This window comes from Lactuca saligna, chromosome 8 (assembly GCF_052625555.1).
Source record: "Lactuca saligna cultivar CGN05327 chromosome 8, ASM5262555v1, whole genome shotgun sequence".
Taxonomy (NCBI): domain Eukaryota; kingdom Viridiplantae; phylum Streptophyta; class Magnoliopsida; order Asterales; family Asteraceae; genus Lactuca; species Lactuca saligna.
This window is the reverse complement of record NC_136424.1, coordinates 243388574-243532752: the sequence shown is the minus strand read 5'-3', so window position 1 is coordinate 243532752 and position 144179 is coordinate 243388574. Positions and strand designations below refer to the sequence as shown.

At 38.8% G+C, this 144179-nt stretch overlaps 1 protein-coding gene across 1 annotated transcript; it reads right to left on the bottom strand.

Moving 5' to 3' along the window:
• Positions 1-43540: 43540 nt before the first annotated feature.
• On the bottom strand, positions 43541-133462 carry LOC145010564 (uncharacterized). The gene is made up of 3 exons (XM_078969090.1): positions 132676-133462; positions 131989-132586; positions 43541-43619 (listed from the first exon to the last, which is right to left on the bottom strand). Exons 1-3 carry the CDS (start codon positions 133460-133462, stop codon positions 43541-43543), a joined length of 1464 nt encoding a protein of 487 aa, XP_078825216.1.
• Between the last annotated feature and the right edge of the window lie 10717 nt (positions 133463-144179).

The following is a 144179-nucleotide window of genomic DNA, read 5'->3' as shown; positions in this document are numbered from 1 at the left end:
TAATGGCAAGGGAGCTATAAAGGCATATGGATCTATAAAGTGCAATTCTGTTGTTTTTAAGAATGTGATTTATGTGAAAGGTCTATAGCATAATCTCATATCTATCAGTCAACTGTGTGATGCGGGTTATGAAGTTTACTTTAATAAGAGAGAAGGAAAGTTGTTGATCAAAAGAACATCACTGTTCTTACTGAAAATCAACAAAACAACATCTATGCTTTGTATATCAACAAAATCCTGTCAGTTTGGTGTTCACATCCATGAAGCCGATCATGGCCGTTAATATATATATATATATATATATATATATATATATATATATATATATATATAATGCTCATACCCTCATTTCTAAAAGGCTAGCCGAAAACACTACTTTCTCTCTCTAAAACCACCAACCGAAAACTCAAGATTTCTATCATCTACCATCCGGAAATCACCTTGAAACTTGTTTTGGAGCATCAAGTATTCATCATTTCATCAAAATCAAACACCCTTCATTTTGGGTTTACGGTTGTGAACCCTTCAAATCTTCATATTTTCGACAAGAATATCAAGAAAAGACAGTAAACCACTCAAGGCCCGTAAACGATTCAAGGGTCAAATCCATTCACGGATGAGAACAGTTCACGGCCGAGAACCGTTCACGACAACAATCCTCCCTAAGTCGTGAACTTAGCTGAAAACCCACTTTTTCCGATTCAATCGAGTCCCGGTAACATTCGTAAACCAAAATCCAGTTTTTTCCAACACTATAATTAATGGTTTTGCTAATAAAATGAATTTATATGTGTTTAATTAATATTACGATCTCATTAATTCCGCGAACAAAAACTCGAGGGTCCTTATTCCAGTATCACAGTCTAATAGCTTCATGCAACTAACAGTGAGTTCATACCCTACGTTTAATTTTACTTTTAACGTTTTCCTGGGGGAGGGACACAAGTCAAATACAAATGATTTTTGTGAACTTATGCAAAATCATTTCAAAGGATTAAAACTTATGCAATTGATACAACTAAAAGATCGCCTCTTTTTATAAAATATTATTGATATTTTATCCCTTTTGGAAACATCCTGAGCATAAGGGACGTTTTTAACTTGCAGCTATAACTGCATAGTTTTAAGATCAATACATGAACCAAGTAAATAACATGCAAACTATAATAGTATAGTTTGGAATTTCAATACATAGTTATACTGATGTAGAGCTTATACATTAACAAACATATATACTATGGCAGACTTAGTGTATAATATACATTACTACTTTCAGATTTCAGGATTACAACATTAAGTAATTATTTAATTATAGCTATTATTACTTTAAAAGGTATACAAACAGATTCAAATACAAGACAACAATACCGAACCAGACGTAAACTAGTTAATATAGGATTGTGAGACATCTCCTCAGTTGTACCCGTTGGCGTACAGAATAAATCCTATCATTTAGTGTAACTAGAGTCTCATGGAGGCAGAGCGTGGAATTTGTGAATAGATCTATTTGGAACTGACAATCCCATACTTGAACTACTAACTACATTTAGGCAGGCTTGCCTGGGGTGAAAAATATCGTACCGTCTGATGCCTGAAGAACGTCGCAGTGGTCATCAGTCATATCAAGCATGGTTATACGACACACAACAATATAAACTAACCTTTGTTTACGTGATTTCATTCTTCATTAGTTTTATTTTAATTAATATAGCTAATATATATTACACTGGACCAGGGAATACAATTTAAGGTTTTATTTTAAGTAATGAAACTACTATACATACTGGTGGTAACCAGGGTTTTCAAACATAAAATTCTACACTTCACTGTTGGTAACCAGGGTTTTCAAATAGAACATTCTACACTTTACTAGTGGTAGTCAACTTTTTCATACAAAGCTTCTTCATTCAAAAGAACATTATACAAAACAACTGGTAGTACCCACGCATACGAACTAATACTTTATGGAACACTGTAACAAACTTATACATTAGAAAATATTGAATTTTCTTGACAAGCATAAAATCATTCTTTACAGATTCAGTGATAGGTTTACATTACAAAAACATTTTTATGAGCTCGCCAGCTTAATGCTGATACTCTTTAAAAATCCCTTGTTTTCTCAGGAAATCCGTAGTCAGGTACTCCCGCATGATTTTGAGAAGATTTAGCGTATAGAGTCACGTCTTTTATATTTTACTATACTTTTAATGTATACAAACTATGTATCAAATCGATGTAAATATCTATATTTTCAATGTAATGGTGGTGTTTACTTTGATTTCTATGATGAAATTGTTGTGATACTGTGCATGACGTCCTCCACCCCCGAACATTTCCGCCGTTTCGGTTTGGTGGTGTGATAGATTGGTATCAGAGCTATTGGTTATAGTGAACTAAGTATACTAAACCTTACATGGTATGTAACTATAAACGATATGGTGCCGGAGTTCTCTGAACTAAAAGTATACTTTTAAAAATATAGGTATTTTATAAGAAGTACACAAGTAGAACAAAACAAAAGTATTTGTATGTTGGACACTGCAGTTAAACCTAGATAGTTATGTAATCATGTATGGAATAAATATAGCGTGATCAAATATATTTATTTGAGACACAACCAACATGTGTTTGGGAGTGACTGTGGTGTTGCAACAAGCCTAAAAGTTACCAAACTGTATACAATAAGGGAGCGATAGAACCAAACATACAGCTTAAAATACTATAGGAGTATTTTTATCTAGAGCTGAACTCAGTATAGAGATTCATTCCAAGTGTTGCTATTTACTTGTGTTAGTAGCTTTTCTTTGTATACCGCTTAGTAGAACACTTTTTCTATCAGGTTGAGATATGTCTTGTTCCATATCACTTGATTCTAAATTTTAGGGGACTTACCATCCTCTTCTTCTTAATTATTTTAGACTAAAATGCCCCCGAAGAAGAGACCCAATAGAAAGAATAACAATCCCATGACAGATCCATCACCACCACCTCCTCACAACAACCCAACTTTCTTACAAGCAGTTGTGACAGCCGTCGTAGCTACTGCATTGTTCCAAATCAACGCCATCAGTACAAGTGGGGCGGCTAGTGGTGCCCCAACATCCAATCTCGGTGATAGCCATGGTCACACAAGGGAGTGTACATACAAAGATTTTTCGAATGCTAAGTCATGGTCATTCGATGGCACTGGAGGTGTCATTGCCCTAACCAGGTGGTTTGAGAAGACAGAGTTTATCTTTCAGGAAATGTGCTTCCATAGAGTACAACAAGGAGAAGTTTGCAGCATACACCTTCACCAACAGAGCACTAACTTGGTTGAATGTCCAAGTAAAATCCCTAACTTTTCCGGTGGCTAATGTCATGAGTTAGGAGGATCTGAAAGAACAGATGCTCGTTGAGTACTGCCCACAAGGAGATATGTAGAAGCTAGAGGAGGAGCCATGGAACTTAAAGATGAAACGCTCCGACATTACTACTTACAATGAGAGATTCAGTGATCTTGCTCTTCTCTCACCAGGAATGGTCACCCCAGAGAGTAAGAAAGTTGTCACACCCCGAAACCGGAAGGCCAGAAAACGTTCTGGGGTAGAGGACATCATGTACAGTATCAAAACACAGAATAATAGCAAATAAGCAAACAACAGCGTCCATTGTATTAAATAATATATTTTACTACAAGTGTGTGTTATATGACACCAAAAATGTAAATCAAAATATATGATGAGACTTGAACGCGCTCCAGCTTCTCAAAAGCTGGCATCCGTACCTATATACTGATGACCTGAGAATACAAGTTATTTTGAAAGAATTTGTTAGCTTTAGAGTTGGTGAGTTCATAAGTATTTTAGTGTCATTGTTTGCATCAAAAGGTTTATAATAGTGTTTGAAGTATGAGTTTCTAAATGGTTGCAGTAAAAGTATGTGGATGCTTGTAAATGTTTGTAAATGTTTGTATCTCCTAGAAAATCCTATATTTTCTACTAAATGTAGCCTTCTACCATGGCACAACTATTTTGTATGTTTGTTTTTTTTAAAAGTGTATAATTTTCCCAAGTGTAACTATCATTATCAAAATATAGTTTATACATTATTGTTTATGTGAAATGATCACAAAATGAATGCAAAGGGGAAATTAATGTAGTATTGTAGTGTTGTATTATAGTAACTACTGCTGTACTAACTACCTTAAACCGGATTTATATTAGGGTATTATGTGATTAATTGCACCATGCTATTGACTATAAACATGACGATGTAAGACATCGAAAGTAATGACATTTGGAACCCGTACACCTACAGGTCCCACTGTAGCTAGCAGCAAGGTGTTGGATAGTTAATCCAATATAGATCTATACGCAAACTCACGCTCTCCCTCCAGGAGATTATGGTTACAAATCTGGCCATGTCATGGAATACATGTCACGAAACAGTGTTTCATATTTATGTTATAGTATACTTGTATATGTAATGTATGTACTAGTGTAGTGAAGGTATTGTTTCTCATCACAGTATCGTTGTATAGTTTCTCATCATAGTATATTTGTATAGTTTCTCAAAATAGTATCGTTGCATAGTTTCTCATAATAGTATCGTTGTATAGTTTCTCATAATAGTATCGTTGTATAGTTTCTCATAATAGTAAGTATTGACTCATGAATGAACTGACTCTTTGTATGCTTCATTGAACTAGAAATATTTAGTAGTATATCCCTAACTATACCTATCATAGTTACTAGTAGAATCGTTGGTATGACTGAATGTATTGAACTGACATAAAAGTCTTTATATCTATACATATATGCATAATATATAACTAAGGATCCAATGAAACTTGGACAAACAACAGGGTACTCTAAGTCCACAACAAAACAAGGAATAAGAAATAAAGTAAGTTGGTAGTCCTAAGTCCTTCAATCCTTACTTATATAACTATATATGTAATAGACATGGTTTTAAAGATATATAAGTTTGAAAGCTATAATGGAAAAGGTTTGATACATAAAAGTGAGTTTAGTAAAGATTTTAATATGTAAAGTAGTTTGATAAGTAGTTTAAAGTCATTTGTTTAGTAAAACAGTTTGAAAGTATAGTAAATCCATATGTTTGATAGTTATTAATCACATGTGATTGATATAATAACTATGATATTCAACTTGTATTTCACCCTATAAAATCATTTAAAATAATTTAAAAGGTTGATTAAGGGGTATGAACTCACCTCTAGTGAGTAATGCGACTGTAAGATCGGTTTAGGAAGTTGAGTGTCAATGGCGGACTTGAGCACAAATGAATCCTATTAACCGTATAATGACATATATATATGTACATAATTAGTGGTTGCAACAACTAATTATTGAATTGGGACCACCTTAGGGACTAGTATACACTTATATTGAAGTGTCACAACCATATATGATTGTATATGAGGGGTATATGGCTATACAAAGGAGTGTATGGTCAAAATGCACCATATTAGTGTGTGTGCGGCCAGGGTGGGTGTGCGACTGCACACTCTCCATGAAGTGTGTCAAAGCATATCCTGAGGCCTTAGGACTTATCTAGGAAGGTTTCTTACTTCATGCTCTAGCCATATATGATGTTCGTTGCCATTTTAGCACCCTAAAAGGGTATGTATGGTTGAACATGGTGTGTGCGGCCGTACATAGGGTTTGTGTGGTCGTACACACTTCAAGATCATGATATTTGGCGTTTTTCATGCATATCTTCAAGTGTTTTGGCATATAACAAGTTATTGATGAATCAAGAAAGCAATACTCACTTGTTTTGAAGATTTGAAGATGAATGTGGATGCTACTTGAGAGAAAACGAGTTCCAGATTTGAAGGAGTGGTAAAAGTGTTCAAAAATGACTAAGGGTTATATTTAGAGGAGGGAGTGTGTGGTTTGGATGGGTGTGCAGCCGCACACGCCTCTGTGTGGCCGTACACTCCATGTGATGGAGTGTTTGGCCCGATTTTACATGATATGCATCTTGTTATCCCATTTCTAGGCCCCTAACTTGATTGTACTCGGTTTAGAACACTTAAATAGACCCTAAACAATGTTAAAAGATAGAAAAACGAGTCTAACATTGATTGAATTGATCTATTGAATAGATAGAAATTTTGTGTTGTCACAAAAGTAGAAAGGTACATATAGGGATTAACACCCCCAACTCAAGGGAATGTCCTGGCTGCCAATCTACTGTCATTTGATAGTGCCAAACGGTTGGTGCAAACTTTGATTGACCATGGGGATCGCCAATATCCCGTGCCAGCTGCCCACGAACCACCCAATGAGAGCGGTGGGAAGAAGAAGTTCTGGAACAACCGCAAGGGCAAGTCTTCGTAGGAACCCTCCAAGAAAAAAAAATAGTGGCATTTCATTCTGCTAATTCTCCTACTGTTGCCCCTACAACTCAAGAACCTACCAGTAAATATGTTGGAACCCTCCCAAGGTGCGACAAGTGTAACTTCCATCATCACGGACAATGCTGTGAGATGCTGTGCAACAACCGTGGAAAAAGGGGCATACAACCCATTTTTAGAAGACTCAAGTCCAACCCACTAATCAGGATCTTGGAGCTGGAGTAAGCCAATCCTGTTATGGATGTGGTGAGACTGAGCACTTCAAGAGAAATTACTCAAAAGAAACAGCTGACAAAACTGGGAGAGTGCTAGTTATGGGCTATGAGGAGGCTACCATTGATCCCACCGTAGTTTCCTGTACGTTCCTCCTCGACAAATCTTATGCATGCATCCTTTTTGATTCTGGTGTGGAGAGTAATTTTGTTGGCCATGCATTTAAGCATCTACTCAAGCATAAATCCCAACCTCTAACCGACACATTTACCATTGAGTTGGATAACGGTATGAAAGAGAGCATTAGGGACATATTCATAGGCTGTACCCTTACCCTAAACGATTATTCCTTTCCCATCGATCTAATGTCGGTGTCCATTAAGAGCTTCAATGTCATTATCAACATGGATTGCTTAAGTCTTTATCGTGCTGATATCCTTTGTTTTGAGAAAGCCATTCGCCTCAATCTGCGTAATGGCGAAGCCCTCATCATGTATGGTAATAAACTCAGCAAAAACCTTCATATCATATCATCCATCAAGGCCCAAAAATATCTGTGAAAGGAGTGTCATGCATTCCTAGCCTATGTTGTTAAAGAAAAACAGGAAGTTAGGGATCTCAAGAGCATCCCCGAAGCCTGCAGCTTTCCTAATATCTTTCTTGAAGTTCTTCTTGGAATCCCTCCCGAACGCCAAGTTGAGTTTTGAATCGACTTAATCCCTGAAGCTACCCATATAGCCAAATCCCCTTACCATCTAGCGCCGACAGAAATGCAAGAGTTGTCCAGCCAGATCAACGAACTACTAAACAAAGGATTCATTAGTCCGAGGTTCTCACCTAGGGAGCATCGATCTTATTTATGAAAAATAATGATGGATCCTTTCGGATGTGTATAGATTATCGCGAACTAAATAAGCTCACCATCAAGAATCGCTACCCTCTTCCTCGAACCGACGACCTCTTCGATCAACTTCAAGGAGGCAGTTACTTCTCAAAGATAGATCTGAGATCAGGGTACCACAAATTGCGAGTCCATGAGGGTGATATTCCTAAGATAGCATTTCAGTCTCGATATGGTCAATACGAATTTGTAGTAATGCCCTTTGGTCTAACAAACACACCAGTGGTATTCATGATCTAATGAATCGGGTGTACCGCCCCTTCCTAGACAAGTTTGTGAATATTATTCACTTATGATATACTTGACTATTCTTGAAGTCAGGAAGCTTATAGAAAGCACTTGAGGCTAGTGCTTGAAACTTCAAAGGTGGATAAACTATATGCAAAATTCTCGAAGTGCAAATTCTGGATTAGAAAGGTAACTTTCCTCGGTCACGTGGTTAGTGAGGAAGGCGTACACTTGGACCCTTCCAAAATCAAGGCGATTGAGAATTTTTTAGCATCGAAGACGCCCACAAAAATCCGTTAATTCTGAGGTCTAACTGGCCATATCGCAGATTTGTCAAGAACTTCTCCAGGATTGATAAGCCCTTGATCACCCTAACTCAGAAAGGTGTATCCTTGATTTGAGGAGAAAATCAAGGCATTGCATTTCAAACATTGAAACGGGCCTTATGCAACACACATATCTTGTCTCTACCAAAAGGGACTAAGGACTTTGTTATCTAATGCGATGTATCCAATCAGGGCCTAGGCTGTGTGCTCATGCAACGAGGAAAGGTTATTGCTTATAACTCGAGACAACTTAAGGCACACGAAGTTAATTATACAACTTATGACCTGCAGTTGGGAGCATTGGTCTTCGCATTAATGATATGGATACATTATCTCTACGAAACCGAGTACACTCTCTTCATTGACCATAAGATCCTTCAACACATTTTCAATCAGAAGGAGTTGAATATGAGGCAATGAAGATGTGTGGAGCTACTCACTGATTATAAGTGTGAGATACACTATCATCCAGGCAAGGCCAATATGGTAGTAGATGTCCTCAGCCGGAAGGAGTACTCAGGTCACAGAGTGAAGGCACTGACTATGACCATCCATTCCAACCTATCCGCTCAAATCAGAGAGGCTCAGCTGGAAGCCTTGAAACCAGAGAACATTCCGAATGAAGCTTTGAGGGGAATGGAAAAGAACATAGAGATAAAGGGAAACAGAGTCTAGTATTTCATGAACCAGATCTGGACCCCAAAGTGTGGTGGTTATAGACTTTTGCATGATATAGGACACCTATTTTCCCTTGGTCAAGTTCTCCTACAACAACAACTATCATACCAGTATCAAGGATGTGCTGTTTGAAGCCCTCTATGTTCGTAAGTGTAGATCCCCTCTATTCTGGGTTGAGGTGGGTGACATGTAGCTAGCTAAGGGTCAAGTCCCCGACATCACTCTTACAGGCCTGAAAATCATTCGAGAAACCAACAAAAAGATCGTGCAAATCCGAGAATGACTGAAAGCCTCCAAAGATAGAAAAATGAGGTATGCCGATAGAAGACGAAAACCCTTGGAGTTCCAGGTTGGTGACCGCGGTATGTTGAAGGTCTCACCCTGCAAGGGCGTGATACGCTTTGGAAAGCTTGGAGAGTTGAATCCGAGATACATTCGACCATTCGTGATCCTCGCTAGGATAGGTCCTGTAGTATACAAACTATGTTTACCCTAAGAACATAGAAACATTCATCCCATATTCAACATGTCGAACCATAAAAAGTGTTTCTCTGATAAAACCCTTGTGATCCCTCTTGATGAGACCGATATCAACGAGAACCTTAATTTCGTGGAAGAATTAATCGAAATCATGGATCAGTAAGTCAAACGAACAAAGCAAAGTCGCATACTGATAGTGAAGGTCCGTTGGAATGCCAAGTGGGGATCTGAATTGACTTGTGTAAGCCACAATCCTTAGATCCAAATCATTATTCAATGAATTTCAAACAATCAAACAGAGTGTAGAAGGAGTTGAAGGAGAATAAAGTCAAGCATGTACACATCTATAATGTATAAATGTCAGGTACACCATGAAAAGTACACATACACACGTCACTTTTTCTTACACACTAACACAACCTATTCATACCACAATTAGTAGCACACAAGTGTGCAGCCGCACACACGTGTATGGACGCACACACCCAATAACATGTAGTAATCACCATAACACACTGTAAACATCCTACCAAGACCTATATATTATGATGCCTAGCCTAAACCAAAAAAATATAGCCTATCAATCTCCCCCTTGGTATGTGGCTAGCATAAAGTTGGTCTTCATTATCCAGGTTTTTCGAATAGCTTCAGGTCGGATTCTCCCATGGATCCCATCCATAATATTGATGGGTTTTGAGCATTCTAACACTTCCTAAGTGTACATGCAACCCTAATAACCTTGGATCTATGTTTGTCTAATTATCATGCAAAGTTGAATTCCAAGGTTATATTCCTATCTAGCATACATGGGGAACAATTTTATCATAAAGTATAGATAGAATAACTTACCTTGTTGTTGTTTGTGTTCCTTGAAACCTTGTGAGCCTAGCACCCCAAGTGTGATGCCTCAAATGCTTCACACAACACCAAATGCTCTTGGAAGAACTTATGAGAGTATACACACTTCTTCAAAATCGGCCAAGCCCTCTTGTTTCTTAGTGTAGCCGATTTTAGGTGGAGAACATGTTACTTATATAGTGTTGACACATCTAGGGTTAAACCCTAATGTGTCATGACTCTTCATTTCCATGACCCATGGGTTTGTAACTCCCATGGAGCATCCATGGAGCATCCTATGGGTGGAACCCAACTTGATAGTCCATGGAGCCTTTTAGCCCACTATACAAGATATGGATGATTTACATAATCAACCCATATATTTAATTAGTTATCTTTTGATCACATAATTAATTCTAAATTAATTCTTGATCAAACTAATCAAATAATATTATTAATATATTAGAAATTATAATATATTAATAATCTCCAAGTGTTATTTCTCTCATTTAGTCTATCCAATTGCATGGTGCCATGCAACCCAAATGGACCATGCCAGGTCGGGTCAAGTACATACCAGAAATAGTTATGGACTTAGACACCTTATCCAACAGTCTCCCACTTGGATAAGTCTAATAACTATTACTGCAAGTATGACTTCAGGAACCGATCGGCAATCGTAGCTCTTTACAAGGTTTCTCGAAACTGAGAAGATGATGGTACGCCATTTAAGATAAGTGATCATATAATCCTCTGTTCTAGATATCAGTCGGACAAATACATGGAACAATATCTTACTTATTGTCCAACAATTTGTTTCCCGATTTCCGATTTGTTTGACAATGAACTTCATTGAACACATCAATTTTAGTTCTGACCGGGCCCGGTACATAGGTCAAAACAAAATCATCGAGAGGCCCAGATATCAGCTTCTAATCCAAGAAGGAACAGATAAACTTCGACTCATATTTTTGTTCTACTACTCATTGAATTACACACAAGAGCGCGATTTATAACATCGAGTTACCAAGGCATTTTTCGTACAATCAATGCATAACCAACTTGCAAGTAACAAATCATATCTCTAGGTTTAAAGACTTATATGATATTACCGTCTCACGATCACTCGAGATAGAATTCCATGAAGTGATTCCAGTAAGCGTTGGTTGAGTCCAATGCTCAGAACTTCTGAGCACTCATGATTGTTGTAGCCTTGTCTAAGACCTCTACAACCAAACATGACAGTCTTGATTCATACCTACTTCCGACATATGACCGACTGTGGAGGTTTGAATAATATGTTATACCAAACAAAATTATTCTGGAAGTCAAAACATGCAAAAGAAATATAGTAAACGATCGACAAGAGATAGCAACACTTTACTCATAAATAAAACACTTTTATTCATCATCAAATGTCAATTACACTTTACAAATTTCGAGGTTATCTAACTACTAAATCTAATATCATCCTTCAGCCCTATGCTCTGAGGATGCTGGAGATGCTTAACCCGAGTCAGTCCCTTCATGAGGGGATCTGCCAGATTCTCATCTGATGATACCCTCTTTGCCACGAGGAGTCCTTCTTCGATCCGATGTCTGATGAAATGGTATTTTCTGTCAATGTGTCTGGATCTCCCGTGATCCCTTGGTTCCTTGGCTAAGACAACAGCACTTTCACTATCACAGAAAATTTCCATTGGCTCTTTAATAGCTGGTACAACTCCAAGGTCTCCAATGAAGTTCCTCAGCCATAACGCCTCCTTTGCCGCTTCGCTAGCTGCAATATACTCTGATTCACAAGTAGAATCTGCCACTGTCTCTTGCTTGGAACTCTTCCAAGAAATTGCTCCTCCATTTAGGGTAAAGACCCAGCCCGACTGAGAGCGGAAGTTATCCCTATCAGTCTGGAAGCTAGCATCACTATACCCTACAACTCTCAAGTCATCACTCCCACCGAGGGTAAGGACCCAGTCCTTAGTCCTTCGTAGGTACTTGAGAATATTCTTTACCGCAGTCCAGTGTGCCTTGCCAGGGTTCCCCTGAAACCTGCTAACCATGCTCAGGGCAAAAGCTACATCAGGTCGAGTGCACGTCATAGCATACATGATCGATCCTACAGCCGAAGCATAAGGTACTTGACTCATTTGTGCTATCTCAGCCTCAGTGCTAGGGCTTTGTGTCTTACTCAGTTTGGCATTACTCTGGATGGGCAACTCTCCTTTCTTGGAGTCTTGCATTCTGAATCTCTTCAGAACCTTCTCCAAGTAGGTACTTTGACTAAGTCCAATTAGTCTTTTACTCCGATCTCTCAAGATCCTTATCCCTAAAATATAGGCAGCTTCACCAAGGTCCTTCATAGCGAAACACTTTCCAAGCCAGGACTTTACTTCCTGCAGGGTTGGAATGTCGTTTCCTATGAGTAGTATGTCATCCACATACAATACCAAAAAGCTAACTATACTCCCACTAGCCTTGACATATACACAAGATTCATCTTCACTCCTAGAAAAGCCAAATTCCTTGACCTTTTCATCAAACCAAAGATTCCATCTGCGAGGTGCTTGCTTTAATCCATAATTGGATTTCTCAAGCTTACACACTCTATTAGGGTACTCGTTGCTGACAAAACCCTCTGGCTTACTCATGTAAACATCTTCAGCCAACTTTCCATTAAGGAAAGCGGTTTTGACATCCATTTGCCAAATTTCATAGTCATGAAAAGCGGCTATGGCTAACAGAACCCGAATAGACTTAATCTTGGCTACCGGAGAAAAGGTCTCATCATAATCCACTCCAGGAATTTGAGAGAAGCCCTTTGCAACCAGTCTAGCCTTATAAGTGTGTACTTTACCATCCATGTCGGTCTTCTTCTTGAAGACCCATTTGCACCCTACAGTCTTTCGACCTGGTACATTTTCAACCAAGTTCCAAACTTGATTGTCATACATGGATTGTATCTCGCTATCCATAGCCTCTTTCCATTTAGTAGACTCGGGGCCTGCCATGGCTTCCTCGTAGCTGTTAGGGTCATCTTGACTTACTAGTGTCCCATCACTAATAAGTGTCTCACCTTCTGTAGTAATATGGAATCCATAGTAATGCTCAGGTGCACTCCTAACTCTCGTGGAACGCCTCAGAGGTACAGATTCGTCAATTGGCTCAACAGGAGTTTCCTCCTCAAGTTGAGGGCTAGAGTTTGAAGTTCCTTCACCACTTGACTCTTGAATTTCTTCAAGATCATCTTGCCTCCCACTGTCTCCTTGGCTTATAAACTCTCTTTCTCGAAAGACTCCTCTTCTTGCTACAAAGACCACATTGTCACTAGGTCTGTAGAAGAGGTAACCGAAGGATTGCTGTGGGTAGCCGATGAAAATACACCTCTCGCTTCGGGGTTCGAGCTTATCATGAGTCTCGCGTCTCACGAAAGCCTCGCAACCCCAAATCTTGATGTGGTCTAGTTTAGGTACTTTACCAGTCCACATCTCGTGAGGAGTTTTGGCAACTTTCTTTGTAGGGACTAGATTAAGGATATGGGTGGCAGTGTCTAAGGCATACCCCCAGAATGAGATTGGTAGTGAAGCTCGACTCATCATGGAACGAACCATGTCCAACAAGGTTCGATTACGCCTCTCAGCCACACCATTCAACTGCGGTGTCCTGGGAGGTGTCAATTGTGAGACAATCCCACATTCACTTAGATAGTCGAGGAACTCTGAACTAAGATACTCACCACCCCGATCGGATCGAAGCATCTTAATGTTCCTGCCCAATTGATTCTCGACTTCCTTTTTAAATTCCTTAAACTTCTCGAAAGTCTCTGACTTCTGCTTGATTAAGTAGACATATCCATATCTACTGTAATCATCAGTAAAAGTCAAATAATAACGATTAGCATCCCTTGTGGCATGTTTGAATGGTCCACACACATCCGTGTGTATAAGGTCCAACAAACCTTCACCCCTTTCACACAAGCCTGTGAAGGGTGGCTTTGTCATTTTTCCAAGTAAGCATGATTCGCAACTATCATTTGACTTTAGGTCAAATGACTCCAAGACTCCATCCTTTTGGAGTTGGCCTATGAGTTTCTTGCTTATATGTCCAAGACGACAATGCCATAATGATGCTTTATCCAAGTTATTATTATTAGTAGAATCAATACACAAAATATTATTTCCTAAGTTATCTACAACAGATACAGCTTCATACACACCATCACAAGGTAATGCTTTAAAATAAAGAACATTATTAAAGAAAGCATTAATCGAACCAACTTCATTATCAAACGAAAAGGTGAAACCTTGTTTGTACAATGCATGAAAGGAAATAATATTTCTTGCCATTTCTGGCGAATAACAACATTTATTCAAATCTAAATTTAACCCACTACTTAGCGATAAAGTATAAACTCCAATCTTGGTGACACGTGTAACTTTCCTATTCCCCATGATTAAGTTTATTCTTCCTTGCTCCACATTCTCACTTCTTCCTAGTCCTTGCAAGTCACAACAAATATGAATACCGCAACCATTATCAAGGACCCAAGATTTCGAATGGGGTGAGTTATTAGAAATGATAGTGTAAATACCTGCATGGTTGGGTTTGACTTTCCCATCCTTCACATCCTGCTGGTACTTTGGGCAGTTCCGCTTCCAATGAGCTTTTTCATGGCAATAGAAGCATTCAGCCTCTTTTGGGTCAGAAGAAGGAGTAATGAAACCTTTCTTGGTTCCACTTGAGGAAGAGCCATCAAGGGTCCGAGCCTTGGTACCCTTCGAGGATCTATTTCTCTTCCTCCCTCGACTTTGCCCGATTGCCAAGACCGGAGTTGAGTCTGGAGTAGGAGTGATAGCAACCGAATTCCCCTTAAGACCTGTTTCTGCGGTCTTGAGAAGTCCCTGAAGTTTGCTGAGGGTGACCTCTTCCTTGTTCATGTGATATGTCATGCGGAATTGATCATAGCACGATGGTAAGGAGTGCAAAATGATATCTATTGCAAGCTCCTCAGGGAAGTTCACATTGAGCTTCAACAAACGATCCACATACCTTTGCATTTTCTGCATGTGGCTCGTGACGGACTCTCCGTCCTTCATCATGGTTGTTATCATGGAGCAGATGACTTCGTACCTCTCTTGTCGTGCACTTTGATGGTATCTTTCCATCAAATCTTGGTGCATTTCATAAGGGTAGAAATCCTCATAAGACTTTTGGAGTTCAGCTGTCATTGTGACCAACATGATGCATGCCACCTTGGTTGCATCTCTTTCATGAGTATGAAAGTCAGCGATCTCCTGGGGAGTTGCAGTGGACTCATCAATTTCCTTAAGCTCCTTGTCAAGGACATATTCTTTGTCCTCGTAGCGGGTAATCATCCTGATGTTTCTGATCCATTTATTGAAGTTGGATCCATCAAAGGTGACTTTCCCACACAAACTCATAAGAGTAAAGGAGCCATTAGGATTCGAGCCAGAAGCATTATTTGAAGACATCTGAAAGAGAAGAACAAGTTTAGTTTAGATTTAAGAGAGTCCTTAATAAAACACCCAAATGTAATATTAAGGCTAGGATCCAATCACAATATAATATAACTTAGAAGAGGTATGCCGTAATCTAAGCTATACCATATTTGAAAGGTAAGTGAATGACGATTCACCAATTTCCACCACGAAAACCGAAATATTAGATATTTAGTTTTTATTTGTTTTAGAAATTCCTAGATTCTTTGAGATCCAATGAATTTTTCAAAGGCATGTTTCAATCTCGAGAGTGCCCTCCAAGTTTTGTGACTGGGATGCCGAGGATCACAAAACGAGGTGTGAAGTAACCATGCAAATCACTTGGTACCCTTAAAGTTTATCACTCAATCGATGTGCCGGTAAACCACACACGCTCCACCGATACTATAATAAACCTTAAGTCACCCTTTACCTACCTTGTTAAGTCCAAGTTAGTGTGCCGGTTAACCACACACGCTCCACCAACGACTTAGACAAACTGTAAAGTGTAATTTCATGGATTAGCACCTTATTCACATTTTCCTAAAGTAACTAAGATTGGGAATTTAATAAACATTTAGTTACTTTATTATATTCATCATACTTTGAATGAGAATTTATAAGTCCTTGTCTTACCCGTTCGGCTAACGACCCTCTACCAGTCAAGCAAGCGGTGGGTGAGAATATACACCCATTAAGTCACCATTTTATAGGCAACAACCTTATACCCACCTTATAGACCGGCTTCGTGAATGAGGCGTACTAGCGGTAAGACGACTTTATTCTTATACATATATATATATATATATATATATATATATATATAATTATTAAATCATCATAATATAAGTATAAGGGTTGAATTTTAACTTTTAAAATTCTAGGGGTTGGAACTTAAAGTTTTAACTTAACTTTACTTGTTCCAAACTTTGAGGGCAAGTTTTGTAACTTTCAAAACTTTTCATTTCTTGTAACTTATGAGTTTAATAGAGTAATAAAATGCAGACTCTTCATTTTTCTAACTCTTGTGTTTGTTTTAATGGTTTAACTCAAGTGTGACTCTTGGTTTTCCATAACTTAAGGATAAGTTATGAACTCCATTAAAACACATTATGATCAAGAATTAATCTACCACATAGGTTACAAATAATTCCTATGATCATCTAAAACATCATAAGAACAAGAACATGAATATGAACACAATCAAAAATTACATTTAAAACTTTGTAATTTTGATAACTAGTTGTTGTAAATGATTTAGCAAAGACATTACACCACTAAAAACAAGTTTTCAATTACCAAAACAGTTTAGGGTAATGTTTCTAATTCATTTCCAGCAACTGAATCGAAATTCTGCAATCAGTCGACCCTACTCGCCGAGTGCATGAACTGACTCGCCGAGTTGGTTGAAGATACTCATGAACTCGACGAGTCCCCCCTATAGACTCGACGAGTCCATTCGCAGACAGCAAGATTTCCGATTCTGTTTTCAACTTTTAAGCACAAATAAGAGCAAACAAGCCTAGGCTCTGATACCACTGATGGGTTTTGAGCATTCTAACACTTCCTAAGTGTACATGCAACCCTAATAACCTTGGATCTATGTTTGTCTAATTATCATGCAAAGTTGAATTCCAAGTTTATATTCCTATCTAGCATACATGGGGAACAATTTTATCATAAAGTATAGATAGAATAACTTACCTTGTTGTTGTTTGTGTTCCTTAAAACCTTGTGAGCCTAGCACCCCAAGTGTGATGCCTCAAATGCTTCACACAACACCAAATGCTCTTGGAAGAACTTATGAGAGTATACACACTTCTTCAAAATCGGCCAAGCCCTCTTGTTTCTTAGTGTAGCCGATTTTAGGTGGAGAACATGTTACTTATATAGTGTTGACACATCAAGGGTTAAACCCTAATGTGTCATGACTCTTCATTTCCATGACCCATGGGTTTGTAACTCCCATGGAGCATCCATGGAGCATCCTATGGGTGGAACCCAACTTGATAGTCCATGGAGCCTTTTAGCCCACTATTCAAGATATGGATGATTTACATAATCAAACCATATATTTAATTAGTTATCTTTTGATCACATAATTAATTCTAAATTAATTCTTGATCAAACTAATCAAATAATATTATTAATATATTAGAACTTATAATATATTAATAATCTCCAAGTGTTATTTCTCTCATTTAGTCTATCCAATTGCATGGTGCCATGCAACCCAAATGGACCATGCCGGGTCGGGTCAAGTACATACCAGAAATAGTTATGGACTTAGACACCTTATCCAACAAATATTCCATTGATGATAGGGGCGAGCATCCCAGTGAATTCCTTGGCAACAGCCTCCATGACTTCTTTTTTGCAAATGATTTGGTGAAGAACCAAGTTACGAATGTCATTTTCTCTGAATTTGAGAAGATCTTTTTCACAAATAAGCCTCATTAATGTTTCTTTATTCTTGAACTTAATGGAAGCAGTGGCAGTTTCATCATCATATGCCCAAAATTCCATGTTGTCAAGATATCCTTCATGAAAGTGTTGAGGGATAGGAATGTCTTTCAGTTGTTTTGTTGCTGGCCACAGTATGATCTTCATTGGCTCACCATATTCAGGATCGACAACATCCGCATCTTTTCTGGATATGGCTTTTGCAGTTTTCATATTTGAGAAGTTCTCCTTGAGCTACCTGTCTAGAAGAGATTGGAATCATATGAAATCAGGCCCTTGAAAGTTTGGCAAGATCAACTCTTGTGTCACACCCCCGAACCAGACGGCGGAAGCATCCGAGGGCTATTGTGACTTAATTGAATACCATCACAATGATTATACATGAATCATAACATCATTCATCACCATGCATTGAAATATTACAACTGATATTGTTTACATTCGGTACATTGTTTTAAACATTACAAATCCATAACACAAACCGTTCGATAATAAATTTAAGCAAAACACCTTGACATCACTTGGTACTTATTCTTCGGTTTACGTGTTGCTTGAGAATACAAGTATTTTGGAAAAACGTCAACATATGAAATGTTGGTGAGTTCATAACTAATGTTGTGAAAAATGATTTCTGTGAAGTTTGAAAAAAAAACCCCAGAAAATCCGATATTTTCTGAAAAGAGTATTGTCTATAAAAAAAAAAGTGTGAAGATCCGTAAGTATGCTCGTCATTTTTTGTAAACATGTATAATTGTTGAACTTTATATACATCACATAAGTAAAACTGTTGAACTCCCCGGGAAAACCCGATGTTTTCCCAATAAATAAAATTACTTGTCTTATTTATTGTTATACCGATACGACGATTGTTTTTTATTACCCAGGTGACATTGGATTAATTATGGGTTGTGAGTTGTTATAATTACACATTAATGAAAGTGACTAGTTTATAACTACTAATTACAAACGATCCTTTAGGCATCGTCCGTACTACTCACTTAATCCAACCACCTTGACTTCTCATAGCCCCACATCCGTGGGGAAAGGAGGGTATGAAGCCCCCTTTATTTCGATAAGTTCTTCAAGGCTATCGGAAATGCGCAAGGCGCTTGGCCCGAATCGCATTAGACTTCTCGACTTCATTAGCAGTACCAATGGACCCTTTGGGCCCAACAGCACATTAGAGCTATTGAAAGTCCTTTTACACGAAATTAGGTCATAGAAGGCCCAATAACATGTAAGTGGGTTCCGTTCGGGCCTAAAGATCATGTTGTTGGGCTAGCAAGGCCCAACAAGCATGATTTGAAACATTCGAGCCCGAAGATTGAATATTGACTCCTCGTAGATTTTGCGTGTTTACTGAAGTACTATTGTTTATTGATTTTTGATTTGTTATTGATTCGAGACCGAATCAATTCGTTTGGTAATGATATCGGTGTTGAAAGTGTATTTGTTATTATGTTTCGCCGGTAGTTGTGGATCTCGTATTTTGTCTTAAGGGGTTTATTTGTTTAAAAGTAAGATTTTACCTTTTCACGACCCTTCTTTGATAAAATTTGCACTTTTAATTCTTTATATAAAAGAATTTCCATTTTAGTCCTCAAACCATTTTTTTTTCTTGACACTTTAGTACCATAACTTATTGAAAAGACATTTTCAGCCCAAAATTACTTTGTAAACAGCTTAAGTCCTTCAAAAATGATTTTTTCTTGGTTGGAACCCCCATTTTCGTAACTTTTACAGTTTTGGCCCAAAATGGAAAAGTTTTGCATTTTTGATCCCTTTTGAATTTGAAAACATTTTTGACATTTGAAATGGTTTTAATACGCTTGAAATTCTCTGTTTTACAGAAAGTTACAGTTCCAGCCCCTCAAATTTAAAAAGTTCACAAATTGGAGCTTATTGGCCCGAAAAGCGCATTTTAGCCCATTAGGTTGAAAATTTACATTTTAAGCTCCTCAAAAATGTTGATATTCAGAAAAATTGTATTAGACACAAACATGCATCAAATGTTGGACCCTTTTTGGCTAACATATTCATCACAACACATGATATTACACACAAACATGCATCAAATCACACAAAGCATACATTTACTCATAGATCTACACATTTGCTTGTATTCTACCCCATAAAAACTCATAAAAACCAAAAGAAAGGGGATATGAAGCTTACCTTGAGTTGTAGTTTCGGTTTTCAAGAAGATTGGTGTCACACCCCCAAACCAGAACGGCGGAAACGTTCGGGGGCGGAGTACGTCATATTCAATATCATAACAGTTCATAGAAAGGAAAGTACACACCACCATATATATATTAAAGTTTCCAAGATGTTTACATAATTGTATTCATTACATGTTCAAAAGTTAAATACATAAACATCATTCAAAAGAAGTAATTAACGCCAGTGCGTTAATCCCAAAAGTTGATTCTCAAACCTGCTTAGCGGTTCCCTGAGAATACAAGTTAATTCAAAGAAAAAGTGTCAACAATTAAGTTGGTGAGTTCATAAGTAGTTTAGAAAAATTGGATGCCATTCCAAAATGGGCGTATGTTTTCCAGAAAACTCAGTGTTTCAAGTGTGAAGAGTTATGACTTGTTGTGTTGAAAATGAACGTATTAGATCTAGAAAATCCCATATTTTCCCTAATGGTTGAGATATGATTTGTTGTGTCTTCCAAGAAAACCCTTATTTTTTTTTAAAAGTATGGAATGCATATGAATGTTCGTGTCTTAAGTTGTAAATAATTGTACCAGGAAAATCCCTTATCTTCCTATTAGTTGTTTGGTTTGTATACAGGAAAAACCCTTATTTTGCTAACATGACTGGCGGTTTCTAAGACCAAAAATCGCAAGAAAATGACGTTCTTAAAAGTTGTGTCATAGTTTTATATAATAAAGCTATACGAAGATCGCATTTGTTAGATGAAGAACAGTTTTAATAGCCACTCGTTTATAAAAGCATAATACCATAATAATTGTATAACCGATGAGTTTTATAACCATACCAAACATAATATGCCTGTAACGACGTTCTTCAGGCGTCGCAGCGTTATGACAACTGTCACCCCAAAAGACGGACTGTAGCTAACAGTCAGGGCGCGGGATCATGACTTCCCGTATAGATGTATACACATTTGACACGTTCTCCGAACGGGAGACTCTGGTTATAGACAAGACTTGCAGCATTACTTTCTAATAAAGAAAAGTAACGTTTGAAGATATACACGTCTCATGGATTCTCAACTAAGACTGCATTAAAGCGATAGTTTGTATGCAAAGTTTATCGTTTTTCACAATTTTTGACAAATCAAAATCATAAGTTTTTAGAATGTATAAGACAACTTAACAATGAAAGGTACTTTGAAATCATTATATACTTTGTATAAGTCTAATGCACGCAAAGTATGACAAGAGTTTTCCATAGTGGTAATGAATTCCAAGTGATTTATTCGATAAAACAAGTGAAGTGAAACTTTATAAAATACACGATAATAACTGTATGTTTACTTGTATTCCCCCCCTAAAAGAGTATAAAAGCATTTAAAATGTATTTAAAGTGTGATTGAAAGGGGTATGAACTCACTTGAAAATTTGAAGATAGCAAGATGGAAAACCGGGCAAAGTTTCGTCTCGGGAAATGGATTTTCCTCGGGATTCTCGGGATTCCTCGGGAGTAAATCGACCTTCGGGACTTGCACAAAATGACCAGGGCTTCGGGGTAGTGCGAGCACGGAAAAAGAGGTAAAATGCAAGAAAAAGGAGAGAGAAAGAGCCCTTTTCCCAGGAACCCTTGCATCCCTTTTATAAGGGGCTGAGAAGCATGCGTACGCGGGGCGTACTCCCGTACGCGGCGCGTACGGGACGTCACTGCTGACCGCATCCTCGGCTGCAGCGCTTCGGACGGGACGGGGAGGGGGTAGCTCGCATAGGGTGACGTGGACGATCCGAGGCCGTGGCCTCGAGTACGCGGGGCGTACGAGGGTACGCGGCGCGTACGCGGCGCGTAATACCGAATTTTTAATAAAAAATTATATATAAATTATTTATCAAACTTCAAAAATTCATATCTCCTGCATACGAACTCCGTTTTTGACGTTCTTTATATCCCCGCGAAGGTGAGACTACGATCTACAACTCTCATTTAGATTCCGTTAGCAAATTCCGAAATTATTTTTATTATTTTTTTATTAAAATGACGTGATTAAGGAATTTCTTTAAAAATTCATAACTTATTCATACGATGTCCGATTTGAGCGTTCTTTTTATGCATGTTTGTAGTTTAACGATACCTATGACTTTCATTTAGACACCTTAAGTCAGAAAGTGTTTTATTGAAACTTTGCGTTTTTACGCAACTTCGTATTGCCGGTTTTTGTCGGAAAACTTAGAATGGTCATAACTTCTTCGTTATAACTCGGATTTTTGTGTTATTTATATGTTTGGAAACCTTAAGACAATACCTACCACATAGTATACTCCAATTAGAGTTTTTGAATACTTCATTTTTCGATGATATTCTAATTCCTTTCTCAAAGAGGTTACAAGACTCGATTTTTACCAACTTGAAATGACGGGCTACTACAATTGGAAGGAGCTTGATGTTGTTTGCGGCCCTAACAAGCCTTCCTTTGATGATTCCGAACTTAGAGGGTTTCTAAGAGAGTGATCATGATTTTTCATGGATTAGAAAGAGATTTTTGATAAAACAAAGAACCTAGATCATATATCCAAGCATGATCTTACCTTAGATGAAGAATTTGTGGAAATATCTTCTTTAAAAACCTTCTAAATTTCGAGAACTTGATGAAGAGTAGAGGGAGTTTCCTTGAGAGACTTGTGAGACATATGTGTGTGTGTTTGGTATCGTTCGAGTGCAAGAGAGAGAGGGGATAGAAGAGTGATTTTTGAAGTGAGTTGCATGAAAGCATGAGATGGCATGGATGTTTGAAGTGTAATAACGTAGATATCTTCCATGCAAAAATGAGGTGTCATGCAAAAGTCAATTTCTTCTTCTGCTTTTGGGCTTGGGCTGAGAATTAGAGAGGAAGAGAAAAGAATTTGGGCCTTGTATGCTTATGCCTTTTTCATGCTTATGTTAAGTGATGTTTGGTCCAAATAATCATAAATGTGAGTCTTATGACCTACTAGGGCTAAATTAGGTTAATTATGGCCCAAAATGGTTCATATAATTAATTTATTTCATTCTAGGCCCAATATGGCCCAAAATATTGAAATAAATGGAAGTGGGTCCAATTAGAACCCATTTAAGAGTTCTAAGCCAATGGTGGTCAAATTGGAAGCTTATTGGTCCATTGGGCCCAATAAGGAACTCCTAGTTCAAAATGGACTTAAACAAGAACTTATAGGGTTTCCAATTGCTTATTGACTACTTGAAATGCTTGCATGGTGTGTTTGATTGAAATTTTGTTATCATAGAGTATGCATCATACATGCTCTTATGTATTTGATTCATAATTTGACTTAAGTGTTGTAGTTACAAGGCACAAAAATTTCTAGTTGTGACATTTTGTCCATGAGTTGAAGTCATGAATGCTCTGGTAGTAACTAGGAACTCCATAGTTTCTCTTTATGACCTACATGTTCGCTTCATGGTGAAAGGCCCACATCTTGATCCCAGAGCGATCACCAAACTCGTCACCAAACTTTTTTTTTAAGTTCCGTCACTGTGAATGCAGGATCTTTCACTTTGCGATTTTTGTTTGAATTCTTCAGAAAAAATAATCCTTCACTTTTATTGGCAGTGAGGGTCCTTTTTCCATGCTTGATCATGATTCGAGATCTAGCATTGTCAGGTTCTTTATCAAGATGATCAACAATGATAGCTGTCCTTGCAGGAGGTTAATTAACTGGATGTTCGCCTTCTGAAGACTGGGTGGGAGCCATGGGAGGATCTTCAATTCCACGAGGTTGTTGAAAAAGAGACTAAACCTTATCGCGAAAGGCTTCAAACAGTTTGTTCTTTAACCCAAAATAGAATGCAGTTAAAGAGCCAAGATCAGTTTGTAAATCAGAATTTTTCTTTGACTTTAGTTCATCTCTTTCTTGAAGCTCAGTGATGTAGGAATCATGTTGCTCAAGCAAAATGTTCTTTTCAATGACTTCTTGTCTCAGAATTCCAATCTCTTATCGAAGTTTAGCCACTAGGGTCTTATCATCCCATGAATGTTCTTCCTCAAAAGATATGCCTTTTTCTCGGGATGCTTAGTTAGCTTGACAGAAGCTTCATCTAGCGATGGCCTTGAGGGAGAATATTCCGCAATAGAAGATGATCTGCCTGCTTCATATACTATGCTTGGACCTTCTTCAGTTTGAAATAGTGGTGTAGAGACAGTTGTGGTGGTGACAATTGATGAGACCGGTTGTGCTTGCTTTGAATGAACACTCCCTGCCTCGGAGAAGGCAGAGAGGTTTGCGGATGTGTTGATTGACTCATAAATGGAACAAAAGTAGAGACATTAGTATCAAGGGGAGGAATCCCTGAAACCGCAGTCTAGTGTTCCTTGCCAGGGTTCCCCTGATACCCGCTAACCATGCTCAAAGCAAAGGCTACATCAGGTCGGTCGAGTACACGTCATAGCATACATGATCGATCCTACAGCTGAAGCATAAGGTAGTCGACTCATTTTTGCTATCTCGGCCTCAGTACTAGGGCTTTGTGTCTTACTCAATCTGGCATTACTCTGAATGGGTAACTCACCTTTCTTGGAGTTATGCATGTTGAATCTTTTCAACACTTTGTCCACATATGTGCTTTGACTAAGTCCAATTAGTCTTTTACTCCTGTTTCTCAAAATCCTTATCCCTAGGATATAGGCAGCTTCACCGAGGTCCTTCATAGCGAAACACTTCCAAAGCCAGGACTTTACCAAAAAACTGACTATGCTCCCACTAGCCTTGATATAGACGCAAGATTCATCTTCACTCCTTGAAAAACCAAATTCCTTGACTTTCTCATCAAAGCAAAGATTCCACCTGCGAGGTGCTTGTTTCAATCCATAAATGGATTTCTCGAGTTTACACAATCTATTGGGGTACTCTGTACTGACAAAACCCTCTGGCTGAACCATGTAAACATCCTCAGCGAACTTTCCATTCAGGAAAGCGGTTTGGACATCCATTTTCCATATTTCATAATCATGAAATGCAGCAATGGCTAACAGAACCCTAATAGACTTTATCTTGGCCACTGGTGAAAAGGTTTCATCATAATCAACTCCCGAAGTTTGACAATAACCTTTTGCAACCAGTTGTGCCTTATAGGTGTGTACATTACCGTCCATGTCGGACTTCTTCTTGAAGATCCATTTGCACCCTACAGTCTTACGATCGGGTACATTCTCAACCAAGTTCCAAACTTGATTGTCATACATGGATTGTATCTCGCTATCCATAGCCTCTTTCCATTTAGCAGCCTCAGGGCGTGCCATGGCTTCCGTGTAGCTGTTAGGTTCATCCAGACCTACTAGTGTCTCATCACTAATAAGTGTCTCACCTTCCGCAGTAATATGGAAACCATAACAATGCTCAGGTGCATTCCTAACTCTCATGGAAGGCCTCAGAGGTACAGGCACATCAACTGGCTCAACAGGAGTTTCCTCCTCAAGTTGAGGGCTAGGGTTCGAAGTTCCTTTACCAGTTGACTCTTGAGTTTCTTCAAGATCAATTTGCCTCCCACTGTTTCCTTGGCTTATAAATTCTCTCTCTCGAAAGACTCCTCTTCTTGCTACAAAGACCACATTATCACTAGGTCTGTAGAAGAGGTAACCAAAGGATTGTTGTGGGTAGCCGATGAAAATACACCTCTCGCTTCGAGGTTCGAGCTTATCATGAGTCTCGCATCTCACGAAAGCCTCGCAACCCAAAATTTTGATGTGGTCTAGTTTAGGTACTTTACCAGTCCACATCTCGTGAGGAGTTTTGGCAACTTTCTTTGTAGGGACTAGATTAAGAATATGGGCGGCAGTCTCTAAGGCATACCCCTAGAATGAGATTGGTAGCGTAGCTCGACTCATCATGGAACGAACCATATCTAACAAGGTTTGATTACGCCTCTCAACTACACCATTCAACTGTGGTGTCCTGGGAGGTGTCAATTGTGAGACAATCCCATATTCCCTAAGATAGTCGAGGAACTCTAAACTAAGATACTCACCACCTTGATCGGATCGAAGCATCTTAATGTTCCTGCCCAATTGATTATCGACTTCCTGTTTAAATTCCTTAAACCTCTCGAAAGTCTCTGGCTTATGCTTGATTAAGTAGACATATCCATATCTACTGTAATCATCAATAAAAGTCAAATAATAACGATTAGCATCCCTTGTGGCATGTTTGAATGGTCCACACACATCCGTGTGTACAAGGTCCAAAAAACCTTCACCTCTCTCACAAGAACCTGTGAAGGGTGACTTTGTTATTTTTCCAAGTAAGCATGATTCGCAACTATCATCTAACTTTAGGTCGAACGACTCCAACACTCCACCCTTTTGGAGTTGGCCTATGTGTTTCTTGCTTATATGTCCAAGACGACAATGCCATAATGATGCTTTCTCCAAGTTATTATTATTAGTAGAATCAATACACAAAACATTATTTCCTAAGTTATCTACAACAGATACAGCTTCACACACACCATCACAGGGTAATGCTTTAAAATAAAAAACATTATTAAAGAAAGCATCAATAGAACCAACTTCATTATTAAATGAAAAGGTAAACCCTTGTTTGTACAATGCATGAAAGGAAATAATATTTCTTGCCATTCCTGGCGAATAACAACATTTATTCAAATCTAAACTAAACCCACTACTTAGCGATAAAGTATAAACTCCAATCTTGGTGACAGGTGAAGCTTTCCTATTCCCAATGATCATGTTTATTCTTCCTTGCTCCACATTCTCACTTCTTCTTAGTCCCTGCAACTCACAACAAATATGAATACCACAACCGGTATCAAGGAACCAAGATTTAGAATGTGGTGAGTTATTAGATAAGATAGTGTAAATACCTGCATGGTTGGGTTTCACTTTCCCATCCTTTACATCTTGCTGGTACTTTGGGCAGTTCCGCTTCCAATGTGCCTTTTCATGGCAATAGAAGCATTCAGCCTATTTTGGGTCAGAAGAAGGAGTGATGAAACCTTTGTTGGTTCCACTTGAAGAAGAGCCATCAAGGGTCCGAGCCTTGTTACCCTTCGAAGAGCTCTACCTTTTCTTCCCTCGACTTTTCCCGATTGCCAAAACCAGAGTAGAGTTTGGTGTAGGAGTGTTAACAACCGACTTCCCCTTAAGACCTGTTTCTGCGGTCTTGAGAAGTCCCTGAAGTTTGCTGAGTGTGACCTCTTCCTTATTCATGTGATATGTCATGTGGAATTGATCATAACACGATGGTAAGGAGTGCAAAATGATATCTATTGCAAGCTCCTCAGGGAAGATCACATTAAGCTTCAGCAATCGATCCACATACCTTTGCATTTTCTGCATGTGGCTCGCGACGGATTCCCCGTCCTTCATCATGGCTGTTATCATGGAGCAGATGATTTCATACCTCTCTTGTCGTGCACTTTGATGGTATCTTTCCATCAAATCTTGGTGCATTTCATAAGGGTAGAAATCCTCATAAGATTTTTGGAGTTCTGCTGTCATCGTGGCCATCATGATGCAAGCCACTTTCGTAGCATCCCTTTCATGTGCCTGAAAGTTAGTGATATCCTGGGGAGTTGCAGTGGTCTCATCAATGTCCTTAAGCTCCTTGTCAAGGACATATTCTTTGTCCTCATAGCGGGTAATCATCCTGATGTTTCTGATCCACTCATTGAAGTTGGATCCATCAAAAGTGACTTTCCCACACAAGTTCATAAGGGTAAAGGAGCCATTAGGATTAGAGCCAGAAGCATTGTTTGAAGACATCTGAAAGAAGAGAACAAGATTAGTTTAGATATTAAGAGAGTCCTTAATAAAACACCCAAATGTAATACTAAGGCTAGGATCCAATCACAATATATTATAACTTAGAAGAGGTATGCCGTAATCCAAGCTATAACATATTCGAAAGGTAGGTCAATGACGATTCACCAATTCCCACCACGAAAACCGAAATATTTAAATATTAGGTTTTTGATTGGTTCTTAGAAATTCCTAGATTCTTTGAGATTCAATGAACTTTTCAAAGGCATGTTTCAGTCTCGAGTGTGCCCTCCAAGTTTTGTGATTGGGATGCCGATGATCACAAAACAAGGTGTGAAGTAACCATACAAATCACTTGGTACCCTTAAAGTTTATCACTCAATCGATGTGCCGGTAAACCACACACGCTCCATCGATACTATAATAAACCTTAAGTCACCCTTTACCTACCTTGTTAAGTCCAAGTTGGTGTGCCGGTTAACCACACACGCTCCATCAACGACTTAAACAAAGTGTAAAGTGTAATTTCATGGATTAGCACCTTATTCACATTTTTCCTAAAGTAACTAAGATTGGGAATTTAATAAAACATTTAGTTACTTTATAATATTCATCATACTTTAAATGAGAATTTATAAGTCATTGTCTTACCCGTTCGGCTAACGACCCTCCACCAGTCAAGCAAGCGGTGAGTTTGAGTGGACACCCATTAAGTTTCCATTTTATAGGCAACAACCTTATACCCACCTTATAGACCGGCTTCGTGAATGAGGCATACTAGCGGTAAGACGACTTTGTTCTTATATATATATATATATATATATATATATATATATATATATATATATATATATATATAATTATTAAATCATAATAATATAAGTATAAGGGTTGAATTTTAACTTTTAAAATTCTAAGGGTTGGAACTAAAGATTAACTTGACTTTACTTGTCCCAAAACTTGAGGGCAAGTTTTGTAAACTTTCAAAACTTTTCATTTCTTGTAACTTATGAGTTTAATAGAGTAATAAAATGAAGACTCTTCATTTTTCTAACTCTTGTGTTCTTTTAATGGTTTTTTAATCCAAGTGACTTTTGGTTTTCCATAACTTGAGGACAAGTTATGGACTCCATTAAAAGACATTATCAAAATTAATCTACCACATAGGTTACAAATAATTCCTATGATCATCTAAACATCATAAAAACAAGAACATGAATATGAACACTTTCATGAATTAAAATCACACTTAAACTTTGTAATTTTGATAACTAGTTGTTGTAAATGAATTAGCAATGACATTACACCATCTAAAACAAGTTTTCAAGTACCAAAACAATTTAGGGTAATGTTTCTAATCCATTTCCAACAACTAAAGTCGAAAATATGCACTCTGTCGACCCTACTCTCCGAGTGCATGAACCTACTCGATGTGTAGGTTGAAGATACAAGTGAACTCGATGAGTCCTCCCATGGACTCGCCGAGTCCAGCAGTCAGACAGCATGTTTTTCGACTTTTCCAAAATATTGCAACAAGTATCAAACAAACAAGCCTAGGCTCTGATACCACTGAAGGGTTTTGAGCATTCTAACACTTCCTAAGTGTACATGCAACCCTAATAAACCTTGGATCTATGTTTGTCTAGGATACATGCAAATAATTAATTTTCCAAGGTTTATACCCTAGCTAACATGGCATGGGGAACATGAATCAAATAAAGCTAGAAGAAATACTTACCTTGAAGTTGTAGTTGATTACTTGGAGTTTTTGAGCCTAGCACCAATAGTGTGGATGCCTTAAGTGGAAATCACAAATCACCACAAACTTGGAACTTTGAGAAAATAGTCACCACTATCTTGAAATTTGCCCTCACCTCAACAAGTGTCACCTAGTGTCATTTCAAGAATCAAAGCCTCCTTTATATAGTGTGGAGGATTAAGGTTACATCCCTAAAACCCATGTCTTTTCATTTCCATGAGATCCATGGGTTAAAGCTCCATGGAGTATCCATGGACTTTTCCATGCAAGCCTAGCCCATTCCAAATAAGCTTTAGCCCACACTATATAAATATAGAAGCCCATATTTAATTAGTAATATCTTTGATCTCTAAATTAATCCTAGATTAATTATAGATCACTACTAATTAAATAATATGATCTTATATTAATATATTAGAACTTATAATATATTAATAAATCATAACTTGTACTATTCTCAAATATTATCCATAAACTGTTCGGGTGAAGTGCAACCCAAATGGACGATGCTGGGTCGGGTCAAGTACATACCAAATATAGTTATGAACTTAGACACTACATGCAACACTAGTTTCAAATCATATGCGATTTATATCTTGCAATTTAAAAGGATTTTTCTACACTTATAACTATTTGTCCATAAAATTGTATGAATTATTCATCAAACACATTTTCTAAACTAAATTGTTGTTAAACTACTTTCAAATTTGTAATTAAACTACTTTTATTTTAGACTATATTAACATCAATATATTTATATATATAAGACTTGAAGGACTTAGGACCGATAGCTCACCCTATTTCCTGTTCTTGTTTGATTGTGCTCTTAGGGCATATTGTTATCTGCCAGAATGTTGGTTATTTCTTAATTATGTATCATATATATTTATGTTGAATATGAAAATCTTCATCTTATACAATACCTTTGTAAACCCAAGGCATACGATTCCACACTCTATTTAACTATAATAGGTACAATTGTTACGACTGCTCGTTACCTCTATCGCTATGATACCCGCTATAATTACTATTATAACGAGGCAAGACACATTTCAGCAATCACTCTCTATACAATACTAAAAGTTACCATACTATAATACAAGTGAATACACTAATCCAAAAAATAACACACTATCCGTCAATACGACACTCTACAATGTAAATAACATGTAACCAGGGCTTCCCGAAAGGAAAGCAACGCTACATATATAGATCTATACACAACGGACGCTATTTCATCCCGTCTGTTAACTGCAGTCCGAGTCGACTAGACCCAGAGATGGCACTACATTACTACACTACAGATGAACAGGAAGGTTATTGGAACCTATATAACCACTCAGTTTGATTGCATGAGAAATCACATCCATATCCGAATTAACACACTAAGAATTAAAGTCTACGCTAAAACCTGAAGTAAATGAACATATATTGAAGTTGCAACACTATTACAGTCAATCAACAATACTTTTACTCAGCTACGCTACTTGTATGAATCTTACTACCTTATTTTAGCGCCAATAGTCTCAATGAAAATAATTTTACACACTCAAAGGATTTAACTTACACATATCTAAATCTGGAAAATATAGGATATTCTAGGGATTTCTACTCCTCTCAACATTTATTTCAACTTTTATTTTACCTGATTGTAAACACTTTTATACAAGAAATAACACTAAAATCTTATGAACTCACCAGCTTTATGCTGATACTCGTTTTCAAAATAACTTGTATACTCAGATCAAAGATAGACAGGTACTGGTGCAGCTTTTGGGAAGATGGAGCGTATACAAGACTCATCTTTTATTTTGTTATACTTTTCGTGTCTATCAACTGTACAAAACTCGCTTGTAATTAAAATCACTATATTAATGCAATGGTTGTTGTCGCTTGTTTTTACTATTATGCAATTGTTATGATACTCTACGTGACGTCCTCCACCCCAGAACGTATTCCACCGTTCTCGGTTTTGGGTTGTGACAGATTGGTATCAGAGCAATGTTTATAGTGAATCAAGTATATCAACGCGTAAAAGATATACAAACTATAAACACTTCGGGACTAAAACACTCTGACCAAGAAAATCTACTTTTAAATACTAAAATATTTGATTGAGTGTATATATATATATATATATATATATATATATATATATATATATATATACATTCACCAATACAATGGGTCAGTATCATTCTAGAACAGAACATAAGTATTAAAGATTGTTGAACAGGACAATTAAGCTTAGAGACATATAGTCACACCTGGGTGGATTTAGCCTGATCAACTACATCTCTATAGGAGTGACTAGCATGTGCCTACGAGTGATTGTGGTGTTGCAACAAGTCTAAAACTTACCAACACTACCACAAGAACAAGAATACTATAGGAGTAGTCTTCACTCTACTAAATGCATATGTGCTAACAAAAAGGGGTCGTTACTAGTAGGAAAATAGTTGCTAAGTGAATACATCACAGTTACATGTGATTAGGGCGCTATAGACTCAGAATTTGTGACCTTTGCTTCATTTCTTGTTCTTGTTTGATTAGGGATCTGGAGTTAGGGTCGCTTATTCGAAGGACTATCTTGCTTCTGTTACATGTAATTGCTATGCACTATGCAAGTATTGGGTCGACTAGTAACAATCATCTTAAAAGTATTTTATATTAGTACGTCTATTAACCTTTCTTTCCCCATTCTCGCGTAGATAACATGGCTTGCTTCCACCATCCCGGCGATTCGTATTATCCGAACCAAGGCAATGGAGGATGGCTAGATGAGGAGATAGAAGATGATCACCCGATTCCTTTGGATGATCACCATGCTGAAGGCTTTTCGGATGGCTCCTACTCCGAGCCAAAAGTCAACAACCTTCGCCCAACATCTCCAAATTCTAACCCCCGTCCGGTATTTCCAGGCCCCACTCCCATGTAGGCAATAACCCTGAACTGATGGAGCGATGAGCAGGGTCAGCATGTACCTTTCGACGGAGACCGAAGATTCTACAACATAAGCTAAGGAGGATCAGCGGACCGAGTCTTGCCCATCATGGTCTGTAGGATCGCCAAGAACACCGAACAGGGTCAAGAAGCCATCGACACGGTCATGGAAATTGATGCCAACTCCAGCATTAACACTACCCGCATCTTAGGGTTCGCCCAACGAGTACCCGTCCTCAGTAGAAGATATCTACTTGTCTTCCCCTTTTTGTTTAAGGAATATCCTTTCTCTTTCTATGCTCGGTAGGGAACCTGCTTGTAAACACTCCTAACTTTGAAAGTACTCTAATTAGGTCTCTAGGCTGCCAACATTTTCCTTATGATTTCATGTAAGACCTATTGTTAGGTCACATTTCCCGAATTTGTATTACATCCGTAATATCAGTAATATTGGCAGCTATCTACTCTATTACTATGACTTTATCTGATAGTTGTACTATGGTTTACTCCATGACATACTCTCATCATATACAAAATTGATACTCACTACTGTCATCATCTCTATGAACTTTCAGTAAAAGATGCCTCCCCGCAAGCGCCCGAACAGAGGCAGACCTGCAGCTCAAACTCTACCTCCACCACCCCCTCCTCCACAGATTGATCTTGTGATATTCCAAACAGCTGTAACTGCAGCTGTAACGGCCGCTATGGCCCAAATGAATTATGGAGATGCTAGTGGAGCCGGAATGGGCACCAACTCCAAACATGGTGAAATTCCCCCACATGTACAGGGGTGTACTTATAAAGATTTCATGAGCCGTAAACCAACATTTTTCAATGGGACTGGAGGAATCCTTGCTCTGTCTCAATGGATCGAAAGAGCCGAAGTTGTGTTTGAAATGTGCTCATGCCCCGAAGAGAGCAAAATCAAGTTCGCTGCTTCCACCTTCACTGAAAGGGCCCTAACATGGTGGAATGGCCATGTCAGTTCACTCTCCTTAGTAACAGGCAACACCATGGGCTGGGACACACTAAAGGACCTACTGAGAAAGGAGTTTTGCCTTAGAGGTGAGGTTTAGAAGCTTGAGGAGGAACTCTGGAACCTCAAGATGAAGGGGACAGATATAGTGGCTTATACGGCTAGGTTATGCGACCGGGTGGCTATGTGTCCTAACATGATCCCTTCTGAGAGCAAGAAAATCGAACGATACATCTGGGGTTTATTGCCCCCGTATCAAGGAAACGTTTTATCTTCACATCCTGCAACCTTTGACAGCATCAAGGAGTTGTCCCACATGTTGATTGATCATGAAACTCCTTCCACTCCAGCAACAGGAACCACAACTACCACTGCACCACCCAAGTCAACTGACAAAAAAAGAGGAAGCGTTCGGAACAGAAGAGGGGCAAGAAAAATCAAAACTCCTCCAATGACGAAAAAATCTTGGTTGTCCATGCTGCCACCACTCCTGCTACCCCTGTACCAGGAAAAACCTATGTTGGGAACCTACCCAAGTGCCCCAAGTGCCCCTTCCATCACAACGGCCCCTACCGTGAATTGCACTACACCAACTGCGACTGAAAGGGTCATACCGTCTGGTTTTGCAGATCCCAACCCAAACCCATTTCTCAAGTCTCCAACTTGGGAGTGAGCAAGGCCTGCTATGGTTGCGGTGAACTTGGCCATTTCAAGAAAAACTATTCGAAGGCCGGGAATACAGGAGAAACAGGAAGACTACTCGCTATTGGCCACAATAAAGCAGTAGCGGACCCCACAGTAGTCATGGGTATGTTCCTTCTCAACAACTCTTACGCTTGTGTATTATTCGATAGTGGAGCAGAAAGAAGCTTTATAAACCAAAACTTTAAACACTTACTTAAGAAAACCCCACAACCACAAAAGAAACAGTCGTTGTAGAAATGGCTAACGGAAAGACAGAGAGCTCTAACGAAATCTACGTAGGTTGCACTCTCACACTAAATGATCATACTTTCTCAATCAACCTCATATTAGTGTCGATCAAGAGTTTCGATGTCATTGTGGGAATGGATTGGTTGAGTTTCCATCGTGCTGATATTCTGTGTTTCAACAAAGCCATCCGCCTAGATCTACCGAATAATGAAACTCTGTTAATCAACGGAGACAAACCCAGTACGAGCCTTCGCATCATCTCGAGTATTCAAGCCCAGAAGTACATGTGTATGGAATATCGCGCATTCCTTGCTCACGTTGTCGACACTAGATAGAAAACAAAGGATCTAAAAGACTTTCCTGTCGTATGCGATTCTCCGGGCATCTTTCTAGAAGAACTCCAAGGTTTACCTCCCAAACATCACGTTGAATTCAGAATCGACCTGATCCCAGGAGCTACCCCCGTAGCTATATCGGCCTATCGTCTAGCACCTGCTGAAATGTAAGAACTGTCCGGTCAACTTAACGAGTTGCTCAGCAAGGGCTTTATAAGACCAAGCTTCTCACCCTGGGGAGCACCAGTCTTGTTCGTAAAGAAGTAGGACGGGTCATTCCGTATGTGCATCGACTACAGAGAGCTCAACAAGCTGACAATCAAAAATCACTACCCACTTCCCCGTATAGACGACCTATTCGACCAACTGCAAGGAGCGAGTTACTTTTCCAAGATTTATCTTAGGTCCGGGTATCACCAGTTACGAGTGCTTGAGGAAGATGTTCCGAAAACAGCCTTCCGAACTCGTTACGGAAACTACGAGTTCGTAGTGATGCCCTTTGGACTGACTAATGCACCCGCAATATTTATGGACTTGATGAATAAGGTGTGTCGTCCTTACTTAGATCAGTTCGTCATCATCTTTATTGATGACATACTTGTCTACTCTCGGAGTGAGGAAGAACATAGCAATCATGTACGACGAGTGCTAGAAACCCTACGATCGGAGAAGCTATACGCGAAGTTCTCCAAGTGCGAATTTTGGATTCGAAAATTCGAATTCTTAGGACACGTGGTTAGTATGGAAGGAATCCACGTGGACCCATCTAAGGTTAGAGCTATCGAGAACAGGTCAGCACCGAAGACGCCTACAGAAATTCGTCAATTTCTAGGCCTTGCTAGCTACTAACATAGATTCATTCAGAACTTCTCTCGAATTGCGAAACCCCTCACTACATTGACTCAGAAAGGCATGACATTTCACTGGGGAGAGAAACATGAGAAGGCATTCCAAACCCTGAAGCAAGCCTATGCACCGTACCGGTATTGTCCCTTCCCGAAGGGACATATGATTTCGTGGTGTACTGTGGTGCATCAAACCAAGGGCTCGGTTGTGTCCTGATGCAACAAGATAAGGTCACTTCCTATGCCTCGAGACTACTGAAGACACATGAGATTAACTACACCACACACGACCTCGAGTTAGGAGCGGTCGTATTTGCTCTAAAGATCTGGAGACATTACATGTATGGTACGAAGAGCACAATATACACTGACCACAAAAGCCTCCAACACATACTGAACTAGAAGGAGCTCAATATGAGACAATGACGATGGGTCGAACTACTCAATGATTACGACTGCGAGATTCATTATCACCTGGGAAAAGCCAATGTAGTAGCAGACGCCATAAGTAGAAAAGAGTATTCTTGTCGAAGGGTCAAGTCGTTAACAATGACTATCCATGCGCATCTATCTGAACAGATTAAGGAGGCTCAGCTCGACGCTTTAAAGCCTGAGAATGTGGTGGGAGAATCCTTACGTTGAATGGATAAGAACTTGGAGGTCAAGGGTGACAGAGCCAATTATCTTATGGATCGAATCTGGACGATGCTTCACGGTGGTTTCAGAGACTTGGTCACGGAGGAAGCACACAACACTCGATATTTCATTCACCCAGGTTCAGATAAGATGTATCTGGTTCTCAAAAAGTTATACTGGTGGCCTAATATGAAAGCAGAGATTGCTACCTTCGTGAGTAAATGCCTTACTTGTGCGAAAGTCAAGGTCGAATACCAGAAGCCACCAGGTCTTCTCCAGCAACCGCAGATACCGGAGTGGAAGTGGGAGCAGATCACTATTGATTTCATAACCAAGCTATCCAAGACAACATGTGGGCTTGATAACATATGGGTCATTGTGGACAGATTGACCAAATCCGCGCACTTCTTACCCATCAATGAGATAGATAAGATGGAGAAACTCACAAGAACATACATTAAGGAAATCGTACGTCTACATGGTGTCCCTATATCTATAATCTCCGATAGAGATAGCAGGTTCACTTCGAGGTTTTGGCAATCACTACAAAGAGCCTTAGGGACAAAGTTGGACATGAGTACAGCCTACTATCCGCAGAACGACGAGCAAACTGAAAGTACTATCCAAACCCTGGAGGACATGATGCGGGCCTATGTAATCGACTTTGGTAAGGCATGGGATACCCACTTACCCATTGTAGAGTTTTCTTACAATAACAGTTATCACATGAGCATCAAGACAGCCCCGTTTGAAGCCCTCTACGGCCGGAAGTGCAGATCCCCTCTGTGCTGGGCTGAGGTGGGTGAGACTCAGTTAGCTAAAAGACGATTTCCTGACAACGCTCTCACGGGTCCAGAGATCATTCGAGAAATGACCAAGAAGATTGTACAGATTCACGAACAATTAAAAGCCGCCAAGGATCGACAGAAAAGCTATGCAGACAAACGAAGAAAACCTTTGGAATTCCAGGTGGGAGACCAAGTCCTTTTGAGAGTCTCACCCTGGAAGGGCACAATACACTTAGTATAGCATGGAAATTTGAACCCAAGGTACATAGAGCCTTTCGAGATTCTCGCAAGAATCAGCCCCGTAGCTTATAAACTCAACCTACCTCGTGAGCTCAGTAACATACATCCTACCTTCTATGTCTCAAACCTGAAGAAATGCCTCTCCGACGAGACTCTCGTAATCCTACTCGACGAGATCGAGTTCAATGAGGGCCTCAACTTCGTGGAAGAGCCTGCCGAGATTATGGACCGAGAAGTCAAATGAACGAAACAAAGCCGCATCCCAATCATGAAGGTTTGCTGGAACGGCAAACAAGGACCGGAGTTCACTTGAGAGCGCGAGGATCAAATGAAACCCAAGTATCCCCATCTCTTTGCTTAGTTATATTGTATAATTCAGCTACCTAAATTCAAAATTTCCAGACAAAATTTCCTCTAATGGAGGGATGATGTGACAACCCGAAATTTATTCCATCGTTGTAACCCACTTTCCGCTAATAAAATAATAATAATTACTATTATTTCAATATATTTTTGGGATTAAACAAATAAAATAATGTTTGACTTTATATTCATATTTATTGAAATAAATAAAACACGTGTAATGTCTTTAATTTTGTTTAAGAAACTCTAGTTTACAATGTAAGCCGGGTTACGACCGTTTAATCGGGTAAAACTTTAAACCTCGTTTAACATAAGTATCAGGTAGTCGTATACCGGGTACAACACTTAAGCCCTATATAAGGGTGAGTGGACATTCTTTTTAACCTTTTATCACCCTAAACACTCTCTCTATCTACTCTCTGTCCTCAAGGCCGATTTTCTCCAAAAAACACAAGTTTCCACTTCCAAATCGTAAGTTCGCTCATCCTAGCTTGTTCTAAAAATCATTGAATGTTGATATGGCTTGAAAATCATCCAAGAAGGCCAAAGAAAAGGAGTTTACAGCCTAAGAATATGTCCCAAATATGTCCCAAATCTCCTCCTTAGGCTTAGATATTTTCTTAGAACTTAGCCTTGAAGTATTTTAGACATTAAACACCATGTTTAGGGGCTTGAATGAGGGTTTACGGCCCAAGAACATTCTTAGGCCGTATACTCCCTCAATCCATGCAAATCAAGCCTTAAACCCCATTTTGGCTTTTCACCTTTACTTAGAAATGGTTAGGATTGAGAAAAGTACCTCAAAATCCAAGAGTTTACTACCGGAAACCATGGGTTTTACAGCCATAAACTCCCAAGGAGTGTTCCTAGGACTGTAAAATCCAACGGAGTACCCTCCTTTAGCCCTAAACACCCCTTAAGCCTTGGATTAAGCCCTATAACTAACCCTAATGATGTATAAATCCATTAAACACTCAAACCCACTTCTTCCATGAGTTTACGGCTGTAAAATCATGGAGGAAATGGTCCCTCAGCGGGAAAATCACTCAAGGTGAGTTTTAGAAGAGTAAACTCCATGGTGAGGTCTTATACAATTTCATTGCAACCAAATAGCCTCCTAACACTTAACCAAAGCGTTCTCCTTCACATTAGGACGTCTATATGTGTTTAATTAGTGTTTAAATCACTAATTACTTTTAAACATATGTCTTCATATGTTACTAGGGTCATAAAGTGTGTACAAGTCTTTACTTGGCACCAAACGCTCAAACGACACTTCCACCAGATCTACTCGCTTCAGGTGAGTTCATACCCCTTAATTATTTTTTTTAAATGTTTTCACATGTTTTAAGGGGGGGGGGGGGGGGGGAATACAAGTAAATGCTACAAGCTCTTGCTTCAAATGATATGTGATTTATATCTTGCAATTTAAAATGATTTTTCTACACTTATAACTATTTGCCCATAAAATTGTATGAATTATTCATCAAACGCATTTTCTAAACTAAATTGTTGTTAAACTACTTTCAATTTTGTAATTAAACTACTTTTATTTTAGACTATATTAACATCAACATATTTATATAAATACGAATTGAAGGACTTAGGACCGATAGCTCACCCTATTTCCTGTTCTTGTTTGATTGTGGTCTTAGGGCATATTGTTATCTGTCCGAATGTTGTTGATTTCTTAATTATATATCATATATATTTGTATTGAATATGAAAATCTTCATCGTATACAATACCTTTGTAAACCCAAGGCATACGATTACACGCTCTATTTAACTATAATAGGTACAGTTGTTACTACTGCTCGTTACCTCTATCGCTATGATACCCGCTATAATTACTATTATAACGCGTCAAGACACATTTAAGGAATCACTCTCTATACAATACTAAAAGTTACCATATTTTAATACAAGTGAATACACTAATCCAGAAAATAACACACTATCCCTGCATAAGACACTCTACAACGTAAATACCATGTAACCAGGGCTTCCCGAAAGGAAAACAATGCTACATGTATAGATCTATACATAACGGATGCTATTTCATCCTGACAGTTAACTGCAGTCTGAGTCGACTAGACCCAGGGATGGCACTACATGACTATACTACGGATGACCAGGAAGGTTATCGGAATCTCTATAATCATTTAGTTTGGTTGCATGAGAAATCACATCCATATCCAAATTAACACACTAAGAATTAAAGTCTAAGCTAATTCCCGAAGTAAATGAACATATATTGAAGTTGCAACACTATTAAAGTCAATCAGCAATACTTTTACTCAGCTACGCTACTTGTATGAATCTTACAACCTTATTTTACCACCAATAGTCTCAATGAAAGTAGTTTTACACACTCAAAGGATTTAACTTACACATATCTAAATCTGGAAAATATAGGATTTTCTAGGGATTTGTACTCCTCTGAGCATTTATTTCAACTTTTATTTTACCTGATTGTAAACACTCTTATACAAGAAATGACACGAAAATTTTATGAACTCACCAAATTTATGCTGATACTCGTTTTCAAAATAACTTGTATCCTTAGGTCAAAGATAGACAGGTACTAGTTCAACTTTTGGGAAGATGGAGCGTATACAAGACTCATCTTTTATTTTGTTATACTTTTGGTGTCTATCAACTGTACAGAACACGCTTGTAATTAAAATCATTATATTAATGTAATGGTTGTTGTCTCTTGTTTTTACTATTATACAATTGTTTTGATAATGTACGTGACGTCCTCCACCCTAGAACGTATTCCGCGTTCTCGGTTTTGGGGTGTGACAACCGGACAGATTGATCCTAAGTTACAAGATAAAAATTCCTAACGACCATTTATCTGACGACGACCAAGGATATTGCTGTCCACCTATAGATAATCTAGAATTGTTCAATTTTAGATGTCCTAGAATATTTTTCCCGCTTTTTGACATACCCCAATAACCAAGAACTTCTGACATACTCCTTACTTTACGTGAGTAGACAGTTATTATGAGAGATGATAGATATTGACTATGACTAACTAGAGTTTTAGAGGGATTGAGAAGTAGAAGGTTGCATATGCTGTGTACCATGTCAAATTGTATATCACATAAAGGTGACAACATATAGCTAACAGATAGGAAAAATTTCATAGATATATGATGTAGAGAAATAGATTTGCATATGTTGTAGTGCAGGTCCGATCTTTCGATCACACAGAGGAGGCAACATATGACTAACAGTAAGAGAGAAAGAAATTAATTTTCTACAGACCTACTTTATTGGAATTCCCTAGTTGCTCCATCAATACCGGAATTAAGGACAAAATCCATACATCGAGGAAAAGTTAATCCAGAGTTCTAGATACATGTTTTTTTAATGTGACTGGTGGATTCTCATGTACATCTCCCTGCTCAACCTAACCAAGTGTCATATTGTAAGGCTAAACGGAACTATCTAGGTCAAAATTTATCAGGTCTCTAGATTCCTTAAGTTCATCTTTGCTTAGTCGAGTCCGTTAAACTTTTCGTGCTTACCAGCAAATCGAACATAAATCCTAGCCAATTCAGCTTAGGTACCTTATACAGATTCATATTGCCTATTATCACTTGTTGATATCACTTCCCATTACATCACTTCTCAGAAATATTTTTGATTTTTCTGTTTTTCTAATGTTTTTTGGATATATATATATATATATATATATATATATATATATATATATATATATATATATATATTGGTTTTTGTTTATTTTTCCCCCTAAATTTGTGCATGGAAGAGAATGAAAAAAGAAATGTGCAAATTTAAACTTACCTAAAAATAATTAATCCTCAAAGCGAATCATTTTTAAATGCTTTACCAGCACATTGAATCGAGCTTTGCAAAATGGCTTTTTGAACAAATTCGCCAAATTATTAGAAGTGGGAACTTGTTCTAGCTGAGTTAGCGAGTGCTCATAACAATCTATGATAAAATGAATTTTGATGTCGATGTGCTTGGTTTTTCAATGCTGTACCGAACCTTTAGCAATTTAGATCACAACCTCATAATCATAGAATATAGGGGTTTCTTGAAAATTCAAACCGTAATCCAACAACCGATGTTGGATCCATATGAACTTAGAACAACAGACAGACGCAGATACATATTCTGCTTCTATTGTTGAGGTCAACACATTATATTGCTTCTTGCATTGCTAAGACACCAGCCTATCTCCGAGATACTGACATCCGCCTAAAGTCGATTTCCTTTCAAGATCGCAACCACCATTGTTGCTGTCTGCAAAAGCATAAAGATCAGAATTTTTCAAATACCGAAGACCCATATTTGGACTGCCTTTAAGATACCAAAAAATTCTTTTAACAACAATAAGATGAGACAGTTTAGGATTAGCCTGGTAGCGCGCGCATTGATAGACCGTAAACATGATGTCTGGGCGACTTGCAGTCAGATACATCAGCGATCCAATCATCGATCTGTAGAACGTTTGATTTACGGATTCACTTAAAATATCAGGAGTCAGCAGTGGTCTCTCCGCCATGGGCATTAAAGCAGGTTTAGCGTCTCTAAACTCGAACTTCTCGAGCATATCATCCACATATTTGGCTTGATGAATCATGATTCCGGCTGAACGTTGTTTGATTTGAAGCCCCCAAAACATGGTAATTTCCCCCAATGAACTCATCTCGAACCTCTTTTTCATGATGTCCTCGAACTCCTTGCAAAGCTTAGGACTTGTTGACCCGAAATGATATCATCCACATATATTTGAACAAGAATCTAGTCTGCACCGACATGCTTGATGAACAGAGTCTGATCGATAGTTCCATGGGAATAGCCATGGTTGAGCAAGTGTTGTGTGAGGGTAGCATACCACGCTCTAGGAGTTTGATGTAGCCTATACAGAGCCTTGTCTAACTTGTAGACATGGTTAGGTAGTTTTGAGTTAACAAACCTAGGAGGTTGGTCAACATAAATCTCCTCCTTCACCTTGCCATACAAGAAAGTCGTCTTGATGTCCATTTGATATACGGTGAAGTTCATGTAAGAAGCATAAGCGAGGAAGATATGAGTGGCCTCCAAGCTTGCCACTGGAGCATAGACTTCTGTATAATCAAGACCCTCAACTTTTCTGAACCCATGGAACACCAGTCTCGCCTTATTACGGACAATGACACCCAAATTATCTTGCTTGTTCCGAAACACCCATCTAGTGTGAAGAGATTTCTTGCCTTTAGGCAGCTCCACCAACTTCCAAACCCCGAGCCTTTCGAATTGATTGAGCTCATTATGCATGGCATCTACCCAGTTGGGCTCATTCAAAGCCATTTCGACATTCGTGGGCTCTATTTGAGAAATGAAGCAAGAATAGAGACATGTGTTGATGTCTCCACTCTGACTTCTCGTTTGAACTCCATCGCCCAGTTGGCCAATAACGTTTTCTATCAGATGATCGCGCTGTATGTGAGAGGGGATTTCGTGACTGATGTCATCGGATGAAACGGGAAGATTATGGATATTAATATCTCCCTCATGTGTTGAAGAATCCACAATAGATGTACCAGCTTCGTGTGGTGAATTTGCTACAAACTCATCTGCGATCTGTTCAGGAAAGAGAAGTTCCATTAGATTTTGAGTGACAACGGAAGTATCTTGGTTCGTCAATTCTCTTTCAACTAGTGTTAAAGGAGTAGCGTCATCATGTGGACAGAAAGGTGTGTTCGGTACTCAGGAGAAACAATTGGAACAAATGACTCCACTGGAAGATTAGTAGTAGAAACCATTGGTGGTCTCTAAACAACCTCTTCATCCTCATCTTCAATGGTAAGCTTCGAGCCAGAGGTAGATCCAACTTGGTTATCAGGTGACACACTAAATGATTTGAATAGAGATGTGTAGTCAAATAGACAATTAGGACCCACCCTACAATCCGTCTCATTCTCTTCAAGCCAGCGAACATCGAAAGACTCCACGATTTGCTTTGTCTTCTTATTGTAAACCCGGTAAGAAGTACGAGCAGTGTATACAACGAAATAGCAATCATCAGCTTTAGCATTGAACTTTAGGTTTTATTCCAAGGGGAGAAGGGTGCAAGGGCAGCCGAATACACGGAAATGGCTGACAAATGATGTCACACCCCTGAACCAGACGGCGGAAACGTCCGAGGGCTCGTGTGACTTAAATTGATTATCATCACAATGAATATACATGAATCATAACATAAACATCACCATGCATCAATATATTACACCGAAATTGTTCACATCAAGTACATTGTTTTAACGTTACAAATCCATACATCAATTGTTTGATAGTTTTCAAAAAAAGAAAAACACACTAACATACTTGGTACCTATTTCCTCAGCTTAGCTGTTACCTGAGAATACAATTTATTTTGAAAAACGGTCAACATATGGAATGTTGGTGAGTTCATAAGTATGTTTGATATGAAAATGTTTTGGGTAGTTTGAACGAGAACAACCTAGAAAATCCGATATTTTCCGACAAGACCATTGTTTGTAAAAGGGTGTGAAGATCCGTACATATATGCATGATTATTTCAAAACATGTATAATTGAAGAGAAGAGGAGTATGAACAATCCTTAGAGGTTTCGCCCGCTATCACTCACTTAAATCCAAACAACCTTGATTACTTTTGATTAACAACCTGAATCTGTTTACTTTGATTACTCATAAGCCTAGCAAACGAGGAGAAGAGGAGTACAAAGTCCTGCTACTTTCGTGATTTTACTTTAGGCTGTTGGGTGTGTGAAGGATACATTGGCTCATCTCGCATTTGATTACTTTGACCTTACTAGCTATACCAATGGGCCACTAAGGCCTGATAGCACTCAAAAGCCATTGAGGGTCCTACCAATATGGAACTGGGCCATAGAAGGCTCAATAATATATTATCGTTATCCCTTGGGTCCAAAAATCATGCTAATGGATTTGAAAGGTCCAACAAGCATGATTGAAGCCTTTAAGCCCAAGGTTTTGGCATGTTTACTTGCCTTAGGTATTGTACGATTGTTGATGGGTTTGATTGAACGATTGTTATTTTTGTATCAACTCGAGACCGGTGGATTTATTTATAATGATACTTGGAGTTATGCGTGTATTCATCTTTCAGTTTTTGTACATCATAGTTTAGTATTTTTGACATCAATATTCTAGAAAATAAAATAATTGACTTAAGAATATTGGTTTGACCTTTTTCGTCATTCTTTAATAAAAACGATAATTTTAGTCCCTTATACAAAAAAAGACATTTTTGCTCTTAAACTCTTTTCTTGACACTTTTGAGTCATGAACTTGTTTAAATTATATTTTTAGCTCCAAAACTTATTCTTTGGCTGTTTCCACCCTTCCAGAAAAGTATTTTACGGCTAAAATCCAAACTTTATGCAACTTTTATAGTTTTGACCCAAAATCCAATAACTTTACATTTTTGATACTTTTTGGTAAAGAAAAGCATTTTAACCCCTGAAATGATTTTGTTTATCCTTTTTATCCCCTGTTTTGAGAAAATTTTCTTTTTCGCCCCTTAAAATTCGGATTTTTCGCAACTTTGGGCTTGTTGGAGCTAAAAGCCCAAAAAATAGCCCATTAAGCTAATATTTACATTTTAAGTCCTTTGTAGTGCATAATACTCATCAAAAAAGTTATTGTAACTGTTTTGACTGCTTTAACCCTTACGGAAACCGTAAATGACAATTTTTTACCCAACTTTTGTTATTTGACAATTTAAGCCCAAAAATGGGTTTTATGTTGAAATATGTTTATCACAATCTTATAAGTTAATATTATTTTCTTGTTTAGTATAATATAACTTATATCATGTTGGTTTTCCTTCTTATGGCATAGATCTCGAAATTTCTTCCCTTTTGATTACATATTCATCACAAAAACACTTAAAATCACACATACATGCATAAAATCATACATAGCACAGACATACACATAGATATTGTATGTGTAACTATTGATAATACGAGCTATTGGAAAGAAATTTGCATAAGAAAATTTTCATTAAGGCTTTGCAAACAATCATTGATTGAGGCTTTCGACAATATGCAACAACATGTTTCTAGGGACTCTTAATTAGTGACGAGTTATGAGTTGTACCTTATCGCCGTAGAGCTTTGTTATGGCATGCTTATGTCAAGATATGTTACAATGAACTTCCTAATCGATATTACAAAATCAACAATAAAGAAAAAAATTGTGTCTTTAATTTTGGAAATAAAGGAAAAAATAAAGAAAATCTTTCTGATTTTTGATTTTCTAAAATAAATATAAAGAATGACAAAAATCTAGAAAAATGATAATCTTTTTGGATTTTTGAAACAAAAGAAAAAAAATAAAGAATTTTGTTTTGGATTATAATCTTTCTATAAACAAAAATATAGTACGTCATTGTTATGGATAATGAATAATGTTTCGACAGGTCCCACCATCCTTACTCAGTTAAAGCCATAAGGAAACAATCACCTCTTGTAATGAGTAGTTGTCAGAAAGACCAGCACTACCCATTCGCAAGCACCTTTCGTAAGCCAGAGCATCGCAATTGCTATTTGGCAACATTTGCTAAATGAGTCAAAACGAATGTCGAAAACGAACGACATCAAAGATCTAACCATGAACAGAAACCTATTAATGAAATATTATTAACAACAAATTTTTAGTCCAAATCTTCCTAATCCAAAAAAGAGAAATTTAGTTAGAGATTGGAACAAAACTAGCTTGCATCATTCCCAAACCATTTAAAATTCATAGAAAAGATTTTGCATGAAGTGGTTTTGTAAAGATATATGGCAATTGGTCTGTGGTTTTAACAAAATGTTCTTTGATATTGCCATCCTAAACATGATCTTTGATGAAATTGTGTATGTTTAGTTTTGGAATGCTGAACTAGACTACGACAAATGAGAATTGCACTTTGAGAATCACAAAATAAAGGAATTTTCATCATATTTATTGCATAGTCACGTAATTAACTTTGGAACCAGATCAATTAAGAAGTACAAGCCACATAAGCAATATGTCTAGCCTCAGTTGTAGATATCGATACACATCTCTGATTTTTTGACTGCCAAATCATAAGCTTCCCATCGAGATATTGACATCCTCCAGTAGTACTCTTGTGATCCAATTGACAACCCCCTAGATCAACATCAGAATATGCTTGAAAAAAGAATCCTGTGTTTTCTAGATACTACAATGAATCAGTGCTCGATGTAGATATCGAAAGATATTCTTTACTGTTGTAATATGTGGTTCTCTGGGATTGGCTTGGTCCAGGCGCAATTACAAAACATAATATCAGGTCGACTTGCAGTTAAGTGCAATAACGAACTGACCATGCTTTGATATGTCTTTAAATGCACGGCTGACTTTTCCAAATATGGTTTTAAGCGAGTGTAGACTACCATGGGAACCTTCAACTTTGAGCAGTTCGCCATTCCAAAGCGTTTAAGCAGATTTCGCATATAGGTTTCTTGATTAATAAAGATTCCTTCTTTATTTTGACGAATGTTCAGTCCCAATAATGATTGATCTTCCCTCATTATGGTCATTTCAAAATGAGACTTCATTAAATCTTCAAATTCCTTTCACAATGAATGGACAATATTATTTCATCGACATAAATTTAAAAGAACCATTAGATGATCCCTACTTTCTTAAGAAATAGAGTGGGATCAACGCTTAATTAAATTTAGTGATTTTTAAAAAATTGGTTAGCGTAGCATACAAATCACGAGGTGCTTCGTTTTGTTGTATTTAGTGGCTAAGCCATAATTTTAATGGGGATGTACTTGACCTGATTGTAGCATGGTCCTTTTGGGTTTCCTTCATCAGTGCAATTTGATAGGATGGACTTTTCAGAATATGGTTATTTATGATTTATTAATATATTATAAGCATAATATATTAATTGAGAAATCATATTATTTAATTAGTATTGATTAAGAATTAGTTTGGAATTAATTTTGTGATCAAAAGAGACTAATTAAGTATATGGGAATTGATTATGTAAATCAATTTTATTTCTTATGTGTGCTAATGATCCAAAGTTATGTAGGATGGGCTAAACCAATGTAATAACCCATGGCTAGTCCATGGAGATTAAACCATGGATCCTAAGTATATGAAAGGTCATTAGGGTTTACAAAGTGTAACCCTAGCATTTTCCACGTTACAAATACATACCATAGTGTCAAAATCGCCCACCACTTTATTCTAAGATATTAAGACTGATTTATTTATAAGTAACCTTTTATTTAAAGCCTCCTATTGCGTATCGTGTTTGTGAACCATTAAAGGCATCACACTTGGTGTGCTCAAGCTTTCAAAGGTCAAGATGTACAAGTCCTACTAAGAGGTAAGTCATCTAACTAGTTATATTGTTCAATTGTTCAATTGTATGCTAGTTTGGGACAACGCTTTAGAAAAATGAAAATCACGTATAATTAGAGAAAACATGGATCCAATGTGTTGAACGAGTCCAGTATGTAGCTAGACGTGCTGGGCTTGCGGAGGACGGTTTTTCGTGGTTTTTTGCCTGTTTTGGATTAGGAACATTACCACAAAATGTTTTGGTTCAAAAAAATTGTTTTTTTAATGATATGGTAATGTTAATCCCCACCCAATAACATGATATTTGTGAAATTCTAAGATAACTACTTGTTTTATGTAATACTAGTTAATTGTATAATTTGAAGATATGAATATAGTTAGGTCAAATTGGTAAATGATCATACTATCATAATTGAATTAGTTAATTTGATCTATGATTGTTTCTTGAATAGTTCCATAAGTTCTCCTCAAATTATGTGATGTGAAAAGTCACACCATTCATGGACCATTAATTTTAATAAGCTATGAAATACCAAGAGTCATGAAAAGTTCATAACTTTTCCTCAAGTTATGGAATTGGAAAGATCTCATTTATGCAACTTTAAAATCCATAAGTTACGAATTTGAAAAGTCATGACAAGTTACAAAACTTTCCCTCAAGTTTTGGAACTTTAAAAGTTACATTAATGATATTTTGATTCCAAACACTAGAGTTTTAAAAGTTAAAACTCAACCCTTATACTATTATATAATTAAACGTTAATATATATATATATATATATATATATATATATATATATATATATATATATATATATATATATATATATATATATATATATATATATATATAAGAACAAGTCAGTCTTACCGTTAGTGGGCCTTATTCATGAAGCCGGTCTATAAGGGCGGCATAAGGTTACTGCCTATAAAATGGTAGTTTAATGGGTGTCCACTCTCACCCACCGCATCCTTGACTGCTGGAGGATCATTAGCCGAACGGGTAGGATAGGACATTAGTTACTTCAGGAAATATGTGAAAATGGTGCCAATCCATGAAATTGCAGTTCACACCTTGTTAATTCGTTAATGGAGTGTGTATGCCTAATAGGCACACTAATGTGTGACAAAGGGTAACTTGATGTTAATCATAGATCAATGGTGTGTGTGTGTGTGGTTAACCGGCACAATGATTAGGTGATCTGTAACATTGGGTGTACCAAGCTAATTTGCATGGTTATTCACACCTTGTTTGTGATCCTTGGCATCCCAGTCACAAAACTTGAAGGACACAACGAGATTTAAAAATGCCATTGAAAAGTTCAATGAATCTCAAAGATCTAGGAATTTCAAACCAATTAAAAGTTAATAATTTATTTCATTTTTCATGGTGGAAATTGGTATATCGTGATTTACGTACCTTCAAATATTTACAATTGGATTACGTCATCCCTCTTCGCAATTCTAAAATATAGTGTTGGGTCCTCACTTTAATATTTCATTTTGGGTGTTATATTAAGGACTTAAATCAACTAACTTGAATTTCTCCCTTTATAGATGTCTAGTTTATACAACTATGGTCTTCCCGAATCTGTTGGAAATAGCTTTCCACATGAAGATGATATTCCAAAATATCATACTTCACTTCTTCCACCTCCTCCAATTATTCACTCTGACCCACAATCTCGAAGACTTGAAAAGTTCAATGTCACTCAAGCCCTACTTGCAATGAAACATCAAGATGGAAAGTATATCTGCTCATGACTTGGACATGCAGTTGCATATTAACAGGATAGGAATGTTGGGTGTCGTTTTCCTGAGGAAGATGGGTATTGACTTGGTTCTTTAGTCACTTCCCGAGTCATATAGTCAGTTTGTTAAAGACAAATATATGACTGTATGACAGACCGCGACATGTACCTTATCGATTTTACACATTTGCTAATTATTGTTGAATCAACAATGATTTGGCGTACTGGTAATGCAGATATGATTGGAAGATCTACTCCCCAAGCTGCCATGAACATAGGCAATGACATAGATAGTCCAGAAATGATTCCTTTTCCTAAAGGAAAGGAATTGTCCATGGTCAAAAGATTTGATCACAAGATAAAGGCCGAATATAGGATTTTCTCATGTGCGAATGCAAAAGAAGCCACTTGTTTCTACTGCCATTTGAAGGGACACTCGAAGCGACGTTGCCGAAACTACGGAAAATATATATCAGAAGGTAGAATCAAAAAGTTTGACTCTGCTTCAGGTAAGCCATGTATCTAACTCTATTAAGTTCCTATTGGAAAATTCTTAATACATGATGTGATCAGATTACGTTTTGATATTTTGTAGGATCAAATGAAGCTTAAGAGAAGAGTATGTTGAGTCCGATTGCGAAGAGATGGATTTCAGTCACACGGTTCGATGATCGGATTTTTGAGCTACTGCTTAACTTTTGAGTTGCTGCTTAAGAGTTATGATAGATTCTTAGAAATTTGTAATAACATAGTTTTCATTTGTAATTTCATTTTAAGGGAAAGTTTTTCTACACATTTTCATAAATAAATAATTTTTTTTTGAATTTTATCTTATTTTATTTCTTTGCAATGGCATATGTGAAAAATTGGTGTTTGTATTTTTAGCAATATGGATTTGATTCTTTAGTTTGTGGCAGTGTTAAATTACCAAATAAGCAAAGATTCTCACAACCCAATTTTCAGTTTGATAGAAACTTGGAATCATGCAACTTGTATTGTGTGATGTATGATAACCTTCATCTTTGGGAAATTAGGAATAATTCCTTGTTCACATGTAAATGTGAGTCATGTGAAGGACTAATGGATCGAGTACACATTCTTATGCACTTGTCAAGTCCACCGCAAATAACAATATAACTACACGTTATGGTTTACTAAAGTTAGTAAATATGGTTATGCATACATGATTAACTATAATCTTGGGTCATTGAAAAGTCTCAATGTATACGAGAATGAATAAGAAGAATCAAAGTCGTCAAAAAGATAACAGTTTCTCCAATCTGAAAAGATGGGAGAGTACTTGAGTATCGTGTTTTATGATCATCTTAATGATTATAAAAACCATATCACAATTTGATGCTCTAACGAAACTTTAGTGCATTTGTTTGGCCAAGAAGAGGAATCATGAATTGTTGAAATGGTTAAATCAATTAAGATGAATCATACTTCGTTGCAAAATCAAATCTTAGAGTCATACTCCAAGATTGTATATAGAGTGACATATCAACAACTATAGAGTAAAATGTTTTCTACTCTTGTATATTTTAAATCGGTAAGTTGTAATGTTTTGGATAAAACAAAGATCAACTAATACCAATTGTAAAAAGTGTTTGTCTTGATAAGAACTGCACTGACCCATGAATATTTGGTTGTCAATTAATGTTTCTTAACAAAGAGAATCCTATAGGTCAAGAGGTCAGTATGAGTCTTAAAGATCTTGACAAGTTTCAAGAACTAATCAAGAATAAACCTATTGTTAATCACTAGCCCACGACTTGAGGTTTATAACCTAGCGTGTTGACATATTCTTGTTTATGTGCCCATTCCAACTAAAGTTGACTATGCATGTGAGTTCTATGAGTTCTCAATTGTTTGTATAACAACCTAGAAGCAATAGCAGACCCTTGTGCTGCCATGTGGCAAGAAATTAAGATTGAACAAGATCAGTCCATATGAGTTTGGATTTGTCACTAATCTTGTCTTGTGATTATGGTTACGACAAATTCGCATGGATAACATTAAATACACCATAAAATCTAAGTGTCATAAGGTTTCACTTCAATTCATGAAAATGATTGTGAGGAAACGCTTTCACTAAGTGGTTTTAAAGAGTTCGCAATTGTGATATTTGCATTCTCAAATTCGATTATGACTTCGGCATCCCTCTACATAGTTCAAAATGTGAGAGATGGAAAATTTTCTAAACATTTGAGACTTATTGTTGTAAGTTCTAAAATAGTTTAGACACACATGTGAGCTATCTAAGGAAAGGTATATGACATTGAGAAGCTTAGATAAAGGCTTATCGAAGCAACTCGTATCAGAAATCTGAAGTTTGGTAAGAAGGTCAATAAGTATTGATTTCTAGAAGTGCAGCTGATTTTGGATACATGTCAAGGCTAGTGGGAGCATAAAAGTTAGTAACAAAAATAATTGTTATTCTAGTGGGATTATAATTAATCATGGTAAATACTACAAGTTAGCAATGTTAATTATAGAAAACAAAGGTTTCAATTCACAAAGTTGCAGGGTTTGAAAAGTTGTTTTGCTATAATTATGGGAGAGGAACTTATGCTTCATTTCAAATTTAGTCAAAGACATATATGAATGTTATGTTGAAAAGATTCGGCATACGAAATTCTATATGGAAATGTTCATTGCGTTCTGAAAATTCGATTATGATTATGTCATCCCTCTTCATAGTTCGAATTGTGAGAATATGGAAAATAGATATATTATAGCAAAAGACTAGTCAAGTATCATGTCTTTATGTAAGATATTATGAATCGTCTCCCATACGCTTCTGGTGTAGAATCGATTGCATATGCTATAATATTATCGTGTTATAATTTTCCAAATCCCTAGGGCATTAAGAGGGAAAAAGAACTACAACTAGATACGACTAAAGTGGTTGAACAACTATCAAGGACAATCTAAAGTATAGTAATGAATGGACTATGTTGATATAATTTTGAATATATAGGAATCTGTTAAGAATAGATAGTCATATGACAATTATGGAAATGTTTCCATAATGGGAGTTGGATATCAAGAATCAATGTGTAAGTTAGAAACTTTTATGCAAGAAGGATGTTCAAAGGAATATACTTTGTGTTGGATTTAGTGTCTAAGCCCAAAAATATAATTGGTATGTACTTGACCTGAGAGTAGTATGGTCCATTTGGGTTGCATGGCACCGAAACAATATGTAGGATGGACTTTTGAGAAGAGGATATTTATGGTTTATTAATATATTATAAGTTCTAATATATTAATATGAAATTATATTATTTAATTTGTATTGATCAAGAATTTGTTTGGAATTAATTTTGTGATCGAAAGAGACTAATTAAATAAATGGTGATTAATTTGGTAAATTGTTCATTCTTATATAGTGGGCTTATGATCCATAGTTCTTCATGTTTGGATAAACCCATGTGGTGACCCATGGATACTCCATGGAGGTTAAAACCCATGGATCATGAGGAATATGGAAAGTCATGAGTTATATGGTGTAACCTTAACATGCAACTATATAAAAAGCCTCATAGCTCATAAAATGGCAGCTAGAATCTTTGTAAGAAGTGATAGCCGATAGCTTGAGTGTATATCTCTTCTCAAGTGTCTTCCAATTTATTGGTGGTGTTGTGTGAAGCATTTGAGGCATCACACTTGGGGTGTTAGACTCTTAAAGGCTTAAGAAATCAAGATATAACAAAATTTATGTCATTTTACTAGATTTTTGTATTACATATACTTCATGGTATGCTAGTTAGGATGGAACTTTGAAAAAATCAAAGTTTGAATTTATGATAGAGAAAACACAGATCCAAGGTTTCTAGGGTTCAATCACACCTTAGGAGTGTTAGAATGCTCAAAACCCCTCAGTGGTATCAGAGCCTAGGCTTGGTTTCCATTATACTTGATGAAGCTTGTGTTTGTAGCTTGACATATCGAATTTTTCACTGTCTGGACAGTAGACTCGCCGAGTCCACTAGGGGACTCACCGAGTCCAAGCATAAGTTCACCAAACTAATCGAGTTAGTTCATGCACTCCACGAGTTGATGCTCCAGATTTCATACTGTCGACTTTTAAAGTTGGAATTGGACTAGGAACATTAGACTAAATTGTTTTTGAACTTATAAACCAGTTTTTGATGTGGTAATGATCATGCTAATCCAATTTCATAGATAATGGTCAAAGTTTCAAGTTTTATGTTAGTTTATATGATTCTTGAAAATTGTTGATTTGAATTATGTTGGATTAATGTCTAAGTCCATAACTATAATTGGTAAAACTTGACCCGACCCGACATGGTCCATTTGGGTTGCATGGCATCATGCACTTGGATAGACTAAAATGAGAGAAATAACACTTAAGGTTTATTAATATATTATAAGTTCTAATATATTAATAAGGTTATTTAATTAGTATTGATCAAGAATTAATTTGGAATTAATTAAGTGATCAAAAGGAGACTAATTAAATATATGGGTTGATTGTGTAAATCATTCATTCTTATATATGTAGGCTTGTGATCCAAGATTCCTTATGTTGGACTAAGTCCATGGGGTGACCCATGGATGCTCCACGGAGGTTAAAATCCATGGAGCATAAGGAATGGGTAAAGTCATGAGTTATATGGTGTAACCCTAATAGCCACCATATAAAAGAAACCCATGGCTCAAGTTTCTCTCTAAGTTATTCCAAGTGATTATGGTGTTGTGTGAACCATTTGAGGTGTAACAACCCAAAATTTCCGTATCATTTATTGTAACTCTTTCGTAGTACAATTCGCGCAACCAATCGTCGTTTCCAAATTCGATTTCCGGTCTTCCGTTTAATTAAGTCATTAACTTGTACATGTTTAAAATGACTTAATGGGTGTCTTAATACATTTAGAAATCATTTTAACACCCAACTTTAGTGATCGGAATAATTCAAGAAGTTTACCGTATCGGGTTACGGCAACTCAATCGGGTACGACCAAAAGCCTCGCCTAACGTCGGTATAGGGTAGAATTTCACCGTGTCCAAAACTTAAACACTATATAAACGTGTTTAAGCCTCCATTTGAAGCCTTTGGTCAATTTCTCATTTAACTCTCACAACCTCTCTCCTCATCCCAAAATCAAGGTCCAAAACAAAGATTTAAGGCTTGAAATCAAAGAGGTAACACCCCTAACTTGTTATTCAACCTCTTTAGCCTTCAAATTCATGTTTAATTTGTGTTTTGGGACCAAGAACATGAGTTTATGGCCAAGGAACAAGCTTGGGCCGTAAACTCCTAAAGATGGGGTTTTTAAGCCCTAAAACCCCTCCTAAGCAATGTTGGACATTAGATATGGCTTAATGAGTTAATGGAAAGGACTTATAACATTTAAAACATTGATTTTGAGGGACAAAAGTGAGTTGATGGACAAGACATATTCTTGGGCCAAATGCCTTAAAACATGTCCAAATGCCTTGAAACTCAACCAATGGCCTTGTGGTAAAATCTAGATGCATCTAAAAATAGTTTAAGGGTTTTAAACACATCAAAAATGTCATTTATAGGAGTTTACAGCCTAGGATCATACCCTTGGCCGTAAACTCATAAAACTTGTTAAATGATGCATCAAATACACTCAAATGGCTTGCATAAATTTCTAGAATCACATGTGATTGTTTTTAAGCATCAAAAACTAACTTTTCATGGGTATAATAGAGTTTACGGCCTTAGAACATGCCTCTAGGCCGTAAACTCCAAAAAGTGTGTTAAATGATGTTCTAAATTCATAACAAGGCTTGGAAAATTAACTAGAATCACATGTGATTATCCTTTGTAGCTCAAATCAATTTATCTTGGCCATAGGTGAGTTTACGGCCGTAAACTCCTATGGTATGGCCGTAAACTCCCTTTTTGGTGTTATAATTTCATACAATCAATTCCAAGGCATTTTAGAAATCCATTGCAACAATCCCCCTGTCCATTTAAGCCATTTAAACACTCAAAACTACACCAACATGAGTTTACGGCCGTAAACTCATGTGTGTGTGTGTTCTATGGTTGTAAACTCCTTAAAATGTTTACTCTTGGGGAGTAAACTCAAGTTCCAAGTCCCTAGTGCCATTACACGTCCAAAGATGTCACCCGGGTCACTCCAAACGCTCGTTTTGAGGTGTTTAACCTCATTGGAGTGTAATGTTCCATATGATTAGTGAATTTATCCCTAATTGAATATATATGGACATTATTTCATTTTACATAGGGACACCGTGAGTAATCAAACCCCGAACCAACGTCTAGTATTCAAAACCGACACGTTTCCGAGTCCGATGAGTTCATACCCCTACCCTTTTTCACTGTTTTCACTGTTTTTAGGGGGGGGGGGGAACACAAGTAAAGTACAAGGGAATTCTTGTACTCAAAACATGTTTTCAAATGTGTGTTTCATATTTCATATGCTTTTATTACTGATCATCACAACTGATAACAATTTGAACATGCAGATCACGTAACATATATTTGTGAAATAGGTCTTTAAACTGTTATGTTTTACATATATTTCACAAATGGTTTTTCCGCATTTTATCAGTTAAAAGCATGACATTAAACATTTGAACATAATACCTGTACACTGTTTTGTCCTCGGTAATACTCCACACACATACGCGAGTGGAGGACTATCATATTATTACTAGTAGATTTGTTAATCTTGTATGATTGGAGACACGTCCTCGGAGAACACTCCACCGAGATACACGAGTGGAGGACTACACCCATAACCAGAATATCTGGTATTTAGAGAGCATGAGTTGAGTGTATAGATCTATACGGGGCTGACTACCCCACACCTGGCTTCTAGCTACAGCCGAACCGAAATGGTTCAAGGGTGACGAAAGTCATAAGTATGTGGACTACTTATTGCCACATGTGGACTACTTATTGCCACAGGTTTTAGTCTATTGTATGGTTATGGAACTCGCAATTAGGATAACAGAGACTTACTTATAGTAATAATGAACCACTTTATACATCTTTTACATCTTTTACATGTTTTACATCTTTCACATACTGTAACTAACATTCAGGAAAGTACGGGACTTTCCTAGGGAAAACATGGAACCTAATCACGATTACATCTTTTACATCTTTAACATCGTTTACATTAGAAACCAACATGCAGGAAAGCATGGGGCTTTTCTGGGTAACACTTACATAACTAGAAAGAGTAACAAACTGGATAACATTACATCTTTTACAATTGGTAACATACAATAAGGAAAGTATGGGACTTTCCTGGTAATACATGATAAGTAAACAGAACAGTTTAACAAGTCAGATAACCAACTATACATTTTCACATGAGTAGACATGTTTTCAGTGTACAAACTTACTATACTTCACATTTGTGAAACAATAACCAACTTTTAAGAAAATACGGGATTTTCTTGGTGTACATAACATTTCAGAAACAGAAAGGAAACTCGAAACATTTTCACAAACAAAATCCTTTATGCTGATTTTCAAACCGCTTGTGTCCTCAGGTCAGCGTTAGAACAGGTACCCGAAGATCCTTTTTGCTCGAAGACGAAGTACATGAAGACCCGTTTCATTTTGTCTATATATACTATGTATCACAACTGTACAAACTTTACTTTTGAAACAACTGTAAAAATTTATTATGTAATGTAATGGTTGCTTTACTTTACTTACTATGTGCATTGAATTTGATACTCAACATGGAGTCAACCCCGGAAATGTTTCCGCCTTCGGTTTTCGGGGTGTGACAGATTGGTATCAGAGCCCTTGTTTATAGTGAATGAAGTATACCAAAACTTACATGGTATAAAACTATAAATACTAAAGGGGCCTAAGTGCTCTGAATTAAGAGTATCTTCAAACTACAAGTATTTTCAAAAAGTATACAAGTATACCGAACGGTCGTCATCCGTAACCACAAGTAGAACAGAACATAAGTAATTGGGTGTTGTGTACTACGGTTAAACCTGGGCAGTTATGTAGTCGTGTCTAGGGTCAATATAGCCTGGCAAAATATATTCGTTCAAGACACGGCCAGCATGTGCTTGGGAGTGACTGTGGTATACGGCATGCCTAAAACTTACCATAATATCCCAAACATCGAATCATTGTCGTAAACAATTCATGAAATACTATGGGAGTATTTCTCGATCCCAATCCTCTGTAGAAATCCTTGTTCGAGTGGCTTTCTATGATTATTCTTAGCGATAAATTATTTGTTTTGATAACTCTTTCCTGCTTTATCGATTATTCAAATCATATTACTGCCATCTCTATCGATTCAATATAGAGTGCTTACCATCCTCTCTTTCTTGATCTTATTAGATCAAGATGCCTCCCCGAAAGAGACATAGCTCAAAGAACAACAACAATCCTTCTTCGCCGCCACCTCCTCCCCAGTTTGACCTAGCATCACTCCAGACAATGATGACAACTGCAATGGTAGCACTTATGTCACAAATGAACCCTAGTGGTTCAGGAGGTGGTCCCCAATCCCAGAACCCCGAAGTTAGCCAGGGACACCCAAGAGGGGGTTCCTACAAGGATTTCATGAACGCGAAACCAACATCCTTCAATGGCGCTGGAGGTGTCATTTCCTTATCTCGATGGTTCGAGAAAATAGAGTCCGTCTTTGAAATCTGTGCTTGTGCGGAGTCCGATAAAGTCAAGTTCACAGCCTGTACTTTCGTTGATAAAGCCTTGACTTGGTGGAATGGCCGAGTCAAATCTCTAACCTTACCCGTAGCCAATGCCATGGGTTGGGAAGCCATGAAAGAACTTCTTATTGCCGAATACTGCCCCCGTGGTGAAATGCAGAAATTAGAGCACGAGCTCTGGAACATAAAGATGAAAGGTTCCGACATTGCTGCATATACTTCCCGATTCGATGATCTCGCACTTCTCTGCCCGGTATTAGTCACTCCTGAGAACAAAAAGATTGAAAGGTTCACTTGGGGGTTATCTCAACCGACAAAGAGTCATGTTTTAGCTGCTCGTCCGGATACCTATGATAGTGCTAAGACTCTAGCTCAAATTCTGATTGATCACAGCGACGACGTTAAGGAAATAACTACCACTTCTGAGCCGACTCAAAGGAGTGGCGAAAAGAGAAAATTCTGGAAAAAGAAGAAGGGTCAATCTTCTCAAGGATCTTCCAAGAAACAGCAGACGGTAGCAGTCCATGCTGCTACTACTACCCGTATTGCTGCTGTTTCTGTCATAGGATCCACAGCCCTAACTCCTACCAGTAAATATGCTGGTAACCTCCCTCTGTGTGACAAGTGTAAATACCATCATCATCCTGGTCCTTGCCAAGAACTATCCTGCACCAACTGTAGTAAGAAAGGACACACAGTTCGATTCTGCAAAACTCCTACCCAATCAGCCAACCAATCATCTGGAGTAGGTGTTAGTCAAGCCTGCTACAACTATGGTGAAGTTGGGCACTTTAAAAGGAACTGTCCCAAGAATTCAACTGCTGATAACACTGGAAGGGTTCTAACCATGGGACGGGAGGCAGCAGTCGCTGATCCCACTGTTGTTTCGGGTACGTTCCTTCTCGACAACTCATATGCTAGTATTCTTTTCGATTCGGGTGCTGAAAGGAGTTTTGTTAGCCATACATTTAAACATAATCTAAAACCTAATCCTCAACCACTAAATGAAACGTTTACCGTCGAGATGGCTAACGGTGAGAAAGAAAGCGCTAACGATGTATTCATAGGTTGTACGCTTACCTTAAATGATCACTCATTTCCTATAGATCTCATGACCTTTTCCATTAAGAGCTTTGATGTTATCATTGTCATGGATTGGTTGAGTCCCAATCATGCTGATATTCTTTGTTACGAAAAAGCCATTCGTCTCAATCTTCCTTCGGATCAAACTCTCGTAATCTATGGCAATAAACCCAGTTCCAATTTTCATATCATTTCTTGCATCAAAGCTTGAAAGCTCCTACGGAAGGAGTGCATTGCATTCTTAGCCCATGTGATCAAGGAGAAACAAGAAGTTAGAGACCTCGCGAGCATCCCCGAAGTCAGTAACTTTCCAGATGTGTTTCCCGAAGAGCTTCCAGGAATTCCTTCCGAACGTCAGGTCGAGTTCCGTATTGACCTGATTCCTGGAGCTACCCCCGTAGCAAAGTCTCCGTATCTCTTAGCTTCGACAGAAATGCAGGAGTTATCCAGTCAACTCAATGAGTTGCTTAGTAAAGGATTCATTAGAACGAGTTCCTCACCCTGGGGAGCTCCGGTCCTGTTTGTCAAAAAGAAAGATGGATCCTTTCGGATGTGTATTGACTACCGCGAGCTGAACAAGTTGACCGTTAAGAACCGATATCCTCTTCCAAGAATATACGACCTCTTCGATCAACTCCAGGGAGCCAGCTACTTTTCAAAGATAGACCTTCGGTCAGGGTACCATCAGTTACGAGTCCAGGAAAATGATGTTTCCAAAACAGCTTTTAGGACTTGGTATGGACACTACGAGTTTGTGGTGATGCCCTTTGGTCTAACCAATGCACCGACTGTGTTCATGGACCTGATGAATCGGGTGTGCCGTCCCTTCCTAGACAAATTCATCATTGTGTTCATTGACGACATCCTCGTCTACTCCCGAAGCGAAGAAGACCACAAGCAACACTTGAGGCTAGTGTTGGAGACCCTTTGATCCGAAAAGCTATACGCGAAATTTTCCAAATGTGAATTCTGGATACGGAAGGTACTCTGTCACGTGGTAAGCGAGGAGGGTATTCACGTAGATCCTTCCAAGATTAAAGCGATAGAGAATTGGTCGGCACCAAAAACACCCACATAAATTCGTCAATTCTTGGGTCTCGCCGGCTACTATCGACGATTCATTCAAAACTTTTCCAAAATCGCCAAACCTTTAACCACTCTAACACAGAAAGATGTACCCTTTTGTTGGAGTGATAAACAAGAAACTGCATTCCAAACGTTGAAGAAATCCCTATGCAGAACGCCTATTATGTCCTTGCCCGAAGGGACAGAGGACTTCGTTGTCTACTGCGATGTGTCTAATCAAGGTCTAGGTTGTGTGCTTATGCAAAGAGGAAACGTGATTGCCTACGCCTCAAGACAGCTGAAAGCACACGAGGTCAACTATACCACACATGACTTGGAACTAGGAGCTGTAGTCTTTGCATTGAAGATCTGGAGACATTATCTCTACGGAACCAAGTGCACGATCTTCACTGATCACAAGAGCCTGCAACACATCTTTAATCAGAAAGACTTAAACATGAGGCAACGACGATGTGTAGAATTACTCAGTGATTATGAGTGTGAAATCCGTTATCACCCCGGAAAGGCCAACGTGGTAGCAGATGCCCTTAGCTGAAAGAATAGTGCAGGCCACAAAGTGAAGAACCAGACGATGACCATCCATTCCAACTTACCCATACAAATCCGAGAAGCCCAGTTAACAGCCCTCAAACCCGAGAACATGTCAAATGAAGCATTGAGAGGAATGGAAAAGAAACTTGAGATCAGAGGTAACGGAGTTCACTGTTTCATGGATCGAATATGGATTCCCAAGTCCAGAGGATTCCGGGAAATAGTCATGGAAGAAGCGCACAGAACCAAATACTCTGTTCAGCCGGGTTCGGACAAGATGTACCTGGATCTCAAGAAACAATATTGGTGGCCAAACATGAAAGTTGAGATAGCTACATTCATGGGCAAGTGTCTGACTTGCGCCAAAGTCAATGTTGAACATCAGAAACCCTCAGGTCTGCTCCAACAACCCGAGATTCCCGAGTGGAAATGGGAGATGATTACCATGGACTTCATCACCAAACTACCCAAGTGTTCTAGTGGGTACGATACCATTTGGGTAATTGTCGATCGTTTGACAAAACCCGCTCACTTCATTCCGATCAAAGAATCATATAATATGGAAAGACTCGCACGAATCTTCATTCAGGAGGTAGTACATCTACACGGTGTACCTGTATCTATCATCTCTGATCGAGATAGTAGGTTTACCTCTAGATTCTGACAGTCCCTCCAGAAAGCCCTTGGAACCAAACTAGATATGAGCACGGCATATCATCCTCAGACCGATGGACAGAGTGAGAGAACAATCCAAACCATGCAGGACATGCTTAGGGCATGTGTCATTGACTTTGGAAAGTCGTGGGACACACATCTATCCTTGATCGAATTTTGATACAACAACAGTTACCACACCAGCATTAGGGCTGCTCCGTTCGAAGCCCTATACGGTCGTAAGTGCAGATCCCCTCTGTGCTGGGCCGAGGTGGGGGATACACAGTTAGCCAGGAGTCAACTCCCCGATAGTGCTCTCACTGGTCCTGAAATCATCCGCGAAACCACCGAAAAGATCAATCAAATCCGTAACCGACTGAAAGCCTCACGAGATCGCTAAAAGAGTTACGCTGATAATCGTCGGAAACCACTAGAATTCCTGGTTGGAGACCGTGTTCTGTTAAAGGTCTCACCCTGGAAAGGCACTGTACGCTTTGGCAAGCGTGGGAAACTTAATCCAAGGTACATTGGACCCTTTGAGATCCTCTCCAGGATCGGTCCAGTTGCCTATAAACTTCATTTACCTCAAGAACTTAGTAACATTCACCCTGTCTTCCACGTTTCAAATCTCAAAAACTGCCTATCCGATGAAACCCTAACAATTCCCTTAGACGAGATCAAGATCAATGAAAACCTCAACTTTGTGGAGGAACCAATCGAAATCATGGATCGAGAAGTCAAACGTACAAAGCAAAGTCGCATCCCGTTAGTGAAGGTTCGTTGGAATGCCAAGCGGGGACCGGAATTCACTTGGGAACGGGAAGATTCAATGAAACAGAAATATCCACAACTCTTTTCTTGATCAATGATTTGTATCTTGTCTTGTGCTTTAAACTTTTAATTTCGGGACGAAATTCCCTTTAATGGGGGGATAATGTAACAACCCGAAATTTCCGTATCATTTATTGTAACTCTTTCGTAGTACAATTCGTGCAACCAATCATCGTTTCCAAATTCGATTTCCGATCTTCCGTTTAATTAAGTCATTAACTTGTACATGTTTAAAATGACTTAATGGGTGTCTTAATACATTTAGAAAGCATTTTAACACGCAACTTTAGTGATCGGAATAATTCTAGAAATTTACCGTATCGGGTTATGGCAACTCAATCGGGTACGACCAAAAGCCTCGCCTAACGCTGGTATCGGGTAGAATTCCACCGAGTCCAAAACTTAAACACTATATAAACGTGTTTAAGCCTCCATTTGAAGCCTTTGGTCAATTTCTCATTTAACTCTCACAACCTCTCTCCTCATCCCAAAATCAAGGTCCAAAACAAAGATTTAAGGCTTGAAATCAAAGAGGTAACACCCCTAACTTGTTATTCAACCTCTTTAGCCTCCAAATTAATGTTTAATTTGTGTTTTGGGACCAAGAACATGAGTTTACGGCCAAGGAACAAGCTTGAGCCGTAAAATCCTAAAGATGGGGTTTTTAAGACCTAAAACCCCTCATAAGCAATGTTGGACATTAGATATGGCTTAATGACTTAATGGAAAGGACTTATAACATTTAAAACATTGATTTTGAGGGAAAAAAGTGAGTTTACGGCCAAGACATATTCTTGGGCCGTAAACTCCACTTAAAAGGGGATTTAATGCCTTAAAACATGTCCAAATGCCTTGAAACTCAACCAATGGCCTTGTGGTAAAATCTAGATGCATCTAAAAATAGTTTAAGGGTTTTAAACACATCAAAAATGTCATTTATAGGAGTTTATGGCCTAGGAACATACCCTCGGCCGTAAAATCATAAAACTTGTTAAATGATGCATCAAATACACTCAAATGGCTTGCATAAATTTCTAGAATCATATGTGATTGTTTTTAAGCATCAAAAACTAACTTTTCATGGGTATAATAGAGTTTACGGCCTCAGAGCATGCCTCTAGGCTGTAAACTCCAAAAAGTGTGTTAAATGATGTTCTAAATGATGGGTTTTGAGCATTCTAACACTCCCTAAGTGTACATGCAACCCTAATAACCTTGGATCTATGTTTGTCTAATTATCATGCAAAGTTGAATTCCAAGGTTATATTCCTATCTAGCATACATGGGGAACAATTTTAACTTGAACGATAGATAGAATAACTTACCTTGTTGTTGTTTGTGTTCCTTGAAACCTTGTGAGCCTAGCACCCCAAGTGTGATGCCTCAAATGCTTCACACAATACCAAATGCTCTCGGAAGAACTTATGAGAGAACACACACTTCTCAAAAATCGGCCAAGCCCTCTTATTTCTTAGTGTAGCCGATTTTAGGTGGAGAACATGTTACTTATATAGTGTTGACACATCTAGGGTTAAACCCTAATGTGTCATGACTCTTCATTTCCATGACCCATGGGTTTGTAACTCCCATGGAGCATCCATGGAGCATCCTATGGGTGGAACCCAACTTGATAGTCCATGGAGCCTTTTAGCCCACTATACAAGATATGGATGATTTACATAATCAACCCATATATTTAATTAGTTATCTTTTGATCACATAATTAATTCTAAATTAATTCTTGATCAAACTAATCAAATAATATTATTAATATATTAGAACTTATAATATATTAATAATCTCCAAGTGTTATTTCTCTCATTTAGTCTATCCAATTGCATGATGCCATGCAACCCAAATGGACCATGCCGGGTCAGGTCAAGTACTTACCAGAAATGGTTATGGACTTAGACACCTTATCCAACAGTCTCCCACTTGGATAAGTCTAATAACTATTATTGCAAGTATGACTTCAGGAACCGATCGGCAATCGTAGCTCTTTTCAAGGTTTCTCGAAACTGAGAAGATGATGGTACGCCATTTAAGATAAGTGATCATATAATCCTCTGTTCTAGATATCAGTCGGACAAATACATGGAACAATGTCTTACTTATTGTCCAACAGTTTGTTTCCCGATTTCCGATTTGTTTGACAAAGAACTTCATTGAACACATCAATTTAGTTCTGACCGGGCCCGGTACATAGGTCAAAACAAAATCATCGAGGGGCCCTGATATCAGCTTCTAATCCAAGAAGGAACAGATAAACTTCGACTCATATGTTTGTTCTACTACTCATTGAATTACATGATGGGTTTTGAGCATTCTAACACTTGCTAAGTGTACATGCAACCCTAATAACCTTGGATCTATGTTTGTCTAATTGTCATGCAAAGTTGAATTCCAAGGTTATATTCCTATCTAGCATACATGGGGAACAATTTAAACTTAAATATAGATAGAATAACTTACCTTGTTGTTGTTTGTGTTCCTTGAAACCTTGTGAGCCTAGCACCCCAAGTGTGATGCCTCAAATGCTTCACACAACACCAAATGCTCTTGGAAGAACTTATGAAAGAACACACACTTCTTCAAAATCGGCCAAGCCCTCTTATTTCTTAGTGTAGCCGATTTTGGGTGGAGAACATGTTACTTATATAGTGTTGACACATCTAGGGTTAAACCCTAATGTGTCATGACTCTTCATTTCCATGACCCATGGGTTTGTAACTCCCATGGAGCATCCATGGAGCATCCTATGGGTGGAACCCAACTTGATAGTCCATGGAGCCTTTTAGCCCACTATACAAGATATGGATGATTTACATAATCAACCCATATATTTAATTAGTTATCTTTTGATCACTTAATTAATTCTAAATTAATTCTTGATCAAACTAATCAAATAATATTATTAATATATTAGAACTTATAATATATTAATAATCTCCAAGTGTTATTTCTCTCATTTAGTCTATCCAATTGCATGGTGCCATGCAACCCAAATGGACCATGCCGGGTCGGGTCAAGTACATACCAGAAATAGTTATGGACTTAGACACCTTATCCAACAGTCTCCCACTTGGATAAGTCTAATAACTATTATTGCAAGTATGACTTCAGGAACCGATCGGCAATCGTAGCTCTTTTCAAGGTTTCTCGAAACTGAGAAGATGATGGTACGCCATTTAAGATAAGTGATCATATAATCCTCTGTTCTAGATATCAGTTGGACAAATACATGGAACAATGTCTTACTTATTGTCCAACAATTTGTTTCCCGATTTCCGATTTGTTTGACAAAGAACTTCATTGAACACATCAATTTAGTTCTGACCGGGCCCGGTACATAGGTCAAAACAAAATCATCGAGGGGCCCAGATATCAGCTTCTAATCCAAGAAAGAACAGATAAACTTCGACTCATATGTTTGTTCTACTACTTATTGAATTACACACAAGAGCGCCATTTTCTAACATCGAGTTACCAATGTGTTTTTCGTACAATCAATGCATAACCAACTTGTAAGTAACAAATCATATCTCTAGGTTTAAAGACTTATATGATATTACCGTCTCACGATCACTCGAGATAGAATTCCATGAAGTGATTCCAGTGAGCGTGGGTTGAGTCCAATGCTCAGAACTTATGAGCACTCATGATTGCTGTAGCCTTGTCCCAGACCTCTACAACCAAACATGACAGTCTTGATTCATACCTACTTCCGACATATGACCAACTGTGGAGGTTTGAATAATATGTTATACCAAACAAAATTATTCTGGAAGTCAAAACATGCAAAAGAAATATAGTAAACGATCGACAAGAGATAGCAACACTTTACTCATAAATAAAACACTTTTATTCATCATCAAATGTTAATTACACTTTACAAATTTCGAGGTTATCTAACTACTAAATCTAATATCATCCTTCAGCCCTATGCTCCGAGCATGCTGGAGATGCTTAACCCGAGTCAGTCCCTTCGTGAGGGGATCTACCGGATTCTCATCTGATGATACCCTCTTTGCCACGAGGAGTCCTTCTTCGATCCGATGTCTGATGAAATGGTATTTTCTGTCGATGTGTCTGGATCTCCCGTGATCCCTTGGTTCCTTGGCTAAGGCAACAGCACTTTCACTATCACAGAAAATTTCCATTGGCTCTTTAATAGCTGGTACAACTCCAAGGTCTCCAATGAAGTTCCTCAGCCATAATGCCTCCTTTGCCGCCTCGCTAGCTGCAATATACTCTGATTCACAAGTAGAATCTGCCACTGTCTCTTGCTTGGAACTCTTCCAAGAAATTGCTCCTCCATTTAGGGTAAAGACCCAGCCCGACTGAGAGCGGAATTTATCCCTATTAGTCTGGAAGATAGCATCACTATACCCTACAACTCTCAAGTCATCACTCCCACCGAGGGTAAGGACCCAGTCCTTAGTCCTTCGTAGGTACTTGAGAATATTCTTTACCACAGTCCAGTGTGCCTTGCACGGGTTCCCCTGAAACCTGCTAACCATGCTCTGGGCAAAAGCTACATCAGGTCGAGTACACGTCATAGCATACATGATCGATCCTACAACCGAAGCATAAGGTACTCGACTCATTTGTGCTATCTCAGCCTCAGTGCTAGGGCTTTGTGTCTTACTCAGTTTGGCGTTACTCTGGATGGGAAACTCTCCTTTCTTGGAGTCTTGCATTCTGAATCTCTTCAGAACCTTCTCCAAGTAGGTACTTTGACTAAGTCCAATTAGTCTTTTACTCCGATCTCTCAAGATCCTTATCCCCAAGATATAGGCAGCTTCACCAAGGTCCTTCATAGCGAAACACTTTCCAAGCCTCAGTGCTAGGGCTTTGTGTCTTACTCAGCTTGGCACTACTCTGGATGGGCACCTCTCCTTTCTTGGAGTCTTGCATTCTGAATCTCTTCAGAATCTTCTCCAAGTAGGTACTTTGACTAATTCCAATTAGTCTTTTACTCCGATCTCTCAAGATTCTTATCCCCAAGATATAGGCAGCTTCACCAAGGTCCTTCATAGCGAAACACTTTCCAAGCCAAGACTTTACTTCCTGCAGGGTTGGAATGTCGTTTCCTATGAGTAGTATGTCATCCACATACAATACCAAAAAGCTAACTATACTCCCACTAGCCTTGACATATACACAAGATTCATCTTCACTCCTAGAAAAGCCAAATTCCTTGACCTTTTCATCAAAGCAAAGATTCCATCTGCGAGGTGCTTGCTTTAATCCATAAATGGACTTCTCAAGCTTACACACTCTATTAGGGTACTCGTTACTGACAAAACCCTCTGGCTGACTCATGTAAACATCTTTAGCCAACTTCCCATTAAGGAAAGCGGTTTTGACATCCATTTGCCAAATTTCATAGTCATGAAATGCGGCTATGGCTAACAGAACCCGAATAGACTTAATCTTGGCTACCGGAGAAAAGGACTCATCATAATCCACTCCAGGAATTTGAGAGAAGCCCTTTGCAACCAGTCTAGCCTTATAAGTGTGTACTTTACCATCCATGTCGGTCTTCTTCTTGAAGACCCATTTGCATCCTACAGTCTTTCGACCTGGTACACTCTCAACCAAGTTCCAAACTTGATTGTCATACATGGATTGTATCTCGCTATCCATAGCCTCTTTCCATTTAGCAGACTCGGGGCCCGCCATGGCTTCCTCGTAGCTGTTAGGGTCATCTTGACTTACTAGTGTCTCATCACTAATAAGTGTCTCACCTTCTGCAGTAATATGGAATCCATAGTAATGCTCAGGTGCACTCCTAACTCTCGTGGAACGCCTCAGAGGTACAGATTCGTCAATTGGCTCAACAGGAGTTTCCTCCTCAAGTTGAGGGCTAGAGTTTGAAGTTCCTTCACCACTTGACTCTTGAATTTCTTCAAGATCAACTTGCCTCCCACTGTCTCCTTGGCTTATAAACTCTCTTTCTCGAAAGACTCCTCTTCTTGCTACAAAAACCACATTGTCACTAGGTCTGTAGAAGAGGTAACCAAAGGATTGCTGTGGGTAGCCGATGAAAATACACCTCTCGCTTCGGGGTTCGAGCTTATCATGAGTCTCGCGCCTCACGAAAGCCTCGCAGCCCCAAATCTTGATGTGGTCTAGTTTAGGTACTTTACCAGTCCACATCTCGTGAGGAGTTTTGGCAACTTTCTTTGTAGGGACTAGATTAAGGATATTGGCGGCAGTCTCTAAGGCATACCCCCAGAATGAGACTGGTAGCGAAGCTCGACTCATCATGGAACGAACCATTTCCAACAAGGTTCGATTACGCCTCTCAGCCACACCATTCAACTGCGGTGTCCTGGGAGGTGTCAATTGTGAGACAATCCCACATTCCCTTAGATAGTCGAGGAACTCTGAACTAAGATACTCACCACCTCGATCGGATGGAAGCATCTTAATGTTCCTGCCCAATTGATTCTCGACTTCCTGTTTAAATTCCTTAAACTTCTCGAAAGTCTCTGACTTATGCTTAATTAAGTAGACATATCCATATCTACTGTAATCATCAGTAAAAGTCAAATCATAACGATTAGCACCCCTTGTGGCATGTTTGAATGGTCCACACACATCCGTGTGTATAAGGTCCAACAAACCTTCACCCCTTTCACACGAGCCTGTGAAGGGTGACTTTGTCATCTTTCCAAGTAAGCATGATTCGCAACTATCATTTGACTTTAGGTCAAACGACTCCAAGACTCCATCCTTTTGGAGTTTACCTATGCGTTTCTTGCTTATATGTCCAAGATGACAATGCCATAATGATGCTTTATCCAAGTTATTATTATTAGTAGAATCAATACACAAAACATTATTTCCTAAGTTATCTACAACAGATACAGCTTCATACACACCATCACAAGGTAATGCTTTAAAATAAAGAACATTATTAAAGAAAGCATTAATCGAACCAACTTCATTGTCAAACGAAAAGGTGAAACCTTGTTTGTACAATGCATGAAAGGAAATAATATTTCTTGCCATTTCTGGCGAATAACAACATTTATTCAAATCTAAATTTAACCCACTACTTAGCGATAAGGTATAAACTCCAATCTTGGTGACAGGTGTAACTTTCCTATTCCCCATGATTAAGTTTATTCTTCCTTGCTCCACATTCTCACTTCTTCCTAGTCCCTGCAAGTCACAACAAATATGAATATCGCAACCGGTATCAAGGACCCAAGATTTCGAATGGGGTGAGTTATTAGAAATGATAGTGTAAATACCTGCATGGTTGGGTTTGACTTTCCCATCCTTCACATCCTGCTGGTACTTTGGGCAGTTCCGCTTCCAATGAGCTTTTTCATGGCAATAGAAGCATTCAGCCTCTTTTGGGTCAGAAGAAGGAGTAATGAAACCTTTCTTGGTTCTACTTGAAGAAGAGCCATCAAGGGTCCGAGCCTTGGTACCCTTCGAAGATCTCTTTCTCTTCCTCCCTCGACTTTGCCCAATTGCCAAGACCAGAGTTGAGTCTGGAGTAGGAGTGATAGCAACCGACTTCCCCTTAAGACCTGTTTCTGCGGTCTTGAGAAGTCCCTGAAGTTTGCTGAGGGTGACCTCTTCCTTGTTCATGTGATATGTCATGTGGAATTGATCATAGCACGATGGTAAGGAGTGCAAAATGATATCTATTGCAAGCTCCTCAGGGAACTTCACATTGAGCTTCAGCAAACGATCCACATACCTTTGCATTTTCTGCATGTGGCTCGTGACGGACTCTCCGTCCTTCATCATGGTTGTTATCATGGAGCAGATGACTTCGTACCTCTCTTGTCGTGCACTTTGATGGTATCTTTCCATCAAATCTTGGTGCATTTCATAAGGGTAGAAATCTTCATAAGACTTTTGGAGTTCAGCTGTCATGGTGGCCAACATGATGCAAGCCACCTTGGTTGCATCTCTTTCATGAGTATGAAAGTCAGCGATCTCCTGGGGAGTTGCAGTGGACTCATCAATTTCCTTAAGCTCCTTGTCAAGGACATATTCTTTGTCCTCGTAGCGGGTAATCATCCTGATGTTTTTGATCCATTTATTGAAGTTGGATCCATCAAAGGTGACTTTCCCACACAAACTCATAAGAGTAAAGGAGCCATTAGGATTCGAGCCAGAAGCATTATTTGAAGACATCTGAAAAGGAAGGACAAGTTTAGTATAGATTTAAGAGAGTCCTTAATAAAACACCCAAATGTAATATTAAGGCTAGGATCCAATCACAATATAATATAACTTAGAAGAGGTATGCCGTAATCTAAGCTATAGCGTATTTGAAAGGTAGGTGAATGACGATTCACCAATTTCCACCACGAAAACCGAAATATTAGATATTTAGTTTTTATTGGTTTTAGAAATTCCTAGATTCTTTGAGATCCAATGAACTTTTCAAAGGCATGTTTCAATCTCGAGAGTGCCCTCCAAGTTTTGTGACTGGGATGCCGAGGATCACAAAACGAGGTGTGAAGTAACCATGCAAATCACTTGGTACCCTTAAAGTTTATCACTCAATCGATGTGCCGGTAAACCACACACGCTCCACCGATACTATAATAAACCTTAAGTCACCCTTTACCTACCTTGTTAAGTCAAAGTTAGTGTGCCGGTTAACCACACACGCTCCACCAACGACTTAGACAAAGTGTAAAGTGTAATTTCATGGATTAGCACCTTATTCACATTTTCCTAAAGTAACTAAGATTGGGAATTTAATAAAACATTTTAGTTACTTTATAATATTCATCATACTTTGAATGAGAATTTATAAGTCCTTGCCTTACCCGTTCGGCTAACGACCCTCCACCAGTCAAGCAAGCGGTGGGTGAGAGTAAACACCCATTAAGTCACCATTTTATAGGAAACAACCTTATACCCACCTTATAGACCGGCTTCGTGAATGAGGCGTACTAGCGGTAACACGACTTTATTCTGATACATATATGTATAATTATTAAATCATCATAACATAAGTATAAGGGTTGAATTTTAACTTTTAAAATTCTAGGGGTTGGAACTTAAAGTTTAACTTAACTTTACTTGTTCCAAAACTTGAGGGCAAGTTTTGTAACTTTCAAAACTTTTCATTTCTTGTAACTTATGAGTTTAATAGAGTAATAAAATGAAGACTCTTCATTTTTCTAACTCTTGTATTTGTTTTAATGGTTTTAACTCAAGTGTGACTCTTGGTTTTCCATAACTTAAGGATAAGTTATGGACTCCGTTAAAACACATTATGATCAAGAATTAATCTATCACATAGGTTACAAATAATTCCTATGATCATCTAAAACATCATAAGAACAAGAACATGAATATGAACATAATCAAAAATTACATAAAACTTTGTAATTTTGATAACTAGTTGTTGTAAATGAATTAGCAAAGACATTACACCACCAAAAACAAGTTTTCAATTACCAAAATAGTTTAGGGTAATGTTTCTAATTCATTTCCAGCAACTGAATCGAAATCCTGCACTCAGTCGACCCTACTCGCTGAGTGCATGAACTGACTCGCCGAGTTGGTTGAAGATACTCATGAACTCGACGAGTCCCCCCTATAGACTCGACGAGTCCATTCGCAGACAGCAAGATTTCCGATTCTGTTTTCAACTTTTAAGCACAAATAAGAGCAAACAAGCCTAGGCTCTGATACCACTGATGGGTTTTGATCATTCTAACACTTCCTAAGTGTACATGCAACCCTAATAACCTTGGATCTATGTTTGTCTAATTGTCATGCAAAGTTGAATTCCAAGGTTATATTCCTATCTAGCATACATGGGGAACAATTTAAACTTAAAGTATAGATAGAATAACTTACCTTGTTGTTGTTTGTGTTCCTTGAAACCTTGTGAGCCTAGCACCCCAAGTGTGATGCCTCAAATGCTTCACACAACACCAAATGCTTTTGGAAGAACTTATGAGAAAACACACACTTCGTCAAAATCGGCCAAGCCCTCTTATTTCTTAGTGTAGCCGATTTTGGGTGGAGAACATGTTACTTATATAGTGTTGACACATCTAGGGTTAAACCCTAATGTGTCATGACTCTTCATTTCCATGACCCATCGGTTTGTAACTCCCATGGAGCATCCATGGAGCATCCTATGGGTGGAACCCAACTTGATAGTCCATGGAGCCTTTTGGCCCACTATACAAGATATAGATGATTTACATAATCAACCCATATATTTAATTAGTTATCTTTTGATCACTTAATTAATTCTAAATTAATTCTTGATCAAACTAATCAAATAATATTATTAATATATTAGAACTTATAATATATTAATAATCTCCAAGTGTTATTTCTCTCATTTAGTCTATCCAATTACATGGTGCCATGCAACACAAATGGACCATGCCGGGTCGGGTCAAGTACATACCAGAAATAGTTATGGACTTAGACACCTTATCCAACATTACACACAAGAGCGCGATTTATAACATCGAGTTACCAATGCATTTTTCATACAATCAATGCATAACCAACTTGTAAGTAACAAATCATATCTCTAGGTTTAAAGACTTATATGATATTACCGTCTCACGATCACTCGAGATAGAATTCCATGAAGTGATTCCAGTGAGCGTGGGTTGAGTCCAATGCTCAGAACTTATGAGCACTCATGATCGTTGTAGCCTTATCCAAGACTTCTACAACCAAACATGACAGTCTTGATTCATATCTACTTCCGACATATGACCGACTGTGGAGGTTTGAATAATATGTTATACCAAACAACAAAATTATTATGAAAGTCAAAACATGCAAAAGAAATATAGTAAACGATCGACAAGAGATAGTAACACTTTACTCATAAATAAAACACTTTTATTCATCATCAGATGTCAATTACACTTTACAAATTTCGAGGTTATCTAACTACTAAATCTAATATCATCCTTCATTCCTATGCTCCGAGCATGCTGGAGATGCTTAACCCGAGTCAGTCCCTTCGTGAGGGGATCTGCCGGATTCTCATCTGATGATACCCTCTTTGCCACGAGGAGTCCTTCTTCGATCTGATGTCTGATGAAATGTTATTTTCTGTCGATGTGTCTGGATCTCCCGTGATCCCTTGGTTCCTTGGCTAAGGCAACAACACTTTCACTATCACAGAAAATTTCCATTGGCTCTTTAATAGCTGGTACAACTCCAAGGTCTCCAATGAAGTTCCTCAGCCATAACGCCTCCTTTGCCGCCTCGCTAGCTGCAATATACTCTGATTCACAAGTAGAATCTGCCACTGTCTCTTGCTTGGAACTCTGCCAAGAAATTGCTCCTCCATTTAGGGTAAAGACCCAGCCCGACTGAGAGCGGAAGTTATCCTTATCAGTCTGGTAGCTAGCATCACTATACCCTACAACTCTCAAGTCTTCACTCCCACCGAGGGTAAGGACCCAGTCCTTAGTCCTTCGTAGGTACTTGAGAATATTCTTTACCGCATTCCAGTGTGCCTTGCCAGGGTCCCCTGAAACCTGCTAACCATGCTCAGGGCAAAAGCTACATCAGGTCGAGTACACGTCATAGCATACATGATCGATCCTACAGCCGAAGCATAAGGTACTCGACTCATTTGTGCTATCTCAGCCTCAGTGCTAGGGCTTTGTGTCTTACTCAGTTTGGCGTTACTTTGGATGGGCAACTCTCCAAGTAGGTACTTTGACTAAGTCCAATTAGTCTTTTACTCCGATCTCTCAAGATCCTTATCCCCAAAATATAGGCAGCTTCACCGAGGTCCTTCATAGCGAAACACTTTCCAAGTCAGGACTTTACTTCCTGCAGGGTTGGAATGTTGTTTCCTATGAGTAGTATTTCATCCACATACAATACCAAAAAGCTAACTATACTCCCACTAGCCTTGACATACACACAAGATTCATCTTCATTCCTAGGAAAGCCAAATTCCTTGACCTTTTCATCAAAGCAAAGATTCCATCTGCGAGGTGCTTGCTTTAATCCATAAATGGATTTCTCAAGCTTACACACTCTATTGGGGTACTTGTTGCTGACAAAACCCTCTGGCTGACTCATGTAAACATCTTCAGCCAACTTTCCATTAAGGAAAGCGGTTTTGACATCCATTTGCCAAATTTCATAGTCATGAAATGCGGCTATGGCTAATAGAACCCGAATAGACTTAATGTTGGCTACCGAAGAAAAGGTCTCATCATAATCCACTCCAGGAATTTGAGAGAAGCCCTTTGCAACTAGTCTAGCCTTATAAGTGTGTACTTTACCATCCATGTCGGTCTTCTTCTTGAAGACCCATTTGCACCCTACAGTCTTTCGACCTAGTACATTTTCAACCAAGTTCCAAACTTGATTGTCATACATGGATTGTATCTCGCTATCCATAGCCTCTTTCCATTTAGTAGACTCGGGACCTGCAATGGCTTCCTCGTAGCTGTTAGGGTCATCTTGACTTACTAGTGTTCCATCACTAATAAGTGTCTCACCTTCTGCAGTAATATGGAAACCATAGTAATGCTCAGGTGCACTCCTAACTCTCGTGGAACGCCTCAGAGGTAAAGATTCGTCAATTGGCTCAACAGGAGTTTCCTCCTCAGGTTGAGGGCCAGAGTTTGAAGTTCCTTCACCACTTGACTCTTGAATTTCTTCAAGATCAATTTGCCTCCCACTGTCTCCTTGGCTTATAAACTCTCTTTCTCGAAAGACTCCTCTTCTTGCTACAAAGACCACATTGTCACTAGGTCTGTAAAAGAGGTAACCAAAGGATTGCTGTGGGTAGCCGATGAAAATACACCTCTCGCTTCGGGGTTCGAGCTTATCATGAGTCTCGCGTCTCACGAAAGCCTCGCAACCCCAAATCTTAATGTGGTCTAGTTTAGGTACTTTACCAGTCCACATCTCGTGAGGAGTTTTGGCAACTTTCTTTGTAGAGACTAGATTAAGGATATGGGCGGCAATCTCTAAGGCATACCCCCAGAATGAGATTGGTAGCGAACCTCGACTCATCATGGAACGAACCATGTCCAACAAGGTTCGATTACACCTCTTAGCCACACCATTCAACTGCGGTGTCCTGGGAGGTGTCAATTGTGAGACAATCCCACATTCCCTTAGATAGTCGAGGAACTCTGAACTAAGATACTCACCACCCCGATCGGATCGAAGCATCTTAATGTTTCTGCCCAGTTGATTCCGACTTCCTATTTAAATTCCTTAAACTTCTCGAAAGTCTCTGACTTATGCTTGATTAAGTAGACATATCCATATCTACTGTAATCATCAGTAAAAGTCAAATAATAACGATTAGCATCCCTTGTGGCATGTTTGAATGGTCCACACACATCCGAGTGTATAAGGTCCAACAAACCTTCACCCCTTTCACACGAGCCTGTGAAGGGTGACTTTGTCATTTTTCAAAGTATGCACGATTCGCAACTATCATTTGACTTTAGGACAAACGACTCCAAGACTCCATCTTTTTGGAGTTGGCCTATGTGTTTCTTGCTTATATGTCCAAGACGACAATGCCATAATGATGCTTTATCCAAGTTATTATTATTAGTAGAATCAATACACAAAACATTATTTCCTAAGCTATCTACAACAGATACAGCTGATGGGTTTTGAGCATTCTAACACTTCCTAAGTGTACATGCAACCCTAATAACCTTGGATCTATGTTTGTCTAATTTGTCATGCAAAGTTGAATTCCAAGGTTATATCCTATCTAGCATACATGGGGAACAATTTTAACATAAAGTATAGATAGAATAACTTACCTTGTTGTTGCTTGTGTTCCTTGAAACCTTGTGAGCCTAGCACCTCAAGTGGTGATGCCTCAAATGCTTCACACAACACCAAATGCTCTTGGAAGAACTTATGAGAGAATACACACTCTTGAAAATCGGCCAAGCCCCCTTATTACTTAGTGTATATGTGTAACCGATTTGGGAGGAGATCATATTACTTATATAGTGTTGACACATCTAGGGTTAAACCCTAATGTGTCATGACTCTTCATTTCCATGACCCATGGGTTTGTAACCCCCATGGAGCATCCATGGAGCATCCTATGGGTGGAACCCAACTTGATGATCCATGGAGCCTTTTAGCCCACTATACAAGATATGGATGATTTACTTAATCAACCCATATATTTAATTAGTTATCTTTTGATCACTTAATTAATTCTAAATTAATTCTTGATCAAACTAATCAAATAATATTATTAAAATATTAGAACTTATAATATATTAATAAACTCCAAGCGTTATTTCTCTCATTTAGTCTATCCAATTGCATGGTGCCATGCAACCCAAATGGACCATGCCGGGTCGGGTCAAGTACATACCAGAAATAGTTATGGACTTAGACACCTTATCCAACAGTCTCCCACTTGGATAAGTCTAGTAACTATTACTGCAAGTATGACTTCAGGAACCGATCGGCAATCGTAGCTCTTTACAAGGTTTCTCGAAACTTGAGAAGATGATGGTACGCCATTTAAGATAAGTGATCATATAATCCTCTGTTCTAGATATCAGTCGGACAAATACATGGAACAATGTCTTACTTATTGTCCAACATTTGTTTCCCGATTTCCGATTTGTTTGACAAAGAACTTTATTGAACACATCAATCTAGTTCTGACCGGGCCCGGTACATAGGTCAAAACAAAATCATCGAGGGGCCCAGATATCAGCTTCTAATCCAAGAAGGAACAGATAAACTTCGACTCATATGTTTGTTCTACTACTTATTGAATTACACATAAGAGCACGATTTTATAACATCGAGTTACCAATGCGTTTTTCGTACAATCAATGCATAACCAACTCGTAAGTAACAAATCATATCTCTAGGTTTAAAGACTTATATGATATTACCGTCTCACGATCACTCGAGATAGAATTCCATGAAGTGATTCCAGTGAGCGTGGGTTGAGTCCAATGCTCAGAACTTATGAGCACTCATGATTGTTGTAGCCTTGTCCCAGACCTCTACAACCAATCATGACAGTCTTGATTCATACCTACTTCCGACATATGACCGACTGTGGAGGTTTGAATAATATGTTAAACCAAACAAAATTATTCTGGAAGTCAAAACATGCAAAAGAAATATAGTAAACGATCGACAAGAGATAGCAACACTTTACTCATAAATAAACACTTTTATTCATCATCAAATGTCAATTACACTTTACAAATTTCAAGATTATCTAACTACTAAATCTAATATCATCCTTCAGCCCTATGCTCGGAGCATGCTGGAGATGCTTAACCCGAGTCAGTCCCTTCGTGAGGGGATCTGCTGGGTTCTCATCCGATGATACCCTCTTTGCCACGAGGAGTCCTTCTTCGATCCGATGTCTGATGAAATGGTATTTTCTGTCGATGTGTCTGGATCTCCCGTGATCCCTTGGTTCCTTGGCTAAGGCAACAGCACTTTCACTATCACAGAAAATTTCCATCGGCTCTTTAATAGCTGGTACAACTCCAAGGTCTCCAATGAAGTTCCTCAGCCATAACGCCTCCTTTGCTGCTTCGCTAGCTGCAATATACTCTGATTCACAAGTAGAATCTGCCACTGTCTCTTGCTTGGAACTCTTCCAAGAAATTGCTCCTCCATTTAGGGTAAAGACCCAGCCCGACTGAGAGCGGAAGTTATCCCTATCAGTCTGGAAGCTAGCATCACTATACCCTACAACTCTCAAGTCATCACTTCCACCGAGGGGAAGGACCCAGTCCTTAGTCCTTCGTAGGTACTTGAGAATATTCTTTACCGCAATCCAGTGTGCCTTGCCAGGGTTCCCCTGAAACCTGCTAACCATGCTCAAGGCAAAGGCTACATCAGGTCGAGTACACGTCATAGCATACATGATCGAACCTACAGCCGAAGCATAAGGTAATCAACTCATTTCTGCTATCTCAGCCTCAGTGCTAGGGCTTTGTGTCTTACTCAGCTTGGCACTACTCTGGATGGGCACCTCTCCTTTCTTGGAGTCTTGCATTCTGAATCTCTTCAGAATCTTCTCCAAGTAGGTACTTTGACTAATTCCAATTAGTCTTTTACTCCGATCTCTCAAGATTCTTATCCCCAAGATATAGGCAGCTTCACCAAGGTCCTTCATAGCGAAACACTTTCCAAGCCAGGACTTTACTTCCTGCAGGGATGGAATGTCGTTTCCTATGAGTAGTATGTCATCCACATACAATACCAAAATGCTAACTATACTCCCACTAGCCTTGACATATACACAAGATTCATCTTCACTCCTAGAAAAGCCAAATTCCTTGACCTTTTCATCAAAGCAAAGATTCCATCTGCGAGGTGCTTGCTTTAATCCATAAATGGATTTCTCAAGCTTACACACTCTATTAGGGTACCCGTTACTGACAAAACCCTCTGGCTGACTCATGTAAACATCTTCAGCCAACTTCCCATTAAGGAAAGCGGTTTTGACATCCATTTGCCAAATTTCATAGTCATGAAATGCGGCTATGGCTAACAGAACCCGAATAGACTTAATCTTGGCTACCGGAGAAAAGGTCTCATCATAGTCCACTCCAGGAATTTGAGAGAAGCCCTTTGCAACCAGTCTAGCCTTATAAGTGTGTACTTTACCATCCATGTCGGTCTTCTTCTTGAAGACCCATTTGCACCCTACAGTCTTTCGACCTGGTACATTCTCAACCAAGTTCCAAACTTGATTGTCATACATGGATTGTATCTCGCTATCCATAGCCTCTTTCCATTTAGCAGACTCAGGGCCCGCCATGGCTTCCTCGTAGCTGTTAGGGTCATCATGACTTACTCGTGTCTCATCACTAATAAGTGTCTCACCTTCTGCAGTAATATGGAATCCATAGTAATTCTCAGGTGCACTCCTACCTCTCGTGGAACGTCTCAGAGGTACAGATTCGTCAATTGGCTCAACAGGAGTTACCTCCTCAAGTTGAGGGCTAGAGTTTGAAGTTCCTTCACCACTTGACTCTTGAATTTCTTCAAGATCAACTTGCCTCCCACTGTCTCCTTGGCTTGTAAACTCTCTCTCTCGAAAGACTCCTCTTCTTGCTACAAAGACCACATTGTCACTAGGTCTGTAGAAGAGGTAACCAAAGGAATGCTGTGGGTAGCTGATGAAAATACACCTCTCGCTTCGGGGTTCGAGCTTATCATGAGACTCGTGTCTCACGAAAGCCTCGCAGCCCCAAATCTTGATGTGGTCTAGTTTAGGTACTTTACCAGTCCACATCTCGTGAGGAGTTTTGGCAACTTTCTTTGTAGGGACTAGATTGAGGATATGGGCGGCAGTCTCTAAGGCATACCCCCAGAATGAGATTGGTAGCGAAGCTCGACTCATCATGGAACGAACCATGTCCAACAAGGTTCGATTACGCCTCTCAGCCACACCATTCAACTGCGGTGTCCTGGGAGGTGTCAATTGTGAGACAATCCCACATTCCTTTAGATAGTCGAGGAACTCTGAACTAAGATACTCACCACCTCGATCGGATCGAAGCATCTTAATGTTCCTGCCCAATTGATTCTCAACTTCCTGTTTAAATTCCTTAAACTTCTCGAAAGTCTCTGACTTATGCTTGATTAAGTAGAGATATCCATATCTACTGTAATCATCGGTAAAAGTCAAATAATAACGATTAGCATCCCTTGTGGCATGTTTGAATGGTCCACACATATCCGTGTGTATAAGGTCCAACAAACATTCACCCCTTTCACATGAGCCTGTGAAGGGTGACTTTGTCATTTTTCCAAGTAAGCATGATTCGCAACTATCATTTGACTTTAGGTCAAACGACTCCAAGACTCCATCCTTTTGGAGTTGGCCTATGCGTTTCTTGCTTATATGTCCAAGACGACAATGCCATAACGATGCTTTATCCAAGTTATTATTATTAGTAGAATCAATACACAAGACATTATTTCCTAAGTTATCCACAATAGATACAGCTTCATACACACCATCACAAGGTAATGCTTTAGAATAAAGTACATTATTAAAGAAAGCATTAATCGAACCAACTTCATTATCAAACGAAAAGGTGAAACCTTGTTTGTACAATGCATGAAAGGAAATAATATTTCTTGCCATTTCTGGCGAATAACAACATTTATTCAAATCTAAATTTAACCCACTACTTAGCGATAAAGTATAAACTCCAATCTTGGTGACAGGTGTAACTTTCCTATTCCCCATGATTAAGTTTATTCTTCCTTGCTCCACATTCTCACTTCTTCCTAGTCCCTGCAAGTCACAACAAATATGAATTCCGCAACCTGTATCAAGGACCCAAGATTTCGAATGGGGTGAGTTATTAGAAATGATAGTGTAAATACCTGCATGGTTGGGTTTGACTTTCCCATCCTTTACATCTTGCTGGTACTTTGGGCAGTTCCGCTTCCAATGAGCTTTTTCGTGGCAATAGAAGCATTCAGCCTCTTTTGGGTCAGAAGAAGGAGTAATGAAACCTTTCTTGGTTCCACTTGAAGAAGAGCCATCAAGGGTCCGAGCCTTGGTACCCTTTGAAGATCTCTTTCTCTTCCTCCCTCGACTCTGCCCGATTGCCAAGACTGGAGTTGTTTCTGGAGTAGGAGTGATAGCAACCGACTTCCCCTTAAGACCTGTTTCTGCGGTCTTGAGAAGTCCCTGAAGTTTCCTGAGGGTGACCTCTTCCTTGTTCATGTGATATGTCATGCGGAATTGATCATAGCACGATGGTAAGGAGTGCAAAATGATATCTATTGCAAGCTCCTCAGGGAAGTTCACATTAAGCTTCAGCAAACGATCCACATACCTTTGCATTTTCTGCATGTGGCTCGTGACGGATTCTCCGTCCTTCATCATGGTCGTTATCATGGAGCAGATGACTTCGTACCTCTCTTGTCGTGCACTTTGATGGTATCTTTCCATCAAATCTTGGTGCATTTCATAAGGGTAGAAGTCTTCATAAGACTTTTGGAGTTCAGCTGTCATGGTGGCTAACATGATGCAAGCCACCTTGGTTGCATCTCTTTCATGAGTATGAAAGTCAGCGATCTCCTGGGGAGTTGCAGTGGACTCGTCAATTTCCTTAAGCTCCTTGTCAAGGACATATTCTTTGTCCTCGTAGCGGGTAATCATCCTGATGTTTCTGATCCACTTATTGAAGTTGGATCCATCAAAGGTGACTTTCCCACATAGACTCATAAGAGTAAATGAGCCATTAGGATTCGAGCCAGAAGCATTATTTGAAGACATCTGAAAAGAAGAACAAGTTTAGTTTAGATTTAAGAGAGTCCTTAATAAGACACCCAAATGTAATATTAAGGCGAGGATCCAATCACAATATAATATAACTTAGAAGAGGTATGCCGTAATCTAAGCTATACCATATTTGAAAGGTAGGTGAATGACGATTCACCAATTTCCACCATGAAAACCGAAATATTAAATATTTAGTTTTTATTGGTTTTAGAAATTCCTAGATTCTTTGAGATCCAATGAACTTTTCAAAGGCATGTTTCGATCTCGGGAGTGCCCTCCAGGTTTTGTGACTGGGATGCCGAGGATCACAAAACGAGGTGTGAAGTAACCATGCAAATCACTTGGTACCTTTAAAGTTTATCACTCAATCGATGTGCCGGTAAACCACACACGCTCCACCGATACTATAATAAACCTTAAGTCACCCTTTACCTACCTTGTTAAGTCCAAGTTAGTGTGCCGGTTAACCACACACGCTCCACTAACGACTCAGACAAAGTGTAAAGTGTAATTTCATGGATTAGCACCTTATTCACATTTTTCCTAAAGTAACTAAGATTGGGAATTTAATAAACATTTAGTTACTTTATTATATTCATCATACTTTGAATGAGAATTTATAAGTCCTTGTCTTACCCGTTCGGCTAACGACCCTCCACCAGTCAAGCAAGTGGTGGGTGAGAATATACACCCATTAAGTCACCATTTTATAGGCAACAACCTTATACCCACCTTATAGACCGGCTTCGTGAATGAGGCGTACTAGCGGTAAGACGACTTGTTCTTATACATATATATATAATTATTAAATTATCATAATATAAGTATAAGGGTTGAATTTTAACTTTTAAAATTCTAGGGGTTGGAACTAAAGTTTTAACTTAACTTTACTTGTTCCAAAACTTGAGGGAAAGTTTTGTAACTTTCAAAACTTTTCATTTCTTGTAACTTATGAGTTTAATAGAGTCATAAAATGAAGACTCTTCATTTTTATAACTCTTGTGTTTTCTTAATGGTTTTTAACTCAAGTGACTCTTGGTTTTCCATAACTTAAGGATAAGTTATGGACTCCATTAAAACACATTATGATCAAGAATTAAACTACCAAATAGGTTACAAATAATTCCTATGATCATCTAAAACATCATAAGAACAAGAACATGAATATGAACATAATCAAAAATTACATAAAACTTTGTAATTTTGATAACTAGTTGTTGTAAATGAATTAGCAAAACATTACACCACCAAAAACAAGTTTATATTTATTAAAACAGTTTAGGGTAATGTTTCTAATTCATTTTCCAGCAACTGAATCGAAATTCTGCACTCATTCGACCCTACTCGCCGAGTGCATGAACATGACTCGCCGAGTTGGTTGATGATACACATGGACTCGACGAGTCCCCCCTATGGACTCGACGAGTCCGATCGCAGACAGCAAATTTCCGATTCTGTTTTCAACTTTTAAGCACAAATAAGAACAAACAAGCCTAGTCTCTGATACCACTGATGGGTTTTGAGCATTCTAAGACTTCCTAAGTGTACATGCAACCCTAATAACCTTGGATCTATGTTTGTCTAATTTGTCATGAAAAGTTGAATTCCAAGGTTATATCCTATCTAGCATACATGGGGAACAATTTTAACATAAAGTATAGATAGAATAACTTACCTTGTTGTTGCTTGTGTTCCTTGAAACCTTGTGAGCCTAGCACCTCAAGTGGTGATGCCTCAAATGCTTCACACAACACCAAATGCTCTTGGAAGAACTTATGAGAGAATACACACTCTTCAAAATCGGCCAAGCCCCCTTATTACTTAGTGTATATGTGTAACCGATTTGGGAGGAGATCATATTACTTATATAGTGTTGACACATCTAGGGTTAAACCCTAATGTGTCATGACTCTTCATTTCCATGACCCATGGGTTTGTAACTCCCATGGAGCATCCATGGAGCATCCTATGGGTGGAACCCAACTTGATGATCCATGGAGCCTTTTAGCCCACTATACAAGATATGGATGATTTACTTAATCAACCCATATATTTAATTAGTTATCTTTTGATCACTTAATTTAATTCTAAATTAATTCTTGATCAAACTAATCAAATAATATTATTAATATATTAGAACTTATAATATATTAATAAACTCCAAGCGTTATTTCTCTCATTTAGTCTATCCAATTGCATGGTGCCATGCAACCCAAATGGACCATGCCGGGTCGGGTCAAGTACATACCAGAAATAGTTATGGACTTAGACACCTTATCCAACAACAGCTTCATACACACCATCACAAGGTAATGCTTTAAAATAAAGTACATTATTAAAGAAAACATTAATCGAACCAACTTCATTATCAAACGAAAAGGTGAAACCTTGTTTGTACAATGCATGAAAGGAAATAATATTTCTTGCCATTTCTGGCGAATAACAACATTTATTCAAATCTAAATTTAATCCACTACTTAGCGATAAAGTACAAACTCCAATCTTGGTGACAAGTGTAACTTTCCTATTTCCCATGATTAAGTTTATTCTTCCTTGCTCCACATTCTCACTTCTTCCTAGTCCCTGCAAGTCACAACAAATATGAATACCACAACCGGTATCAAGGACCCAAGATTTCGAATGGGGTGAGTTATTAGAAATGATAGTGTAAATACCTGCATGGTTGGGTTTGACTTTCCCATCCTTCACATCCTGCTGGTACTTTGGGAAGTTCCGCTTCCAATGAGCTTTTTCGTGGCAATAGAAGCATTCAGCCTCTTTTGGGTCAGAAGAAGGAGTAATGAAACCTTTCTTGGGTCCACTTGAAGAAGAGCCATAAAGGGTCCGAGCCTTGGTACCCATCGAAGATGTCTTTCTCTTCCTCCCTCGACTTTGCCCAATTGCCAAGATCGGAGTTGAGTCTGGAGTAGGAGTGATAGCAACCGACTTCCCCTTAAGACCTGTTTCTGCGGTCTTGAGAAGTCCCTGAAGTTTGCTGAGGGTGACCTCTTCCTTGTTCATGTGATATGTCATGCGGAATTGATCATAGCACGATGGTAAGGAGTGCAAAATGATATCTATTGCAAGCTCCTCAGGGAAGTTCACATTAAGCTTCAGCAAACGATCCACATACCTTTGCATTTTCTGCATGTGGCTCGTGACGGAATCTCCGTCCTTCATCATGGTTGTTATCATGGAGCAGATGACTTCGTACCTCTCTTGTCATGCACTTTGATGGTATCTTTCCATCAAATCTTGGTGCATTTCATAAGGGTAGAAATCTTCATAAGACTTTTGGAGTTCAGCTATCATTGTGGCCAACATGATGCAAGCCACCTTGGTTGCATCTCTTTCATGAGTATGAAAGTCAGCGATCTCCTGGGGAGTTGCAGTGGACTCATTAATTTCCTTAAGCTCCTTGTCAAGGACATATTCTTTGTCCTCGTAGCGGGTAATCATCCTGATGTTTCTGATCCATTTATTGAAGTTGGATCCATCAAAGGTGACTTTCCCACACAGACTCATAAGAGTAAAGGAGCCATTAAGATTCGAGCCAGAAGCATTATTTGAAGACATCTGAAAAAGAAGAACAAGTTTAGTATAGATTTAAGAGAGTCCTTACTAAACACCCAAATGTAATATTAAGGCTAGGATCCAATCACAATATAATATAACTTAGAAGAGGTATGCCGTAATCTAAGCTATACCATATTTGAAAGGTAGGTGAATGACGATTCACCAATTTCCACCACGAAAACCGAAATATTAGATATTTAGTTTTTATTAGTTTTAGAAATTCCTAGATTCTTTGAGATCCAATGAACTTTTCAAAGGCATGTTTCAATCTCGAGAGTGCCCTCCAAGTTTTGTGACTGGGATACCGAGGATCACAAAACGAGGTGTGAAGTAACCATGCAAATCACTTGGTACCCTTAAAGTTTATCACTCAATCGATGTGACGGTAAACCACACACGCTCCACCGATACTATAATAAACCTTAAGTCACCCTTTACCTACCTTGTTAAGTCCAAGTTAGTGTGCCGGTTAACCACACACGCTCCACCAACGACTTAGACAAAGTGTAAAGTGTAATTTCATGGATTAGCACCTTATTCACATTTTCCTAAAGTAACTAAGATTGGGAATTTAATAAAACATTTAGTTACTTTATTATATTCATCATACTTTGAATGAGAATTTATAAGTCCTTGCCTTACCCGTTCGGCTAACGACCCTCCACCAGTCAAGCAAGCGGTGGGTGAGAGTAAACACCCATTAAGTCACCATTTTATAGGAAACAACCTTATACCCACCTTATAGACCGGCTTCGTGAATGAGGTGTACTAGCGGTAAGATGACTTTATTCTTATACATATATATATAATTATTAAATCATAATAATATAAGTATAAGGGTTGAATTTTAACTTTTAAAATTCTAGGGGTTGGAACTTAAAGTTTTAACTTCACTTTACTTGTTCCAAAACTTGAGGGCAAGTTTTGTAACTTTCAAAACTTTTCATTTCTTGTAACTTATGAGTTTAATAGAGTAATAAAATGAAGACTCTTCATTTTTCTAACTCTTTAATGGTTTTAATTCAAGTGTGACTCTTGGTTTTCCATAACTTGAGGACAAGTTATGTAATGGTTGCTTTACTTTACTTACTATGTGCATTGGATTTGATACTCAACGTGGAGTCAACCCCGGAAATGTTTCCGCCTTCGGTTTTCGAGGTGTGACATGAGGTGTCACACTTGGGGCACTAGGCAATCAAGCTTCATGAAGACAAGCACCAACAAAAGGTATGTTATTCTAACTTGAGTTATTCAAAGTTTTGTATGCTAGAATAGTACAATACCTTGGAAAGTTGATAATTGCATGTATAATAGAGAAAACATAGATCCAAGGTATTTAGGGTTGCATGTACACTTAGGAGTGTTAGATTGCTCAAAACCTAAAACTGGTATCAGAGCCAAGGCTTGTTTTCTTGTTGTACTTGCTTAAACTGCTTAAAGATCGACTTTTGGTGCTGTATGCCCAGCAGACTCGCCGAGTCCAAGGCAAAATGCATGCAACTCGCCGAGTTTGTTCATGCACTCGACGAGTTGGACCCCCCAGACAACATTTTTTCGAGTTTTGGTGCTGGAATTGGTCTAGAATCATTACCTTTGACTGTTTTGGGCTTCTAAAACTTGTTTTGAATGTGGTAATGATTATGTTAAACCAATTTCAATGCTATAATAAAAATTTCAAGTTTATATGTGTTCTTGTTATTCTTGAAAATTGTTGATTATGAATAATCATGCTTATGAGTTTTGCTAGATCATAGGAATTGTGTGCAAATTGTTTTTTGATATAATTCATGATCTTGTTGAAAAATTGTGTGGAGTTCATAACTTGTCCTCAAGTTATGAATTTTCAAGAATTTTATGTTTCCTTGATTTATGAGTTAGTTTAGATTGATAATGAAAAATTATGTTTTAGTTGCTTTCAATCCATATTAGTGTAAAAGAAGTTCATAAAATATGTTTTTGTAACTTGTCTTCAAGTTATGTGAAAAGTCATATTTATGAATATTAAAAACTCATAAAAGTTTTGTAGGTTACATAAAATGTAAGAGTTTTTTCCATTAAATACTTTAATGACTCCATAACTTGTCCTCAAGTTATGGATGTTGAAGAGACACTTCTTTAAAGTGTTTTTAAAGAATAAGGGGTTACATTAAAATGAAGAGTCTTCATTTTAATGAACCATTAAACTCATAAGTTATGATTTAAAGAGTCTTGAAATAGTTTCAAAACTTGCCCTCAATTTTGGAATTTGAAAAGTTACTCCTCATGTACACTTTAATTCCAAATTGAACATTGAATTTTTAAAAAAGTTTAGAATTCAACCCTTATACTATTATTATAATTTTAATTATATAGATATGTATAATAGGAAGTCAATCTTACCGTTAGTAGGCCTCATTCACGAAGCCGGTCTATAAGGGGGTATAAGGTTACTACCTATAAAATGGCAATTTAATTGCTGTCCACTCTCACCCACCGCTTCCTTGACTGGTGGAGGGTCATTAGCCGAACGGGTAGGATACGAATTTAAATATTCATTAAAAGTATAATGAAAAATACTAAGTAACTAAACACTTATAAATTCCGAATCTTAGTTACTTAGGAAAATGTGAAAAGGTGCTAGCCCATAAAATTACACTTTCTACCTTACCAAGTCGTTAGTGGTGCGTGTGTGGTTAACCGGCACACTAATATGGACTAGTAAGAGTGGAAAAGGGTAACTTGACTTTATTATAGATCGGTGGAGCGGGTGTGGTTAACCGGCACATCGATTAGGTAATATTGTTAAGGGTACCAAGTCAATTTGAAAAGTTCAATGTATCTCAAAAGATCTAGGAGTTTCAAAACCAATAAAACCTAATAATAAAATATTTCGTTTTCATGGTGGAAATTGGTAAATCATCATTTGCCTACCTTTAATTATTTTATAACTTGGATTACGGCATCCCTCGTCAAGTTATAAATAGGTTATTGGGTCCTAGCCTTAATACTTCATATTGGGTGTTGTATTAAGGAATTTTAAATCAACTAACTTGAATTTCTCCCATTATAGATGTCTAGTTTAGACAGCTATGGTCTTCGCAAATCTTTAGGAACAAGCTTCCTAATGAAGATGATATCCCAAATGGCAATGAAGGTGAAAGATCAATCCCTTTGTTGGGCATTTGTGGGACCAGAAATCATACTTTACTTAATCCACCTCCTCCAATAAATCTCCCTATCCCACAATTTTTAAGACTTGATAAGTTCTAAGTCACTCAATCCCTATTGGAAAGCAAAGTTTATATGTGCTTAGATCTTGGGGATTAAGCCACATATTGACAAGTCGGGAGAGTCGGGTGTCGAAGTCTCGAGGTAGCTGGCTGCTGACTTGGTTCTTCAGTCACTCCGTGATGACAGGTCGCGAAAATACCCTTAATGATCTTACTTATTTGCTCGATGATGCTAAATCAGCAATGATTTGGAGCATTAGTAAAGCAGATTGGATTGGAAGATCTACTTTCTAAACCTATTTGGACATTGAAAATGGTGACATTGGAGGTCCAGGAAAAACTTTCTCTTTCCAATGGAAAGGGATCGACCATAGTCAACTCGGTTGACCAAATGGTAAAGAGAAAGGTTAAGTCTGTGATAGTTCCATGTACGTTTCCAAAGAGTCCATATGATTCTGTTGCCAAAGGAAAGATTTTGGTTGAGAAGCTGCTAAATTTAACTGAAACATCTTAAGGATGGTAAGGTCAATAGGTTTGACTCTACTTCAGGTAAAGTCCATTGTCTAGCGCTATTAAGTTTCTATTATGAGATTCTTATTGCATAATGTGATGCGGTCACATGTTGATGTTTTAAAAATCAAAGAAAAAGTGAAGAAACTTAAAGGAAGTATATGTTGATTCTGATCGCGAAGATGGATTTCGATCGCATGGTTTGGTGATCATAATTTTGAGTTGTTAGTTATGAGTTATGATATATTGCTTAGGAATAGATAACAACAAGTTTTCCATATGGATTGTAAGGATTAATTTTTCCGCAAAGTTTTAAAATAAAAGAAATATGGTTTTGATTTTATTTATTTTAAGTATCCTTACAATGGTATTTGTGAAAAATTGCTGATTATATGTTTCCATTGATAAGCAATATAGGAAATGGATTTGACTCTTTCATTTTGGTAGTGTCATAGTTTACCAAATAAGGAAAGATTCTCATCACCCAAGTTTCAGTTGGATAGAAACTTGGAATCATGCAAGTTGTATTGTGTGATGAATGAGAATTTTCATCTTTGGTAAATTAAGACTAATTCCTTGTTCACATTCGCATGTGAGTCAAGTGAAGGACTAAAGGATTGGGTACACTTGGTTGTGTGCTGGTCAGGTCCACCACAAAGGTTGATAAGATTTACTAAAGTTTAGTAAATATGATTATGCTTACAAGTTTAAGTGTAATTCTGAAACATTGGAAAAATTTTAATGTATGGCAGAATGAAAAAGAAGAATCAAATAAGGTAGAAAGATAAAAGTTTCTCCAATCTGAAGAGATGGGAGAGTACTTGTGTATTTTGTGTTATGATTATCTTAGTGATTATGAAACCATGTCACAATTGATCCTCTAAGGACACCTTAGTTCATTTTGTTTGTATAAGGAGAGGAATCGTGAATTGTTGAAATGGTTAGATCAAAAGATAAATTATACTTCGTTCCAAAATTAAATCTTAGAGTCATACTCCAAGATTAAGCCTTGAGTGACATAATCTTAAGAAAGGTTTATAACACTTGTTAAATGTAGAGTAAAATGTGTTCTTAATCTTATACATTTGAAATTGGTAAGTTGTGATGTTTTGGATAAAACAAAGACCAACTAAGACCAATTGTGAGAAGTGTTTAACTTGATAAGAATCTGCACTAACTCTTGAATATTCGATTTTGTCAATGAATGGTTCTTGACAAAGAGAATCTTATATGTCAAGAGGTCAGTGGGAGCCTTAAAAGGATCTTAAGATATATTCAAGAACTAATCAAGAGTTTTGTTAATCACTAGACCACGACTTGAGGTTTGTAACCTATCGTGTTGACATATTCTGTGCCCATTCTAGTTAAAGTTGGTTTTCCATTGGAGTTCTAAGAGTTCTCAACTGGTTGCATAACAACTTGGAAGCAATGGCAAGCCCTTGAGCTACCAGGTGGCAAGAAATTAGATTGAGTTCAGTTCATATGAGTTTGGATTTGTCATTATCCTTGTGTTGTGACTATGGTTTTGACAATTCACATGGATAAGAACACATACACCATTAAATCTATGTGTCATAAGGTTTCTCTCCGATTCATGAAAATGATAATGAGGAAACTCTTTCACTAAGTAGATTTAAGTGGATAGCAAGTGTGAAGTTTGCATTCTCATGTCGTTAGTGGAGTGTGCGTGGTTAACCGACACAGTAACTAATGAGAATGGCAATGGTTTAGACTCACATGTGAGCTATCTAAGGAAAGGTTTAGACTCCAGGTGTATGATTTGATAAAGTCTTATCAAGTCAATCTAGTATCAGAAATCTGACTGATTTCTAGGTACATGTCAAAGCTAGTGGGAGCATAAAAGTGTTATGCTAGTTAGATAATTATCATTATGCTAGTGGGAGCATGATGATTATGTTGAAAGTTAGCAATGTTAATTATAGAAAACAAAAAGTTTCAACTCTCTTTGAAAAAGTTGTTTTACTATAATTAAGGGAGAGAAATTTATACTTCATTTCAATTCTACAAGCTTAGATTGAGATTTTAATCAACTTTAGTCAAGAATATATATGAATGTTATGTTGGAATGGTTCAACATAAGGAATTTCTATATATGTTGCTTTCTCAAAATTCGATTATGATTACGGCATCCCTCTTCATAGTTCGAATTATGAGAACATGGAAAATAAAAATATTATAGCATGAATTGTATCCCATATGCTTCAGATATAGGATCGGTTGCATGTGTTATTATATTCATCCATTCTAAATTTTCCTAATGCTTAGGGCGTTATGAAAGGAAAAGGGATTAGAACTGGATATGACTAAGATGATTAAGCAATTGTCAATAACAATTTGGGGTTTTCCAAAGTTTGGTTACTCATGGACAACTGGAAGTATAGAGTAAGGATTGTATTGACATATTTTGGAAAGAGGCAACTCTTGTTCAAAAGTGATGGTCAAGATGGGAATATGGAATTGTTTCCATAGGTGGAAGTTATTCTTTGAATCTATGCAAAGAAGGATGTTCAAAGGAATGTACTTTGAATTTGAGACTTCATCTCCATGGAATTGCTTTCCATTGGAATACTTTGTAATGTTTGTTGCCAAGTCTTTGTGACTTGTGTGAATATCATTACAAGAGGATCATTGCATAGATTACGGTAAATGAAAAGAACTTGGTATTCTTACGTTTACAATAAGGATTGGGATTGTGAAATGAGAATCACAGAAGTCATGTTCAATTGATATACGTTTCACAAAGAGATGACCATATGTAAACATAGTGTGCATACTTGGAGTATGGCATAGCTATTGTTTAGAGAAACATAGTATGCATGCTTGGAGTATGGCAGCACTACTGTTTCAATTCAAGTATTAAGTTGATTAATCGAATCATGAATAATGAGTGGTTAATATGGTGCTTAGATAAAAGGTGTTTTGTGTTTCACTTTGCATGTTTTGACTACCAGAATAACTAGGTCATTCTACCGAATGACCAAGTTATTCAAACCATCCACAGTCGGTCATATGTTGGAAGTAGATATAAATCAAGACTGTCTTGAATTTGGCTTGTATGATTTGTCTAAAGTGCTTTAGACAACGCAATAGTTGCTACAACATTCATCAGTACTCATAAGGGTTGAGTATTGGATTCAACCCACGCTCATTTGGATTCACTTCATGGATTTTATCACGAGTGAATCATGAGACGATAATATCTTGTATTCTTCAAACCTAGAGATATGAGTTGTTGACTATGAGCTGGTTATACATTGATTACACGTAAACGCATTGGTAACTCGATGTTATAAACCGTGCCTTTGTGTATGATTCAACAAATAGTTAGTACAAGCATATGACTCGAAGTTTATCCATTCCTTTTACCTTCGGGATAAAAGCGATATATGTGGGCCCCTCGATGATTTGTTGATGACAAATGGAAGTGCTCGGTCGGGCCAGGACTGATTTGATTTGTTCAATTAGTCAGTCGTCATAAATCTGAAATCGGGAAACAACAAATGGACGGAGAGAATGATTATAATCCATGTCTCAGTCCATATGATATCTAGAATGGAGGAATATATGATCCCTTATCTAATGGACAAGTCATTGACAAAGGTCAGAGTTCATCTAAAAGGTCAGAGTTCGATAGAAACTTTTGAGAGCTACGATTGCTAGTCGGGTTTTGAAGTCATACTTGCAATAATAGTTTTAGACTTATCGAAGTGGGAGACTGTTGGATTAATGTCTAAGTCCATAACTATAATTGGTAAAAGTTGACCCGACCCGACATGGTCCATTTGGGTTGCATGGCATCATGCACTTGGATAGACTAAAATGAGAGAAATAACACTTAAGGTTTATTAATATATTATAAGTTATAATATATTAATAAGGTTATTTAATTAGTATTGATCAAGAATTAATTTGGAATTAATTAAGTGATCAAAAGGAGACTAATTAAATATATGGGTTAATTGTGTAAATCATTCATACTTATATATGTGGGCTTGTGATCCAAGATTCCTTATGTTGGACTAAGTCCATGGGGTGACCCATGGATGCTCCATGGAGGTTAAAATCCATGGAGCATAAGGAATGGGTAAAGTCATGAGTTACATGGTGTAACCCTAATAGCCACCATATAAAAGAAACCCATGGCTCTAGAAATCAACACTATGTGTGATGGTGAGGGCGAAACGATTTCATGGAGTGTTCAAGTTTCTCTCTAAGTTATTCCAAGTGATTATGGTGTTGTGTGAACCATTTGAGGTGTCACACTTGGGGAACTAGGCAATCAAGCTTCATGAAGACAAGCACCAACAAAAGGTATGTTATTCTAACTTGAGTTATTCAAAGTTTTGTATGCTAGAATAGTACAATACCTTGGAAAGTTGATAATTGCATGTATAATAGAGAAAACATAGATCCAAGGTATTTAGGGTTGCATGTACACTTAGGAGTGTTAGATTGCTCAAAACCCAACAAATTATCCATGCTTATGAGTTTTTGGTTGATCATATTATTTGACATTTGTTTGTTAGTTTAATTGTTGATCTAAATACCTTTTAATGGGCTCCATAACTTGTCCTCAAGTTATGGAATTCGAAAAGTATTTTCCTTAAAATTCATTAAAACTCATAAGTTACAGAAATGAAAGGTCTTGAATAGTTTCAAAACTTGCCCTCTGTGACAACCCGTGATTTATTTTTCGTCACATTATCCCGTATTCGTTAATAAAGTCGTTAAGTTCCAAAATTTTCCGTTAACTTTGTTTTAAATAATTTATTGGGACTTATATTAATGTTTTAAGAGTGCTGCAATACATTTTAAAAAATTAAAATATTTTCTATTTCATTTAGAAAATATTTAGTTTTTATTTCAGTCGTAATTACGACAACTTTATCGGGTGCGACCAAAAGCATCGTATAATGTAGGTATCGGGTAGAATTCCACCGTGTCCCAAACTTTCAGCATATATAAGCTTGAGAGAGCCTCGTTTGAAGCTTTTTTCATTCTCTCTACTTTCTCTCTCTACTCTCTCTCTCTCTAGAACTCGAAATTGGTCCAAAAACCCTCATTTCAAGCATCATTTGGTAAGCAATCCATCATAAACTTGTTGTTGAACATGCATAGCACGCAAATTTATGTTTAAATAACTCAAAACACATGTGAACATGTGTTTACGGTTTGGGGACCCTCCCAAAACCATGAACACCTCTTTTGAGGGTTTTTGTGCCATAAAACCCTTTCGAACCTCATTTAGGGCTTAGATTCGACTTAGAAACTTGCATGCATGAACTAAGGACCCCAAAATCATGACATTTGATGTATGGACATGAGTTTACAGCCCCAGAACATTCTTAGACCATAAAACCCCATGCATGAACCATAAACACCTCTTAAGGTGTTAAAAATGCCCTTAATCGCCACCAAAAGCTTTCAAACGTGTCTAGGGCCTTCTACTTCATCATTTGACGCACCAAATCATACACGAAGGGACCAAACATTAGTTTACAGTCCAAGAACATGCTTGGACTATCAGCCCTCATTCTTAGACCTTAAACATCTTTTAGGGTGTTAGTTTTCCCCTAAACACCTCCAATGAACTTCCATGAGTGCATATAACCTTATAACCCTTCAAGAAATGCACCAATACATTCATAAATGGGAAAAACTAGAGTTTACAGTCCAAGAAAGTTTTAGACCGTAACTCATCTCATTAGACCATAAACTCTTCAAATGGGTGATTAAGTGCCCTTATCACCTTGAATGGCTTGTATGTTGGACTAGAATCACATGTCATTAACCTACAAACACCAACACCCATGAATCATGGACAACATGAGCTTACGTTTGTAAAATCATGTGTTTAAGGTAGTAAACTCCTAAAGAACATCTTCATAGACCGTAAACTCCATTCCAAGGCCATTTCAAGTCCCGATCACTTCCTAAGCCATGGGATCAACCCTAGAACTTTCCCGTGTGCATTGTACGACCTTTTGTCATCCAAGAACACACCACCCATGAGTTTACGGCCGTAAACTCATGGTGATATGTTTAATGGACCGTAAAATCCTCAAAGAGTTTACTTTTCAAGAGTAAACTCCATATCTAGGTCCTACACATCCATAGACGTCACCCGGGTCACTTCGAACACTTGAGTTGAAGTGTATTCACGTCTCAAAGTGTATATTCATATCTAATTAGTGGTTCAAAGTATAATTAGATACAATTGTGTATCATCTCATATTACATAGCAACCTCGCGCGTTATCAAGCCCCGAACCGACACTTAGCATCCAAACCGTCACGTTTTCTCATCTGGTGAGTTCATACCCCTACCCTTTTTAGATGTTTTCACTGTTTTCAGGGGGGAATACAAGCAAGGTACAAGGAATAATTGTACTCAAAAATGGTTTTACATATGTTATGTTTTATATTTCATATGCTTTTAACACTGGCAACCATAATAGATAACCGTTGAACTTACAGAACACACTATCGTATTATTTGTGAAAAACATTATAAATTGTTGTATTTTATATTTTCACAAATCGTTTCCCACATAATAACAGCTAAAAGCATAATATTTGAACTTTGAACATGAAACATAGAACATTGTTTTGTCCTCAGTAACACTCCACAGAGATACGCAAGTGGAGGATAGTCATTTGATCTTTCTGTATTATTACTAGTAAATTTGTTATACCTATAAATTGGAGACACGTCCTCGGAGAACACTCCACAGAGATACGTGAATGGAGGACTGCCCCCGTAACTAGAATCTCTTAGATAGGGAGCATGATTTGAGTGTACAGATCTATATGGGGCTGACTACCCCGCACCTGGTTGCTAGCTAGAGCCGAATCGAAGGGTTCAAGGGTGACGAAAGTCATAAAGGGTGATGGGCTACTTATTGCCATAATTAGTCTATCATATGGTTATGGAACTCGCAATTTGGGTAACTGAGATTTAATTTTGAGTAATAATGGGTTTAGTAACTAGTTTACCTTGTATTTGTTAGTTTTATATACATGTTTAAAACTAATACATTTCAGTATACATCTTTTACATTACATTTTGGGTCAGTAAACTAACATACATTTCACAAGGATAACCAGGTTTTCATTATACATCTTTCACATTACATTTTAGATCGGTAGTCAACATTTAGGAAAATATGGGATTTTCCTGAGATAACAATTGGACATAACAAGAACCGTGTAACATAACAGATAACTAAACTTTACATATAAGAAAATACGGGATTTTCTTGGGTCGTAGCTTTTTTAGAAACCAAAAGAAACTCGTACATTTTCAAAAAAAAAAAAAAAAAAAACCGCTTATAAACTCACCAACTTTATGCTGATTTTTAAAATGCTTGTATTCTACCTGATGATCCTTTTGGCGAAGACGGAGTGCTTCGAAGACATGTCTTGCTTTTGTTCATATATATACATATGCATCACACTAGTACAACTTTACTTTTTAACAAATGTAAATTTTCATATGTAATTTAATGTTTGTTTACTTTGCTTACTATGTGCATTGGATTTGATACTCAACGTGGAGTCCGCCCCGGAAATGTTTCCGCCTTGGTTTTCGGGGTGTGACAGATTGGTATCAGAGCCCTTGTTTATAGTGAATAAAATATACCAAACATTACATGGTATAAAACTATAAACACTAAGGGACCTAAGTACTCTGAACAAAAAGTACACTTCAAAGTATAAGTATTTTCAAAAGTATACAAGTATACGTAACCATCGAGATCCGTAACTACAAGTACAATAAAACATAAGTAAATGGGTGTTGTACGCTGCGGTTAAACCTGGGCAGCTATGTAGTCGTGTCTAGGATCAATATATCCTGGCCAACTATATTCATTCGAGACACGGCCAACATGTGCTTGGGAGTGACTATGGTGTTCAGCATGCCTAAAACTTAGCCTAATACCCCAGAACATCGAATTATGGTCGTAAAGAATCATGAAATACTATAAGAGTATTTCTCGAGCCAATCCTTTGTAGAAATCCTCATTCAAGCGTTGTTCCCTAATCATTCGTTTAGCGATAATTTGTCTGTTTTGATAACTCTTTCCAGCTTTATCGCTTATTCGGAATATATATCTGTCATGTCTCTTGATTCAATTCGGAGGACTTATCATCCTCTCTTTCCTGATCTTATTAGATCAAGATACCTCCAAGAAAGAGACCCAGCCCAAAGACCAACTAACCTCCACCACCACCTTCTCCTCAAATTGATCTCGTAACACTTCAAACAGCTATTAGTGCCGCAGTGACAGCCGCAATGTCAAAAATGAACCCTGGTAGTTCATGAGGTGGTCTCCAGCCCCAAAACCCGGAAGATAGCCAAGGACACCGAAAGGGGGGTTCTTATAAAGATTTCATGAGCACAAAACCCACATCCTTTGATGGCACTAGAGGTGTCATTTCCCTCACCCGATGGTTCGAGAAAATCGAATCCATTTTTGAAATTTGTGCCTGCTATGACTCCGACAAAGTAAAGTTCGCAGTCTGTACCTTTATCGACAAAGCGCTGACTTGGTGGAACGGCCGAGTCAAATCCCTAACTCTACCTGTAGCAAATGCTATGGGATGGGAAGCCATGAAATTCACTTCATCTAGCGGAGTACTTCCCTCAGGGAGAAATACAGAAGTTAGAGCACAAGCTCTCGAACCTAAAAATGAAGGGTCCCAATATTGCCGCATACACCTCGAGGTTTGATGACTTGGCACTACTCTGTTCGGGAACGGTTACCCCGGAAAGTAAGAAGATAGAGAGATTTATTTGGGGGCTAACCCAACCGACCAAAGGAAACGTCTTGTCTGCGAGGTCGAATACTTATGATAGTGCCAAAAGTTTAGCGCAGACCCTAATTGACCACAGTGATGAAGTTGAGGAAACAACCACCACTCCTGAAATGACCAAGAGAAGTGGTGAGAAAAGAAAGTTTTGGAAAAAGAAGAAAGGCCAACCTTCTTAAGTATCTTCAAAGAAACAACAGACAGTACCAGTCCATGCTGCTACTAACCCCGTTGTTGCTGCTTCTTTTGTGGGATATACAGCTCAAACACATACCAGTAGATATGCTGGTAACCTTCCTTTGTGTGAAAATTGCAAATACCACTATAACCCCACCCCCTGCCGTGATCTGTCATGCACCAGCTGTGGAAAAAAGGGGCACATGGTCTGATGTTGTAAGGCACCAACCCACTCCGCAAATCAATCTTCTGGAGCAGGTATTGGTCAAGCCTACTATCATTATGTAGAAGTTGGGCATTTCAAGAGGAACTGCCCCAAGAAGGCGACAACTGATAATACCGGGAGAGTCCTAGCCATGGGACGGGAGGAGGTAGTCGTCGATCCCACTGTTGTTTCGGGTACGTTCTTTCTCGACAACTCTTATGCTAGTATTATTTTCGCTTCGGGTGCCGAAAGAAGATTTGTTAGTCATTCGTTCTAACATAATCTAAAACCTAATCCCCAACCACTAACCGAAACATTTACCGTCGAGATGGATAACGGTGAGAAAGAAAGCGCTCTCGATGTATTCATAAGTTGTACCCTTACCCTGAACGATCATTCATTTCCCATTGATCTTATGCCAATCTCCATAAAGAGCTTTGATGTTATCATTGGCATCGATTGGTTGAGTCCCAATTATGCTGGTATCCTTAGCTACGAAAAAGCCATCCGTCTCAATCTTCCTGCGGGTCAAACTCTCATAATCTATGGCAATAAACTCAGCTCCAACCTTCACATCATTTCCTGCATCAAAGCTCAAAAACTCTTGCGAAAGGATTGCTAAGAATTCCCAGCCCATGTAATCAACGAGAAACAGGAAATTAAAGACCTCGCGAGCATCCCCGAAGTCTGTAACTTTCCTGATGTCTTTCTGGAAGAGCTCCCAGGAATTCCTCCTGAACATTAGCTCGAATTTCGCATTGACCTAATTCCTGGGGCTACCCCAGTAGCCAAATCCCCGTATCGCTTAGCTCCAGCAGAAATGCAGGAGTTATCTAGTCAACTCAATGAGTTACTCAGCAAAGGGTTCATCAGACCAAGTTCCTCACCCTGGGGAGCTCCGGTTTTGTTAGTGAAAAAGAAAGATGGATCCTTCCGGATGTGTATCGACTACCATGAGTTGAACAAGTTGACCTTCAAGAACCGATATGCTCTTCCTCGAATCGATGACCTCTTCGATCAACTTCAGGGAGCCAGCTACTTCTCAAAGATAGACCTTCGATCAGGGTACCATCAGCTACGAGTTCAAGAGAGTGATGTTTCCATAACAACTTTCAGGACTCGGTATGGACACTATGAGTTCGTAGTGATGCCCTTCAGTCTAACCAACGCACAGGCAGTGTTCATGGACCTGATGAACCGGGTGTGTCACCCTTTTCTGGATAAGTTCATCGTTGTGTTCATCGATGACATACTTGTCTACTCTAGAAGCAAAGAAGAACACAAACAACACTTAAGGTCAGTGTGGGAAACACTTAGATCCGAAAAGTTGTACGCGAAATTTTCCATGTGTGAATTCTGGATTCGGAAGGTAACTTTCCTCGGTCATGTGGTAAGCGAGGAGGGTATTCATGTGGATCATTCCAAGATTAAATCGATAGAGAATTGGTCGGCACCAAAGACACCCACAGAAATCCGTCAATTCTTGGGTCTCGCCGGCTATTATCGGAGATTCATCCAGAATTTTTCCAAAATCGCCAAACCCCTAACCACTCTAACACAGAAAGGTGTACCCTTTTTTTGGAGTGAAAAGCAAGAAACAGTGTTCCAGACATTAAAGCAAGCCTTGTGCAGCGCGCCAGTTCTGTCCCTACCCGAAGGGACAAATGACTTCGTTGTCTATTGCGATGCGTCTAATAAGGGCTTAGGCTGTGTGGTTATGCGAAGAGGAAAATTAATTGCTTATGCCTCAAGACAGCTAAAGGCACATGAGATCAACTATACCACGCACGACTTGGAGTTAGGAGCCGTAGTCTTTTCACTGAAGATTTGGAGACATAATCTCTTCGGAACCAAGTGTACGATCTTACTGACCATAAGAGTCTGCAGCAACGGCGATGGGTAGAGTTACTCAACGATTATGAGTGCGAAATTCACTACCATCCCGGTAAGGCCAATGTGGTAGCAGATGCCTTTAGCCGAAAGGAAAGTTCAATCCGTAAGGTGAGAACACTGACGATACCTATCCATTCCCATTTATCCATACAAATCCAAGATGCCCAGATAGAAGCCCTTAAACCCGAGAACAAAACAAGGGAAGCCTTGAGGGGAATGGATAAGAAACTTGAGACTAGAGGTGACGGACTCTACTATTTCATGGACCGAATTTGGACCCTAAAGTTCGGAGGATTCAGGGAGATTGTCATGGAGGAAGCACACAAGACCAGATACTTTGTTCACCCGGGTTCTGATAAGATGTACTTGGATCTCAAGAAACGATACTGGTGGCCCAACATGAAAGCCGGGATCGCTACATTTGTGAGCAAGTGTCTGACTTGCGCCAAAGTGAAAGTCAAGTACCAGAAACCCTCGGGTCTGCTCCAGCAACCCGACTTACCCAAGTGGAAATGGGAGATGATTACCATGGATTTCATCACCAAGTTACCCAAATGTCCGAGTGGGTACGATACCGTTTGGGTAATTGTCGATCGTTTGACCAAATCCGCTCACTTCATCCCAATTAAAGAATCATTCAAGATGGAAAGACTTGCGCGGATCTACATCCAGGAGGTAGTCCTACTACATGGTGTACCTGCGTCCATTATCTCTGATCGAGATAGCAGTTTACCTCCATGTTTTGGCAGTCTCTTTAGAAGTCTCTTGGAACCAAACTAGACATGAGCACGACTTATCATCCTCAGACCGACGGACAAAGTGAGAGAACTATCCAAACCCTCGAAGACATGCTTAGAGCATGTGTCATCGTTTCGGAAAATTGTGGGACACACATCTATCTTTGATACAGTTCTCGTATAACGACAGTTAACACACCAGTATCAAGGCTGCTCCGTTTGAAGCCATCTATGGTCGCAAGTGCAGATCCCCTCTGTGCTGGGCCGAGGTAGGGGACACGGAGCTTGCCAAGAGTCGATTTCCTAATAGTGCTCTCACTGGTCGTGAAATCATATGCAAAACCATTGAAAAGATCATCCAGATCCGAGAACGACTGAAAGCTTCACGAGACCGATAGAAGAGTTACGCTAATATACGACGAAAACCTCTGGAATTCCAGGTTGGAGACCGTCTCCTGTTGAAGGTCTCGCCCTGGAAAGGCATGGTACGCTTTGGATAGCATGGGAAACTTAATATGAGGTACATTGGATCCTTTGAGATCCTAGCCAGGATCGGTCCGGTAGCCTATAAACTTTGATTACCTCACGAGCTTAACAACATTCATCCCGTCTTCCACGTATCAAACCTTAAAAAGTGTTTAACCGATGAAACCCTCGTGATCCCTCTAGATGAGATTGAGATCAACGAAAACCTAAACTTTGTAGAGGAACCAATCGAAATCATGTATCGAGAGATCAAACGTACGAAACAAAGTCGCATCCCGATAGTGAAGGTTCGCTGGAATTCCAAGCGGGGACCTGAGTTCACTTGGGAGCGCGAAGACTCGCTGAAACATAAGTATCTGCATCTCTTTCTAAATCCATGATTTGTATCTTAATTCTTAAATTTCGGGATGAAATTTTCTCTAACGGGGGGATAATGTGACAACCCGTGATTTACTTTCCGTCACAGTAACCCGTTTTCGTTAATAAAGTCGTTATGTTCCAAAATTTTCCGTTAACTTTGTTTTAAATAATTTATTGCGACTTCTATTAATGTTTTAAGAGTGTTGGAATACATTTTATAATATTAAAATATTTTCTATTTCATTTAGAAAATATTTAGTTTTTATTTAAGTCGTAATTATGACAACTTTATCGGGTGCAACCAAAAGCATCGAATAACGTCGGTAAAGGGTAGAATTCCACCGTGCCCCAAACTTTCAGCATATATAAGGTTGAGAGAGCTCATTTGAAGCTTTTTTCACTCTCTCTACTTTCTCTCACTACTCTCTCTCTCTAGAACTCGAAATTGGTCCAAAAACCCTCATTTCAAGCATCATTTGGTAAGCAATCCATCCTAAACCCGTTGTTGAACTTGAATAGCATGCAAATTCATGTTTAAATCACTCAAAACACATGTGAACATGTGTTTACGGTTTGGGGACCCTCCCAAAACCGTGAACACCTCTTTTGAGGGTTTTTGTGCCATAAAACCCTTCCAAACCTCATTTAGCGCTTAGATTCGACTTAGAAACTTGCACGCATGAACTAAGGACCCCAAAATCATGACATTTGGTGTATAGACATGAGTTTACGGCCCAAGAACATTCTTAGACCGTAAAACCTCATGCATGAACCATAAACACCTCTTAAGCTGTTAAAAATGCCCTTAAACACCACCAAAAGCTTTCAAACGTGTCTAGGACCTTCTACTTCATCATTTGAAGCACCAAATCATACAGGAAGGGAGCAAACATGATTTTACAGTCCAAGAACATCTTTGGACCGTAAACCCTCATTCTTAGATGTTAAACATATTTTAGGGTTTTAGTTTGCCATAAACACCTCCAGTGAACTTCCATGAGTGCATATAACCTTATAACCCTTCAAGAAATGCACCAATACATTCATAAATGCGACAAACTAGAGTTTACAGTCCAAGAACATTCTTAGACAATAACCTGATCTCATTAGACCATAAACTCATCAAATGGGTGTTTAAGTGCCCTTATCACCTTGAATGGCTTGTACGTTGGACTAGAATCACATGTGATTAACCTACAAACACCAACACCCATGAATCATAGAAAACATGAGTTTACGGTTGTAAAATCATGTGTTTAAGGTAGTAAACTCCCCAAGAACATCTTCATAGACCTTAAACTCCATTCCAAGGCCATTTCAAGTCCCAATCACTTCCTACGCCATAGGATCAACCCTAGAACTTTCCCGTGTGCATTGTAAGACTTTTTGGCATCCAAGAACACACCACCCATGAGTTTACTACCGTAAACTCATGGGGATATGGTCAATGGACCGTAAAATCCTCAAAGAGTTTACTTTTGAAGAGTAAACTCCATATCTAGGTCCTACACATCCATAGATGTCACCCGGGTCACTCCGAACACTTTAATTGAAGTGTTTTCGCATCTCAAAGTGTATATTCGCATCTAATTAGTGGTTCAAAGTCTAATTAGATACAATTGTGTATCATTTCATATTACATAGGAACCTCGCGTGTTATCAAGCCCCGAACCGACACTTAGCATCCAAACCGTCACGTTTTCTCGTCTGGTGAGTTCATACCCCTACCCTTTTTCAATGGTTTCACTGTTTTCAGGGGGCGGGGGAATACAAGCAAAGTGCAAGGAATAATTGTACTCAAAAATGGGTTTACATATGTTATGTTTTGTATTTCATATGCTTTTAACACTAACAATCATAATAGAAAATCGTTGAACTTACAGAACACACTATCGTATTATTTGTGGAAAACATTATAAACTGTTGTATTTTATATTTTCACAAATGGTTTCCCACATCATAACAGTTAAAAGCATAATATTTGAATGTTGAACATGAAACTTAGAACATTGTTTTGTCCTCGGTAACACTCCACAGAGATACGCGAGTGGAGGATAGTCATTTGATCTTTCTGTATTGTTACTAGTAAATTTGTTATACCTATAAACTGGAGACACCTACTCGGAGAACACTCCACAGAGATACGCGAGTGGAGGATCGACCCCGTAACCAGAATCTCTTAGATAGGGAGCATCACTTGAGTGTATAGATCTATACGGGGCAGACTACCCCGCACCTGGCTGCTAGCTACAGTCAAACCGAAAGATTCAAGGGTGACGAAAGTCATAAAGGGTGATGGACTACTTATTGCCATAATTAGCCTATCGTATGGTTATGGAACTCGCAATTTGGATAACAGAGATTTCCGTTTTAGTAATAATGGGTTTAGTAGCTAGTTTACCTTGTATTTATTAGTTTTATATACGTGTTTAAAACTAATACCTTTCAGTATAGATCTTTTACATTACATTTCGGGTCGGTCAACTAACATACATTTCACAAGGATAACCAGGATTTCAGTATACATCTTTCACATTACATTTTAGATCGGTAGTCAACATTTAGGAAAATATGGGATTTTCTTGGGATAACATGTAACAACCCGAAGTTGTTCATCGCCAAAACCCGTTCTACCCGAGAAATTCGCCGTTATCAAATTCGTTCTGTGTTCACTTTGGGTTAAATTATTTAGACTTATATCTTTATTATAATTTAATGAGTGTCCAAACCCCTTTGGAATTCATGAAATTAACCCAAAAGTGTTTATTTCAAAAACATAGAAACGTTCCCGCCGGGTTACGGTAACTTAATCGGGTTCGACCAAAAGCCTCGTTGAATGCCGGTATCGGGTAGAATTCCACCGTGTCCAAGTTTTAGGACCCATATAAACATGTTTAAACATTCATTTGAAGCTTTTTCTTCCTTTCTCTACTCTCTCTCTAACCTCTCTCCTAAATCCAAGTTTAAGGGTCCAAAACTCAAATTTAAGGCCTCAAATCTCTAAGGTACTTTCCCTAGCTTGTTATGTAACCTCCCTAGCCTTCAAATTCGAGTTCAAAACATGGATTAGGACCACATTCTTGAGTTTACGGCCCTGGAACCATCCTAGGCCGTGAACTCATATGAAATGGGTTTTGGAGCACAAAAACCCTTCCTAAACACAATTGGACCTTAGATATGGCTACATGGCTTCATGGAATGGACTTATGAAATTTAAAACATGTATTTTGAGACATTTGAAGGAGTTTATGGCCAAGGCACATGCTTGGGCCGTAAACTCATGTATTTGGGGTTTTTAAGCCCTTAAACCCTTCCAAAACCTCAACAAGACATGGATATGACTTCTAGAATAATTGCTTTAGCCTTGGAACACTTTAAACATAATTTTTGGGGGACTTATATGAGTTTACGGCCAAGGTTTGTGCTTGGGCCGTAAACTCCTTAAAAATGGGTGTAAAGTCAATTTCAAGGTGTTAGAAAGCCATCCAACACCACCAAAAGCCTTGGAATAAATCATATGACCAACCAAAAATAGTTTAAGGGCCTTAAACACATAAAAACCCTTCATTTAAGAGTTTACGGACATAAAATGTGTCCCATGGCCGTAAACTCCAAAAACCCCTTCAAATCATCAAGCAAATGCATGTAAGGCTTAGGAATAAATCTAGCAATCACATGTGATTAGTTTGGAATCCAAAAACACAATTTTTCATGGGTATTTAGGAGTTTACGGCCAGGAGACCATGCTAGGCCATAAACTCCCATAAATGTGTCATTTTGATGTTCAAAATCCATTCCAAGACTTTGATCCAAACCTAGAAAAATTCCCCTAAGTGTTTGAAGTCCAAATTGAACCATAAACCACCCACCATGAGTTTACGGCTGTAAACTCATGGGGAATGGGTGTTTAGGCTGTAAACATCATTTAGAAGTTTACTCTTGGGGAGTAAACTCATTTCCTAAGTCCCTCGCATCATTACATGTCCTTAAACACCACCCGGGTCCCTCCAAACACTTGTATCAGAGTGTTTTCGCGACTAGAAGTAATTGTCCCTAACAAATAATCAATCTAAGTCCTAATTAGATACAAATGTGTATCTTTACATTATACTTAGGAACCTCGTGTGTTTGCAAGCCCCGGAACAACGTTTAACATCCGAAATCGTCACATTCTTGTTCGGTGAGTTCATACCCCTAAGCCCTTTTCCGTGTTTTTCAATGCTTTTCAGGGGGGGAATACAAGCAAACTATAACTGTTTTCAAATCATAACATTGATATGTTTCAAATAATATCTGGAAAATTTATAAACACTTTTACTCCTTATGTATTATGCTGAGCATAAGGAATGATTTATCAATTACAACTAAATGTATTTTAGTTAAGAAAATACCCAAACTAATCAAATTATTATGGTAATAATTTGGGGTTCTTTATTGTTCGTTTTATTATGTACTAATATCTGTATAAAGTTATTAGATAAACTATGTCTAATTCAGTTTATCTCCGTATCATTTGAATGTATTGTCAGATAGTTTCATTGTATGTATCTATATTCACTGTATTACGTTTCATAATCTTCTGTATGTTGATATCGTATGAGAACCCTATGAATAGTTTAGTACTAGTTTGTGAGATAGTCACTACCCTTTATGGATGATCAGTAAATCCTCCCCGGAAGTGTAACCAGAGTCTCCTGGAGGGAGAGTGAGGAATTTGTGAATAGATCTATTCGGGACTAACAATCCCACACCTTAACTGTTAGCTACAGTTAGGCGGGCACGCCTGGGGTGACAAGTTTCTACATATCATTCGACGTCTGACAAGCGTCAAGGAGGTCTCGTTGTCATATTAGCATGGTTACCCGACTCACAACATGTATTAATATAAGTTTATTCACAGTATCGTTTTGACTTTGTTTCGATTCCGTATCTACTTTTTATATGGTATTTACAACTTGTACGGGATGTTTGCCCCATGATTTTTAACTATATCTTATACGGGATAGTAATCCCATGGTTTTGAATCAATAACTATTTCGGGATAGTAATCCCATGGTTTACACTTATATCTTGTCCGGGATAGTGATCCCATGGTTTTTAATCTATATCTATTACGGGATAGTAATCCCATGATTTCAATCTATATCAAGTACGGGATCATAATCCCATGCTCTAAATCTATATCTTGTTCGGGATAGTAATCCCAACGTTCCTAATCTATATTTTCATATATATCAAATTATCTTGTGTCTAGTCCGGGGTGGTAGTCCCATGATCTTAAATCTGTATTTTCATATGTGTCAAACTATCTTATGTCTCGTTCGAGATAGTGATCTCAAGATTTTTAATATATAGTTTTGTGTATAAAACTATACTCTGTGTTATTAAATCTTGCATTTAGGAAAATTTGGTATTTTCCTAGGGTAAAATACGTCACATAATCGAATTGATAACAAATGATAACTGAACAAACTTTACATAAGAAAAATATGGGATTTTCTTGGATAACAAACCTTTTCGGAAAAACTAAAGGAAACTGATACATTTTCGTAAAACAAAACCGCTTATGAACTCACCAGCTTTATGCTGATTTTCAAACCGCTTGTATTCTCAGGTCCAAGTTAGACAGGTACCCGACGATATCTTTTGGAGAAGACGAAGTGCTCAGAAGACTAGTCTCAACTTTTGTTAATATGATGCATATGTATATCTTGTATAACTTTACTTTTGAAACAAATGTAAACTTTCATATACATGTAATGCAATGGTTATTTGTTGTGATTACTATGTACATTGGATTTGATACACAACATGGAGTCCACCCCGGAAATGTTTCCGCCTTTGATTTTCGGGGTGTGACAGATTGGTATCAGAGCCCTTGTTTATAGCGAACGGAGTATACAAAACCTTACATGGTATAAAACTATAAACACTAAAGTGCGTCAGTGCTCTGAATTAAAAGTATCTTCAAAACTATAAGTATTTTCAAAAGTATACGAGTATACCGAACCGTCGAAATCCGTAACTACAAGTAGGACAAAACATAAGTAAATGGGTGTTGTACACTGTGGTTAAACCTGGGCAGTTATGTAGTTGTGTCTAGGATCAATATAGCCTGGCCAACTATATTCATTCGAGACACGGCCAACATGTGCTTGGGAGTGACTGTGGTACGCAGCATGCCTAAAACTTACCCAATATCTCAAACAATGAGTCGTCGTTGCAACGAGACAAGAAATACTATAGGAGTATTTCTTGAGCCAATCCTTCGTAGAAAATCCTCGTATACGCGATGTTACTTGAACATTCCTCTAGCGATAAAATGTTCTGTCTTGATAACTCTTTCCTGCTTTATCGCTTAGTATAATGCTATATCTGTCTTGATGAGATATCCCCTGTTCCATATCTCTTGATTCAATTCAGAGGACTTATGATCCTCTCTTTCCTGATCTTTTTAGATCAAGATGCCTCCAAGAAAGAGACCCAGCTCGAAGAACAACGACAATCCTCCTCCGACACCACCTCCTCCTCAATTTGATCTCGCATCACTTCAGACAGTTCTGACTGCCGCAATGGTGGCAGCCATGTCACAAATGAATCCCGGTGGCTCCAGAGGTGGTCCCCAGCCTCAAAACCCAGAAGACAGTCAGGAACACCGAAGAGGGGGTTCCTGTAAAGACTTCATGAATGCAAAACTCACATCCTTTGATGGCACTGGGGGTGTCATTTCCCTAACTCGATGGTTCGAGAAAATCGAATCAATCTTCGAAATATGTGCCTGTTCGGAGTCGGACAAGGTAAAGTTCGCCGCCTGCACCTTCCTTGATAAAGCGCTGACTTGGTGGAACGGCCGATTCAAAACTTTAACTTTACCTGTAGCAAATGCCATGGGTTGGGAAGCTATGAAGGAGCTTCTGTTTGCAGAGTATTGCCCTCGAGGTGAAATACAGAAGCTAGAACACGAACTCTAGAACCTTAAGATGAAGGGTTCCAACATAGCTGCTTATACCTCAAGATTCGATGACCTGGCATTACTCTGTCCAGGAATGGTTACCCTGGAGAGTAAAAAGATCGAGAGATTCATCTGGGGATTGACCCAACCAACAAAAGGGAATGTCTTAGCTGCGAAGCCAGACACCTACGACAGTGCTAAATGTCTTGCGAAAATCCTGATCGATCATGAAGACAACTTTGATGAGGAAGCTACTACCCCCGAGCCAGTCACCAACGGAGATGGAAGCAAAAATAAATCTTGGAACAAGCGGAAGGCCCAGAGTACGCAAGGGTCTTCTAAGAAACAGCAAACAGTAGCACTCTATGCTGCTACTACCCCTGTTGTTGTTTCAGCTGTCGGTTCCACATCGCAAACTCCCACCAGTGGATACACTGGTACCCTTCCTCGGTGTGGTAAGTGCAACTACCATCACCGCATTCCAGGTCCATGTCGCGAAAGGATCTGCAACAACTGTGGGAAGAAGGGCCATCTTGCTCAAACCTGCAGAAAACCAGCCAAATCAACGGACCAATCATCCGAAGTGGGAATCAGTCCATCCTGCTACAATTGTGGCGAAGCAGGGCACTTCAAAAGGAATTGCCCCAAAGCAGCTACAACCACTGATCCCTCTTTCGCCGCAGGTATACTTCTCTTTGACAATTCTTATACCTCTAACTGTTTTCGATTCCAGTACAAAGAGGGAAACCTGTTATCTATCTATTCGAACATTTTCTAAGCTCAATCCTTCGTATGTGATCGAAATGTGTATCATCGAGACGACTAACCAATGAGATAGAGAACACTAACTTTGTACCTATAGATTAAATCCTCAGTCCGGAGGACTATTCTGTCCTATTCGATTTAAAAGGGGGAAACTTTTCACGAAAATACTTTGATGCTATGATTGACATGAAATGACCGAGTCTCGTTCATGTTGTTATCTTGGTTTCGAAAGGTTCGCCTGTCTAGATCTATTCCTCGACCCGACTCTCATGATCTTCGGCATCAAACCTTCGTATTGTTTCATGCTTTAAAACTCAAAGGTTTTTCCTGATATGAATTACCACGTATCCCTCGTTTCTGTGAGCATTGAGAAACGGGAAGTTAGCAGCACTTGGTTCTAAATGTCTGTCCCGAAGGATTCCCGGGAATTTCATTCGAACGTCTAAAGTTTAGTCCCACCTCAGACCTTTCGAGATCTTCGTAGAAATCGATTCTGCAACCTTCAGATTTCGGATGCACTTAGAACTTGGTAACATCTATCCAGTACATCACGTCTCGAATCCTTAGAAATATCTACCCAATGAGATCCTAGTGATTGCTTTGAGGAAACCGAAGATGTTCAGGGTTGGAACCCCCATGGGAGAATCAATTAAGATCATAGATTGAGAGAGAGTCAAGGTACGAAACAAAGACACCTCCCGATAGTGAGAATTCGCTAGAACGCCCATCTGTGGCCCGATTCCACTTGAGAAAGTGAAGATCCGAGGTAACAAATCCACCCGTGTCTCATTTCAAATTCATGATCTATATCTTATTCTTTGAATTTCGGGATGAAATTCCCTCTAATGGGGGGATAATGTAACAACCCGAAGTTGTTCATCGCCAAAACCCGTTCTACCCGAAAAATTCACCGTTATCAAATTCTTTCCGTGTTCACTTTGGGTTAAATTATTTAGACTTATATGTTTATTATAATTTAATGAGTGTCCAAACCCCTTTGGAATTCATGAAATTAACCCATAAGTGTTTATTTCAAAAAGTTAGAAACGTTCCCGCCGGGTTACGGTAACTTAATTGGGTGCGACCAAAAGCCTCGTTGAATGCTGGTATCGGGTAGAATTCCACCGTGTCCAAGTTTTAGGACCCATGTAAACATGTTTAAACATTCATTTAAAGCTTTTTCTTCCATTCTCTAATCTCCCTCTAACCTCTCTCCTAAATCCAAGTTTAAGGGTCCAAAACTCAAATTTAAGGCCTCAAATCTCTAAGGTACTTTCCCTAGCTTGTTATGTAACCTCCCTAGCCTTCAAATTCGAGTTCAAAACATGGATTAGGACCACATTCTTGAGTTTACGGCCCTGGAACCATCCTAGGCCGTGAACTCATATGAAATGGGTTTTGGAGCAAAAAAACCCTTCCTGAACACAATTGGACCTTAGATATGGCTACATGGTTTCATGGAATGGACTTATGACATTTAAAACATGTATTTTGAGACATTTGAAGGAGTTTATGGCCAAGGCACATGCTTGGGCCGTAAACTCATGTATATGGGGTTTTTAAGCCCTTAAACCCTTTCAAAACCTCAACAAGACATGGATATGACTTCTAGAATAATTGCTTTAGCCTTGGAACACTTTAAGCATAATTTTGTTGGATAAGGTGTCTAAGTCCATAACTATTTCTGGAATGTACTTGACCCGACCCGGCATGGTCCATTTCGGTTGCATGGCACCATGCAATTGGATAGACTAAATGAGAGAAATAACACTTGGAGATTATTAATATATTATAAGCTCTAATATATTAATAATATTATTTGATTAGTTTGATCAAGAATTAATTTAGAATTAATTAAGTGATCAAAAGATAACTAATTAAATATATGGGTTGATTATGTAAATCATCCATATCTTGTATAGTGGGCTAAAAGGCTCCATGGACTATCAAGTTGGGTTCCACCCATAGGATGCTCCATGGATGCTCCATGGGAGTTACAAACCCATGGGTCATGGAAATGAAGAGTCATGACACATTAGGGTTTAACCCTAGATGTGTCAACACTATATAAGTAACATGTTCTCCACCTAAAATCGGCTACACTAAGAAACCAGAGGGCTTGGCCGATTTTGAAGAAGTGTGTGTTCTCTCATAAGTTCTTCCAAGAGCATTTGGTGTTGTGTGAAGCATTTGAGGCATCACACTTGGGGTGCTAGGCTCACAAGGTTTCAAGGAATACTAACAACAACAAGGTAAGTTATTCTATCTATACTTTATGTTAAAATTGTTCCCCATGTATGCTAGATAGGAATATAACCTTGGAATTCAACTTTGCATGACAATTAGACAAACATAGATCCAAGGTTATTAGGGTTGCATGTACACTTAGGAAGTGTTAGAATGCTCAAAACCCATCAGTGGTATCAGAGCCTAGGATTGTTTGCTATTATTTGTGCTTAAAAGTTGAAAACAGAATCGGAAATCTTGCTGTCTGCGAATGGACTCGTCGAGTCTATAGGGGGGACTCGTCGAGTTCATGAGTATCTTCAACCAACTCGGCGAGTGAGTTCATGCACTCGGCAAGTAGGGTCGACTGAGTGCAGAATTTCGATTTAGTTGCTTGAAATGAATTAGAAACATTACCCTAAACTGTTTTGGTAATTAAAAACTTGTTTTTGGTGATGTAATGTCTTTGCTAATTCATTTACAACAACTAGTTATCAAAATTACAAAGTTTTAAATGTAATTTTTGATTGTGTTCATATTCATGTTCTTGTTCTTATGATGTTTTAGATGATCATAGGAATTATTTGTAACCTATTTGGTAGATTAATTCTTGATCATAATGTGTTTTAATGGAGTCCATAACTTATCCTTAACTTATGGAAAACCAAGAGTCACACTTGAGTTAAAACCATTAAAACAAATACAAGAGTTAGAAAAATGAAGAGTCTTCATTTTATTACTCTATTAAACTCATAAGTTACAAGAAATGAAAAGTTTTGAAAGTTACAAAACTTGCCCTCAAGTTTTGGAACAATTAAATTTAAGTTAAAACTTTAAGTTCCAACCCCTAGAATTTTAAAAGTTAAAATTCAACCCTTATACTTATATTATGATGATTTAATAATTATATATATATGTATAAGAATAAAGTCGTCTTACCGCTAGTACGCCTCATTCACGAAGCCGGTCTATAAGGTGGGTATAAGGTTGTTGCCTATAAAATGGTGACTTAATGGGTGTATATTCTCACCCACCGCTTGCTTGACTGGTGGAGGGTCGTTAGCCGAACGGGTAAGACAAGGACTTATAAATTCTCATTCAAAGTATGATGAATATTATAAAGTAACTAAAATGTTTTATTAAATTCCCAATCTTAGTTACTTTAGGAAAATGTGAATAAGGTGCTAATCCATGAAATTACACTTTACACTTTGTCTAAGTCGTTGGTGGAGCCTGTGTGGTTAACCGGCACACTAACTTGGACTTAACAAGGTAGGTAAAGGGTGACTTAAGTTTTATTATAGTATCGGTGGAGCGTGTGTGGTTTACCGACACATCGATTGAGTGATAAACTTTAAGGGTACCAAGTGATTTGCATGGTTACTTCACACCTCGTTTTGTGATCCTCGACATCCCAGTCACAAAACTTGGAGGGCACTCTCGAGATTGAAACATGCCTTTGAAAAGTTCATTGGATCTCAAAGAATCTAGGAAATTCTAAAACCAATAAAAACTAAATATCTAATATTTCGGTTTTCGTGGTGGAAATTGGTGAATCGTCATTCACCTACCTTTCAAATATGGTATAGCTTAGATTACGACATACCTCTTCTAAGTTATATTATATTGTGATTGGATCCTAGCCTTAATATTACATTTGGGTGTTTTATTAAGGACTCTCTTAAATCTAAACTAAACTTGTTCTTCTCTTTCAGATGTCTTCAAATAATGCTTCTGGCTCGAATCCTAATGGCTCCTTTACTCTTATGAGTTTGTGTGGGAAAGTCACCTTTGATGGATCCAACTTCAATAAATGGATCAAAAACATCAGGATGATTACCCGCTACGAGGACAAAGAATATGTCCTTGACAAGGAGCTTAAGGAAATTGATGAGTCCACTGCAACTCCACAGGAGATCGCTGACTTTCATACTCATGAAAGAGATGCAACCAAGGTGGCTTGCATCATGTTGGCCACCATGACAGCTGAACTCCAAAAGTCTTATGAAGATTTCTACCCTTATGAAATGCACCAAGATTTGATGTAAAGATACCATCAAAGTGCACGACAAGAGAGGTACGAAGTCATCTACTGCATGATAACAACCATGATGAAGGATGGAGAGTCCGTCACGAGCCACATGCAGAAAATGCAAAGGTATGTGGATCGTTTACTGAAGCTCAATGTGAACTTCCCTGAGGAGCTTGCAATAGATATCATTTTGCACTCCTTACCATCGTGCTATGATCAATTCCGCATGACATATCACATGAACAAAGAAGAGGTCACCCTCAGCAAACTTCAGGGACTTCTCAAGACCGCAGAAACAGGTCTTAAGGGGAAGTCGGTTGCTATCACTCCTACTCCAGATTCAACTCCGGTCTTGGAAATCGGGCAAAGTCGAGGGAGGAAGAGAAAGAGATCTTCGAAGGGTACCAAGGCTCGGACCCTTGATGGCTCTTCTTCAAGTGGAACCAAGAAAGGTTTCATTACTCCTTCTTCTGACCCAAAAGAGGCTGAATGCTTCTATTGCCATGAAAAAGCTCATTGGAAGCGGAACTGCCCAAAGTACCAGCAGGATGTGAAGGATGGGAAAGTCAAACCCAACCATGCAGGTATTTACACTATCTTTTCTAATAACCCACCCCATTCGAAATCTTGGGTCCTTGATACCGGTTGCGGTATTCATATTTGTTGTGACTTGCAGGGACTAGGAAGAAGTGAGAATGTGGAGCAAGGAAGAATAAACTTAATCATGGGGAATAGGAAAGTTACACCTGTTACCGAGATTGGAGTTTATACTTTATCGCTAAGTAGTGGGTTAAATTTAGATTTGAATAAATGTTGTTATTCGCCAGAAATGGCAAGAAATATTATTTCCTTTCATGCATTGTACAAACAAGGTTTCACCTTTTCGTTTGATAATGAAGTTGGTTCGATTAATGTTTTCTTTAATAATGTTCTTTATTTTAAAGCATTACCTTGTGATGGTGTGTATGAAGTTGTATTTGATGTAGATAACTTAGGAAATAATGTTTTGTGTATTGATTCTACTAATAATAATAACTTGGATAAAGCATCATTATGGCATTGTCGTCTTGGACATATAAGCAAGAAACGCATAGGCCAACTCCAAAAAGATGGAGTCTTGGAGTTGTTTGACCTAAAGTCAAATGATAGTTGCGAATCATGCTTACTTGGAAAAATGACAAAGTCACCCTTCACAGGCTCGTGTGAAAGGGGTGAAGGTTTGTTGGACCTTATACACACGGATGTGTGGACCATTCAAACATGCCACAAGGGATGCTAATCGTTATTATTTGACTTTTACTGATGATTACAGTAGATATGGATATGTCTACTTAATCAAGCATAAGTCAGAGACTTTCGAGAAGTTTAAGGAATTTAAACAGGAAGTCGAGAATCAATTGGGCAGGAACATTAAGATGCTTCGATCCGATCGGGGTGGTGAGTATCTTAGTTCAGAGTTCCTCGACTATCTAAGGGAATGTGGGATTGTCTCACAATTGACACCTCCCAGGACACCGCAGTTGAATGGTGTGGCTGAGAGGCGTAATCGAACCTTGTTGGACATGGTTCGTTCCATGATGAGTCGAGCTTCGCTACCAATCTCATTCTGGGGGTATGCCTTAGAGACTGCCGCCTATATCCTTAATCTAGTCCCTACAAAGAAAGTTGCCAAAACTCCTCACGAGATGTGGACTGGTAAAGTACCAAAACTAGACCACATCAAGATTTGGGGTTGCAAGGCTTTCGTGAGACGCGAGACTCATGATAAGCTCGAACCCCGAAGCGAGAGGTGTATTTTCATCGGCTACCCACAACAATCCTTTGGTTACCTCTTCTACAGACCTAGTGACAATGTGGTCTTTGTAGCAAGAATAGGAGTCTTTCGAGAAAGAGAGTTTATAAGCCAAGGAGACAGTGGGAGGCAAGTTGATCTTGAAGAAATTCAAGAGTCAAGTGGTGAACGAACTTCAGTCTCTTGCCCTCAACTTGAGGAGGAAACTCCTGTTGAGCCAATTGACGAATCTGTACCTCTGAGGCGTTCCACGAGAGTTAGGAGTGCACCTGAGCATTACTATGGATTCCATATTACTGCAGAAGGTGAGACACTTATTAGTGATGAGACACTAGTAAGTCAAAATGACCCTAACAGCTACGAGGAAGCCATGGCAGGCCCCGAGTCTGCTAAATGCAAAGAGGCTATGGATAGCGAGATACAATCCATGTATGACAATCAAGTTTGGAACTTGGTTGAGAATGTACCAGGTCGAAAGACTGTAGGGTGCAAATGGGTCTTCAAGAAGAAGACCGACATGGATGGTAAAGTACACACTTATAAGGCTAGACTGGTTGCAATGGGCTTCTCTCAAATTCCTGGAGTGGATTATGATGAGACCTTTTCTCCGGTAGCCAAGATTAAGTATATTCGTGTTCTGTTAGCCATAGCCACATTTCATGACTATGAAATTTGGCAAATGGATGTAAAAACCGCTTTCCTTAATGGAAAGTTGGCTGAAGATGTTTACATGAGTTAGCCAGAGGGTTTTGTCAGCAACGAGTACCCTAATAGAGTGTGTAAGCTTGAGAAATCCATTTATGGATTAAAGCAAGCACCTCGCAGATGGAATCTTTGCTTTGATGAAAATGTCAAGGAATTTGGCTTTTCTAGGAGTGAAGATGAATCTTGTGTATATGTCAAGGCTAGTGGGAGTATAGTTAGCTTTTTGGTATTGTATGTGGATGACATACTACTCATAGGAAACGACATTCCAACCCTGCAGGAAGTAAAGTCCTGGCTTGGAAAGTGTTTCGCTATGAAGGACCTTGGTGAAGCTGCCTATATTTTGGGGATAAGGATCTTGAGAAATCGGAGTAAAAGAATAATTGGACTTAGTCAAAGTACCTACTTGGAGAAGGTTCTGAAGAGATTCAGAATGCAAGACTCCAAGAAAGGAGAGTTGCCCATCCAGAGTAATGCCAAACTGAGTAAGACACAAAGCCCTAGCACTGAGGTTGAGATAGCACAAATGAGTCGAGTACCTTATGCTTCGGCTGTAGGATCGATCATGTATGCTATGACGTGTACTCGACCTGATGTAGCTTTTGCCCTGAGCATGGTTAGCAGGTTTCAAGGGAACCCTGGCAAGGCACACTGGACTGCGGTAAAGAATATTCTTAAGTACCTACGAAGGACTAAGGACTGGGTCCTTACCCTCGGTGGGAGTGATGACTTGAGAGTTGTAGGGTATAGTGATGCTAGCTTCCAGACTGATAGGGATAACTTTCGCTCTCAGTCGGGCTGGGTCTTTACCCTAAATGGAGGAGCAATTTCTTAGAAGAGTTCCAAGCAAGAGACAGTGGCAGATTCTACTTGTGAATCAGAGTATATTGCAGCTAGCGAGGCGGCAAAGGAGGCGTTATGGCTGAGGAACTTCATTGGAGACCTTGGAGTTGTACCAGCTATTAAAGAGCCAATGGAAATTTTCTGTGATAGTGAAAGTGTTGTTGCCTTAGCCAAGGAACCAAGGGATCACGGGAGATCCAGACACATCGACAGAAAATACCATTTCATCAGACATCGGATCGAAGAAGGACTCCTCGTGGCAAAGAGGGTATCATCAGATGAGAATCCAGCAGATCCCCTCACGAAGGGACTGACTCGGATTAAGCATCTCCAGCATGCTCGGAGCATAGGGCTGAAGGATGATATTAGATTTAGTAGTTAGATAACCTCGAAATTTGTAAAGTGTAATTGACATTTGATGATGAATAAAAGTGTTTTATTTATGAGTAAAGTGTTGCTATCTCTTGTCAATCGTTTACTATATTTCTTTTGCATGTTTTGACTTCCAGAATAATTTTGTTTGGTATAAAATATTATTCAAACCTCCACAGTCGGTCATATGTCGGAAGTAGGTATGAATCAAGACTGTCATGTTTGGTTGTAGAGGTCTTGGACAAGGCTACAGCAATCATGAGTGCTCATAAGTTCTGAGCATTGGACTCAACCCACGCTCACTGGAATCACTTCATGGAATTCTATCTCGAGTGATCGTGAGATGGTAATATCATATAAGTCTTTAAACCTAGAGATATGATTTGTTACTTACAAGTTGGTTATGCATTGATTGTACGAAAAACGCATTGGTAACTCGATGTTATAAATCGCGCTCTTGTGTGTAATCCAATGAGTAGTAGAACAAACATATGAGTCGAAGTTTATCTGTTCCTTCTTGGATTAGAAGCTGATATCTGGGCCCCTCGATGATTTTGTTTTGACCTATGTACCGGGCCCGGTCAGAACTAAATTGATGTGTTCAATGAAGTTCTTTGTCAAACAAATCGGAAATCGGGAAACAAATTGTTGGACAATAAGTAAGACATTGTTCCATGTATTTGTCCGACTGATATCTAGAACAGAGGATTATATGATCACTTATCTTAAATGGCGTACCATCATCTTCTCAATTTCGAGAAATCTTGTAAAGAGCTACGATTGCCGATCGGTTCCTGAAGTCATACTTGCAGTAATAGTTATTAGACTTATCCAAGTGGGAGACTGTTGGATAAGGTGTCTAAGTCCATAACTATTTCTGGTATGTACTTGACCCGACCCGGCATGGTCCATTTGGGTTGTATGGCACCATGCAATTGGATAGACTAAATGAGAGAAATAACACTTGGAGATTATTAATATATTATAAGTTCTAATATATTAATAATATTATTTGATTAGTTTGATCAAGAATTAATTTAGAATTAATTAAGTGATCAAAAGATAACTAATTAAATATATGGGTTGATTATGTAAATCATCAATATCTTGTATAGTGGGCTAAAAGGCTCCATGGACTATCAAGTTGGGTTCCACCCATAGGATGCTCCATGGGAGTTACAAACCCATGGGTCATGGAAATGAAGAGTCATGACACATTAGGGTTTAACCCTAGATGTGTCAACACTATATAAGTAACATGTTCTTCACCTAAAATCGGCTACACTAAGAAACAAGAGGGCTTGGCCGATTTTGAAGAAGTGTGTGTTCTCTCATAAGTTCTTCCAAGAGCATTTGGTGTTGTGTGAAGCATTAGAGGCATCACACTTGGGGTGCTAGGCTCACAAGGTTTCAAGGAACACTAAGAACAACAAGGTAAGTTATTCTATCTATACTTTATGTTAAAATTGTTCCCCATGTATGCTAGATAGGAATATAACCTTGGAATTCAACTTTGCATGACAATTAGACAAACATAGATCCAAGGTTATTAGGGTTGCATGTACACTTAGGAAGTGTTAGAATGCTCAAAACCCATCAAATTTTTGGGGGACTTATATGAGTTTACGGCCAAGGTTTGTGCTTGGGCCGTAAACTTCTTAAAAATGGGTGAAAATTCAATTTCAATGTGTTAGAAAGCCATCCAACACCACCAAAAGCCTTGGAATAAATCATAGCACCAACCAAAAATAGTTTAAGGGCCTTAAACACATAAAACCCTTCATTTAAGAGTTTACGGCCATAAAAGGTGTCCCATGGCCGTAAACTCCAAAAACCCCTTCAAATCATCAAGCAAATGCATGTAAGGCTTAGGAATAAATCTAGCAATCACATGTGATTAGTTTGGAATCCAAAAACACAATTTTTCATGGGTATTTAGGAGTTTACGGCCAGGAGACCATGCTAGGCCGTAAACTCCCATAAATGTGTCATTTTGATGTTAAAAATCCATTCCAAGACTTTGATCCAAACCTAGAAAAATTCCCCTAAGTGTTTGAAGTCCAAATTGCACCATAAACCACCCACCATGAGTTTACGGCTGTAAACTCATGGGGAATGGGTGTTTAGGCTGTAAACATCATTTAGAAGTTTACTCTTGGGGAGTAAACTCATTGCCTAAGTCCCTCGCATCATTACATGTCCTTAAAAGCCACCCGGGTCCCTCCAAACACTTGTATCGGAGTGTTTTCGCGACTAGAAGTAATTGTCCCTAAGAAATAATCAATATAAGTACTAATTAGACACAAATGTGTATCTTTACATTATACTTAGGAACCTCGTGCGTTTGCAAGCACCGGAACAACGTTTAACATCCGAAATCATCACATTCTTGTTCGGTGAGTTCATACCCCTACGCCCTTTTCCGTGTTTTTCAATGCTTTCAGGGGGGAATGCAAGCAAACTATAACTGTTTTCAAATCATAACATTGATATGTTTCAAATAATATCTGGAAAATTTATAAACACTTTTACTCCTTATGTATTATGCTGAGCATAAGGAATGATTTATCAATTACAACTAAATGTATTTTAGTTAAGAAAATACCCAAACTAGTCAAATTATTATGGTAATAATTTGGAGTTCTTTATTGTTCGTTTTATCATGTATTGATATCTATATAAAGTTATTAGATAAACTATGTCTGATTTAGTTTATCTCTGTATCATTATAATGTATTGTCAGATAGTTTCATTGTATGTATCTATATTCGTTGTATTACATTTCATAATCTTTTGTATGTTGATATTGTATGAGAACCCTGTGAATAGTTTAGTACTAGTTTGTGAGATAGTCACTACCCTTTATGGATGATCAGTAAATCCTCCCCGGAAGTGTAACCACAGTCTCCTGGAGGGAGAGCGAGGAATTTGTGAATAGATCTATTCGGGACTGACAATCCCACACCTTAACTGCTAGCTGCAGTTAGGCGGGCACGCCTGGGGTGACAAATTTCTAGATATCATTCGACGTCTGACAAGCGTCAAGGAGGTCTCGTTGTCGTATTAGCATGGTTACATGACTCACAACATGTATTAATATAAGTTTATTCACAGTATCGTTTTGACTTTGTTTCTATTCCATATCTACTTTTTATATGGTATTTACAACCTGTACGGGATGTTTGCCCCATGATTTTTAACTATATTTTATATGGGATAGTAATCCCATGGTTTTGAATCAACAAAAATTCCGGGATTGTAATCCCATGGTTTACACTTATATCTTGTCCGGGATAGTGATCCCATGGTTCTTAATCTATATCTATTACGGGATAGTGATCCCATGATTTCAATCTATATCAAGTACGGAATGATAATCCCATGCTCTAAATCTATATCTTGTTCGGGATAGTAATCCCAAGGTTCCTAATCTATATTTTCATATATATCAAATTATCTTGTGTCTAGTCCGGGATGGTACTCCCATGATCTTAAATTTGTATTTTCATATGTGTCAAACTATATTATGTCTCGTTGGGGATAGTGATCCCAAGATTTTCAATATATAGTTTTGTGTATTAAACTATACTCTGTGTTAGTAAATCTTGCATTTAGGAAAATATGGGATTTTCCTGGTGTAAAATACATCACATAATCGAATTGATAACAAATGATAACTAAACTAACTTTACATAAGAAAATATGGGATTTTCTTGGATAACAAACCTTTTCGGAAAAACTAAAGGAAACCGATACATTTTCATAAAACAAAACCGCTTATGAACTCACCAGCTTTATGTTGATTTTCAAACCGGTTGTATTCTCAGGTCCAAGTTAGACAGGTACCCGACGATATCTTTTGGTGAAGACGGAGTGCTCAGTAGACTCGTCTCAACTTTTGTTAATATGATGCACATGTATATCTTGTATAACTTTACTTTTGAAACAAATGTAAACTTTCATATGTATGTAATGTAATGGTTGTTTACTGTGATTACTATGTACATTGGATTTGATACACAATGTGGAGTCCACCCCAGAAATGTTTCTGCCTTTGATTTTCGGGGTGTGGCAGATTGGTATCAGAGCCCTTGTTTATAGTGAACGGAGTATACCAAACCTTACATGGTACAAAACTATAAACACTAAAGGGCCTCAGTGCTCTGAATTAAAAGTATCTTCAAAACTATAAGTATTTTCAAAAGTATACAAGTATACCGAACCATCGAAATCCGTAACTACAAGTAGGACAAAACATAAGTAAATGGGTGTTGTACACTGTGGTTAAACCTGGGCAGTTATGTAGTTGTGTCTAGGATCAATATAGCCTGGCCAACTATATTCATTCGAGACACGGCCAACATGTGCTTGGGAGTGACTATGGTACGCAGCATGCTTAAAACTTACCCAATATCTCAAACAATGAGTCGTCGTTGCAACGAGACAAGAAATACTATGGGAGTATTTCTCGAGCCAATCCTTCGTAGAAAATCCTCGTATACGCGATGTTACTTGAACATTCCTCTAGCGATAAAATGTTCTGTCTTGATAACTCTTTCCTGCTTTATCGCTTAGTATAATGCTATATCTGTCTTGATGAGATATCCCTTGTTCCATATCTCTTGATTCAATTCAGAGGACTTATGATCCTCTCTTTCATGATCTTTTTAGATCAAGATGTCTCCAAGAAAGAGACCCAGCTCGAAGAACAACGACAATCCTCCTCCGACACCACCTCCTCCTCAATTTGATCTCGCATCACTTCAGACCGTTCTGACTGCCACAATGGTGGCAGCCATGTCACAAATGAATCCCGGTGGCTCCGGAGGTGGTCCCCAGCCTCAATACCCAGAAGACAGCCAGGAACACCGAAGAGGGGGTTCCAATAAAGACTTCATGAACGCAAATCCCACATCCTTTGACGGAACTAGGGGTGTCATTTCCCTAACTCGATGGTTTGAGAAAATCGAATCAATCTTCGAAATATGTGCCTGTCGGAGTCTGACAAGGTAAAGTTCGCCGCCTGCACCTTCCTTGATAAAGCCCTGACTTGGTGGAACGGCCGAGTCAAATCTTTAACTTTACTTGTAGCAAATGCCATGGGTTGGGAAGCTATGAAGGAGCTTCTGCTTGCAGAGTATTTGTAACAACCCGAAATTTGTTCGTCGCCAAAACCCGTTCTACCCGGAAAGTCGTCGTTATCGGATTCGTTCCGATTTCCCTTTAGAAGTTATTTGTATAATTTACATGTTTATTTGATCCTAATGAGTGTCTAAAGCACTCAGGAACTTATATTTTTCGCCCAAAATCATTATTTTATAAGTTTTAAAAATGTTCCCGTCGGGTGATGGAAACTTAATCGGGTGCGACCAAAAGCCGAGGTTAGCATCGGTATCGGGTAGAATTCCATCACGTGCAAATTTTAGGAACTATATAAACATGTTTCAGCCTTCATTTGAAGCTTTTCCTTCTCTCACTACTCTCTCTCTAACCTCTCTCCAAAATCCAAAGATTTAGTGTCCAAAACTCAATTTTAAGGCTTCAAATCCTTAAGGTACCTTCCTAGCCTTAATCTATAGCATGTTTAGCTTCCAAATTAGACACTTAAACATGAAATTGGACAAAATGCATGAGTTTATAGCCTAAGAAGGTGCTTAGGCCGTGAACACACAAAATGGTGGGTTTTGAGCCTTTAAAACCTTCCTTGACTAGTTTGGACCTTGGATATGGCTATGAGACTTTAAAATATGGAATCTAAACATGAAAAAATTGCATTTTGTGATGTTTAGAGGAGTTTACGGCCAAGGAATATTCTTGGGCCGTAAACTCATATAATGAGGGTTTTTATGCCCTTAAACCCTTCCAAATCACCCCTATAGCTTAGATATGAATTATGGGACTTTGATTCTTGCATTTGGACACTTGAAACATAAATTTTGAGGGACTTAGATGAGTTTACGGCCAAGGAGAGTTCTTGGGCCGTAAACTCCACTAAACTTGGCATAAATCTCATTCAAAGGTGTTAGAAAGCCATCCAACACCACCAAAAGCCTTCGAATAAATCAAGGGACCAACCAAAAATATTTTGAGGGCCAAAAACACAACATTTATGGGGTTTCTAAGGGTTTACGGCCAAGACATGTTCTTGGGCCGTAAACTCCAAAATTTTTGATGTTAAAATGCAAACTACACACCCCTAAGGCCCTTAGATGAATTTTAGAAGTCCTTTCATGCAAGTTCTAGACCTCAAAACACCTTGGAGCACCATGTATTAGAGTTTACAGCCATGAAGGGAGTTTCATGGGCCGTAAACTCCACAAACACCTCAAAAGTCCCATGCAAACTCATGTTAGGCCTTGGATTAATTTTACCAATCACATGTGATTTGTTCTAGCAACAATAAACATCATTTTCTTGGACAAACAAGGGTTTACAGCCATGAAGCTTGCTAGGCCGTAAACTCCCATCAAAGAGGGTCAAATTGATGTTTTGAATCATTCCAAGTCCTTAAACCAAGTCTAGAAATCATTCCCTAAGTGTTGGAAGTCCAAAAGGCACCATAAATCACCCATCATGAGTTTACGGCCGTAAAATCACGGGGAAGGGTGTTTTGGCCGTAAACTCCCATAAGGGGAGTGTTCTTTTGATGTCCCAACTCATTTCCCAAGTCCCTTGTGCCATTCATGTCCCTAAACGCCACCCGGGTCCCACCAAACACTTGTATCGGAGTGTTATCGCGACCTGAAGCAATTGTCCCTATCCGACAATCAATCTAAGTCCTAATTAGATACAAATGTGTATCTTTACTTCATAATTAGGAACCTCGTGCGTTTACAAGTCCCGGCTCAACTCTTAGCATCCAAATCGTCTCGTACCTCGTCCGGTGAGTTCATACCCCTACGGCTTGTAACTGTTTTCAATGTTTTCAGGGGGGGAATACAAGCAAACCATAACCGTTTTCCAATCACAACATTGATGTGTTTCAAACAATATATGACAAATCTATAAACTCTTTTACTCCTTATGTATTATGCTGAGCATAAGGAATGACTACTCGATTTCAACTAAATGGATTTTAGTTAAGAAACAATCAAACTAATCAAATTATTATGGGAATAATTTGGGGGTCTTTACTGTTCTTTCTATCGTATACTGATATCTATACTAAATTATTAGATAAACCATGTCTGTTCAGTTTATCTCCGTATCATTTGAATATGTTATCCGATGATTTCATGTGTGTATCTATACTTTACTGTACTATGTTTCATAACTTTCTGTATGTCAATATCTTATAAGAACCCTGTGAATAGTTTAGTACTAGCTTGTGAGATAGTCACTACCCTTTATGGATGATCAGTAAATCCTCTCCGGAAGTGTAACCAGAGTCTCCTGGGGGGAGAGCGCGGAATTTGTGAATAGATCAATTCGGGACTGACAATCCCACACCTTAACTGCTAGCTACAGTTAGGCGGGCACGCCTAGGGTGACAAATTTTTGGATATCGTTCGACGTCTGACAAACGTCAAGGAGGTCACGTTGTCGTATCAGTATGGTTACCCGAGTCACAATATGTATTAATACCAGCTTATTCACAGTTTGGGTTCAGAATCTTTATCTCGTTCGGGATAGTGATTCCATGGTTTTGTATCTATGTTTTATGTCTCTTTCGGGATTGTGATCCCATGGTATTGTTTCTATGTCTCTTTCGGGATAGTAATCCCATGGTATTATCAAACTATTATATATCTATGTCCTATACGGGATAATGATCCCATGGTTTATTCTTATATCTCTTTCGGGATAGTGATCCCATGGTATTAACTAAACTATTTGGTATCTAGTTCGGGATAGTGATCCCATGGTTTTATGTCTACTATCTGTACGGGATGTCTTTCCCCATGATCTTTAACTATATCTTATACGGGATAGTGATCCCAAGGTTTCATATCGATAAATTATACGGGATAGTGATCCCATGGTTTTCTAAATCTATATACGGGATAGTGATCCCAAGGTTTTCTAAATCTATATACGGGATAGTGATTCCAAGGTTTTCTAAATCTATATCTTATACGGGATAGTGATCCCACAAGTTCTAAATTTGTATCTTATTCGGGATAGTGATCCCATGGTTTCAAATCTATATTTACATACATACATTAACTTATCTCGTGTTAGTTCGGGATGATAGTCCCATGATCTTGAACCGTACTTTCGAATATCTCAAACTAACTTATATGTCTTTCGGGATAGTGATCCCAAGATTTTCATTATATAGTTTTGTGTGCTAAACTACACTTTATGATATACCATTGATCTTACAATTACGAAAATATGGGATTTTCCTGGGGTATATACCATTGATCTTACATTGATCTTACAATTGGTAACAAATGATAACTTAACCAACTTCACATAAGAAAATATGGGATTTTCTTGGATAACAAATCTTTTCGGAAACTAAAGGAAACCGATACATTTTCACAAAACAAAACCGCTTATGAACTCACCAGCTTTATGCTGATTTTCAAACCGCTTGTATTCTCAGGTCCAAGTTAGACAGGTACCCGGTGATCTCTTTTGGCGAAGACGGAGTGCGTAGAAGACTTGTCTCAACTTTTGTTAATATGATGCATATGTATATTTGTATAACCTTACTTTTGAAACACATGTAAACTTTCATATATATGTAATGTAATGTTTGTTTACTGTGAATACTATGTACATTGGATTTGATACACAATGTGGTAGTCAACCCCGGAGACGTTTCCGCCTTTGGTTTTCGGGGTGTGACAGATTGGTATCAGAGCCCTTGTTTATAGTGAACAGAGTATACCAAACCTTACATGGTATAAAACTATAAACACTAAAGGGCCTCAGTGCTCTGAATTAAAAGTATCTCCAAAACTATAAGTATTTTCAAAAGTATACAAGTATACCGAACCGTCAGAATCCGTAACTTCAAGTAGAACAAAACATAAGTAAATGGGTGTTGTACACTGCGGTTAAACCTGAGCAGTTATGTAGTCGTGTCTAGGGTCAATATAGCGTGGCTAACTATATTCATTCGAGACACGGCCAACATGTGCTTGGGAGTGACCGTGGTACGCAGCATGCCTAAAACTTACCTAACATATCAAACAACGAATCGCCGCTGCAGTGAACCATGAAATACTATGGGAGTATTTCTCGAGCCAATCCTTCGTAGAAAATCCTTGTATACGCGATGTTACTTGATCAATCCGCTGGCGATAAAATGTTCTGTCTTGATAACTCCTTCCTGCTTTATCGCTTAGTATGATGCTATATCTGTCTTGATGAGATATCCCCTGTTCAATATCTCTTGATTCAATCCAGATGTGACACCCAATTTTTTTTCAAAAATTTTAAACTTTTAAAACGCATCTTAAATTAAATTAAAACAACTGAAATAGTCATAACATAATGCATCAACTTAATAATCATATAAAATAAAGTGCGGAAGTAATAATAATAATAAGGTCCCAACAAAATAACTAGTAGCGATGTCCCGATGCTCCATGTCAAGCCTTAGCCTCTTTAATCTTAACACCTGAAAAGTTATAAGGGAAAAACGTAAGCACGAAGCTTAGTGAATTCAAACACAGACATTGTACTAACATTCATATTTACTAGCCCTAATCCATTTTCCAATTATAATGATAAAGGCAAAGAACGAATCAATGTCTATATTACGAGAAGGACCTGTAGGTTTGAACCGCACCGGGAAGATCCCGTATCATTTGGCCCTAATCACCGCACCTCACGAAGAGTATTACGTTGGTGATCTTACCTACCCACCGCACCGGTAAATCCGTATCCTTTGGTGGTGTCCCCATATCCATAATTAGTTACATACAGTGCACATGTACGAATTAAAACAATACTTATATAGCATGCTTTTATAATAAATTCAAATAATCACACACGAGCTAACTAGCAAACACAATCATCAATACAACGGTGTGAGAGAACTCACCTTGAGTGAGTATTAAGGATGGCTAACAATCAAATAATGCTATCAATCTTGAGCAAACTTCAAAACCTCACCTAAGAAGGACTAAAGGTTAGAATGGAGAAGTAATGAAGCTATGAGTTGAGAAAAGAGTGATCACAGCAAGGTCTCTAAAACAGACCTGCTGTTCAAAACGGATTTACTCCAAAATATAAAACAGAGACATAGCTTTAACTAAATTTTATAGGAAACTATGATTTCTTAGGATTCCACAAATATAAAGAACTCATTCTAACTCCAAAAGATGAATTAAATATGAATTTTACAAAATGGTGTATCACTTCTGTCTCCAACAATACAGTCAAGTGATGTTGGCCAATTCTACCCAACTTGTGAGTAGAATTCGTCCAAAAAAAAAATAAGAGAATTAAAGGACATACAAGTGAAAGTCTCAGAGTTGGAATTGAATGAAAATCATCTCTCAAACTCCAGATATAAAATTCACCTTGTGGACAATCACAGCACTAGCAAAAGCTGGTGACTGCCCACTGACCTGGAGTGTGGATCCATTCTAACCAATTTATAATTGGAAATAACACCCCATATTATCCAGATCTTAAATTCATAATATAAGTAACATATAGAAACTTGGAATCACTCTGGATCCTTTTCCAAGACTTAGAAATGATGAAAACAAAATGACATATCAGAACAGACCCGGATCAGACCTAACAGCAAAGATGCCATTATTTCACATAGATAAAGCCCTTATCAGTGAGGTTGGCCTGCTTAGGAAAGTTAGCCAACTCAATTTTTGAACTTTTGGATCTGGTTTGGGGTCCGTTTGAGTTCTAGAGATCGAGATATAATTTTTACAAAATGACTACAGATCTGATGGAAAACAGAATCGTAGCCACCCGTGATTCCTTTTTGGCTTATCCATCCTTCTCCTTTTGAAACACATTTTAAGATGTGTTCATCATCCCAATTCAGTCCCCATGCTAATGGTGGTACTAAAAAGGGTTAGGGATCATTAGGATATCATTTAGCCACAAGTATGTAATAATAATCAACATGAAAATAAACATAAGCACATAAAATCATCATTCTCCCTTTTAGGGTTTCCATGATCTTTTGCCACATGTAATCCCCTAGATCCATCATCCACCATATATGGGGTGAAGATAGGATCTTGAGATGATGTATAACATACAATTACAAATAAAATAAGAAGGAGAAGAAGTGAAGATGAAATCATAAAACTAGAACAAGGTTATGAATCAAGTTGTAAGAAAGGATACGGAGGTTCATACCAATACGAATCAAGGCTGGAAATGAACAAGAATTAAGCTCCAAACAGCCCCTTGGCTGCTCTTGATCCCAAAGAGAGAGAGATGGACGATTTTTGAGAGAGAGGGAGGGTTTAGAGTGTTTTCCTTGTGTGTGTTCCAAATGATTCAACTTACACATTAAGTACTATTAACTAGATGGACTTTGCAAATAGGCCCATAGCCCATGGACTTCAATAAAAGGAGTTTACAAGATGATCAAAAGAGTCCAATAACATAAGAAATCAGACATTGGTTAAATAAATTAACCCAAGGTTACAAGGATAATTAAATTAAAATAAACCAACATACCGAGAAAACCCGGGGCGTTACAACTCTCCCCCACTAAGAACGGACTTCGTCCTCGAAGTCAACACCTAGAAACAGATCCGGATAATGAGCCCGCATCTCGCATTCCGGTTCCCAAGTCCATTCCGAACCCTTCCTATGTTGCCACTGCACCTTAACCAGGTTTATAGTCTTGTTGCGGAGAGCTTTTGTCTTTCGTTCTAAAATTGCGATTGGTTTCTCAACATAATTGAGATGCTTGTCAATTTGTATGTCCTCCAGTGGTATCACAGCGGTCTCATGAACAACGCATTTTCGTAACTGAAACACGTGGAACGTATTATGAATTAGACTAAGCTCGTCAGGAAGCTCTAAACGGTAAGCCACCTTCCCCACACGAGCTATGACCTTGTAGGGTCCAATATATCGGGGTCCGAGCTTTCCCCGCTTCCGAAATCGAATCACACCTTTCCAGGGGGAGACTTTAAGCAACACATAATCTCCCACCTGGAACTCAAGATTGGAGCGTCTTTTGTCGGCATAAGTTTTCTGACGACCACTCGCTGTGACCAAATGATCCCGAATCACTTGGATTTTCTCCGTAGTCTGTAGCACGATATCGGTACTCCCAAGTACCCTCTGCCCAACCTCGCCCCAACAAACGGGCATCCTGCACTTCCTCCCGTACAAGGCTTCATACGGAGGCATTTTAATGCTTGAGTGATAGCTGTTGTTATAAGAAAACTCAGCTAGATGTAGATGGTCATCCCAACTACCCCCAAAATCAATCGCACACGCCCTAAGCATGTCCTCCAAGGTCTGAATCGTCCGCTCACTCTGCCCGTCTGTCTGCGGATGGAAGGCAGTACTAAAATGTAATCGTGTGCCCAATTCCTCTTGAAACTTCCTCCAGAACCGAGAGGTAAATTGGGTGTCTTGATCGGAGACGATAGAAACGGGCACCCCATGTAATGAGACAATCTCCCGAACAAAGATCTCGGCTAATTTCTCCGCCGATGAGCTCTCCTTTATAGCCAGAAAGTGAGCACTCTTAGTCAAACGATCAACAATCACCCATATCGTATCTGATCCTCGGGCAGTTCTAGGAAGTTTTGTAATGAAGTCCATGGTTAGATGCTCCCATTTCCATTCAGGAATCTCCAATGGTTGCAACTTCCCATGCGGTTTCTGGTGTTCCGCCTTGACCTTCCGACAGGTCATACATTCTTCCACAAATTGAGCCACATCATTCTTCATTCCATGCCACCAGTAAGCCTCATGAAGGTCCCGATACATTTTAGTAGCACCAGGATGGATAGAAAATTTTGACTTATGAGACTCATCCATTAGGGTTTTCCGATTTCCCCCAGTATATGGAACCCAAACCCTACCGTAGCGAGTCAACAAACCCCGCCCGTCTCGTTCCATCTTAGGCAACTCTTTTCCAATCTTCTCACGCCTGATGTTTTCCTCCAGTATTGTCGTCTTTTGGGCGTCCCGGATTAGATCTAACAAAGACGACACCATCGTGATCCGGAGACACTTAGCTCTAATCGGTTCGGCAGATTGTTTACGACTGAGAGCATCAGCTACCACATTAGCTTTACCGGGGTGGTAGTGAATTTCACAATCATAATCTTTTACCACATCCAACCATCGGATCTGCATCATATTCAAATCCCGCTGCTCGAACAAATATTTTAGACTCTTATGGTCAGTGTATATGATAAACTTCACTCCATAGAGATAGTGTCTCCAAATCTTAAGAGCGAAAACAACAGCCCCAAGCTCCAAATCATGAGTGGGGTAGTTTCGTTCGTGGGGTTTCAGCTGTCGGGAGGCATAGGCTATCACCCTATCTCGTTGCATTAACACGGCACCAAGACCTTGAAGCGATGCATCACAATAAACCACCATATCCTCAACCCCGTCAGGTAAGGCCAAAATCGGAGCTTCACACAATCGCTTCCTTAACTCATCAAACGCTAGTTGCTGCTCCGGGCCCCAAACGAAATTCATTGATTTCTTGGTCAATTGGGTGAGTGGTAAGGCGATTTTAGAGAAATTTTCAATGAACCTCCGGTAATAACCGGCTAAACCCAAGAAACTGCGAATTTCAGAAGGTGTTTTCGGAATCTTCCATTGTTTAACCGCATCAGCCTTGGCTTGATCGACCTTGATACCGTGTTTGTTTACCACATGCCCCAAGAACTGAACTTCTTCCAACCAAAATTCACATTTTGAGAATTTAGCATAAAGCCTTTCTCTTGCCAGAGTTTCCAGAATCTCCCGAAGGTGTTGCTGATGCTCCTCTTTGCTCTTAGAATAGACTAAGATATCATCTATGAACACTATGACCGAACGGTCAAGCATCAGGCTACACACCCGGTTCATGAGATCCATGAACGCTGCGGGTGCATTGGTAAGCCCAAAAGGCATCACCACAAATTCAAAGTGCCCATATCGAGTACGGAATGTTGTTTTCTCAATGTCTTCTTCACGAACACGCATCTGATGGTAACCAGAACATAAATCAATCTTGGAAAACCAAGATGCTCCCTGAAGCTGATCGAAAAGATCGTCAATACGTGGCAACGGGTACCTATTCTTTATCGTGCGCTTGTTTAGCTCCCTATAATCAATACACATTCGCTAGGATCCATCTTTCTTCTTCACAAAGAGAATAGGAGCACCCCAAGGCGAGCAGCTTGGCCGTATAAACCCTTTGTCACTTAGTTCTTGCAGTTGCTCTTGGAGCTCTTTCATTTCAGGTGGTGCCAAGCGGCAAGGAGATTTCGCTACCGGAGTCGCACCTGGCACCAAATCAATGCAAAACTCCACTTGCCGAACGGGTGGCAAGCCAGGGAGTTCCTCCGGAAAGACATCGCTAATGTCGGAAACGATAGGAACGTCGTCTAGTGCTATAGCAGAAGAGCAAGAAGCCATAGCCAGGCGGGGAATGTCCCCCTGAATAATAAGTTCTCCACCTCTAGGGTTTCGAACACGAACTTGCTTCTTACGACAGTGGATTTCCACATCAAATGCATCAAGCCAATCCATGCCTACGATAACACAGAGCTCTCGCATCGCAATAGGGATGAGATCAATAGGGAATTCAACTCCAGAAAACTCGAGAGTGCAACCCCGATAGACATCGGTGACATAAATAGTGCGGTTGTCGGCAACTTCGACAACCATTGGGCGAGCCAATTTTCCGATACTCCACCCCAGACGATTAATAAACGTGTGAGATACAAAAGAATGGGTAGCACCGCTATCAAACATAACAACAGCAGGCTTGGAATCTAGGAAATAAGTGCCTGTTTTACCACATACGATCATGTGAACAATTCTAACTACCATTTATTAAATAATGGCAGGAGAGAAAAGAAAACAAAAAGAAATTTACCTGCCACTGTCGCGGTAATCACCGGCTCATCCGCAGTCATCTGGTGAGCACGACCTCGTGTCACCACAGTGGGTCCCTTAGAAGACGATGCAATTGCAGGATTTGTACCCCCGCTTCCTTTACCAGCCTTCAACTTCGGGCATTCGGGCTTCTTGTGTCCCGTCTCGTTGCAGTGATAGCAGACGGGAGCAGCAGAAGTAATCTGAGGAACTGCACTCGCATGGGGCGCCATACAATTCTTCCAATGATGCCTTGGCTTTTTACAGTTGTAGCATATCAACGGATTTTTCTCTCCCTGACCTGAAGATGGCCTGTACTCATACCTTGACTTACCACCCTGCTTTTGCTTTTTCTGGGCATCTCCAGATGTCTTGGAGGAGGTGTCATTGGCCTTCCTCTTGGTCTGGGTCTGCAACTCGATTTCCCTCCTCCTTGCTGCATCCATGATCGCGGATAAAGTCGAGAACTCCTGCATGCTAACGAATTCCCGAATCTCGGTACGTAGAATGGTAGTGTATTGGCTGACCAACCAGGCCTCGTTCCCAGCAAATGAGGGACAAAAAGATAGCATCTCCAAGAACTTGGCGTTCAGATCGCTAACAGACTCGGTAGTTTGCTGTAAGGCCATGAACTCTTGCTGCATCCGCTGCTGCTCCACCTTGGGCACATATTGTGCCTCGAACCTCTCCACAAATTGGGCCCAAGACATGGCCCTCACTTCCTCCTCGTTTAATAGAACGGTGATGGTGTTCCACCATGTCTTTCCCCTTTTTCGCAGCTGATTCATGGCGATCACAACTTTGTACTAGTCCGGACACCCAACAGTCATGAAGGCGCCCTCAACATCTGACACCCAATGCTTAGCAGCAACTGGGACGGATTCACCGTTCCAAAGAGGAGGGCTACACTTGCTGAACTTCTCGAAGTAGTATGCCGAATCCCGAACGGGCGGAGCCGGTAACGCTCCCCCGGGAATAGCTGCGAGGCGCTCATCCAGAAGAGCTTTGACCTGCTTGATTATGTCATTGGTCACGCCCGGGATTAGTTCATTGAAAGCGTTATTGAATTCCTCAGCAACAATATTCCTAACTTGCTCCATTTGGAGCTGATTAAGGCGAGCAGTCGGAGCCATCTGTATCCGTAGAAGGAGGAAAATATTTAGAAATAATTCAGCCTAGATATTTCTAGGAAGACGAAACACTCAGCTTGCCGAAAATTTCTCAACCTTGCCCCGACCCGAAACCGGCACCGATGTTTCAAATAGTAGGGGCCCTTCTACTATCTTCCACACAAATTCCAATTTCGCAATCGCGTCTAGTTTCAAAATTTCCAGCTCGCTCTAGCCGTTAATTTTACATCTCTCTCACATGTTAACATTAAATATGTGTGTAATCTAACATTTTAAGACTAGTAGAATCCAATTCATAGTCAACAATTTAACATAAACATTTAACATAAGAAATAAGGCTTACTTGGCTGGCTGACTGGCACACCGCGACATCTTTCACTACTAGTCTTTAGAAAGTTTGAAAAATCTTTTAAAAGAGAATAAACTATTATAGAGCCTCAAATTTGAGTCTAGAACATCCACAAGAATGCCTAGTTCCCTCAAACTGTGGCTCTGATAACAACTTGTGACACCCAATTTTTTTTCAAAAATTTTAAACTTTTAAAACGCATCTTAAATTAAATTAAAACAACTGAAATAGTCATAACATAATGCATCAACTTAATAATCATATAAAATAAAGTGCGGAAGTAATAATAATAATAAGGTCCCAACAAAATAACTAGTAGCGATGTCCCGATGCTCCATGTCAAGCCTTAGCCTCTTTAATCTTAACACCTGAAAAGTTATAAGGGAAAAACGTAAGCACGAAGCTTAGTGAATTCAAACACAGACATTGTACTAACATTCATATTTACTAGCCCTAATCCATTTTCCAATTATAATGATAAAGGCAAAGAACGAATCAATGTCTATATTACGAGAAGGACCTGTAGGTTTGAACCGCACCGGGAAGATCCCGTATCATTTGGCCCTAATCACCGCACCTCACGAAGAGTATTACGTTGGTGATCTTACCTACCCACCGCACCGGTAAATCCGTATCCTTTGGTGGTGTCCCCATATCCATAATTAGTTACATACAGTGCACATGTACGAATTAAAACAATACTTATATAGCATGCTTTTATAATAAATTCAAATAATCACACACGAGCTAACTAGCAAACACAATCATCAATACAACGGTGTGAGAGAACTCACCTTGAGTGAGTATTAAGGATGGCTAACAATCAAATAATGCTATAAATCTTGAGCAAACTTCAAAACCTCACCTAAGAAGGACTAAAGGTTAGAATGGAGAAGTAATGAAGCTATGAGTTGAGAAAAGAGTGATCACAGCAAGGTCTCTAAAACAGACCTGCTGTTCAAAACGGATTTACTCCAAAATATAAAACAGAAACATAGCTTTAACTAAATTTTATAGGAAACTATAATTTCTTAGGATTCCACAAATATAAAGAACTCATTCTAACTCCAAAAGATGAATTAAATATGAATTTTACAAAATGGTGTATCACTTCTGTCTCCAACAATACAGTCAAGTGATGTTGGCCAATTCTACCTAACTTGTGAGTAGAATTCGTCCAAAAAAAAAATAAGAGAATTAAAGGACATACAAGTGAAAGTCTCAGAGTTGGAATTGAATGAAAATCATCTCTCACACTCCAGATATAAAATTCACATTGTGGACAATCACAGCACTAGCAAAAGCTGGTGACTGCCCACTGACCTGGAGTGTGGATCCATTCTAACCAATTTATAATTGGAAATAACACCCCATATTATCCAGATCTTAAATTCATAATATAAGTAACATATAGAAACTTGGAATCACTCTGGATCCTTTTCCAAGACTTAGAAATGATGAAAACAAAATGACATATCAGAACAGACCCGGATCAGACCTAACAGAAAAGATGCCATTATTTCACATAGATAAAGCCCTTATCAGTGAGGTTGGCCTGCTTAGGAAAGTTAGCCAACTCAATTTTTGAACTTTTGGATCTGGTTTGGGGTCCGTTTGAGTTCTAGAGATCGAGATATAATTTTTACAAAATGACTACAGATCTGATGGAAAACAGAATCGTAGCCACCCGTGATTCCTTTTTGGCTTATCCATCCTTCTCCTTTTGAAACACATTTTAAGATGTGTTCATCATCCCAATTCAGTCCCCATGCTAATGGTGGTACTAAAAAGGGTTAGGGATCATTAGGATATCATTTAGCCACAAGGATGTAATAATAATCAACATGAAAATAAACATAAGCACATAAAATCATCATTCTCCCTTTTAGGGTTTCCATGATCTTTTGCCACATGTAATCCCCTAGATCCATCATCCACCATATATGGGGTGAAGATAGGATCTTGAGATGATGTATAACATACAATTACAAATAAAATAAGAAGTAGAAGAAGTGAAGATGAAATCATAAAACTAGAACAAGGTTATGAATCAAGTTGTAAGAAAGGATAAGGAGGTTCATACCAATACGAATCAAGGCTGGAAATGAACAAGAATTAAGCTCCAAACAGCCCCTTGGCTGCTCTTGATCCCAAAGAGAGAGAGATGGACGATTTTTGAGAGAGAGGGAGGGTTTAGAGTGTTTTCCTTGTGTGTGTTCCAAATGATTCAACTTACACATTAAGTACTATTAACTAGATGGACTTTGCAAATAGGCCCATAGCCCATGGACTTCAATAAAAGGAGTTTACAAGATGATCAAAAGAGTCCAATAACATAAGAAATCAGACATTGGTTAAATAAATTAACCCAAGGTTACAAGGATAATTAAATTAAAATAAACCAACATACCGAGAAAACCCGAGGTGTTACACCAGAGGAATTATAATCCTCTCTTTCCTGATCTTTATAGATCAAGATGCCTCCGAGAAAGAGACCCAGCTCGAAGAACAACGATAATCCTCCTCCGCGAACACCTTCTCCTCAGTTTGATCTCGTATCACTTCAAACAGTTCTGACTGCTGCAATGGTGGCAGCTATGTCTCAAATGAATCCCGGTGGCTCTGGAGGTGGTCCCCAACCTTAAAACCCAGAAGGCAGCCAGGAACACCGAAGAGGGGGTTCCTACAAAGACTTCATGAATGCGAAACCCACAACCTTTGATGGCACTGGAGGTGTCATTTCCCTGACTCGATGGTTCGAGAAAATCGAGTCAATCTTCGAAATATGTGCCTGTTCGGAGTCTGATAAAGTCAAGTTTGCTGCCTGTACTTTCCTCGATAAAGCCTTGACTTGGTGGAACGGCCGAGTCAAATCCTTAACTCTACCTGTAGCGAATTCCATGGGTTGGGAAGCTATGAAGGAGCTTCTTCTCGCAGAGTATTGCCCTCGGGGCGAAATTCAGAAACTAGAACACGAACTCTGGAACCTTAAGATGAAGGGTTCCAATATAACAGCTTATACTTCAAGATTCGATGACCTGGCTTTAATCTGTCCGGGAATGGTTACCCCGGAGAGTAAAAAGATCGAAAGATTCATCTAGGGATTGACCCAGCCAACCAAGGGGAATGTCTTGGCTGTGAAGCCAGACACGTACGACAGTGCTAAATGCCTTGCGAAAATCTTGATCGATCACGAAGACAACTATGATGAAGAAACTACCACTCCTGAGTCAGACACAAGTGGAGGTGAAAGTAGAAAGAAATCTCGGAACAAGCGAAAGGCCCAGAGTACGAGAGGGTCTTCAAAGAAACAACGAACGGTAGCAGTCCATGCTGCTACTACTCCTATTGCTGTCTCAGATGTCGGTTCTACAGCCCAAACTCCCACCAGTGGATACACTGGAAATCTTCCTTGGTGTGGTAAGTGCAACTAACATCACAGCATCCCTGGTCCGTATCTCGAAAAGAGCTGCGACAACTGTGGCAAGAAGGGCCATCTATCTCGAACCTGCAGGAAACCGGCCAATTCAACGAACCAATCAGCGGGAGCAGGAATCAGTCCAGCCTGCTACAATTGTGGTGAAGCAGGGCACTTCAAGAGGAATTGCCCCAAGACAACTACCACCACTGATCCCTCTATCACCGCAGGTATACTTCTCTTTGATAACTCTTATACCTGCAACTCTTTTTGATTCCCGTGATTGAAGGGAAACCTGTTATCTATCTATTCGAATGTTTTCTAAGCCCGATTCCTCGTGTGTGATCGAGATGTGCATCATCGAAACGACTAACCAATGAGATGGAGAACACTAACTTCGCGCCTATAGATTGAATCCTCAGTCCAGAGGACTATTCTGTTCCATTTGGTTAAATGAGAAACCTTTCGCGATAATACCTTGATGCTACGTTTAACATGGAATGACGGAGTCCCATTCATGTTGTTATCTTGGTTTCGAGAGGGTCGCCTGTCTATATCTTTTCCTCGACCTAACTCTCATGATTTTCGGCATCAAGCTTTCGTATTGTGTCATGCTTTACAACTCCAGAGTTTTCCTGGTACGAATTACCGCATTCCTCGTTTCTGTGGTCATTTAGAAACGAGAAGTTAGTAGCACTTTCTACTAAATGTCTGTCTCGAAGTGTTTCTGGGAATTTCATTCGAACGTCTAAAGTTTAATTCCACATCGTATGTTTCGAAATCTTCGTAGAGACCGATTCCACTTGAGAAAGTGATGATCCCAAAATATCGAATCCATTCGAGTTCGTTTCAAACTCATGATCTATATCCTATTCCTTGAATTTCGGGACGAAATTCCCTCTAACGGGGGGATAATGTAACAACCCGAAATTTGTTCGTCGCCAAAACCCGTTCTACCCGGAAAGTCGCCGTTATCGGATTCGTTCCGATTTCCCTTTAGAAGTTATTTGTATAATATATATGTTTATTTTATCCTAATGAGTGTCTAAAGCACTCAGTAACTTATATTTTTCGCCCAAAATCATTATTTTATAAGTTTTAAAAATGTTCCCGTCGGGTAACGGAAACTTAAGCGGGTGCGACCAAAAGCCGCGGTTAGCATCGGTATCGGGTAGAATTCCATCGCGTGCAAATTTTAGGAACTATATAAACATGTTTCAGCCTTCATTTGAAGCTTTTCCTTCTCTCACTACTCTCTCTCTAACCTCTCTCCAAAATCCAAAGATTTAGTGTCCAAAACTCAATTTTAAGGCTTCAAATCCTTAAGGTACCTTCCTAGCCTTAATCTATAGCATGTTTAGCTTCCAAATTAGACACTTAAACATGAAATTGGACAAAATGCATGAGTTTACGGCCTAAGAAGGTGCTTAGGCCGTGAACACCCAAAATGGTGGGTTTTGAGCCTTTAAAACCTTCCTTGACTAGTTTGGACCTTGGATATGGCTATGGGACTTTAAAATATGGAATCTAAACATGAAAAACTTGCATTTTGTGATGTTTAGAGGAGTTTACGGCCAAGGAATATTCTTGGGCCGTAAACTCATATAATGAGGGTTTTTATGCCCTTAAACCCTTCCAAATCACCCCTATAGCTTAGATATGAATTATGGGACTTTGATTCTTGCATTTGGACACTTGAAACATAAATTTTGAGGGACTTAGATGAGTTTACGGCCAAGGAGAGTTCTTGGGCCGTAAACTCCACTAAACTTGGCATAAATCTCATTCTAAGGTGTTAGAAAGCCATCCAACACCACCAAAAGCCTTGGAATAAATCAAGGGACCAACCAAAAATACTTTGAGGGCCAAAAACACAACATTTATGGGGTTTCTAAGGGTTTACGGCCAAGACATGTTCTTGGGCCGTAAACTCCAAAATTTTTGATGTTAAAATGCAAACTACACACCCCTAAGGCCCTTAGATGAATTTTAGAAGTCCTTTCATGCAAGTTCTAGACCTCAAAACACCTTGGAGCACCATGTATTAGAGTTTACGGCCATGAAGGGAGTTTCATGGGCCGTAAACTCCACAAACACCTCAAAAGTCCCATGCAAACTCATGTTAGGCCTTGGATTAATTTTACCAATCACATGTGATTTGTTCTAGCAACAATAAACATCATTTTCTTGGACAAACAAGGGTTTACAGCCATGAAGCTTGCTAGGCCGTAAACTCCCATCAAAGAGGGTCAAATTGATGTTTTGAATCATTCCAAGTCCTTAAACCAAGTCTAGAAATCATTCCCTAAGTGTTGGAAGTCCAAAAGGCACCATAAATCACCCATCATGAGTTTACGGCCGTAAACTCATGGGGAAGGGTGTTTTGGCCATAAACTCCCATAAGGGGAGTGTTCCTTTGATGTCCCAACTCATTTCCCAAGTCCCTTGTGCCATTCATGTCCTTAAACGCCACCCGGGTCCCACCAAACACTTGTATCGGAGTGTTATCGCGACCTGAAGCAATTGTCCCTATCCGACAATCAATCTAAGTCCTAATTAGATACAAATGTGTATCTTTACTTCATAATTAGGAACCTCGTGCGTTTACAAGTCCCGGCTCAACTCTTAGCATCCAAATCGTCTCGTACCTCGTCCGGTGAGTTCATACCCCTACGGCTTTTCACTGTTTTCAATGTTTTCAGGGGGGAATACAAGCAAACCATAACCATTTTCCAATCACAACATTGATGTGTTTCAAACAATATATGACAAATCTATAAACTCTTTTACTCCTTATGTATTATGCTGAGCATAAGGAATGACTACTCGATTTCAACTAAATGGATTTTAGTTAAGAAACAATCAAACTAATCAAATTATTATGGGAATAATTTGGGGGTCTTTACTGTTCTTTCTATCGTATACTGATATCTATACTAAATTATTAGATAAACTATATCTGTTCAGTTTATCTCCGTATCATTTGAATATGTTATCCGATGATTTCATGTATGTATCTATACCTTACTCTACTATGTTTCATAACTTTCTGTATGTCAATATCTTATAAGAACCCTGTGAATAGTTTAGTACTAGCTTGTGAGATAGTCACTACCCTTTATGGATGATCAGTAAATCCTCTCCGGAAGTGTAACCAGAGTCTCCTGGGGGGAGAGCGCGGAATTTGTGAATAGATCTATTCGGGACTGACAATCCCACACCTTAACTGCTAGCTACAGTTAGGCGGGCACGCCTAGGGTGACAAATTTCTGGATATCGTTCGACGTTTGACAAACGTCAAGGAGGTCACGTTGTCGTATCAGTATGGTTACCCGACTCACAATATGTATTAATACCAGTTTATTCACAGTTTGGGTTCAGAATCTTTATCTCGTTCGGGATAGTGATTCCATGGTTTTGTATCTATGTTTTATGTCTCTTTCGGGATTGTGATCCCATGGTATTGTTTCTATGTCTCTTTCGGGATAGTAATCCCATGGTATTATCAAACTATTCTATATCTATGTCCTATACGGGATAATGATCCCATGGTTTATTCTGATATCTCTTTCGGGATAGTGATCCCATGGTATTAACTAAACTATTTGGTATCTAGTTCGGGATAGTGATCCCATGGTTTTATGTCTACTATCTGTACGGGATGTCTTTCCCCATGATCTTTAACTATATCTTATACGGGATAGTGATCCCAACGTTTCATATCGATAAATTATACGGGATAGTGATCCCATGGTTTTCTAAATCTATATACGGGATAGTGATCCCAAGGTTTTCTAAATCTATATACGGGATAGTGATCCCAAGGTTTTCTAAATCTATATCTTATACGGGATAGTGATCCCACAAGTTCTAAATTTGTATCTTATTCGGGATAGTGATCCCATGGTTTCAAATCTATATTTACATACATACATTAACTTATCTCGTGTTAGTTCGGGATGATAGTCCCATGATCTTGAACCGTACTTTCGAATATCTCAAACTAACTTATATGTCTTTCGGGATAGTGATCCCAAGATTTTCATTATATAGTTTTGTGTGCTAAACTACACTTTATGATATACCATTGATCTTACAATTAGGAAAATATGGGATTTTCCTGGGGTAAATACAATACATAATCGAATTGGTAACAAACGATAACTTAACCAACTTCACATAAGAAAATATGGGATTTTCTTGGATAACAAATCTTTTCGGAAACTAAAGGAAACCGATACATTTTCACAAAACAAAACCGCTTATGAACTCACCAGCTTTATGCTGATTTTCAAACCGCTTGTATTCTCAGGTCCAAGTTAGACAGGTACCTGGTGATCTCTTTTGGCGAAGACGGAGTACGTAGAAGACTCGTCTCAACTTTTGTTAATATGATGCATATGTATATTTGTATAACCTTACTTTTGAAACACATGTAAACTTTCATATATATATATGTAATGTAATGTTGGTTTACTGTGAATACTATGTACATTGGATTTGATACACAACGTGGTAGTCAACCCCGGAGACGTTTCCGCCTTTGGTTTTCGGGGTGTGACAGTATTGCCCTCGGGGCGAAATATAGAAGCTAGAACACGAACTCTGGAACCTTAAGATGAAGGGTTCCAACATAGCTGCTTATACCTCAAGATTCGATGACCTGGCATTACTCTGTCCGGGAATGGTTACCCCAGAGAGTAAAAAGATCGAAAGATTCATCTGGGGATTGACCCAGCCAACAAAAGGGAATGTCTTGGCTGCGAAGCCAGACACCTACGACAGCGCTAAATGTCTTGCGAAAATCTTGATCGATCACGAAGACAACTCTGATGAGGAAGCTACTACCCCCGAGCCAGTCACCAGCGGAGATGGAAGCAAAAAGAAATCTTGGAACAAGCGGAAGGCCCCGAGTACACAAGGGTCTTCTAAGAAACAGCAAACAGTAGCATTCCATGCTGCTACTGCCCCTGTTGCTATTTCAGCTGTTGGTTCCATAGCCCAAACTCCCACTAGTGGATACACTGGTACCCTTCCTTGGTGTGGTAAGTGCAACTACAATCACCGCATTCCTGGTCCATGTCGCGAAAGGATCTGCGACAACTGTGGAAAGAAGGGCCATCTTGCTCGAACCTGCAGAAAACTAGCCAAATCAACGGACCAATCATTCAGAGCGGGAATTAGTCCATCCTGCTACAATTGTGGCAAAGCAGGGCACTTCAAAAGGAATTGGCCCAAAGCAGCTACAACCACTGATCCCTATGTCGCCCCAAGTATACTTCTCTTTGATAATTCTTATACCTCCAACTCTTTTCGATTCCAGTACAAATAGAGAAACCTGTTATCTATCTATTCAAACATTTTCTAAGCTCAATCCTTCGTATGTGATCGAAATGTGTATCATCGAGACGACTAACCAGTGAGATAGAGAACACTAACTTCGTACCTATAGATTAAATACTCAGTCCGGAGGACTATTCTCTTCTATTCGATTTAATAGGGGGAAACTTTTCACGAAAATACTTTGATGCTATGATTGACATGAAATGACCGAGTCTCATTCATGTTGTTATCTTGGTTTCGAAAGGTTCGCCTGTCTAGATCTTTTCCTCCACCCGACTCTCATGATCTTCGGCATCAAACCTTCGTATTGTTTCATGCTTTAAAACTCAAAGGTTTTTCCTGATATGAATTACCACATATCCCTCGTTTCTGTGAGCATTGAGAAACGGGAAGTTAGCAACTCTTTCTTCTAAATGTCTTTCCCGAAGGATTCCTGTGAATTTCATTCGAACGTCTAAAGTTTAGTCCCACCTCAGACCTTTCGAGATCTTCGTAGAAATCGATTCTGCAACCTTCAGATTTCGGATGCCCTTAGAACTTGGTAACATCTATCCAGTACATCATGTCTCGAATCCTTAGAAACATCTACCCAATGAGACCCTAGTGATTCCTTTGAGGAAACCGAAGGCGTTCAGGGTTGGAACCCCCATGGGAGAATCCATTAAGATCATAAATTGAGAGAGAGTCAAGGTACGAAACAAAGAGACGTCCCGATAGTGAGAATTCGCTAGAACGCCCAACAGAGGCCCGATTCCACTTGAGAAAGTGAAGATCCGAGGTAACAAATCCATCCGTGTCTCATTTCAAATTCATGATCTATATCTTATTCTTTGAATTTCGGGACGAAATTCCCTCTATTGGGGGGATAATGTAACAACCCGAAGTTGTTCATCGCCAAAACCCGTTCTACCCGAAAAATTCGCCGTTATCAAATTCGTTCCGTGTTCACTTTGGGTTAAATTATTTAGACTTATATGTTTATTATAATTTAATGAGTGTCCACACCCCTTTGGAATTCATGAAATTATCCCAAAAGTGTTTATTTCAAAAAGTTAGAAACGTTCCCGCCGGGTTACGGTAACTTAATCGGGTGCGACCAAAAGCCTCGTTTAATGTCGGTATCGGGTAGAATTCCACCGTGTCCAAGTTTTAGGACCTATATAAACGTGTTTAAACATTCATTTGAAGCTTTTTCTTCCTCTCTCTACTCTCTCTCTAACCTCTCTCCTAAATCCAAGTTTAAGGGTCCAAAACTCAAATTTAAG

Excerpts from the sequence above, each read along its gene's own strand:
- LOC145010564 (XM_078969090.1), bottom strand. The coding sequence starts at position 133,462 with ATGAATCAGCTGCGAAAAAGGGGAAAGACATGGTGGAACACCATCACC. Across the intron at positions 132,587-132,675 it reads GATTACCGCGACAGTGGCAG|GCACTTATTTCCTAGATTCC; the intron begins GTAAATTTCTTT and ends GTGGTAAAACAG. Across the intron at positions 43,620-131,988 it reads CAAGAACTAAGTGACAAAGG|TGTGTCACCTGATAACCAAG; the intron begins GTTTATACGGCC and ends CAAATCATTTAG.